Source organism: Cydia splendana, chromosome 9, assembly GCF_910591565.1.
Source record: "Cydia splendana chromosome 9, ilCydSple1.2, whole genome shotgun sequence".
Classification (NCBI taxonomy): domain Eukaryota; kingdom Metazoa; phylum Arthropoda; class Insecta; order Lepidoptera; family Tortricidae; genus Cydia; species Cydia splendana.
Genome location: NC_085968.1, coordinates 22006342 through 22141071, shown reverse-complemented (window position 1 = coordinate 22141071; position 134730 = coordinate 22006342). Strand labels below are relative to the sequence as shown.

The following is a 134730-nucleotide window of genomic DNA, read 5'->3' as shown; positions in this document are numbered from 1 at the left end:
AGTTTTTCTTCCTTTGTGTGCTAATATTTTATCATATTAGTCTATAATTTAAAATATTTTGTGTAAAAACATAATCTGTTACTTTACGCTAGGGCTTGACAAAATGTTCATATGACAGTATCGATAACTTGTCGGTATATTAATAGCTATGTAATTATTTCTTCACAAGACATCATTAAGATATTAGCTTTTATAACCGACTTCAAATAATAACGATTGTTATACCTTTTTGAAGGAGTTCATGTATAGCGGTAAACTTAAACTTCACTTTCCAACACAGTAAGAGTTACATTAAGATAAGTCTGCAACGATTTTGATGGCAAACGCAGTGCAAGTGTTATTTATACGTCATAACGTCGTAGAATTTTAACGTTTAAAATAACACATTTGAAAAAGTAGTCGATAAAGCAATCAAACATCGACAGATTATTAATATGTTGTAACAATGACATCACTATTTTTGATCTCACATAGAAAATTTACGCACACACTTGCATTTCGTTTTTGGTTACACTTTTGAAGATTGACAGTTGTTCTTTGTCATCTAATTCTATTAATGAATGTGAAACCAAGTCGGTTATTTTAGTCCATATAATTATATGGATATATTAAATTATATTTAGCGTTATGCAAGTCATTACTTAGCAGTATATACACGACCTATATTTGCAAATAAAACATTTTGAGTTTGGGGTTTTTTCATTTATATGTTTTGTTTTATGTCAAATAAATATTTTTTATTTCTAAAAAGTTCTAAGATTAAACAACGTATTCTAAATAAAATATATATATATAAAAGTTTTATCTAAATATACCTTTCCCTGAAAGACTTTTTAATCCGCCGTTTAACAATTAGAATAGCAGACTGATCAATGTCACTCACTCACTCAGCAGTGAACTATGTAACATTCCATAACGTCCTGTCTTTGCAGTGACACTTGGAAAATTAAGACGAATCGATTGACGTAGGAATCATTAAAATCGGCCCACGTCTTTGCTCTCTAGATAATTATCAAGCGAACGCTTTAGTAGTCTCACAACTTAGTCGCCGCCACAGCATAAATAATATTACTAGGTACAGAAGACTCACTCTCTAACAAAACGCGTCTGTTACGATCAGCACAGATATGGCCGCTAGGTGGCGACAGCGCCACGCGCGGCTTATGGCTTTCCCCAAAATTGGGGCGGAACGGATGTACTTTTAGCTACCTGTAGCAAAGCGACGAAATCGCGGAGTGAGCCACGCCTGCCGCCGCCATAATAGTACCTTAGTACCTACACAAGAATTCACGAATGAGTGTGAATTGAAGCCCGAAGCTGAAGGAGAGGGCTTAATCAACACGAGATCGTAATTCCTGTACCGCCCGTGGCACACACAATGTTTTTAATGAAAAAAAAGGAAAATACACAAAACAGCTTAATTTTGTACATTACAGCCCTGGACCTGACTGTCTGGACCTTTCGTTGCTAGAATTTGTAATACAAACAAATTAGAACGAGTAGAGGTTTTACATAACTACAAAACTTTTCCTACCTCTATTTACTTTGTGCCTATGTATAGCAATTTTTAGCAATGAAAAACTAGTATCTTATCATGTAATCAAGTCGGTTTAAAATGAGAGCGTAATTTCTATTGTATATGAGCGGCTTTTTGGTGGCGGGTTCGTGTGATGATCAATCAATCAATCAATCAATATATATTTATTTCAGACCAAAATTACAGTCCATATTTGTTAGTTATGTACAATACTATTTACTTATATCTATGTTAGTTTATCCTAGTCCTATCCTAATAAAAACTTAAAAATTACTATTTACTGTCCTGGTACTTAGGAGCATGCAGCGACACCCAATATCTTTTAAAAGGGTTATCTAGCCTCTCTCCTATTGCCGCTAAGAAGCTATTGGCGCTGCCCCGCACGCGACACATTTGAGAGGCCACTCGTTTGCGCATTATTGCATAAAAATCATCCATGCGTGCCTCAGCAAACATGCCGGATGCGCTACAAAAACGCGGCAACCCCAATAGCATTCTATACCCGTTATTGAATTGGACACGCAAGGCACTGTAAGCTTTTTTGGTATAGTTAATCCATAGGCTGCTCGTATAGAACGACTGGCAATAAGATCTAAAAAGTGTCTGTTTAACCTCAGCCGTACAACGAGCGAACCTACGGATCAACATGTTTGTTCTAACTGCCAGTGCCCTGCGTTCCCTCTCAATATCGGCATCATCGTTTAGGTCTTCTGTCACTACATGCCCCAAGTACTTAAAACTCGAGACCCTATTCAGAGGGGTGCCACAAAGAGTCACCGGTGGTGTAACTGATGGGCTCCTGCGGTTAGCTCTGAACACGAGGAGTTCACTTTTTTTAACATTATAGCAGAGCCCGTGGGTTTCTGCATATGACTCGCACATCCCCAACAACTCGTTAACGGCACCAGCCGTGGGTCCCAGTAGCACCATATCGTCGGCGTAGCTGATATTATTGACCATTTGTCCTCCTATGGAGCAGCCGACTCTGGTGCCACTGAGCTCCACGATCAGCTGATTAACGTAGATGTTAAACAGTAATGGTGAGGTCAGCCCCCCTTGCCTAACTCCACACTCTGCCCTATAACCATCTGAAAAGGAATCTGACCACCTTACATAATTGTTTTGGTTATTGTACCAAAACTTAAAAACCTCTATCAACTCGCAAGGTATACCTGTTTGCCTTAACTTACTCCACAGTGTATCGTAAGACACAAGATCGAACGCCTTGGATAAGTCGAGAAAGGCAGCGTATACTGGCGTCTTCCTGTCCGTGTAGTATCGGACGGTGTGCTTGAGGACTAGAATCGCACTCTCAGTAGAGAGCCCAGACCTGAACCCAAATTGACCGTCATGTACCTTGGCATAACCACTGAGATGCCGCTCAAGCACACCGTCCAACACTTTCGCTATAATTGTGGCTAGGGATATTGGCCTATAGTTGTTTATTTCCGACACGTCACCGGTCCTGTTCTTGACTATAGGCACAACTACTGTTTTTATAAGGTCTTCTGGTAGGTACGAATGACTTATACACAATGAAAACAGCATAGCCAACAATCTAGGGATATGTGGGCCTGCGTGATGCAGGTGCTCCACGCTGAGTCCATCGTGCCCAGGTGATTTGCCCCTTGTCATATTTTTTAAAACTGAAGCAACTTCATTTGCCAAAATAAGAATGGGCTCACCTGAGAGATGACCTTCAGCGCCGGGCCCCCGCACGTCACTGCTTAGCCTAGACTTGATCCCAAAATGATCCCTAAACAAATTAGCAATGACCTTGGGATCGTCCTCCCCCTCCACAGACACAGGTAGACTCGCCTTAGGGTTCAGTTTATTTGTTTGCTTCCAAAACTTACTGAAGATCTTCTCTTTATGCAGAATGGCAAGGTTATCCATTTTTGTTTGTTCTTTTTTATTCTGACAGACCTTCAGTTTGTTTTTGAAGCTTTTTCTAGACCTTGACATGTCGTCATACGCAACACCTGACTTAGGTTTACCAAGACTGACCCATTTCAAAAAGCTAAGGCGAGCCTGACCGTGCGCCTTCTTAACATATCGATTCCAGCCGGTTTCAGGAGTGCCTTTCACAACTTTCTTTTTATCATGGCTATCCGACGCAGCCTTTGACAAGCATGTAACAATTTCACCATATAATGAATCAATTATTTTTCTATGTTCTAATTTATTACATAATTTACCACAACAGCTGTGAAGGTCAGGAGGAAAATCTATATCTCTTAATGACTTTATACATAACTCATTATACCAACTAATCTGAGCATCGGTTCTATTACCCCATATGATTTTATTACATGGCCTCAGCGGTACTTCAGTCTTAGGTCTAATTAAACTTGAGACTATATGTTTTTTTTCATTTATTATAGTTCTAAACATTCAATGAATCGCAGAGTTTCATGTTTCTTAACTGCTAAGCCAAAAATGGCTTGTTTACCTACAGATAGAGTTCGGACTACATGCACTACATAGGTAGGTATATTATAGGTAATATTGTACACATGTTACATTAAAGTTAATTTTTTATAATGTAGTTTGGTGCAACTGACTTTAAGTGCATGTTCATGCGTGCATCACTTCTCCATTTACCTACTGTTTGTTTGAGTAAAGCCATCACTGGCACTAATGACTCTAATTGTTCGTTAATTGCAATGTGATTGACATATGATAAACAATAATACGGAAGGATCGACATTTGAGCTCACTGTGGGACTGGTCAGTTAGTGTCGGTTCAAGAATCAAAGATTGCTAAGGATAATATTTATGTAATTATACCGGGTGGCCATGTAACAGGAGCAATAAATTAGGCTGTAATCATACTGACCAACATTTGTTCAGAGTAACAGTTTTGAATGATTCACTGTTAGTTTCACTAGACTTAATATCGGAAATATCGAATAATATCGGGAATATCTTATGTCGAAATATCGGGAGCTCGAAAACAATACAAAAAGTACCTAATCACGGTTCATATCCCGGTCGATATAAGTCTATTTGTTCAGAGTTTTATAAATAATGACCGGTCTGGTCTAGTGGGTAGTGACCCTGCCTATGAAGCCGATGGTCCCGGGTTCGAATCCTGGTAAGGGCATTTATTTGTATGATGATACAGATATTTGTTCCTGAGTCATGGTTGTTTTCTATGTATTTAAGTATTTATATATTATATATATCGTTGTCTAAGTACCCACAACACAAGCCTTCTTGAGCTTACCGTGGGGCTTAGTCAATTTGTGTATAAATGTCCTATAATATTTATTTATTATTTATTTATTAACTTGTGTATTGATTTTTATGTCATCATCATCATTAACTTAAGAGTTATTCTCTTGTCGTTGGAGTATCTTCCAGCTTTCTCTATCTTGCGCCAGCTCTTTGACTTTTTGATTTTTATGTAGTACACTTTAAAGTTTATTCTGCGCAATGTATTGTCAAGCAACGTCAATTACTATGATGATTGTTAATTTGTATGAAAAATATAAAGATTTGTTATACAAAAGTTTTATCGCTTGAGGAGTACCTACAATATATATGTTTTAATTATTTTCTCGCGTTACAGAACCCACCCGGTATATCGTTCATCTATGAAAGTTAATTACTTTTCCGCTTCTAAAATAATAACCGGACAAGTGCGTATCGAATCTTCATTTTATGACATCGGCTATTTCTCGGCAACTCTCGGTTACTTTCGTTTGGCGGTGCTACAGATTAGACCAAATAATCCGTAAGTTAAAGTAAACTAAATTATGTTTGTCATGTTGGTATACAGGTATTTCTGAGTTTTTTTTACACGAAGTAAAATAAAAAGTGCTGTCAACCTCAACCTTAGTCTACAGAGCACATACGAGTGATTTATGTCATATATGACTTATCATTCTTATCAATCAAAGTAATTACTATATTATTATTATCAATTTGTATGTTGTTGTTTTAAATTTATTTTTGAGTTATATTATTCAGATTGACTTTCACGGCTTCGGCAAACATTGCCATTCGTCCGGGGAACGGGCTAAGAATGCTGAGATGGGCCAAAAATACAAAGTTGATAGTAAGTTATCTAGGTAGATTAAAGTGCATGTTCAGATATTATTGAGCGACCTGATAAAAATAAGCAAATGTACAGTCAGCAGTCAGCCAAATATCGTAATATAATTTTGTTGCCATAGAAATAAGGATGTGGTCCGATATAGTGGCGAAATATTGAGAGACAAAAGCGGCTAAATTCAGTGGTGGCTCGGACACTTAGAGAGAATGGGAGAGGATCGTGCCGTGAAGAGAGCGCAGGTACTTGGGACAACAAAATGGGAGACGCCCGAGTGGACGTCCTAGGTACCGCTGAAACGACGTAGTTGCTCAAGACCTGCTCAACCTCGGCCATGGCGACTGGCGAGAGCTATCGCAAGACCGAGAGGACTAGACTACCTATGTTTGTATGAAAAGGCGATTTAAGGGCGGTGGTCGTCCATATTCGTCTTAAGGCGAAAATTAATCTAATGAACGTTTTTGCAACTAGGCTTATAAGAACAAATAATAATTTTATCTTGAAACAAGTTTTAAATAAATACGTGTAGATGAAAAAATACAATCTTGCCTTTTATCAAATCACATCATTTTTTGCCAAATTTGCGAATTGAGTTATCCAAATAACGGCTACAAATAAGAAATCCCTATCACAGTTTTAAACCATGGCAGGGTTGAATACATAATAATGTCAGTATTTAACTAAACATAAGACGAACTCTTTATTTCATTTACGCGAGCGGAGCTGCGGGCCCGTCTAGTAATACATAAATCTCACAAATCTCTCACTACATACAATAACTGAGCCTAACATAGGTAAATCGAAATATGTACGTAGTTTTTAGGGTTCCGTACCCAAAGGGTAAAAACGGGACCCTATTACTAAGACTCCGCTGTCCGTCCGTCCGTCCGTCCGTCTGTCACCAGGCTGTATCTCATGAACCGTGATAGCTAGGCAGTTGAAATTTTCACAGATGATGTATTTCTGTTGCCGCTATAACAACAAATACTAAAAAGTCCGGAACCCTCGGTGGGCGAGTCTGACTCGCACTTGTCCGGTTTTTTTATTAAATAGGTAAGTATGTGGGCAAATTATTCTAATTGTGTGTTTTATTGCTAGTAAAATAAATTTCCAATTTGACATATAAGTAATAAAACAAATAAAAATAAAAACAAGCAGATAAATAAGTAGATGTAGTCATTCAAATTGAAACGAATCTCAATAAAATGTGAAAGCAGAAAAAAGCAATATCCTAAAGTACCTACAATAGAGCTAACAGGCTAATTCGAACTTAGGTACATTAGAATGACATGAATGAAATGACATTAGAATGATATTTGAATCATATTACTTAGTTATTGTGCGTCTCGCCCGCGCCACTACATGTAAGGACAAGTAATACGAGCGAAATGCGACGATGCAGGTTTGACCTCATATGGAGTACTGTTCTCATCTCTGGTCTGGCGCCCCACAATACCAGCCCCTTCCTCTTGACTCCATCCAACGGCGGGCAGTTCGTACTGTCGGCGATCCCGAACTTACTGACGTCTTAGAACCTCTTTAGCCTTCGGAGAGACGTTGGCTCTCTTTGCATGTTCTACCGTCTGTACAATGGGGAATACTCGGAAGAACTTTTTGATTTGGTGCCATCGTCTCGTTTTTATCACTGCACCTACCGCCAAAGGAGCAAAGTTCATCGCCACTTCTTAGATACATGGCACACCAACAATAAGCGGGCATCTCGCTCGTTTCTTCCCAGAACGTGTAGAATATGGAATGACTTGCCTCCTGAGGTATTTCCTTTGCGCTACGACATGGGATTCTTCAAGAAGCGGAATTTAGGGTTCTCAAGGGTCGGCAATGCTTAAGTGGCTCCTGTGATGTTGCTTATGTCTATGGGCGACGATGACTGCTTCCCATCAGGCGGCTCGTCTGCTCGTTTGCTGACTATCACATAAAAAAAAATGCGAGATATTTGAATGACATCAGTTAGTCATCAGTCAGATATCAGTGTACGTTCGAATTGGCCTGTCAGGTACGGGAGGCATTATCGAGGAAAACGTAACAGTTTTATTGAGTGTTTATGAAAGGTAGCCACGTTTTTTCCCTTTGCTAGGCCGGTAATGATATGAGAGTTATGAGACTTGACGATTCTCATTAGCTTCTGTCAAAACTGAATGGGCTAGGAGTACATGCATGAAAAATATTTCTCATCACACCAACGCGAAGAAAATACGAACAGTAAAAAATTACAAATCAAATTCAAATGAACGTTATTAAATATTTGTCATTCAAAATCATCACTTAGGTAAATTAAAATTGAATTTTATCAGCTAACATGAGCAAACAACTCAAAATTACATCAGATTACTTTGCCACACATGTGGATAAAATGCAAGTTTCTTATCAGTTTTTGAAGTACAAAGAGAGCCTTTAGGAGCTGGTGTGGGGCAAAATATTTTGTAATGTTTATTAAATAATTGTATGTATTTAAGTATTTATATATTGTATATATCGTTGTCTGAGTACCTACCCACAACACAAGCCTTCTTGAGCTTACTGTGGGACTTAGTCAATCTGTGTAGAATGTCCTATAATATTAATTTATTTATTGTAAAAGCGATTATAATTTTTATAAATTACATGAATGTTGAAGGTACTGTCTTACGTCATAATTTTATCGACATTGATTTATAGTAATGTTCACTTTTTAAACGTCAAACCAAATTGCACCCGGCTAACCAGGGTAGGATGATGATCCCACGCCCACGTCTCTAAAAACTTTTGCTTTACCAAACATTCACCCCTACCTGTATACCTATCCATGTCGTAATCGGCAACAGCGACCCCGGCTAAGATAACTACCGGATAACGATATTCCTTAACTAATCTATATAAATACTTCAAAAGCCGCTCGAAACTCTTCAGCCCCATTTACTATTCAAGGTTCTCTTCATCAATATCTAATTGTTTAGTGTTCAGCTAGCAATCAAATCAGTTCTAAACTCTGAGAGTCTATTCAAAGTTTCAGATGGTATTAGAAAGGATCATATCCATTTCAAATTTATAACACGAAATTAATATTTGAAACAGACCTCTGGTCATTGTCTAGCAAAGTCAAGACTTACTGATACGAATTTGTATTCTATTAATAGCCAGTTTCAAAATCGGTAACTAGCGTTATACTTGCTATAAAAATAACAAACTAACCAATACCACATTGCTGAGAATCTATCAAGGGGTAAGTCTCGGTAGCTCAGTTGTTAGAGCGGCGGGCTGGTTTCCCGGAGTCGCGAGTTCAAGTCTCGCCCGAGACGGTGAGTTTTTTCCACTTTTGCTTTATTTTTAAGAAAATTTGTAAAGCAAATGGATTATTTCTTTTTTACTACTTTCTTTTTAATAGAAATAGAAATGATTTATTCGATCGGAACACAATACATAAATCAAGATAAGTACAATGAGCTAGCAAACAACAAAATGGTTCCCATTCATCATTTGTGTCGTGTTATCTTGTGTTATGAAGTACCTATATACATCTGCGACTGATTTGGTATTGTGTATGTGTATATGTATTATGTGTATGTGTATCTGTATGCGACATACAGCGTGGCTTAAAAATACGTTGACAGAATAAAATAATATCTTTTACAAAATATAATTAAAAATTATAATAACAATAATTTAACTGGAGGCGTAGGGATGTGACGACCCCATCGCCCGCTGGTTTTACCAGTGCAATCAGTCAACGCAGGGCAGCTTGTGGCGAGCTGTTGGGGATTAGCGACCTCACGTACCCGAGTGCTCCTGGGGAGTTCTGTTACCCGCAAGGAGGGTGGGTGGGATAGGATTCTCTGCCTCTGGCTTGCCTTAGCCTGCCGGCCAGAGTGGAGTCGTTAGAGCTATAAGCTCCAGTGGTGGAAGTGAAATATGCATAAGACGCGAGTTGGGACAGTGGCTGTTAACAGCCACTGGGTAGAAAGCGGCGCACACCTCTCGACACCTCTGAGCCGCTCACACCGGTGTTGCCCTTGAGCCATCCTAGATGTCGCTTTTTGTGGGGGCCCATCTTGTGAGGGCGAGTCACCGTCTGCCGGAAATAAATTGCATACCGTTTTATTAGGCAGGCGTCCGGTTTTTTACCCCATAGCTCAGTACTTAGTCCATCGCTTTCACCCAATAACCTAGTTCATTTTTAGATACCATCAACTCTCAATGGCCCTTGCACCCTGGCGGGTGCTGCCTCTGCGTGCGTCCCATGACACGGGTAAGGGCAGCATCCGCTCGGTGTACCCCTTACATTTCATTAAAGTGTCAAAAGGGCCTCTACGTGTTGGCTTCGGCTCCGCGCACGCCTCCCAAAGGTCCGGAACACCATTGTTCCGTGATGGGAAAGACATTTAACTGAATTAAAATAAAACATATAGGTATGCGTGTGTAGTTTAATTTCATTAAGTAGCAAGTACTTATCGTAACGCCAAAAATGACAATATTATTGATAAGCTCAAAGGGTTTTAAACAAGTTTCAGCCGGGTGAAGTAAAACGTATAAACTTTTCGCTTACACTACTGTTTTTTCTACTTCTACCAAAATATGCAAAAACGAATAAACCACGAAATGAAATTTTATTTAACTAGACTAGATGTGTTTTACATTATAGAACCATTTTATATAGCTCGACCTAGTCTCAAAGTAAGCTCAATAAAATAATCGGTAATAGACGACGAAAGTTTAATGACGACGATAGATATAATATATTATATGCATATGATAATGTCAAAACGCGATCAATTTGTAAAGTTTGAAGGCTGTCCTGAATATTACCAATTACCGAGTTCTAAATATTTCCGAATATAGTACCGCCAAACCTTGCAATTACTTATTCAGATCACCGAACTATGCTAGTATAGGTAGCTTAATTAACTCCATTGTTTATTACCTATATGTGACTCGTTTAATAAAATTTGGCATAAACTAAGCTAAGGGTATAATACTTTTTTAACTTATTAGTCCAGACATAGGAATCCGCGGGGCAAATTGTGAATTAAGACTTTATGTTTGTGCACTTATGGTACTAATTACTACAACAATAGTTAAAAATTAGTTTTTAATTGCCTAATCGTTTTAAAACAGCCTAAATTTTGTTGTAATTGGTACCATAAGTGTACAAACATAAAGTCTTAATTCACAATTTGCCCCGCGGATTCCTATGTCTGCTTATTACTCTCTAAAGCAGTTGATTATATTTTAATATCAGAGTGCGATTAAATAGTTGAAAGCGAGAAAAAACTGCAACTAGGTAAATCCACTTTAATCGTGATTCCTGTGTGTATTATCTTGATTTTTTAATACTGGGCCTTATTTTTATAAACAAAGTTGTACTTAGAATTCAAGAATTTGTATTATAATGCTAATCAATTCAAAATGAAGCAAATAATTAAGTTTTAGTTAGAGTAAGTATTTTAGTACCTAGCTTATCCCCTAATAGTATGTAAGTCAATATTATAAACTTCTAAAATTTAGTTTACTGCAACCAGCAAACTGCATTGCGTATCAGAAATTGCAATCAATAAACCTGCAATAAATTTATTTACACAAACGTCTAACCACTTTTTAGAAACGTAAGTATAATTTCACACCACAATTCACTCACGATCGCGAACATAGAACGAAGGCCAAGAACGAAAGTTAACGAAATCGCGAACACGCGCGCTTTTCGTCGCTGTCTGAGATCAACTGAAAACACGCTGGGCGCTGAAAACGTTTTCGCTTCATCTTGCAATTGCAAATAGGGATGTCGAGATTTGATTCCGCACAGTTAAATAAAAATAAAGGTTAAGTGAGAGTTCATTTAACTCGCACACCGAGCGTTCCGTACAAACTTTCAATTATTATCTTATTGGTAGTAGTTCTCGAGATATTTAGCGATGTGACGGACAGAGTCGCAAATAAGGGTTCCTTTTTACTTTTTTGGTACGGAATTCTTAGTACCTACTTAAATAGTTTATATAGCAATTTACATATTTACCATATAGGTACTTAACTAATTGTGACTTTTAAAAATCGAACACTTTTAACTCTCGCGTTTTGTACACATATTTAATTACAGAAACGGGTCTACCGCGATATAATTACATTGTTTTTACCTTAAATTCCGACTCCGAGTTTCAGCTGAGTTGCACCAGCTGTGGTCACACGGAAAGACCAAAATCTGTTACAATAATATTTGCCATTATTTACTATGAGTAGTGTGTGTACCTATATGCTGTACTGGAAAAGATATATTATATTATTATCTCTTATCTAGGGATTTTTGCTAGTTTTAATTAATGTAAAAAAGTTAAACAAAGCGATGCTAGCTAACAATATTTAAAAAACGATTCCTTAACACAACTCGTTCCGTTTTTATTAGAGAAAATACTAGAATTAATTTCTCAAACCTATCACAAATTAACATAAAAGTTTTAATTGGCCAGCCCACACCTATTTCTAATTTCAATGACTAGTTAGCAGTTTCTAACTAAATGAACAATCTTATGTAGGTAAATGCAAATTCTCCGCGCTCTTTAATTAAAATCAGCAATTAAAAGTTCTACGAGTACCTACCTAGGGTTGTGTAGATAATACTGTTTTTAGGGCACTTAGTGATAGGGGAAAGTGGGCTAAAGGGACCTTAAGGGAAAAGTTAAATAAAAACCATAGTTTTATTAAAATCTACAAACTGTACTAGCCTCTGTTTGAAAGACTTAATTAACAACATATTTATTAAGTGAGATAATTACTATTTTCATTATCAGATTATCGGACGTCGAAAAAACCACAAACTTTCAAATTTTTATTTTGTACGGTTTATTCCATGCCTTGTGGGGTAGGTACCTATACCAAATCCGATTTTGCCCCTTACTAAAAATACCAATGGACCTCGCCAAGTACTTCAGGTTCTCAAACAGTAAAGCATTCATGGGGTCATTTTTTACACTTGAAACATTGTACCCACTACGGGACTACCCGGTTTTATGCGTTTTGACCTCAACGACCTACGAGAAACTAAAAAGTCTGCTGACCTAAAAAAGTAATATTTGTTCAACTTTAACATCTTTCGCTTTTGGGCCATTAATTACCTCCTTCTTCTTCTTCTTCTTCTTTGCCATGTCCCGTTATTTGGGGTCGGCCCTCCTCTCCTCGTACGAAGGCGCCCGGTTTTTCTGCCCTGGGTTGTCGATGTGTTAATTACCTTATCAAAAATTAATTACAATAAAAACAATATGTTTCATACAATACCAAAGTTATTATCATTGTCAAAATACTTTTGGTCGCTACTGTACTTAATCGAATAAAAAATACAAATGCTTAGGAAATTAGGACCTATTCGCACATGAATCGTAGGTACAACGTTTTACAGTACATATGGCCCTTTATATTTTCGACATAGTTACGTACTGCTAAATATCGCACTAGTGCGGTAAAGCACCATAATTATGTACTGTAAAACTTATTATACCTATAATGCCTAAATGGTTCTTTATACATGAATGGAGTGAGCACTGTAAGCTTATTTGCTTATTTCCTTTAGCAACGTTAAATATGAACTGTAAGCAAAGTACGGCAGTAAGTAATTAAAAGTTTTTTTGACCTTTTCCCGTACCTATACTGCAGGCCTCCGATTTCACTGAATTTACTTTCCATTAGTTAGAGGCTAGAGCTGCATCCGACTTTAAAGCTTCCTTTATTGGTCTACAGCAAATAAACAGCTTGTTTACAAACGGTGTTAAAAATAAACCTAACCTAACTAGGATGCTACCAGCAGAGGGGCAGAGGGCCCCAGCTGCCGGTGGTCATCAGGGCCGCAGAGAGAGGAGCCGGCGGACTATCCGCGCCGTGTCCAAGATCACCGCCTTCTGCATCTGACCCTTGACCCAGCCACCTCGCGAGAGTCTCGCCTTTATGTATTTGATTATTTTTGTAATTTCAACCTATCCTACGTACAACAAAGTGTTTACAAACATACGTGGATACTACGAATAGTAGACTTTGTACGTTGTGAAATGAATTGGTTAAAAAGTAAAACTAAATGCTATATCGCGTCATTTTGTGACTTGAGACCTATTTTATTTACACAATACCTAGGAAATCCGTGCCGTGAATAATGGGAATGACCCAGCAGAAACTAATCTCACAACAAAATAAAACTCCCGGTGCGGAATTCATTTCCCGAATACAAAAGAAAATTCCTACTCTCAATAATATTTCCTTTGACCTAGAGTGTCAGGGCTCGGAACCGGTATTTTTAAAACACCCCAAAACATTTTATGCTCTATACGTAGGACTGAATCATGTATTTAGGTAACGACTTTGTATTATTAGATTGCCCCATTAAAAATGAAATACTTAGCCAAAGAACAAAAAATTTAATGATACCTACCGGTATTTATGTATGGAGCAAATACCGGTTTCCGATCCCTGCCTGGTGTGGTTTTAGGGTTCTGTACTCAAAGGGTAAAAATGGGACACTATTACTAAGACTCTGTCCGTCTGTCTGTTTGTCTGTCTTTCTGTCACCAGGCTGTATCTCATGAACCGTGATAGCTAGGCAGTTGTAATTTTCACAGATGATTTCTGTTACCGCTATAACAACAAATACTTACTAAAAACAGAATATAATAAATATTTAAGTGGGGCTGCCATACAACAAACGTATTTTTTTTTGCCGTTTTTGCGTAATGGTACGGAACCCTTCGTGCGCGAGTCCGACTCCGACTTTTTAACCTTATCTCGAGCTCTCAAAGAAACCATTCGTGAGGTATAATTTATTGAAATAACATGATTTGATATTGCTTCGATTGAAAAAACGCATTTAATTGTTTAAGAGTCGTCCACACCGCTGTTTTAAGCAGGGATCGGATACCGGTATTTTTTGCATGGAAACGAAAACGGTATTTTTTCGTTCTTTGTTAATTATTTCATTTCTAATTGCGCAATCTAATAATACGAAGTGGTTATACTCCGTTATACCTAAAAACACAACGGAGTCTTACATTTGGAGTATAAAATAATTCGTAATATATGGTTATTTCGAAGATTTTGCCCTAATCCCTGGTTTTAAGGTTGTCACACTGGTCACACACGTAAGAGCGTTTTCATAGTATCCGATCTAATGTTAGGTATACAGAGTGAAATTTTAATCACCTGGCATACTGTGCGTAGTGACTTTATAGGTGACAGAACAACGTTTATTATGGGACCAATGACGAAAACGTGAAAAAAATTGGTTGTTTCATACATACCGGCTGATGTGATGCCACTGATTTCTATGGGACAGCCAAATATTTTTAACTCCGTCATGTTCAGGGCACCCACATTTAAAAAACTTTCAACTAAAACAGAAACTGAACAAAACAGAAACAGACAGAGAGTGAGAGAGAGAGAGTGAGAGACAGTGAGAGAGAGAGAGAGAGAGAGAGAGAGAGAGAGAGAGAGAGAGAGAGAGGGAGGGAGATAAAATGTAAAAACCCGCTCGGTGGCCAAATCTTCGCTAGTGTCTTCTTATTTGTATTTCCGAAAAATGTGGTATTTATTCCGTGGTAATCTACCGAACCTGCACCGGAATAGACGCTACAGAAAACTGTGTCACCAAAATGATTTTTATTTAGCTTTCTACATTTTAATTATTGTATATTATGTAGTTAATAACTTATGTAGGTATCTTATGAAACTTATGTGTTATCTATGGGCCTTACTTGCCTGAAAATATGTGACTTAATTTCATGGCATTACGCCCGCTCTAAAGTTTTTAAAAGTGGCATAGCACAAGTTATGTTATATTTGATTATCTAATCTATGGCATAATTTTGCGCCACTATGTATGCCAACGTCGGGTATTGAATGCGTTGAAAAGGGTAATATAAATATTGGCTTCATTTCAAATGCTGTTATTGGCATGCTGGCCCGTTCTCAATCCGACAGCCATTGTTTTCGCTAACGTTTGTAGCGTCGGCAGATGGTTTTATTTGTTTACATTCGTATTAGTATTTTCTCTGGCATTGTGCTTTGGGGGCGTTTTAGATCTCTAATGTATAATTAACCATAGACACTATACATCTCTATTAAGTATATTGTAGAGTCGGACCAAGCTAACTCTGCACGGCATCTGTAATATTATTTTTTTGTTGAAAAATTAAAATCAGGCAACAAGGAATACCTTACAGACTAACATACATCTTCAACGAAATGACGTGTAAATGTATATGTTTCTTTTACCAATAAATTACTGTATCACTGTATCACTGTATCACTTAAAAACATAAAAATATACACTATTGATACTATATTTTGGTAAAGAGCTGATGATACTTTGATACATTTGATAACGGTGAAGTGACTAGACCGTATAAACTAGTCTTTCAACGAACCGCATACTAAATGTATGGGAGGGTTTGAGTTAATGTTTGGGATATTTCTGCTTTTACTTAAAAAAGTTATTAATGTTATTTTACTCATTGGGTAACACATTTTCGATATCAATTTGAAGTTTTCTGATATATGTTATATTTACGGAATTATCGCCTGGGTACACTTAACGATTGTATTATGTATACAGGATGATTCATGAGACGTGAGGGACTAATCCTATGCATACTCAGTAACTGATAATTGATCGATCACCGTCGTATTTAGGTGAAACAACCACACTTTTTCCTATTTTTAACTTTTTAGTGAGGACAAATTTAATTCTCTGCAATCATGGTTACCCTACAAGACCTAATTAATAAACATAAAACCTCTTTAAAGTCTTGACCGTAATGACAGCATTTTGATTACGAAGAAAATAAACTGTCAAACTTGAGTGAGATACGAGTTTTCAAAAGTAACCAGACCGTGATGACATTCAGTTTGACACAGAATATCAATAGTTTATTATTCTAATTTTAGGGTGACCATGAATGTCGTAAATATATTAATAACGTTTTTTTTTCAACACGACTAGAAAATTAACGTTAACTTAACTACTACTCATACGAAACAGTTGCTTATAATTTACGAAATGCGCAGTGTAAGTCCTGCTCACGTCTCCTGGATCATCCTGTATGGTAATTCCGTACCCAAAGGGTAAAAACGGGACCCTATTACTAAAACTCCGCTGTCCGTCCGTCTGTCACCATGCTGTATCTCATGAACCGTGATAGCTAGGCAGTTGAAATTTTCACAGATGATGTATTTCTGTTGCCGCTATAACAACAAATATTAAAAAGTACGGAACCCTCGGTGGGCGAGTCCGACTCGCACTTGTCCGGTTTTTCTATGAAAATATGACGTTTATAATGACATTGACACTCCCTCACTTTGATAATCAAATCGGTGTAAAGTTAGATTAGACTGACTATACCACGTTGACGATGACAAACAAGCATACGGCCCGTCTGATGGCAAGCGATCACCACGTCAATGGATGCCTGCAACTCAAAAAAATCACATGTGCTTTGCGTACCCTTTAGAAACCCTTAAGTACACTCCGTTTTTGAAGAACCTTAATTATACTTAGAGAGAAACAGAGAAAATAATAAATAAGTAAATAGAGTTAGACCAAGAAAAGTCTGCAACGATTTTGATAGCATACGCAGTGCAAGTGTTATTTATCCGTCATAATTTCATAGATATTTGACGTTTAAGAAAACACTTGCACTGCGTGTGCTATCAAAATCGTTGCAGACTTGTCTTAGTGTAAACTTCTAACAATAATTGACATTGTTGTAAGCACAATTTGCAGTAAATTTCAACATTTAAATCCAAATACAAATCGGTTTACGGTAAATCCGAACCATTGGCACATTGAACAAGCATAGAGATGAAATCCTTATATAAATGGATGCGTTAAACACACGGCATACACAGAATACGCAGACATATACTCGTTTCGACGGAGCAAGGAAACCTAATAAATACTTCAAAGGAGTAAATATAATTTTTATCAGACTTGTTTGAAAAATACCTTATTTCATGCAGGCGTACTGAAGGACAAAGGCCTATATTGTTCCCGCGGGAGTTATCGATTGTAAAAAAATAGCTTTTTTAAATTATGTCATTCCTTTCCGATCCCACGACCTCTCGACGCCTTATAATTACGCCACATATTTGTGCCCTTGGGATACATGTAGGTTATAAGTAAAATACTTTGTTTAAAGCCAAGGTATAAAGGAGTTTTACTTTTAAAATACCGACGAGGTTATAAGTAAAATACTTTGTTTAAAGTCAAAGTATAAAGGAGTTTTCTTTTAAATACCGACGTTTATTATTTAATATCTTTTTGTTTATGCTTAAATAGTGTTTTATGCAACCGTTGTTTAAGAGAGGTCAAAAAAGGCGAGTGGCGTGAGTAACAATTTGAGGCAAAGCCGAAAATTGTTAATAAAGATGCCACGAGTATTTTTTGACTCAGTTAAACAACGTTGCATAATATATAATACTTTTTCTACGACTAAGCACTTACATTGAAATAAAATTGTAAATTTAACAAATATTTTTCATTCAAGAAGTAGCAGATAATGGAGGGTAGGGGGGGGGGGGGGGAAATGAATGAATGAAATTAAAAAAACATGTCTATGGTTCACTTATTTGTCAGAGATGACATTTAAAATAAGGTTGGCAACACTGTATTTCATTCAATATTTTTCAAGTGGTCATTACACGAAATATCGACAAGTACCAAAATGTATGCACAAATGCGTTTTTGGGGAATAGACTAAAGACTTGTCTTGACAACCTATAAGGTAGGGTTTTAAAGGTGTGTGCACGACCCTTTATATGACGAATAAAAGTAGGTACCTACAAGTGTAAGAAAAATATTTAATTTGATTATTCTTTAGCCGTTTAAAATATTTTTACACAATTTTCAATTGTGGCCGAATGTCGTTGAGCCTGTGCCTTCGATGCCTACACTGTTAGTTAGTTTTTTCTTCGCAAATGTGATGAAAAACATGAAAATTGTGTAACTCCGGGGGTAAGAATATTGTTACTCGAGTCTTTAAGTCACTCCAGCCTACGGCTGTCTTGAATAGATATAGATTCTCGTACAATATTCCACTTATGTAACCCTCACGTTGCACAATGTACTATATCCATTGCTGAGATCTTTGAACATGTCTGTTAAGTCATTTCCGTCAGTAGAAAAAAGCGGCAAATTAAAAAAAAAATAGGCGCGAAGGGTTATCCTCTCATAGAATATTTTAATTCGCGCCCTCCCTTTTGGTACAGTTGTATTTATAAATACATATTGCTATGTATTATAAATACAACAAATATGTCACTGTAAATGTTGTATTGACTTGTAAAGGAGCCCTTGGGCCCTCCTTATATGTACATATAATGTTACCGTAAGAATTGAGTTAGAACTAAAAAATAGTTTAGATAAGACGCTACACATAATTACACAAAAAAAGGTTTTTCTTATAAGTTAACGTTATAAAACATATAAAGTACCTAAATAGCGAAAACGGGTTTCCCTAGTTACAACTAGTTTTAACTGAAATTAATTTTTTATAATTAGCGAAAACTAGTAATGAGTGTTATGAGTGAAAAATCCTAGTTAAAACTAGTAATGAGTGTTATGAGTGAAAAATCCTAGTTAAAACTAGTAATGAGTGTTATGAGTGAAAAATCCTAGTTAAAACTAGTAATGAGTGTTATGAGTGAAAAATCCTAGTTAAAACTAGTAATGAGTGTTATGAGTGAAAAATCCTAGTTAAAACTAGTTTTCACCAAGGCACTTTGCGAAGCCTAAAACGAGTTTTTACGGTAAGATTATTATATACTAGTAGCAATAATATTGTATGAATTGTATTTTTACTTGATTTATCATTATATACTGGGTATATATCTGCGGCCGCAACTAATGCCTCAAGATTGGATACATGGCTCAATCTGCAATAATCTAAATCTCGTTCCCGGAGCAATATATATGCATGGGTGGAACCTAATCGAAACAGAACTGTACTCGTACCATATATGTGTCACTGATAGTGTCAACACTGACATAAATGCCAACGTCTACGTAATTTACTTTCAATATATCACGCTTGCACTGATATGTCAGTACGTAGTCGTAATAGAAAGTAAGTATGTTACTTTCACGCTAGCGTTTATGTCAGTGCCAAACTGGTGGTAGCCACACTGTAGTAGTTAGGGAGCTTGTATGACCTAGGTATTTACCACGACAGGTCGCGGGCGCATTAACATTTTTAAATTATTTTTTCACCACACCAGCTCGAAAAGGCTTACTTTGCACTTCAAAAACTGATAGCAAAGTTGCATTTTTTTCACATGTGAGGCAAAGTAATCAAATGCAAATTTTGAGTTGTTTTCTTATGTTTGCTGGTAGAATTGACTTTTAAATGATGATTTTGGATGACAAATATTTAATAACAATAATTTGGATTTGATTTGGTTTGATTTTGTTTGATATTTTATATTTAATATTTGCTTCGGGTTGGTGTGGTGAAAAAATTTGTGTTTCACTCGGGGGCAAATTTTGTTTAACCCTCGTGCTTTGAAACCCTCGCAACGCTCAAGATTCCATTTTTCGAACCACTCGCTACGCTCGTGGTTCAATTTTGGAATCTTTCGCTTGCTCGGGTATCAATATTAGCACGAGCGGTTAAACAACAACTTTGCCCCCTTGTAAAATAAATAACTATTACAAGATACCGTAAAACTACCCAACTTTGTGCAATTAGAAGTAGGTACTATATTATTATATCTCACTGTTTTTAACTACCCGCCGTTCCCAATTTCCCCAATCTCCCCTTCTCGTATACTGTATATTGCTCTAATTGAATGTCATTAGGGCTAGCGCCATGTTCAATTAAGATTATTTTAAATAATTGACGATTATTCTTATGTTATTAATTATTATGTAGCCGTGCGATAGCCAAGTCACGGTTTTAACATAGGCAAGTCGGTGGAAATAGAGTTCTGTGGACAATCACCCGGTGCTAAAATAACAGATTTAATTTCACATTACATCTCAAAACTTTTTTGCGCAGCAGAACTGCGTTGCGGACTTGAATTTTTTTACATGTAATGTTTTTGATGGGATTTGACTTCCGATCCCTTATCCCGATCCTACATTTTGTCGTCTGTACGTTTGCTGTGTTTTGATTCAGGTTCGATTGTTTATTGTCATTCAATACCTACTGCTATTTAATTTATTTGCCGTTGTCTGTGTTTTTGAGGTTGATTGATGAACGGTTTTATCGGAAGACAAAGGAATACGGAAATATTCAAACGGGAGCTTTTGAACGGACTTTGATCTTGGTCTCATTATTTTAACAATAGGTACCTACAGAGCTAATAAATGGAAATTAACTGGTTGTTCATTGATTGAAATCATATTTTCATTCGTTAAAATTTGATTTTCATTATAATGAGCAGATAGGTATTTGTTGGCAGGCCTAGATGTTCTGACAAAAAAAAATAATAGGTAGGTACTTGTTTGATTGTGATGCTGATGCTCTCCTGACCGATTTCGGCCACAGCGACTGTGTGCTCTGGAGTAGGCAATTTTTTAACCGACTTCAATTTCATAGAAGGAGGAGGTTCTGTATTCGGTTGTGGCTATTTTTTTTTTTTTTTTTCTATGTACGTTCACCGATTACTCCGACATCCGTAGTCCGATTTGAGTAATTCTTTTTTTGTTTGAAAGGAGCTACCTCCGAGTTGGTCCCATTTTAATTTGGTTCTGTTCTGATGATGGGATCCATGAGGAATTGAGGGAACTCCTCAATTTTTAAAGGCACATGCATGGTGTTTTGGGCGTTTTCTTAAGCAACTCGAGCATTTTCTCCCGAAAACCACTAATTTGATGAAGTAGACCTGATGATGATGATTATTTTTATGATAATGATGATGATTTCTTTAAATGTAAGTATGTTCACCGATTACTCCGGCACCTGTGATCCGATTTGAGTAATTCTTTTTTTGTTTGGAAGAAGTTACCTCCAAGGTGTTTACGTATTATTTTTGGTTCTGGTCTGATGATGGAATCCATGAGGAATTGAGGGAACTCCTCAATTTTTAAAGGCACGTGTTAAGTGATTTCGGGGTTTTCTAAAGTAACTCGAGCATTTGCTTCCGAAAACCACCAATTTTGATGTACTGCAACTGTAGCCTTACCACGAGTTTGACATTGACATATTCGCTAACGTCTTATGCATCTAAATGTAACTTTTTATGCATCTCGCTCACACTAAGGTTAGTACGAGCGAGATGCATAGGAAGTAAGTTACACACATGCTAGCGAATATATCAATGTCAAACTCGTGGTAAGCTGGTAAGGCTACTGATCGGGGGTTAGGGTTAGGAGTTAAGGGGTCAGAGATTAACGGGTCGGGGAATGGCGGTTGAAGGGTTGCTGGTTCAGGATCGAGGGGTTCCTGGATCAGGGGTTGATGTGCTGTGAGGTTGAGTGATCGGGGGGCTGAGGGATTGGGTCAGTGGCGGGGCGGGCGGATGGATTTAGTTGACAGGAATTATAATTTCCCAGACGGACTCGAGAAAATTCCTGGCTCAGGGTCGAGGGGTTCCTGGATCAGGGGTTGATGCGCTGTGAGGTTGAGTGATCGGGGCGTTGAGGGATTGGGCCAGTGGCGGGGCGGAGGATGGATTTAGTGTAGTAGTAACAGGAATTATAATTTCCCAGACGGACTCGAGAAAATTCCTGATTACATACATATTTATTAAAGTAATAGGTACACGAATTTAGTGTTAAACATGATCTTGTTTTTCATTCATGCGTCGCGCTCTTAACAATGCGTTAAAACTAAAAATGGAAAAATAAAAACTTTTTACAAAAAAAAGCAAACCGACTTCAAAAAGGATGAAATAAAATATTATCCTTTTTGAAGTCTATGCGTTACCAACTGATATGTTTGAAGTCGGTGCCAAGCCAAGTAGTAACAATACCAGTCAAAATAATCAGCTTTATCGCTATAAATCCCATTAGAACTGCACTAATAACTATTACAAATGTGTAAGTAATTTTGTCTGCCTCTTTGTCGCCTTTTCAAGGCTAAACAACTGAACCGCTTTAGGTGAAATTTGGCAAGAAGGTAAATTTCTTAAATTGTTTTATATTGTGAAATGTAGTCCTCTGGTTAAGGGACGGGAAATTACTCAGTCCCAATCTCACATTTGCGTGCTATAGACTGTTCGAGCATTAGTAAGAAATGCTCTTTAAAAAATACGACGCCAAGAAGGTTTGATCGTGTGTTCTGAGGTGTGTTCTTAAGCCTCCTCCACACTCGTGCGCGAATCGCGGTGCAAAGCCGCGAACGCGAGTGTGGAGTCCTGAACGCAGACCTGCGAAATCGACTCCACACTCGCGTTCGCGGCTTCGCCCGCGATTCACGCGCATAGTCTGGAGGGGGCTTTAGATACAATCGACGTCAAAGATATATTTACACTTTTGCACCTTACTCCTTTGTAATAAGGCGAAAAGTGTAAACATATTTTTAACGTCGACTGTACCTACAGAAAGTACGTTCATTGTCGTCGTGTAAGGCAATCCAACGTAGGTACATCCTTATCGAATCGCACCAAAATCATGGTATGCTTCAAAATTTGGCTTGGCACCGACTTCAAACATATCAGTTGGTAACGCATAGACTTCAAAAAGGATAATATTTTATTTCATCCTTTTTGAAGTCGGTTTGCTTTTTTTTGTAAAAAGTTTTTATAACTCGTGTTATTAGAGTGTAGCTGATCCACTCTCTGGTGCGCCCTTAGGTGGCTCACGTACCCTATCTTCTTGCTAAATACTCGAGCGCATTTTGGGCACGTCAGCACACCACCTACATAGTTGTAGGAAATTGAGCCTGGCGGCCGAACCTTAAGCTCATCTCGTTTTTTGTCGAGCTCACTGCGGCGTTCAGCCTCAAAAACGCTTGATTATAACACACTTCTAACAGGAAAATAAACCAGATATAAACCAAACAATAAATTAAACCAGATGTGCGATGTTGCGCTCGCACTTACGATTTACGATCGACTATCATATAATATTTTTATTATTTTGTTATTATTGTATACGTCTTCCGATATTGTACAGTGCCATACAGTGTGAGAACGCTGCCAGCATAATAAGAACTTTTGGGCCAGGCAAGGCCACTTCTGTCGGTAATTCAATAAAAGTTAACGAGTCCGATACATTAAATATCCCGGTTTTCTTATTTGAGTCTCAAGTTCTGAAAAAAATGTATCCCGTCTGTAAGGGTACCATCGACCACACTGTTAACTGACAGTTCGTAAACCTTATCCTCAGTTTTGTACTTTAAGGATGACTCACGTTAGACCGGGCCGTGCCGGAGCTTCCGGCGCATAGTTTTCTATGGAAAACATCGCGTGATCGCCTGTCATATCATAGAAAAGTAAGCGCCGGAAGCTCCGGCCCGGACACGGCCCGATCTAACGTGAGTCATCCTTTATTTGTACAATTTACAACTGCCGTTATGCCATGCGAAACTTGCATGGGTTAACAGTGATGTGGGGCCGCCATCAATCTGAACCGTACATCAACTCGGATGGAGCCGCTGATGGAATCACGTACACCTTTTTAAATAAAGAAAGGTCGCTGAGCACAAGGTATTTTGTACACTGACCCGCCTATTCCCATCTTTATCGCACGCGTGTAAATATTGCTTATTGCTGTCCCGCCCATGATGCCGGCGGTCAATGAAACTATGCCAGCGGGAGAGCGATATAATAAAATTAAGCGCGCACCCGAGCAGCAAACATCGCCATAGTTAGTAGCTAGGTACTACTTACAGGGCTAGCGTGTCTTATTTAAAATGTGTTTACTGTGTTCTTGTGCGGTGTTATCGGCATTTACGCAAACATCAAGGTCCACTGTGGCTATGTGAGGCTGTGAGCGGCTCCATTCAATCAGAGATCGCTCTAGACTAGAAGATCTGACTTTTGTCAATATTTTGTTGGAATTCATAATATACCGATGTGAACCGAAATTTCCGCATGGAGAAATTTAGGAAACATCTCAAATATTTGTACGGGAATCGTTATTTTCCATGTCATTTCACAAAGCTGCATATTATGCCACCTTCTTGGAGTAACTACGTGATGCGAGTTATTTCACGAGCGTTTATATAACTTGAAATGTTTGTGTATGTATGTTCGGGGCAAATCTTACAAGCTAAATTAAACCCAATACTTCCCATTATTCAATTGAGCTGAAACTTTACGTACATTATTATGTAAATAAATTGGATGACAATACAATATTATGGTACGTACCATCGAGCTGATCTGATGATGGATACAGGAGGTGGCCATAGGAACTCTGTTCTAAAACAACGCAACCTAATAATTGTGTTTAGTTAGGTTTGTTAAAATTGTCTTGATGACTATTAGTCGCCTGTTGAAAGAAAAGTACAGACGGCGATAGAACCTAGTATCAAAAATGAAATTTTTGTCAAAAAACATATTAAAAGATTCATCCATATTAGCTTGAAATAACATAAAAACATATAAAAAGACTTACTTTTTAGTGTAATTACACTTCACGGCGACAACGATGAGCAGTACGTTAGCTGCGAGCGACAGCAATATGACAGGCACGTAAAGTGCGATCAGCACAGGCTCCGGCCGGAACAAGATGTCCAGTTCGTCCAGCTGCTCGTCCAGCGCGTCCAGCAGCGACGAGTTGCGCTCCAGCGACAGCCCTATCAGTGACACGTTGGACACCATCTTTGGTTTGTCATTTTTCACTACACTTACACTTTATCGTTTAGACACTTTGTATGAATTTTGCATTTTTATAGATGTTGTTACGTTTTACTTTAATTGGTCACTTGGCTTTTTGGATACTCGAAATAGCTACAAAAATGGAATTATGATAAGGTACTGGTCAAAAATATCCCAATAAAAACATTAGGTACATGTAAAAAGATGCAAGTCTCGCAACGCAATTCTTATACTACAAAAAAGTTTTGAGATGTAATGAATGCATAGACCTACCATCCGCTCGCGCTTGACAGACAGCTGAAGTGTGCGAAAGGGAAGCCATCACGTATATGAACATCCCATGAGTGCGAAAGAGTCAGACTACCAAAGAGAAACTTTTGAGTTTGACGACGGCCCCGGACGGCCAAGAGCTTATCACGGTAATTTTCAAATTGAAAAATATACACGTATTAGGACGAAAAGTATTAAATAAAGTAATTCAGTGAAGATGGTGTCTTGTAGTGTGCCGGATTGCAGTGTCACAGGGCCAAATAGTCCAAGCAAATACTCATTTCAGAGGATTTATGATATTCCGAGCGAAATTTTCATAACGATATTTTGTCAAATTAACAGCGTAAAAAGTGTAAGAAGCCGGTTTATACAGTTCATTATAAGCTTTTCTTCCTTTGTGTGCTAATATTTTATCATATTAGCCTATAATTTAAAATATTTTGTGTAAAAACATAATCTGTTACTTTACGCTAGGGCTTGACAAAATGTTCATATGACAGTATCGATAACTTGTCGGTATATTAATAGCTATGTAATTATTTCTTCACAAGACATCATTAAGATATTAGCTTTTATAACCGACTTCAAATAATAACGATTGTTATACCTTTTTGAAGGAGTTCATGTATAGCGGTAAACTTAAACTTCACTTTCCAACACAGTAAGAGTTACATTAAGATAAGTCTGCAACGATTTTGATGGCAAACGCAGTGCAAGTGTTATTTATACGTCATAACGTCGTAGAATTTTAATGTTTAAAATAACACATTTGAAAAAGTAGTCGATAAAGCAATCAAACATCGACAGATTATTAATATGTTGTAACATGACATCACTATTTTTGATCTCACATAGACAATTTACGCACACACTTGCATTTCTTTTTTGGTTACACTTTTGAAGATTGACAGTTGTTCTTTGTCATCTAATTCTATGAATGAATGTGAAACCAAGTCGGTTATTTTAGTCAGTGCGGGGGGGTGGGGGGAGGGGGGGTTGTTAAAACCGGATTTAGTATGAGATAACTTATTTTTTTAATCCATATCATTATATGGATATATTAAATTATATTTAGCGTTATGCAAGTCATTACTTAGCAGTATATACACGACCTATATTTGCAAATAAAACATTTTGAGTTTGGGGTTTTTTCATTTATATGTTTTGTTTTATGTCAAATAAATATTTTTTATTTCTAAAAAGTTCTAAGATTAAACAACGTATTCTAAATAAAATATATATATAAAAGTTTTACCCAAATATACCTTTCCCTGAAAGACTTTTTAATCCGCCGTTTAACAATTAGAATAGCAGACTGATCAATGTCACTCACTCACTCAGCAGTGAACTATGTAACATTCCATAACGTCCTGTCTTTGTAGTGACACTTGGAAAATTAAGACGAATCGATTGACGTAGGAATCATTAAAATCGGCCCACGTCTTTGCTCCCTAGATAATTATCAAGCGAACGCTTTAGTAGTCTCACAACTTAGTCGCCGCCACAGCATAAATAATATTACTAGGTACAGAAGACTCACTCTCTAACAAAACGCGTCTGTTACGATCAGCACAGATATGGCCGCTAGGTGGCGACAGCGCCACGCGCGGCTTATGGCTTTCCCCAAAATTGGGGCGGAACGGATGTACTTTTAGCTACCTGTAGCAAAGCGACGAAATCGCGGAGTGAGCCACGCCTGCCGCCGCCATAATAGTACCTTAGTACCTACACAAGAATTCACGAATGAGTGTGAATTGAAGCCCGAAGCTGAAGTAGAGTAGACGTACTCTTTATTTCATTTACGCGAGCGGAGCTGCGGGCCCGTCTAGTAATACATAAATCTCACAAATCTCTCACTACATACAATAACTGTGCCTAACATAGGTAAATCGAAATACGTACGTAGTTTTTAGGGTTCTGTACCCAAAGGGTAAAAACGGGACCCTATTACTAAGACTCCGCTGTCCGTCCGTCCGTCCGTCCGCCTGTCACCAGGCTGTATCTCATGAACCGTGATAGCTAGGCAGTTGAAATTTTCACAGATGATGTATTTCTGTTGCCGCTATAACAACAAATACTAAAAAGTACGGAACCCTCGGTGGGCGAGTCCGACTCGCACTTGTCCGGTTTTTTATTAAATAGGTAAGTATGTGGGCAAATTATTCTAATTGTGTATTTTATTGCTAGTAAAATAAATTGCCAATTTGACATATAAGTAATAAAACAAATAAAAATAAAAACAAGCAGGCAGGCAGGGATAAATAAGTAGATGTAGTCATTCAAATTGAAACGAATCTCAATAAAATGTGAAAGCAGAAAAAAGCAATATCCTAAAGTACCTACAATAGAGCTAACAGGCTAATTCGAACTTAGGTACATTAGAATGACATGAATGAAATGACATTAGAATGATATTTGAATCATATTACTTAGTTATTGTGCGTCTCGCCCGCGCCACTACATGTAAGGACAAGTAATACGAGCGAAATGCGACGATGCAGGTTTGACCTCATATGGAGTACTGTTCTCATCTCTGGTCTGGCGCCCCACAATACCAGCCCCTTCCTCTTGACTCCATCCAACGGCGGGCAGTTCGTACTGTCGGCGATCCCGAACTTACTGACGTCTTAGAACCTCTTTAGCCTTCGGAGAGACGTTGGCTCTCTTTGCATGTTCTACCGTCTGTACAATGGGGAATACTCGGAAGAACTTTTTGATTTGGTGCCATCGTCTCGTTTTTATCACTGCACCTCCCGCCAAAGGAGCAAAGTTCATCGCCACTTCTTAGATACATGGCACACCAACAATAAGCGGGCATCTCGCTCGTTTCTTCCCAGAACGTGTAGAATATGGAATGACTTGCCTCCTGAGGTATTTCCTTTGCGCTACGACATGGGATTCTTCAAGAAGCGGAATTTAGGGTTCTCAAGGGTCGGCAATGCTTAAGTGGCTCCTGTGATGTTGCTTATGTCTATGGGCGACGATGACTGCTTCCCATCAGGCGGCTCGTCTGCTCGTTTGCTGACTATAACATAAAAAAAAAATGCGAGATATTTGAATGACATCAGTTAGTCATCAGTCAGATATCAGTGTACGTTCGAATTGGCCTGTCAGGTACGGGAGGCATTATCGAGGAAAACGTAACAGTTTTATTGAGTGTTTATGAAAGGTAGCCACGTTTTTTCCCTTTGCTAGGCCGGTAATGATATGAGAGTTATGAGACTTGACGATTCTCATTAGCTTCTGTCAAAACTGAATGGGCTAGGAGTACATGCATGAAAAATATTTCTCATCACACCAACGCGAAGAAAATACGAACAGTAAAAAATTACAAATCAAATTCAAATGAACGTTATTAAATATTTGTCATTCAAAATCATCACTTAGGTAAATTAAAATTGAATTTTATCAGCTAACATGAGCAAACAACTCAAAATTACATCAGATTACTTTGCCACACATGTGGATAAAATGCAAGTTTCTTATCAGTTTTTGAAGTACAAAGAGAGCCTTTAGGAGCTGGTGTGGGGCAAAATATTTTGTAATGTTTATTAAATAATTGTATAGGGGTGGAGTGGTGTGATGACCTCCCCGAGCGGGAGACAGGGGGAAGTTTGGGTGGGCTCCGGCCTGCCCAAAGGTCCGTCTGTCACCCCCGGTCCATCCTGGGCAACGTCACTAGCGACTGGCATTCGTGCCTCTTTCTAGTGGCGGCTAACATCCACACTGGTGTTGTCAGTAGGTGTAGGTTACTACTGACGACCTATACATAACCTACCTGTGCTAGGACCTGCACAGTAGAGCGCCGTACGCAAGGATGACGGGATCCTGGGGATTGAGCCATTGCCAACCCGCGTGGTAACACGTCTGCTTCGGCCCTAATTTCGGGCAAAACGGTAGCCCGGGCTACTAGCCACAGTCCGGGAAATGGTCAAGTGAGGAACCGTAGGTGGGCTCACGGCGAGAAGTGAGAGGGCCGCAGAGGCAGTTTCGGCTGCTGATGCGGTGGTGAAAGGCCATGCTGAGGAAGTGCGTTTAGGTGAATCGGGCGGAGGGCGTCTGACCTGGACGACCCTACGTCCCACCTTCACACATTTCCGATGTCGCGCAACTAGCCAACTTCTCACTTCTATACCCGAGTCGGTGTCCTAACGACTGAAAGCACCTTTTATATGTGTGTGTAAGCGTTCCCAAGGTGTGGGCCCTTGTAGGGTGGGAGCCGATGAGGATGAAGTTAATCGTTACGAACTATGGATACCAGGTCTAACGAAAAACCCCAAGCTGATCCAGCAGCGTCCATCGCTAATGGTGAAGCCACACAGGCGAGACAAGCTGTTCCAGTGACAGTGCGTCAGACCGAAACCCCGGCCCGTCCGCAACCCAGTTCATCTGGGGAGCAGACCGGCCCAAACCCCTTCCAGGACTGGCAGGTAGTGGACCGAAGGTCCAAGAAGCGACCCCCTGCTGGGAAGCCTCACCCTGCCAGACCTGTGAATTCTTCTTCCTCTAACCCACCCCCCCCTGTTAAACGTCAAGGTGGGGTGGCTAAGAAGAAGAAGAAAAACAAGAACCAGAGGCGTGCAGCTCGTCTAGCGCGAGAGCAGCAACTGGACAACACACCAACACCGACACACTCTGCAACCGGTGTGGGTGTGCAGGCTTCCCAGAAGCCGGCACCCAAACCGGCGCCGAACAAGCAGGTTGCTGCTGCCAGGCCTCCGCCGAAGGGAAAAGGTTCCACCCTACCCCCTAAGGCTGGAACGTCGGGCGACAGCCCTACGGGTTCGGCCGCAGATCCCTCCAAACGACGACCTGGTAAGCTCGCACGAGCCGCTGCTAAAAGGATGCGAGATGAGTCCTTCTCCCCGCAAGGAGACAACAAAAAGCAGCGACTAGTGAGCCCAAGCCAACCGTTGTCGTACGCACAAGCAGCGGCATCTGACCTGACGATCGTCATTACTGACGCGAAGTCGGGGAAGATCACCGCTGACCACTCCAACGCCATCCTCCGCGGGTTGCACCAAGCAATCGTGGAGGAGGCGAGGAGAAACCTCGTAGGAGCCAGGCCACCCAAATTCAAGGGCAAGCCCATCTTCGCTGAGGGGCAGCTGAGGGTCTTCGCAGAAGACGAATACTCGGCCGCCTGGTCTCAGCGATGTGTCCAGGCCCTAACCCTGCCAGACATCTCCCTTAAGGCGGTTCGCCAGTCGGAGATGGCAAGGAGAATTAAGTGCGGGCTCCTAATACCCAACATTAATAACTCGTCCTGGGAAGACGTCCGTCAGGCAGCTGACGGACTAAGGTACCAGAACGAATGGGCCAAGGTCGGGTCTTGGTCCATTATACAAATACTACGGCAAGACCAGGGGTGGTTTGTCGAGTTCACAATCCCCGAAGACCTCGTCCCCGCCTTCATGGAGAGGGGGAGATCCCTGAACTGTGGGGTGGGCAATGTCTACCTCAGGTTCAGGGGTCCCGGAGGCAAATACCTGGACCAGCCTCCCACCCTGCAAGGTTCCACCCTAAGGGTAACGGGAGTACAGGTCCCCAACGAACAGGCCGCGGGCACCTCCGAGCAGAGCAAGTCTGTCTCCGGGGAGAAAGTTGCCCCCCTGCCTCTACCCAAGCCGACGATACCCGAACTCTCGGAGGATGAGCTCCTTGGCACTGGTGAGGGACCAGCCGGGTCATCATCCGAGGGTGAGGACTTGTCGGCTTGGATAGTGTCGGGGTTGGCCGACATGTTCAAGGAGGGAGGGGAGATGCAAGATGCCGCCCCCACCACCGACAACATGGACACCAACTAGTGTCATCCAAGCAAACCTCCAGCACAGCGTGGCCGCTACGGCCCAACTCAGACGCTGCCTGGTAGGTTTGCCAACAGCCGTTGCCCTCCTACAAGAACCATGGGCGGGCAATGGATACATACGCGGGCTGTCCGACACGAAAGGTAAGCTCTACTACTCCACGGTACATGCCGTCCCTAGGGCATGTATCCTAACTACTAACAATATTATTGCACAACCGCTCACTGAATTCTGTTCCAGAGACCTGTGTGCGATTAAACTACAAGTTCCACTGCCAACAGGCTGTCGCGACCTAGTCCTCGCCTCGGCGTACATGCCCGGAGAGGACGAGCCACCGCCTGCCGAACTACAACGACTGGTCAGCCACTGCGAGAGATCAGGCCTCGCAATAATCATCGGGGCCGACTCCAACGCACACCACCCACTGTGGGGAATGGAGACCAGCAACAACAGAGGTAAGACACTTGTTGAATATCTTGTGACTACTAATCTAAACATTCTAAATATAGGCGCTGAACCAACATTTGTAAACAAACGATGCAGGACGATTATCGACCTGACTCTGGCTTCGGAGGAGGTCAGTGAACTAATTATGGGATGGCAAGTCTCCCAGGAGGCCTCCTGCTCAGACCATAGATGGATTCGCTTCAATCTACTAGCATCTAGAGACACACCAACCGCCCGGAGGAATCCCAGGAAAACGGACCGAGCCACTTTTAGGAAGGTCCTAGGGGAAAGCCTTGACCGGCTTCCACCGAGGGATGACCTTCGGGAACCGGCTCAGATAGAACAGCAGGTAAATATCTTAACTGATACCCTCGTAGACAGCTACCACAAGGCGTGCCCCTTAAAACCACCGGCAAAGACTGCCATAAAGGGTCACCAGTGGTGGGGCCCAGAACTGGAGAGACTCCGGGGGAAAACCAGAAGACTCTTCAACAGGGCCATGAACACAACGGCTGAGGTGGACTGGGATAACTACTACGAAGCCAAGGCCAGGTACAAAAAGAGATTGCGGTACTGGAGATCCCTGTCATGGAGGAACTTCTGCAGCAGCATTGAAACACTTGACCACGCCAACCGGGTAAGGAAAACCTTAGCGCACAAGCCCACATCACAATTGGGCTCACTGCGTAAACCCGATGGCACATACACATCTAGCCCTGCAGAGACCCAACGCCTTCTCCTGGTAACTCACTTTCCAGGATGCGTAAGTCTCGCCGATGCAGATCAGCAGGACGAGGAATACAGTACAACGGACAACAACTGGCAAATGGCGCACAGAGTCGTCACCGCTGAGAAACTCAGGTGGGCCATAGACAGCTTCCATCCCTTCAAGGCGGCTGGTCCGGATGGGATCTTCCCCGCTCTCCTACAGTGGGGTCTAGGACTCATCCAGGAAACCCTGACCGACATCATGGCAGCCTGCCTAGCCTGGGGGTACGTGCCCAGGAGATGGAGAGATGTAAATGTGGTATTCATACCTAAACCAGGTAAGAACGACTACACAGCTGCCAAATCCTTTAGGCCCATCAGTCTCACATCATTCCTGCTGAAGACCTTGGAAAAACTGTGCGACAGGGACCTGAGGGACCGAGCGCTAAAGAACATACCGATGCACAACAACCAGCACGCGTACAGCTCAGGTAAATCTACGGAGTCGGCTCTACACATGGTTGTAAGCCGCATTGAGAGGGCCATCCACGGCAAAGAAATGTGCCTCGGCACTTTCATTGACATAGAGGGCGCTTTTGACAAGACTCACTTTTCCAGTATAGGGAACGCCTTGGAAAGCCACGGCGCTGAACCCGGACTAGTAAAGTGGATCATGAACATGCTAAATCAAAGGACAATAAGGTATGTAGGTGAACCGCAGGCCGTAGCGGCGGTGCGAGGATGCCCTCAAGGGGGAGTTCTGTCACCTCTGTTGTGGAACCTAGTAGTCAACAACCTCATAACCAAACTGAACGAGGAACACTTCTACACAATAGGCTACGCTGATGATCTGGCAATATTAATATCGGGTAAATTTGCCAGTACAGTATGCGACCTCACCCAGGCAGCTCTTCGGATCGTAGAACGCTGGTGTAGAGATTTTGACCTATCAGTTAACCCCACCAAAACAGAAATGGTAATGTTCACCAATAAAAGGGCACTTGGCAACTTTACCAGACCAACACTTTTCCAGACTGAGCTACAGCTGACCGATGAAGTTAAGTACTTAGGGCTAACGCTCGACAGTAAACTCAACTGGAACAATCACATCAACAAACGCATAGACAAGGCGGGAGTAGTCTTCTGGCAGTGCAGAAGGATGATTGGTAGGAGGTGGGGACTCAACCCGAAAATTACCCTTTGGCTCTATAAGACTATAATCCGCCCCCTACTCTGTTACGGTGCTCTGGTTTGGTGGCCATGAACAAACCTAGGCAACGTACGAGACAAGCTACAAAGACTCCAGAGGCTCGCATGCTCGGCCACCACTGGCTGCACGAGGTCCACTCCGACTGCAGCCATGGAGGTCATGCTAAACCTTTCACCGCTGCACCTACACATACAACAAGAGGCCAGTCTCTCAGCGGTAAGGTTACGAACCCTCAATATATGGTCTAACACCACAGGAGCTCTTCACACAGCATGCCTGGAAAAAGTATACAGCGAATTTCCAGTGCTCATGGCGGGCACGGATCGAATTCACAAACAAGCCATCTTTGACAAAAGGTACAAAATACAATTATTTGAGGACGACAACTACGAAGGACTCAATCCCCGGGAGCTGAGAATCTTCACTGATGGGTCCAAAACAGACAGCGGATCAGGCTCTGGAACCTTTTCAGAAGACCTGAACATGTCAATCACCACTCCGCTAGGAGCCCATAACTCGGTATTCCAGGCTGAGTGCATGGGCATCATTAACGCGGCGGCTGCCATCACTGCAAGGAAGGTAGTAGGATCCTCCATCCGCATACTCTCCGACAGTAGAGCAGTCTTAATGGCCCTAAAAAGCCATATAGTCACATCCAAACTTATACACGAATGCCACGAACGACTAATGGAGGTATGTCAGAACAATAAGATCACCTTACAATGGATCAAAGGACACAGTGGATCCCGAGGTAACGACGCCGCGGACGAGCTCGCCAGACAAGGATCGGGTGCGGGGGCGATTGGCCCGGAACCGATCCTCCCGATACCGTTTAGTAAGGTACGCTCAATGCTGCTGGCACGTACAGGGAAACTACACACAGAACACTGGCTAAACCAAACTGGATGCAGACAGGCCAAGCAAGCCATGCCGAGCATGAACGGTAAGCTCACAAGGGCGCTCCTTCAACTAGGAAAGGTTCGACTGAGTATGGTAACCAGTGTCATAACAGGTCATGGACTTTTTAACAAACATCTTTTTATAACAGGTGTCACAGACAGTCCCCTATGCCGTGGATGCATGGAGGAAGAAGAAACAGCCTCTCACGTGGTGTTGGAATGCAGCGGATTGGCCCCATACAGGGCAAAACATCTCGGATCCCCGAGTGACCTCCCCGAGGTCCTACTCAACATCAAAGGTCTGATAGGATTCCTCGAGGAGCTGGGCTGGCAAGACTAGTCCACCCCCTATCACGCAAAATAGGCGCAAGACGTCGAGTTGCGGAAAATCGCCCGAACTACAATACAATACAATACAAATAATTGTATGTATTTAAGTATTTATATATTGTGTATATCGTTGTCTGAGTACCCACAACACAAGCCTTCTTGAGCTTACTGTGGGACTTAGTCAATCTGTATAGAATGTCCTATAATATTAATTTATTTATTGTAAAAGCGATTATAATTTTTATAAATTACATGAATGTTGAAGGTACTGTCTTACGTCATAATTTTATCGACATTGATTTATAGTAATGTTCGCTTTTTAAACGTCAAACCAAATTGCACCCGGCAAACCAGGGTAGGATGATGATCCCACGCCCACGTCTCTAAAAACTTTTGCTTTACCAAACATTCACCCCTACCTGTATACCTATCCATGTCGTAATCGGCAACAGCGACCCCGGCTAAGATAACTACCGGATAACGATATTCCTTAACTAATCTATATAAATACTTCAAAAGCCGCTCGAAACTCTTCAGCCCCATTTACTATTCAAGGTTCTCTTCATCAATATCTAATTGTTTAGTGTTCAGCTAGCAATCAAATCAGTTCTAAACTCTGAGAGTCTATTCAAAGTTTCAGATGGTATTAGAAAGGATCATATCCATTTCAAATTGATAACTCGAAATTAATATTTGAAACAGACCTCTGGTCATTGTCTAGCAAAGTCAAGACTTACTGATACGAATTTGTATTCTATTAATAGCCAGTTTCAAAATCGGTAACTAGCGTTATACTTGCTATAAAAATAACAAACTATACCAATACCACATTGCTGAGAATCTATCAAGGGGTAAGTCTCGGTAGCTCAGTTGTTAGAGCGGCGGGCTGGTTTCCCGGAGTCGCGAGTTCAAGTCTCGCCCGAGACGGTGAGTTTTTTCCACTTTTGCTTTATTTTTAAGAAAATTTGTAAAGCAAATGGATTATTTCTTTTTTACTACTTTCTTTTTAATAGAAATAGAAATGATTTATTCGATCGGAACACAATACATAAATCAAGATAAGTACAATGAGCTAGCAAACAACAAAATGGTTCCCATTCATCATTTGTGTCGTGTTATCTTGTGTTATGAAGTACCTATATACATCTGCGACTGATTTGGTATTGTGTATGTGTATATGTATTATGTGTATGTGTATCTGTATGCGACATACAGCGTGGCTTAAAAATACGTTGACAGAATAAAATAATATCTTTTACAAAATATAATTAAAAATTATAATAACAATAATTTAACTGGAGGCGTAGGGATGTGACGACCCCATCGCCCGCTGGTTTTACCAGTGCAATCAGTCAACGCAGGGCAGCTTGTGGCGAGCTGTTGGGGATTAGCGACCTCACGTACCCGAGTGCTCCTGGGGAGTTCTGTTACCCGCAAGGAGGGTGGGTGGGATAGGATTCTCTGCCTCTGGCTTGCCTTAGCCTGCCGGCCAGAGTGGAGTCGTTAGAGCTATAAGCTCCAGTGGTGGAAGTGAAATATGCATAAGACGCGAGTTAGGACAGTGGCTGTTAACAGCCACTGGGTAGAAAGCGGCGCACACCTCTCGACACCTCTGAGCCGCTCACACCGGTGTTGCCCTTGAGCCATCCTAGATGTCGCTTTTTGTGGGGGCCCATCTTGTGAGGGCGAGTCACCGTCTGCCGGAAATAAATTGCATACCGTTTTATTAGGCAGGCGTCCGGTTTTTTACCCCATAGCTCAGTACTTAGTCCATCGCTTTCACCCAATAACCTAGTTCATTTTTAGATTCCATCAACTCTCAATGGCCCTTGCACCCTGGCGGGTGCTGCCTCTGCGTGCGTCCCATGACACGGGTAAGGGCAGCATCCGCTCGGTGTACCCCTTACATTTCATTAAAGTGTCAAAAGGGCCTCTACGTGTTGGCTTCGGCTCCGCGCACGCCTCCCAAAGGTCCGGAACACCATTGTTCCGTGATGGGAAAGACATTTAACTGAATTAAAATAAAACATATAGGTATGTGTGTGTAGTTTAATTTCATTAAGTAGCAAGTACTTATCGTAACGCCAAAAATGACAATATTATTGATAAGCTCAAAGGGTTTTAAACAAGTTTCAGCCGGGTGAAGTAAAACGTATAAACTTTTCGCTTACACTACTGTTTTTTCTACTTCTACCAAAATATGCAAAAACGAATAAACCACGAAATGAAATTTTATTTAACTAGACTAGATGTGTTTTACATTATAGAACCATTTTATATAGCTCGACCTAGTCTCAAAGTAAGCTCAATAAAATAATCGGTAATAGACGACGAAAGTTTAATGACGACGATAGATATAATATATTATATGCATATGATAATGTCAAAACGCGATCAATTTGTAAAGTTTGAAGGCTGTCCTGAATATTACCAATTACCGAGTTCTAAATATTTCCGAATATATAGTAGTATACCCTATAATGGACACGGAACCAGTAATGGGACAAAAAAACACAATTCCTCTAAAATAAGTATATAAAAGTAGTTTATAAACACTGGATATATTTTTATCATAAATAGGAGTCCTAGAGCTGATTATGTTTGAATTTTTATTAAATTCGGTTATTTTTTAAGAAATGTGCGTCAACCCAAAAGTTGTCGTGCCACTGAAAAAAAATATCACTAAAAATTCTTAACAACTTCGCTAAGAGAGGTGAGTTAATTTATTAAATTTTAATTAATTAATACTTGATGAAAACTAGAATGTGTTTTGTTAATTGCATTTACCATGAGATAAGGTATACAACACACTATGTTGTGACTCCACAGATGTAAAAAAATAGTGGTATTTGGCGCAATCCCATTATAGGAGCTGTAAAACTGCATACCTCCTATGATGGGACAATTGACATAATGATGCTTGGCATGCCATAATTTCATGTTTTAAACAATACAGAAGTAAAATGTAGTTACGAAATATGTCAACCAGGAGGTATTCTCGGACTTAGGATAAATTAATATCGTTTTTCCAAACTTTTATTTAACTTGCCTTGTTAGTTAGTGTGGGTCAAATCTTGGTAGCTGAATTTGACCCACTTTTCGATTTCCGATTCAGTTTAAATTTTGTGTAAGTACGTAATTAAGTATGCAAATCGGATGATAATGCAATATTATGATAACATGGACTTGATCTGATGATGGAGACAGGAGGTGGCCATGGGAACTTTATCGCAATAAACCCTAACTAATTGTGTTTGGGTATATTAGAATTGTCTCGATAAATCTAATACAATAATAATTGGCTGTGGAAAGAAAAATACATTCAGCGATAAAAGCTTATACCAAAAATTGATTTTTTTGCCATAATTTATTCCCCATTTCAATATTTTATACTGATAGAGCAATGTCCATTATAGGGGGCCCATTACTGGATCCACGTCCATTACCGGGGGCCCATTACTGGAGCTTTGGTGTCCATGACTGGAGAAAAAAAAGCATAGTTTTAATTTGTTAATTATGTGGAAACTCATTGCAGTATCTTTGATACAACACGCCTAAAACATGAAAGGCGGATAGGACTTTCATCTTTTAACAAGCTAAGCGGAAGACCATTTACATGTACAAGGGAAATATCATAAATACTCCAAATTTCCTCTTAAATGTCCCATGACTGGTGCTGTTACTATAGTACCGCCAAACCTTGCAATTACTTATTCAGATCACCGAACTATGCTAGTATAGGTAGCTTAATTAACTCCATTGTTTATTACCTATATGTGACTCGTTTAATAAAATTTGGCATAAACTAAGCTAAGGGTAATAATACTACTATAATAATACTTTTTTAACTTATTAGTCCAGACATAGGAATCCGCGGGGCAAATTGTGAATTAAGACTTTATGTTTGTGCACTTATGGTACTAATTACAACAAAATAGTTAAAAATTAGTTTTAATTGCCTAATCGTTTTAAAACAGCCTAAATTTTGTTGTAATTGGTACCATAAGTGTACAAACATAAAGTCTTAATTCACAATTTGCCCCGCGGATTCCTATGTCTGCTTATTACTCTCTAAAGCAGTTGATTATATTTTAATATCAGAGTGCGATTAAATAGTTGAAAGCGAGAAAAAACTGCAACTAGGTAAATCCACTTTAATCGTGATTCCTGTGTGTATTATCTTGATTTTTTAATACTGGGCCTTATTTTTATAAACAAAGTTGTACTTAGAATTCAAGAATTTGTATTATAATGCTAATCAATTCAAAATGAAGCAAATAATTAAGTTTTAGTTAGAGTAAGTATTTTAGTACCTAGCTTATCCCCTAATAGTATGTAAGTCAATATTATAAACTTCTAAAATTTAGTTTACTGCAACCAGCAAACTGCATTGCGTATCAGAAATTGCAATCAATAAACCTGCAATAAATTTATTTACACAAACGTCTAACCACTTTTTAGAAACGTAAGTATAATTTCACACCACAATTCACTCACGATCGCGAACATAGAACGAAGGCCAAGAACGAAAGTTAACGAAATCGCGAACACGCGCGCTTTTCGTCGCTGTCTGAGATCAACTGAAAACACGCTGGGCGCTGAAAACGTTTTCGCTTCATCTTGCAATTGCAAATAGGGATGTCGAGATTTGATTCCGCACAGTTAAATAAAAATAAAGGTTAAGTGAGAGTTCATTTAACTCGCACACCGAGCGTTCCGTACAAACTTTCAATTATTATCTTATTGTTAGTAGTTCTCGAGATATTTAGCGATGTGACGGACAGAGTCGCAAATAAGGGTTCCTTTTTACTTTTTTGGTACGGAATTCTTAGTACCTACTTAAATAGTTTATATAGCAATTTACATATTTACCATATAGGTACTTAACTAATTGTGACTTTTAAAAATCGAACACTTTTAACTCTCGCGTTTTGTACACATATTTAATTACAGAAACGGGTCTACCGCGATATAATTACATTGTTTTTACCTTAAATTCCGACTCCGAGTTTCAGCTGAGTCGCACCAGCTGTGGTCACACGGAAAGACCAAAATCTGTTACAATAATATTTGCCATTATTTACTATGAGTAGTGTGTGTACCTATATGATGTACTGGAAAAGATATATTATATTATTATCTCTTATCTAGGGATTTTTGCTAGTTTTAATTAATGTAAAAAAGTTAAACAAAGCGATGCTAGCTAACAATATTTAAAAAACGATGCCTTAACACAACTCGTTCCGTTTTTATTAGAGAAAATACTAGAATTAATTTCTCAAACCTATCACAAATTAACATAAAAGTTTTAATTGGCCAGCCCACACCTATTTCTAATTTCAATGACTAGTTAGCAGTTTCTAACTAAATGAACAATCTTATGTAGGTAAATGCAAATTCTCCGCGCTCTTTAATTAAAATCAGCAATTAAAAGTTCTACGAGTACCTACCTAGGGTTGTGTAGATAATACTGTTTTTAGGGCACTTAGTGATAGGGGAAAGTGGGCTAAAGGGACCTTAAGGGAAAAGTTAAATAAAAACCATAGTTTTATTAAAATCTACAAACTGTACTAGTCTCTGTTTGAAAGACTTAATTAACAACATATTTATTAAGTGAGATAATTACTATTTTCATTATCAGATTATCGGACGTCGAAAAAACCACAAACTTTCAAATTTTTATTTTGTACGGTTTATTCCATGCCTTGTGGGGTAGGTACCTATACCAAATCCGATTTTGCCCCTTACTAAAAATACCAATGGACCTCGCCAAGTACTTCAGGTTCTCAAACAGTAAAGCATTCATGGGGTCATTTTTTACACTTGAAACATTGTACCCACTACGGGACTACCCGGTTCTATGCGTTTTGACCTCAACGACCTACGAGAAACTAAAAAGTCTGCTGACCTAAAAAAGTAATATTTGTTCATCTTTAACATCTTTCGCTTTTGGGCCATTAATTACCTCCTTCTTCTTCTTCTTCTTCTTTGCCATGTCCCGTTATTTGGGGTCGGCCCTCCTCTCCTCGTACGAAGGCGCCCGGTTTTTCTGCCCTGGGTTGTCGATGTGTTAATTACCTTATCAAAAATTAATTACAATAAAAACAATATGTTTCATACAATACCAAAGTTATTATCATTGTCAAAATACTTTTGGTCGCTACTGTACTTAATCGAATAAAAAATACAAATGCTTAGGAAATTAGGACCTATTCGCACATGAATCGTAGGTACAACGTTTTACAGTACATATGGCCCTTTATATTTTCGACATAGTTACGTACTGCTAAATATCGCACTAGTGCGGTAAAGCACCATAATTATGTACTGTAAAACTTATTATACCTATAATGCCTAAATGGTTCTTTATACATGAATGGAGTGAGCACTGTAAGCTTATTTGCTTATTTCCTTTAGCAACGTTAAATATGAACTGTAAGCAAAGTACGGCAGTAAGTAATTAAAAGTTTTTTTGACCTTTTCCCGTACCTATACTGCAGGCCTCCGATTTCACTGAATTTACTTTCCATTAGTTAGAGGCTAGAGCTGCATCCGACTTTAAAGCTTCCTTTATTGGTCTACAGCAAATAAACAGCTTGTTTACAAACGGTGTCCTGCTAACGATCTACAAGCTATTTCAACGTCGTAAGGTCTCTTTTCGTTTGGCATAAGTTCGTCTCTGGGGCGCGAATTGAAAGCGAAGTTAAATGTGCGTATTTTACAATCTTGTTAGATACTGTCATTGTAATTTATGACGCGTAAAGTGGATGCTTTTTTCGAGGACATTACCCGGTAGATGAATTTTCGAAACGATACTTAGAACTTAAGGAAAAGTATTTTTAGGGTTCCGTACCCAAAGGGTAATTAGGGTTCCGTACCCAAAGGGTAAAACGGGACCCTCTTACTAAGACTCCGCTGTCCGTCCGTCCGTCCGTCCGTCTGTCACCAGGCTGTATCTCGTGATCTGTGATAGCTATCACAGATCACGAGATACAGCTGAAATTTTCACAGATGATGTATTTCTGTTGCCGCTATAACAATAAATACTAAAAACAGAATAAAGAAAAGATTTAAGTGGGGATACAACAAACGTGATTTTTGACTGAAGTTAAGCAACGTCGGGCGGGGTCAGTACTTGGATGAGTGACCGCGTTTTTATAGATAATGGTACGGAACCCAACCCTTCGTGTGCGAGTCCGACTCGCACTTGGCCGGTTTTTTTTATGATATAGGAGTCAAAGGAGCAGACGAATCGCCTGGTGACGATTACCGTCGCCCTTGGACACCTTTTCTTGAAGGTTTGAAGGTCGTATCAGTCCGAAAATACTGCGGAATGAACTGTTACCCGCGAACAGTTCATTCCGCAGTTTACCTGCCTTGCAGGAAATGTGCGAATAGGTTTAAAATTCACAACTCGTGTCAATTTAAAACACTCCCTGCTCCCACTCGCTGCTAATTTCCTATTTATTTATCGCATTTGTATCGTAATGTCTGTCTGTCTGCTTTTCTAAGATCAAGTCCGCCATAGTAAATATATGGCGAACTTGATCTTAGAAATTGGACAGGCTTTACTATCATACAACTGAAATAAGAATACTTCGGTTTATTTATTCTATAAGACAGCAATATTGTGAGTTTCGTAGCATATTACAGCAAAGAGTATTTTTCGTGGAGCGTGAAGAATGCTGTATAATAAGGTTTTATGCGAAGGACCACGCCAAACGGATTTTTCAGATTCTCGCGCGGCGACCCGAATATTTTGTTTTTGTGCCATTGCCCACAATTTTTATTTATTTATAATCGTATGGCAAACATATTTTAAAAATAGAAACAAATGTAATCAGATGTCTACACTAAGACCATTCAGCCACTTTATGGCTTCGTCGCTCAGGGTCATCAGGTCTTCGGGAGGACCGACGACATAGCGCGTTATAGGGCAGTCTTGGATAATATGCTGGATGGTTTGGGCTTCCGCACCGCAGCCGCAGGCCGGGGAGTCCAGTACCCACAGCGGTGTTTGTAATAGGTGCATCGACCGTGGCCAGTACGGAGTATTGCTTGGTTAGCTTTAAAAACTCCGCGTAACATGGTAGGTTAGGGTTGTTTTGGATCCTAGACACTTCCCGAAGCAAGGCGTCCTTCCTCCTGAGATCTGGCGGGGCAATCCGTGACAGCACAGGGAGCCAGTGGCAAGGAGTAGATTGGAGCATCCCGGATATGACTCGCATGGCTTTGTTCAGTTCGACATCTACTTTAGACGTGTGGGCACTGCCTAGCCACGCCGCTGCACAGTATTCTGCTGTTGAAAACACCAGAGATAGTGCTGATGTTCGCAACACTTCGGCACTTGCTCCCCAAGAGGTGCCGCTTAGTTTAAGCACGATGTTGTTGCGACTCTGGAGTTTGCGTGCTGTAATTGGGGAGGTGCTGCTTGAACGTGATGGAGCGGTCGAGGGTGACTCCGAGATACTTGGGAGAGAAATTGTGTCTAACTAGCGATCCATTCAGAGACACCTTTAGTTCACGCTTGGCTAATTGGTTGTCCAGATGGAAGCAGCAGACCTCCGTTTTGCTTGAGCTTGGAGTTAGTCGCCAAGTTCTGAAGTAGTCAGTCAACCGTGCCAAGTCATTGCCCACACTGTTAACTGTACATCGGTGGACCTTATGCCTTTTGTAATAAGGTCCACCGATGTACAGTTAGGAGTGTCGCTGTTTATAAAGAATTAGGAAATATTTTACTATTTTCCATGATGAAAATAATGTTACATTGGTTTTTTGGTAAACAAGTTTGAACAGAAATGGATGTCATTATCATCATCATCATATCAGCCAGAGGACGTTCACTGCTGGACATAGGCCTCCCCCACAATGACCGGTCTTGCGCCACCCGCATCCAGCGGACTCCCGCGACCTTTACCAGGTCGTCAGTCCACCTTGTCTACCCACGTTGCGCCTTCCGGCATGTGGTCGCCACTCGAGAACCTTTCCGCCCCAACGGTCATCGGTTCTACGGGCAATGTGCCCCGCCCACTGCCACTTAAGTTTAGCGATTCGGAGCGCTACATCGGTTACTTTGGTTCTGCTGCGGATGGCCTCATTTCTGATGCGATCACGCAGAAATGAGGAAAAATGATGTCATTATACTACTAAAGAAAAAGTGACCAATCCCACCTGTGGTCGAGGGTCGAGGCAGGAATTAAACCAGCGTCTTAAGCTTACGCGGCTAACGCCCTGACCATAGGCCACCCGGCCACGGCGGCACCCGTCATAAATTCTCTAGTACGAGTAGGTATATGCAATCTTTAAAATTCAATAGTATTATTAATAAAACCGTATTATTATTGAATTAGGAACTAAATTTGAATGCTGCTTAAAACTGTTCCGTCTTATTTTTCAGGATCGTGACTGGCAATGATAATAGTTTTTATAATATGAAAAAAAAGTAAAAATAGAAAATATCCAGTTCTCATTCCCCTTGAGTGTACCGGAAAACCTAAACACTATATTTAAACAAGATAAAAAAATGTTGACAGGCAAACTAATCTTTATTTCATAATGTAGGTAGGAATCTATTTATTTTATCTTAAATCAAACTTTAATTTTTAAGCTACCCACGTAAAACTAGAAAAGTCAATTAAGGTTTTTGTTTACTTCAATTGAAGTAAACAAAAATCTTAATTCCATTGGCACTCACGAAAAACCACTCAATATTTTATTTTTTGTTGCCCCAATTAGCTTTTAATGCCTTTCATTAAAAGCTTTTTCATTTGTATCTAGTCATTTCACTCGTTCATTATTTACCAAAGCATTAATTAAAATAGGTATCATTAACATGTACCTAAGGATTCATGTGGTACCTACCGGTGGTGGGCTTCAGTTAGCTTTCGTGTGTTAGTCTCATTGTGCTAGGCCCGATGCATGGAGTTCGTCTAGTGAAAAACAAAGATCATATTAAAGGTACCTGCACCAAAAAAAGCCCAGTTCTTAAGCTTGCTTTACTATTAGATAGATAAATAATTACTAAAACTTAAAAAAAAAAATCACAGATTTCGTGCCTCACACGACTATCGAGCACATTGGAAATGAATCTACGGAATTGGAGAAAAATTTTTTGTCGCTGAGCGACGAGAAAGTCTGGATAAGGAAAAAGTTACAAAATAAAACTACAACGTTGAATGATAATTATTTTATTCTTAGATTAACATAAGTATCCTGGACATAACGCATGTGAACAAACAAATTGCAAAATTTCCACAAGCGTATCGAAGTTTGAATAATTGTCGCCGTGGCGCATAAGTATAGGTACAATATTTAATTTTTCGATTAATAAGCAGGATATATTAATGTTCAAAGTACATGAAAATTATTACACGGCAAATCCGTAGTCAACTCGAGAAGTGGTAGCCATATCGCCGTTATCGTCACTCGAGTCTTGATCGGCAGCGGCCCATTTGCTGCAAGATATGAAATTTTCTTGACAGCAGTTTGACGCGACGAGAGATGACCATAACAGCGTTTGTCTATGTTGCACCAAACCTGAGTTCCAATAGGTACTACCAGGGTTTAGCATCAGCTATCTTGGGTAATGCTCTACCATGTGATCATCATGACGAATCGGATGTCCAAAACAGCGCGTGCCTATGTTGCACCAAACCTGAGTTCCGCTAGGTACAACCAGGGTTCAGCATCAGCTCTATCTTGGGTACTACTCTCCTAAGTGCTCATCAAGACGAGTCGGATGACCAAAACAGCATGTGCCTGTCTTTTTTTTATGTTTCTCTGTATAAGTTTTTATTTTGTGTTTGTGCTCACGAATAAAATTATTTATATTTCTATCTCTATCTCTATTTCTATTTCCACCATCACAAGAATGCATAGATTGTCGAATAGTGAACACGTTATCTACGCCCGTCTCAAACAGGATAGATAGAGTTAGACCAAGAAAAATCTGCAGCGATTTTGATAGCCCACGCAGTGCAAGTGTTATTCTGCCGTCATAATCCCGAGAATTCACAACAAACACCGATAACGAACTCTGCGAAACATGAAGTCATAATTGTCATGTGAAAAATGTCGTTCTGACTTTTTGACTATTTTACTCGTAAGGTTAGGCTACAGGGCAAACCCTTAACCCGATTGTCTTTGTTTTAGGCTCAAATTCTAGCTGACTAAATTGTTCAGAGCCGTTTTTCTCAAATTTTTGATATCATTCTTCGTTTCCAAATTATCGAGCACCAAAATCAAAAATTCGGAAAAAATTGAATTTTATGTTCACTATTTCGACCATAACTTTTTTCGTTTTTGACTTTCTCGAATAATTATTTTTGCACCTTACAGCTCTCGTGATTATGCGTCTTTTGAGCCTTTTTTTAATATCATATCTTCACAACTTTCCGAGATATAAGGGGATCGCACTTTTTCGTGAAATCGGACCCTATACTGGAACGAACGAAAAGACATTTCCAATGTCAAAAACATACGTCGTAATCCCACAAATAAATTTCTTAATGGGCATTCCAGAACCTTAAGCTATAGTATGAATTTTCTGAAATGATTTTTACGCCTAACACCCTAATCTGTTAAACAAAAGCCATTGTTTCTTTTATGCGAGCGGTCGGCTCCCGTGAAGTCCCGTGTTAGGGACTCGGCAAAGCAACAATGTCGTTTAAAAAGTAACTGTATCGTGATAGTATTAGGTCATTACCTATGAAATTGGCGTTTTGTTCGGAGAATTTCAACGAAACACGAATTTCCATACAAATTTTGCGGATATTTTTTTGATGGCTAATTCAAACCAAACAAAATTTTTCCAGTAATTTTTGACACCTTTAAGGTATGTTTTCAATATCTCCATTTCTTGAAAATTGGTACCATTAGAAAAATATAAGTAATTTTAATACTCGAACCGACAGCACATGAAAAGACCTATTTTCAAGGCTTAATTCTGAACACTTAACAATAAAAAATAACAATTAATTGTATGTAAAATCGTTGTTTATTGAGTGCACTGTAGTTTTATTGTAATTGTGTATGTACTTTTGTAAAAAAAAAAAAAACTAGGATCAGACTTATATCTATGAACAAAAACGCCAATTTCATAGGTAAGGACCTAATATTACGTTTCAAATCTATGTAACAGCTCATACGAGATAAAATGTTTTGTTTTGGTCAATGTACGCGACCACCTCAATGTACGCGAACGCTCATATTATTAGAAAGATTTGAAAATCAAAAAGAAAAGAAAATCCATACTATACGTAGACAGGGAGGCAAATTCGAACTTTTTGACTTCAAATTGATATCTAAATGCTGTCATTTTGTTATCATTCGCCCGTGCGTCTCGCTCGCTTCAATGCAGTCATGTACGCGATATGCACGCGCAAATGATAATTAAAAGACATCGCTTTGATATCAAAGTGTATGTTCGAATTGGCCGCAGCGCAGGGTCACTAGCTTTTGAACAAATTTGAACTAAACTAGGCGCGTGTTGAATACTTAACAACTTGGTTCATCAAAAACAGGTTTGCTTGCGGTAAGATGCCAGTAGCCGATTCAGAGGTAACAACTTGTTACAGTTTTGATATTATGTTCCCGGACACTCCTTAATATTTTTTTATCTTTTGCACCTGACTGCGACTTATTTGCCGACCAAAGTCATAAAATTTTTAAAGATTTTTTCGTTTTTGCGAATCAAACATGCAATAGGTAGCTTATTAATCGCTTTATTATTACTTAATTTTACAGTGCATTAGTGTTAGCTGTAATGCTTTGATTTCAATAAATATCAAATTATTAAAAGATTTTCCCCAAATATTTATTTTGAATTGACTTCTAGTTCAATTTTGATCACCTCTCGGACTAAGCGCTATCAATTTTTTAAACATTTTCTCCCTCACGTTTTATTTCAGCTCACAATGCGATCACATCTCCACCGAACGCTTTCAAAAAAATTGCACACGTTCTGCGATCACAGTACGCTCCACGGGGCGTATTACCTGAAGAAAGGAAAAGGCACTGTCGTGCTGTGGGGCATCATCATTGTCGCTGGCTTTGCGCTGTGGGGCGTGCTTGGACACATGATCTATCAGAAGTACAGCTCCGACCCTATCGTCACTGTGGTAAATATTTTGTATTTTAAAAGATTTTATTTAACTTGTAATGTTTATCGTGACAAATCTTGCTAGCTAAATTAGACCCTCTTCCCATTATAAAATTGAGCTGAAACTTCACATACATAAATGTAACTTGGGTGACAATGCAACAGTTCCCTAACATAAGTAGGTATCCCCTTTTCTATACAATTAGTATGGCAACTTGGGTACTTAATTTGGGGCACCGACCGTACCATCGAGCTGACCTCATGATGTATACCGGAGGTGATCATAGGAGCTCTATGATAAAATGAGGCAACCTCATTGTGTTTGGATTTGTTAGAATGGTATCGATATCGATGAGTATAAGTTGACTGTTGAAAGAAAAGTACAGTCGGCTATATGTAAAAGCTTGCATCAAAAATGAAATTTTTGACAATAAAGTTTTCTTGTTTTATTTCTTAGGTGGAGTCCACCTACTACGGGACTGACCAGATTGCCTTTCCTTCATTCATGATTTGCGACCCCTTGCCACTGTATGGACCTAAAACTGGGAACGTATCTAAGATATTGTAGGTGTATAATTTTACGAAATAATCAATCAATCAATCAATCAAAGCATTTATTTTCAGGCTACTAAGGCCCATAGATACATACCTTACAAACTAACATATATATACAATAATAAAAAACTTAAATACTAAAAAATCATTTTCGTGACGCAGTTTTCTGTTGCGGCGTCACTTGCTCTGGTGTAGGATTCGGCAGATTCCCACGGAACCGCCGAAATATCACACCCTTCGGCCAGAAGTCCGTGCTCGCGATGGCTTCCAGCAGCGGCCGCGGCACGCGCACCACAAACGAGCTGAAGTGCACGTAATGTCGCGATCGCAGCTGGAACACTTTCAACTCGTAACGGGTCTTCTTGCGAAGATATTCCACCACATCGTCTGCCGTGGCGGAAACATGCAGGCGCGATACGTATAGCGCCGTATTCGGTAATAATATTTTATACAATCGTGATATTATGGAGAGCTTTTTAGTTGATTTTTTTGAAGAGTTTGAAAATCTTGATTAAGTACAGTAAAACCTGGATAATTGCAATTTCAAGGGACCGGCATTTTTTTGTCAATTAACCAGGTTTTTCATTTAAGCAGGTCGTGCCAATTAACGAGGTTCAAAAATTCGTTGTGTCAATTATAGAGGTTTTCATTAATAGAGGTTGCGTTCTGACAAATTTCTTTTATGGAGGTGCAAATAACCATTGAAAGTAGATTTACAAGCTTACTTTCTGGGTTTCTGGTCTATGACTTGCACTTTTATACTACATTAATTACTACTTTATTTTCTTATTAATCATTTGGGTTTAAAAAAATCCCTTGAATTGTAGAAGAAAGTTTTATTGGAATGTAAAAAGCATACTTTGTTTTTGATTTAATCAAAACTATTTCACCTACCTACCTATTTGGCTGTGATAGATATTAGATACCCAATAAATAAATTGAATTCTGGATGAAGATTTAAAATAAAATGATCATTGCTATTAAAATATTGTTACTGCTGTCTACAACTACATTATTTCAATTACAGAGGTAATCAATAAGTCTCGTTTCAATAATAGAGGTAATAAGAAGAGCTAAAATAACGGATTTTTTTAGCACAGTGTCAATTATAGAGGTCTTAGTTGCGATGTGGTCAATTACAGAGGCAAAATTACGAAAAGCACTAAAATCTAAATTGCAATTATAGAGGTTCCAAACTTTCAATTATAGAGGCATTTTGGTCTCAAGGGACCGGGACCGGACCTTTCGTTGCAATTATTGAGGTTTTCCATTTATCCAGGTGCCAATTAACCAGTGGGCGCAGCACGGTTCCATTTTTATCGTCTATCACTATGCGCGTCCCTTTCGCACTTACATACTTGTTAGAACGTGACAGACATAGTGACAAGGGATAAAAACGCGACCGTGCTACGCCACCAGGTTTCACTGTATATCACTATTTTATAAGTATAATATTTTTTCTACTATACAACCTAAATAATTAAACAAAGTTAGGTAAGTAGGTATCCCTGTATTCCCTGTAAGATAAAAGGACAGAATAAAAGACATCAACAAGTTTATTTTTAATCAAAAACTGCCCGATTCGAACGTTAAGATACGTCAATTAATAGATCTAGAAACGATATGGATTAGATGTGTCAGTGTCGAAAGTGACGTTTTTGTTTGAAGAAACGTCACATTTGACACCGACATATCTAATCCATATCGTTTATAGATCTATTAATTGACGTATCTTAAAGTTTGAATTGGGCCGAAATTATCCTTTGGTTTTGTCCTTTTGACCGCGGCGAGACGTGATTGGTCAAATTCAATATCAGGGTTAGCAAAAGTATCTACCGTAAGGAACCCTAACTTCGCCGTTGGTGCCCAACTTCGCCCAAGTAAAATATTAATTTACAAATGTTACCAAGAAATACATATCCTTTAAACTCTTAACAAATTGAGCTGCGTAAAAATAGTATAAAAGTAAGGAAAATAAAATTCTAAAATTATCTATCATCGCTCCCTTACTTTGCCTTGTCACTTAAACTTAAATTGTAAAATTATACTAAAACTTATTCCAAATCCTAAATGCTGAATTCGCTCATGAATTCCATGATTGAAATTCATAGCGGAATTATGATTTAAAGACTGACTCACGTTAGACCGGGCCGAGTCCGGCCCGGAGATTCCGACGCTTACTTTTCTATGACAGACGACAGGTGATCACGTGATGCTTCCCATAGAAAACGAAGCTCAGGAAGCTCCGGCCCGGACACGGCCCGGTCTAACTTGAGTCATCCTTTAATTAATGCTATTTAGTTAAGGCGAAGGTATGTATTGAAAGCGAACATTGATAACATGCCCGTATTATACTCAAGCGAAGGGTACTAGATTATTTACACACTCACTGACCGAAAACAAACTTATCTAGGCCGTATCTGATTGAATACGAGAACGATCCGTCTTTGGCAAACACCCACAGGCAAGGATATGAAGGTTCAATACGGGTATAAATAAGGGTAATAGGTACCGGTATTACATACATTGTGAATGGGTCATTCACACACACACACATTAGGGTGGTTAAAAAAACATTTTTTATTATTTTCCGACGGGGCAATCCTTATTTTGTTACGGCTTATTATTAACCGGGCAACTAAAATATTAAACAGGAACTTTCACTGGGCGTATAATAATATTATTTGGCTGTGCATTAATATTTTAGCGCCAATAAATTTATATTAGCCTCAAATTTAAGCATCATATTATTAAAAAAACTGGCAGCAAAATCAAGCCACCCAAAAAAAAAATAGGGAACTAGAATTAAAAGGGATATTTACATATACAGAATACCTAAGATACAGATACATATAAATATACAAATTTAAGCTTTAATTTCTCCATTTTTAAATAATTTAAACATATGCATACCTAGTGCTTTAAATTGACAAATTTCCTAATAAATCCACAAAACATCACAAAGGATGATGTTCCGCTCCCATACAAATTTGGCCCAACACTCGCTAAACATAGGTGGTATATTGTTAGGTTCCAAACATGAAATGAAAGTCCCGACAGTTATTAGAAATGCACGGACACTTCATAGAACATTATTAAAGCGGAATTTCTCTACGATTTTGAGGTTAGGAGTTCTGTCTTGTATCGGGCCATATTAAATATTATTATGCCTTATTACAAGGAAATAAGGTGCCGTAAATAGTGTAAACATATCGATGATATTGGGCATTTAAAGGCTGTCAAGGAACAAAAATCGAATGAGTTGGTATTAGGTTAATACATTTTTTTAAAATAAAATAATATATTTAATACGACTTCCTTAAATGAATAAGACATAGCATGCGAACTGGAATAGACTATAACAACTAGAGCTGTTTTATAGTAGAAATTGTTATAGCATCAAATGTAAAACCAATCACTTAAGTAAACATATATTATTTTATACTTCAATTCCAGAGAGAGAAGAAATACAGTAACAATCACAGGATTGTTATATTATAATGAATTCGATAAGTAACTCATTCCAAAGAATAATTTTTCAATGACAAATGTTTGCCTAAAAGGTTTATCATAAAGGTAATAAAAAAAAAAGTTAGATATATATTTTTCCCTTTATTTTAATGTATTTTTAAGTTTTAACCGATTTTCGTGTTATTCATACCCTGATAAATAAGGTTTTATTAAAAAAGTTAATCAATTTTAAAGAAGTAAAAAACTACTCCAGTGGGAAAAGCCGGTGAAAGCTAATTGTAAATTGGTGCTCTAAGTGCTCTTCTAGATTTCATACAATACTATCAAATAAATATGTAATAATTAATATGAAAACACAATCCATAGCGACTCTATTCGTTCCATATTCGTTCGCTATTCACTTTTGACGTAAGTCATTTGGGTATGTTACAATTAAAGTAATTGCAATAAAAAGTTTTTACTGTATCGCAGTTATTTTTGCAATTTTGATACTTAGTGCTTAAAAAAGTACCTATGTCGTTAGTGGTATGAATGTTTTTCTTTGAAGTGAGCGTTATAAGCATCAACAGGAACATCGTAGAAAAGTATTTTGCAGCCATACTTTTTTGTTTGGCTCTGGACATCCATTTATGAAATGTCATTGATTCTATGTAATGGCGTGAGATGTGTTGATTTGGTTTAATTACTCTTTAACTTATTTTCTTTACTAAAAAGTGTCCGTTGGAATCTAATATAATATATGTATGAGATTGTAAGAAATATGATTAAATTTATCGTATATATAGCATACTTATCGAATCGTAGGTCAAATTCGGCATGATCCTTTATTTACCTATACTTATAGTCAGTACCTATACTTATAGTCGAAATTCCTAATTATGAAACACCTAATGGCCATTATACTGTTTGGTCTTTAAATTTTTAATTACTAATTTCTATAGTTATCACGGTGTTCTGCAAGAGTCAAAAGATAGGTGCGACGACGAGCGAAGCGAGGAGGAGCGTGTTAGGTTGACCGTGTAGTGACCTAACAAAATATTTTTTAAAACAACTTCATTTTTGAATAAATAGATAGCCGTTTTATTTTTAAAATGTGCCTCAAAAATGGTCTCCAATATAATAATTCAGTTACCAAATAAATAGTTGTTACCTGCCTAAAAATAAACAAAAGCTGTAATGGCATTAAAATGTTGTCTCATATTGATATACTTATAGGACCTGTTTTGTTGCCAATCTATCAATTTTAGTACCCATTTCTATTTTTTTAAACTACTCAAATTCGATTAATCAGTTGACCGGTTAAATACGTGCCTTTTGTTACACTTATTATGCTGATAAAATACACCAAGTTTCGTAATTTTATCTCAACTAAGTGCTCAACCACTTTGAAATATACGTACATTTTGTCAACATAATAAGTGTAACAAAATGAGGGGGTGCCGCTTGTTCTAGCTAGAGTTTAAATTTTTTCCCATACAAACGTGAACCAACCTAACACATACACACACACACACACACACACACACACACACACACACACACACACACACACACACACACACACACACACACACACACACACACACACACACACACACACACCACATATGACTACCTCGAGTACCTCGTTTTTTTAGCATAAGTAAAAGGGTACACAATCTTGAAAATCGCTTATGAAAAAAAAGTTTCAGCAAATATAATATACATATAATATAAAACACTTATATGTTGATGTTGTTACAGTGAAACCTGGTTAAGTGGGACCTGGATAAGTGAGAAACCTCTATAGCTGGGACTCATGGTGCGGTCCCGACACTTTAGCACTGAATTACCTCTATTAGTGATATAAAACGAACCTCTATAACTGGGATTAGTTGTTGTGATTTTATAGTCACATTTACATCTATAATTGAGACAGAGAGTGTATTTTACCTACTGAGACTATATTTATAAGATTACATTTTCCTAATTGCTTTTCAAGAATTTTATAGGAATTGACCTCTGTATCTGAGATAACGTCAATCTATGACCTCTCTAACTTGGACTTTATTGATCAATTTCCGTCTTCTTACTAACTCTTGGTCTATCCACAAATTCTGCATTTGCTTAATTGTGTCTAAACGACTTCAAGTTTCATTTAGTTACTTTATGTAGTTAAAACTATCGAAACGAAAGCTGAAATCTTGCTAAGTAACACGAATAAACAAATTTTCATTTAATAAATGTCTAAGACGCAATGAAGTCCGTATCAAATTTAATTGAAAAAAAATATCCTTTGGAGAATCATTCAAAATAAATTCAAAGAAATATTTAACTGACATAAAAATGTTGTCCCTGACAAGGACTATTTTACCTTATTTATTTATGAAGATAATTACAAAATACCTTATTAACCACCTCTATAACTGAAATATCCTCTATTCTCACCTCTATTAATGGGACCCTCTGTAAATGAGACAGAAATTTATTTGTACCTGGCTAACTGAGAGCCTGGGTAAGTGGAATACTCTTTAAGTGAGACAAATCTGCTCGTCCCTTGAAGTCTCATTTATCCAGGATTCACTGTATTAGCATAGTTATAGCTGTTGGTTCTCCATGTAAATAAAATAAATAAATATAGCTAGGATATATATTTACATTATTTTGGTATCATAAGTAATAATTACTATTTTTGTAAAAGCTCCGCTAGGTGTCGCGGTGGCACGGAGCGGGAGAGCGGGTAAACGGAAAAATAGTATGGCTGGTTTTAGTGTCACGCGGACCGTCCGTGCGGATCGATCCGCACCGGACCAATATGTATTAAGTTCAGGGAATCAGGGAGCGTTATAGAGTAAAGCTGACTGACGGGTCCGCGCGGACGGTCATTGACAGCTTTCTCATACAATTTGGCGGTGCGGAGCAATCCGCACGGACAGTCCGCGTGACACTAAAACCAGCCTTAAGTTCAGGGAGTTAAGTTCGTTCATTGTATGAGAGCGTCCGCGCGGACCCATAAGCTTTACTCTATAAAGCTCCCTGAACTTAATACATATTGGTCGGGTGCGGAGCGATCCGCACGGACGGTCCGCTTGACACTAACCAGCCCAGAGCTGACTGGTGCGGACGCGTGCGACAGATTTCACCTACAATAACGCCAGCTAGCGGATGCCCTAATAGATAATACCTAATTGTTTTAGATACAGCCGAGGTTATGGTGCCAGTGAGATAAACGACTATTTTGACAGTTTTATTGACATTCTTCATGTTCCTTATACGCCGCCAATGCATGTCCTGAAAATGCACCGTCTCATGCAAGATCTGGGCTTTACTCTGGAAATATTACTTCAAATGGTAAAAATCTTTTACATTTGACGGTCTCCTAGCCTAGTCGGTAGTGACTCTGCCTACGAAGCAGTCCGGGGTTCGAATTCTGTAAATTATTTACTTTTGTAACAGTACCTATATTCCAATTCTCAACAGCTGTATTTAGGAGACACGGTATCACAGTTACCGGTGGGTACTGTTTCTCCTGAATACAGCTTTTCGTATTTTCCTAATCTAACCTAACCTAACCTAACCTTTCGTTTTGGTATAGTATAGTCACGAGGCCGTTAGGGGCCGTTATGCAGCTCAAAGGTGGTCACGGTTTGTCATTTGTAGTGTGCCTCTTTTGCACTCATGAAATGTTCATATGAGTACGTGATGGCTTCCCTTTTCCACACACTTCAATTATCTTTAAGTGTAAGCGTCTCATTCTATATCTGTCTTTAAAACTAAAGTAGGGACGCTAGGCACGAAGAATTTCGTGCATTGACCCGCCTGTTCCTATCTCTATAGCAAGCGCATAATTATATTTCTAGCCCGCTCATGATGCCGGAGGTCAATGCCACTGTGCCAGCGGGACAACAATATAATTATGCGCGTGCGATAGAGATAGAAACAGGTGGATCAGTGAACGAAATTCTTCGAGCTTAGCGTCCTAACTTTAACATCTGTTGACAGTTCAAGAAGCCATGTGACGTGACGTTGGTGAAATGCCGATGGTGGTCGATGGAGTTCAAGTGTTCGGAGATGTTCCTCGAGGTGCTCACCGTCGTCGGCAATTGCTGTCAATTTGACATCGCTCATTTCAAGTAAGTTCAGATATTCTTTAAAACCAACATCTGTCGACAGTTCAAGAAACCGGGCCATGACGACGTGGCGTTGTCTTCACCAGTCGTCGATGTTGAGATGAATACCGCCAGGCTAAAGTGGGACTAGACTGGACTTGTCTGCCGGTTTAATGATGGTGGGCCAAAGTAGTCACTAGATGGCAACAAAAATTAATAAAGGTCTCTGCCCACTACACCGTATCATACCATGATCGTGCTGTGAACATATCCGTGCCCTCGTCCATATACCGTGTCCACGTTGTTTTATATCCGTACATAACGGGTTTAGTGCCCGTAGTAACCGCGTATCATCCCCATAGCATCCGCCTATCCCCGTAGCATCCGCGTTTTATCCCCTTAGTACCCACGTTTTATTCGAGAGAGCAAGACTCGTCAGATAGAGCGAGTGAATAGTTATCAGTCTAGCAAGAGCGAGTAAGAAATATGGCAACGCGTTTAAGTATAACGGGCTTAGAACGGTCACCATAAGCGGTTATAACCCGTATGCTCACTTATGCACGGAGCGTTTCGGCACCAGCAAAATATCTTCGCCGAAAATTTTTGGCGGTCCGCGACGGGTATGGCCGGTGACGGAACGAGCTAGTGGACAATCATAGTCTCATACTTTTTAGTACAAATAATTAATTTTTGCCTGACACGTTCCTACTACGGTCATGGTATGATACGGTGTAGTGGGCAGAGACCTTTAATCGTAAGAAGCAAACGAAGGGGCATCAAATCGTGTGAAAATATTATTCAGAGAGGAAAATGGGGACTATTATGTTTGTATGGAGCAGTGGTCATCTTCTATCCTCTTTATCGATGAACTAAGTTTGACTTTTTCCAGACGTTTCGCTCCCACTAACACAAAGTTTGTACCCGGTAACACAATTTCCCAAGGACTCGAGCTTACAGTAAACGGTGTCAAAGAATATGCAAATGGAACTGTACGCGATGGAGCAGTGTCGGTAAGTGCTAGTATATACTTATTACTCCCAGCCTATAATTTATACGTCTCACTAAACCACGGACATTAAACCTATCAAATCAAATATCATTTATTTTCAGATAACGAAACTAAAGCCCATACATAGACCTTACAAATTAACATAGGTACATACAATAATTATAGTAAAACTAAAAGTAATTTTGGCGACACAGTTTTCCGTTGCATCACCTTTGTCTCATGTCCTTGTATAACAGGTGTATCTCGTAAATCTGAACCTCGACTAGGCCGCAATAAAATAAATGAAATAAATTGCTATTCCCTTACATTCAAAAACCTCCAAAACTTGAAATGTTTATCCTCATTTAGACGAAGTTGGACGAAGTATAATCAACGACTCCCTTCAACGATTGTCCAGTACAATTTTTACCTCTACAACTCGAAATTTGATTAAAAGTATAACTCGAAAAACGAAATTTGACCTCTCTATAACTCGAAAAAATAGACGTATTGTTTTATCACCTCTATATTCGAGATATAGGTCCTTACTAGCAAGCCTCTGTAACTCGAACAAGACAATAAGACTGTACACGTTTGTATAATGACCTCTCTCATCAATATTTCATGCGTTTTACCTCTGTAATTCTAAACTTCTTTAAGACGAACCATGACCTATAAGGACTTCCCTAAAGGGGCCCACAGATTACCAGTTCGCCAGGTTTGTACACTAAAACCGCATTCGATTCAGTTTGAAATTTAATAATGTGTAACGTTGGAAACTGCCCTGAGGGGTAAATAAATGTCACCCATCAAACGTATCTATTAAAACCAATATGCTTATCCTTATATCACCGTGTACACAGTAAACAGTAATTAAACCATTAATTAATATCCCAAATCTGTTTTAACCGCTCGGGTTGTAGGTATATTAATTAACCATGTTTTATGATAAAACATGGATAATTAATAACACTTTTATCTATAGGCCTTTTCGATTTTATGCGTAAATTGACGGTTTGGTGGTATGAACAAAATTTATTTAACATTAATGTGAAATTCAAAAACGCTATATAATATTATAATTTAACTTATTATTTAAAGCCTCTCTTCTGTTTTATTTTCAGATGTTCATTTTCGACCCTAACAACAAGGCCACCGTGATAGACAGCCCCATATCCCTTGCTTCAACCAGCTATTTTGAAGTGGAAATCGAGATCTTTGCCATCGATTCCTCTCCAGAGGTCAAAGCCCTGCCTCTGAAAACCAGGAAATGCTCCTTAAGTACAGTAAGTAGGGAAACACGCCCATGCTACGTGACCCTTTATTAAAAAATATTACCCCGGCTTCCCCTGTATATTCCCCTTGGTGACAGCCCCTAGTACATTCCAAGACACCCTCTAGTTTTCACGTAATATTGAAACATAATGGCTTTAAATATTTTATTGCAAACTGAATTTCCTTACTTTACGGGGGCCTCTTGGTAGTCCGACAAGAAAAAGTAGAAAATTATTGAGGGCGCCCCTTCCTCCGTAACTGTCACATTTTTGACGTAAAATGCTTAAACATGGCAACAATTTAGTATGGAAATTTTTCGTTACATTTTATTTAATTTCTACTATTTTATGTCGTACTATAAGCATCTCTATCCTCTAGTTTTGTGATTAAAAAAATAATTCTAAGAGCAAATACGCAAGACATTGCAACCTATACATATAAATATACACATTAAGATTCGTAACAGTATATTTTATTAAGGACCAAGCCATCGGAGCCAGTGTTTACCAAAAGTGCATTTCAACACTGCTAATGAGAACAATCGCGAATGCGTGCAAATGTCTCCCATTTCTTTGTTCAGGTATGTACTTAATACTTGCTTTATCTTAAGAATATCCTGTTTAATCAATGACTTCTTTTGTTTGTCATAACCTCAGACCCTAAAAAAAGAATAATAAATTCAATCACGTACATTCTGTCAGCATTTATACTATTTACCCCAACTCACTTTACGACTAATATTTGTATATAATGTAAACACTTTTTTCTTTTTGGCTGAGACTTGCGAATTGTATGAAAATTTTGCAAACTGTATAAAACTGTAATAATACTTATGCTAGAGTTTAACTTTGTAATTTTTGGTTTAATTAAGGTATTCTAAAATTAATCTATTTCTGTTAAAAAATATCCTGCATCACTGCACCTTATAAAACAAAGTCCCCCGCCGCGTCTGTCTCGATCAAAGCCAAACGTAGGGGCATGGCTATTGTCATTATACATTAAATTATGTAAAAATATTTTTCATAATGTCAATATCCAGAGAGGAAAATGGGGACTGCGTTTGTATGGAGAAGCGGCCGTCCGCTTTCCTCTTAAGGTAACATTACATTTCTGACCGCAGCTGCACTACTCGTCGATGTTATTGTCAATTTCCATAGTAAAATGAATGACAAGACAATGAATGACAGAAACGTCTCAACAGTAGTGCAGCTGTCGTTGGAAATGGACTGTCACCTTTAATATGGTTCAGTAAGGGGACGGACTGCAAATCAGCGCTGCGCGGTCCATTTGTAACGAAATGGCTGGCGCAGCATATGCTAAGCCCGTTCCTAATTGTTTTTGATTTTTAATATATCGTTGGTCAAACCAAATTTTTCAGTAAATAAGAACAAAAAAACTATACTCATCCTTTTCTTTTGGGTGCTCGTACTAGTGTAAGACAAAGATAGTATGATTCTCTCTGTCTATGCTTGAAATGAGACAGTCCTTTGACAAACTATATTCTGTAATCTCTCTTTTTTTGTGTGTGGCAATAAATGTTTACTTGTTCTTATTCTTATTTTTAGCTGAAGACTTGTCCGTAGAAGACTACCCGACCTGTACTTGGGAGAGATACTTATGTATAGTACCACAACAGGGTAAGTCTCGATATAAGAAGCAACGGACTCCTAGCCTAGTCGGTAGAGTCAGACCAAGAATAGTTTGCAGTGGATTTGATAGCCCACGCAGTGCAAGTGTTATTTTAAACGTCAAACTTCTATGAAATTATGACGTATAAATGACACTTGCATTGCGGGGACTATCAAATCCGCTGCAGACTTTTTTTGGTCCGACTCTAGTGACCCTGCCGACGAAGCAGGACGTCCCAGGTTCGAATCGTAGTAAGGGCATTTATTTGTGAGTTTATCACTAATATTTGTTCCTGAGTTATGGATGTTTTATATACAGTTAGCTTGAACGAGTTTACTGTCGAATTTAAACTCTCGTGAGTCATACTAACACTAAGCTAAATATACAGTTTAACTCACGTATTTAAGTCATACGCTTGACATGTTTCGAAGAGCCTAGGTCTCCTTTTTCAAGCACTAACAGTATTACGAAACTACTACTACTAAGTACTACATGTACTAGCTTTTCGGTGAAAGAAAACATCGTGAGGAAACTTGCATACATCTGCGAAAAATTCAAAGGTGTATGTGAAGTCCCCAATCAGCATTGGGCTAGCGTGGGGACTATAGCCAAAGCCCTCTCGCGCATGAGAGGATGGCTGTGCCTAGCAGTGGGACGTAGGCTGAATTATTATATATTATTAGTATTACGAGTAGCGTTCACGATGGCCGCGCTTGCGTCGGTTCGCCAACACGTGTTGATGCTTCTCAGTATGGTACGAAACATGTCGAGTATACGTGAGTTTTAACATAATTTTACTTTACTTTAACAGAAATCACTTTTGCGGGCATGCACTCCCTCATTCGCATGAACGACTGCTACCAGAGCTGCGACTACGTGGAGTACGACCCGAAAGTGGAGTTCGTACGAAAAATGAAAAAGTAAGTTGGCTCAAGTAGGTACAGGATGTAACAAATATAGTGGGGGTCCGTTTAAAGGCATATTCGGTATAGTGTTCTGATTAGGAAAAAACCGGCCAAGTGCGAGTCGGATCCCGCTTCAAGGGTGCCGTACATTAAGTCCGACTCACGCTTGACTGCACATTTCTAATAGGTTTTCCTGACATGTATAGGTAAAGAACTATTTTGTATTTTTATCAAAATTTTTGACCCAGTAGTTTCGGAGATAAGGGAAAGAGGGGGGGGGGGGGGGGTTGGGTAATTTTCTGGTTAGTTTCTTTAATAATAACTTCTAACCTATTTATTTTAAAATTAAAAAAAATATATATATTTGAAATTCTCAAAATGAGCTGTTTCATTTGACATATAACACGATATAGTTTGGAATACTTTATTTTTTTATTTTCTCATTTACCCACCAAAAGTGGCCCCCATGTTTAAAATTCATTTATTTACGTTACATGTCCGTCTTTGGGTTACTAATGTACATATGTGTACCAAATTTCAACTTAATTGGTCTAGTAGTTACCGAGAAAATACGCTGTGACAGACGGACAGACAGACAGAAGCAAGAGTGATCCTATAAGGGTTCTGTTTTCTCCTTTTGAGGTACAGAACCCTAAAATTAGGAAGAAAATAAATTTATTACGCAAAAAATGCTTGGTCTTTGTACAGAGGGTTGGCGGACTTGGACGACCGATCTGCCCCATACTAAATATTTTTTATTAAGCATCAAAACATTTTTTCTTCTATTACTTTTTCCTAATCAGGCGGCTTAGCACGGTCGCGTTTTTATCCCTTGTCACCATGCCTGTCACGTTCTAACAAGTACGTAAGTGCGAAAGGGACGCGCATAGTGATAGACGATAAAAATGGAACCGTGCTGCGCCCACAGAACACGATACCGAATATGCCTTTACTCGGATCCTCACTATTTTTGTTACCTACATCGTGTATGAGGTCACCCGAATGCGACTTCTTTTTATAATTCAAGAAGATGGATTGGGCTAGAAGCATTTTTGTCACGGACCATGGTATAATAATATACTCCGCCTGGTACTCTCTTCCCGTATTTTCGTGGTCACGTGACTGACACAAGCCTACGTCATCATGCGACAGCACTATATGATAATATGCGATAGCGCTATATAAAGTGGCAATGTTATTGTGACGTAGGCTTGTGTCACTCTGGGAAGATAAGACAATGTTTTATTAGACTCTCGGCCGTATTCGAACAATGAGATACGTCAAATACTAGATATTGAAACGATATGGATTGGATATGTCAGTGTCAAACAACTGTCAAAATTGACCTTTCTTCAAGCAAAAGCGTCACTTTTGACACTTGTTTGACACTGACATATCCAATCCATATCGTTTTAATATCTAGTATTTGACGTATCTCATTGTTCGAATACGGCTGTATGTCACGGAGAGTTTTGCTCACCTCGCTGTCTAAACATTGCCATAGGTGGGGGCAACTGACTTTACACGTTCCATCTTAGGTGTAATTAATTATAAGACGTGGCATTTATCCCATGGTCACATTTGCCTCGGGTGACCTTACACATTAGTATCTTAATTATTAATTTTAGAGAATTCACATTACATTAGGTCAAATTGTGTAAAAATATGCTATTTATTATCCAGAGCGGAAAATGGGGACTATACATTTGTATGGAAAGGCGTTCTCGTATGGTCGTCCACTTTCGTATTAAACTTTTTTGGTTTTGGTTCCAGTGCCAAGAACACAAACTACACCAAACTAGGTGTCCACTACGCATCTAGGACCTGCATGAAGTACAGGAGACAGATCATCTACACCTGGGACCAGATGTTAGGTAAAAATCTGTGGACCTAGTGAAAAAGGGTACAAGATTCGCGCAGCTTAGATGTAAAAGGGGATATCATCATCATCCTGTCCTGGCCGGTTTCGGCCTCGGCGACTGAGTATGTACTGGCTAGTGAGAGCGACGATTGTGAGCTCTCTGGTGATTGACGTAGCCTATGTTTGTAGTAAATGTATGTCGACACTCACCGCAGGTCAGCACCTCTCCGACAAAATTGTAGTTTATGACCGCAGGCGCAGGTGGGCGGGCCTTTAACTTGTCACGCTTCGCATCGAGTTCCACTCGCCTCTGCTCTTCAAAGGCTTGCACTTTTGTACTCACTGTATTACACCTGCGCTGCCCGAGCCTTGTGCCCATATTCACTAGGGCCACAGAAATATTCCTTCATCATAAACTAGCTCCGCTCTTATCGGTGAAGCAATCTCCATTATATTTCATTACTTGGAGCATAGCCGAGATGACAATAGTCACTTGTTCTTTGTCGGTCCCTCATTACTGAGGATCGTGACCACTTGGTTTTGCAGCTCCTTTGATTTGTCTCCCTCGGCCTCGATCTCCTGTAGCCCTCGCCGCTTTTCAGCATTTTCAACTTTTAACTTGCCTTTTAACTCTCTGCAACTGAGGTAAGCTTCTTCTAATCATTACACTGAGGAGTAGTAATTATTTTTTAATAATGATTTATTATTATTTAATAGTAATATATAGAACAGGTAAAGGTGAACTTGAGGGAATAAAAGTCATGGATCAGTAAAAACAACGAAAATGATACGCCGCTAAATGGCGACGTCGTAACAGCCGATAGGTATTACTTGTCGTGTCTGTCAGACGGTAACATCAGCGGCAGGGAGTTAAATAATGGTTTTCTAATTAAGTACATTAAATTTAAATTTGATATGGCTTAATTTGTTCACAGCTAACCTCGGTGGAATATTTGGCCTCTGCCTGGGCGGCTCATTTATAAGTCTCATAGAAATTGTATGGTTCCTCGTAGACGTCCTCGTTACCACAATTAACAGTTACAAAGCAAAAAAAAAAGAAAGTCATACTTGTTAACAAAGAAGATAACGGCAGGAACGAAAATGGCTATTATACCTTTACAAATTAATTTACTCGTCGGCACTTCAAGACGATGGTGGACGACCGTTTATTCCCAGTAGTCCCCATTTTCCTTTCTGGAAATTGACATTACGCAAAATATTTTTCCACAATTGGTTATACTTACCAAAGTTATGCCCTTCGTTTGATTTTTTATTATTCACAATTATAAAACTTACGAGCGAAAATCATTTTATAGAAACAATAAATAACAAACGAAGGGGAATACCGGCATAGCTACTTTACATCAAATTGTGTAAAAATGTTTTCTTTGATGTTGATGTACAAAAAGGAATATGGGGACTACATGTGTATGGAAAGGCGTCACGCGTGTTGCGGATTTACATCAATATATCGGCACTACTTTGAATAAATCTCGTCTAAAACCTAACTCTTATGCATCCCGTACATAGATACCACATTTTTCTTTTCATTGACAGAACAAGGTACGAGTTTTCTTCAAAATAGTGCCAATATGTACCTCTCGCGTCGTCTCTATGACAGTTCAAGTCTGTTTTGGTCGGGCTTAAGGTAAAAAATAATAATTTAAGAAATATGTTTTTACAAGGTTTTATTTTAACTCAAGCTAATTCATAATTATTTTAAATGATTACGGATAGTCAAATTATTTCTAACAATGTGTTTGTGTTTGTTTTAATTAGAATAGTAAGTCATAATAAAAAGTAATGGATTATCCCTTGGCTTTTTATTTTTTGTCACACCTTACGTAAGTAATTAAAAATAGACCCCGATTTAGATTTCACTTGTTACGGTTTTGATTTTATTTTTATACGACCTTGAAGATCGCTCACGCTGATTGGTGCATGCGAAATGGAGTGAAAGTCTTGCGTGAGATAAGCGCCAATCACCAATAATTCCCTTAGGTACCGGGAACCGAACCCAGGACCTTTGGCTTCATAGGCAAGGTCACAACAGACTAGGCCAAACCAGTCGTAATTTGTCAGTTTAAAAAAGCGGCCAATGTGAAAAATGTAGGCGTGAAGGTTCGAACTCCCATTCAAATTTCGTTCCTTTTTCTACTAATAGGTTTTCCAGACTAAATTTATTAACATCGTTTAACAACGTTATCGAGCGGTATTTGTCGAAACAAAGGCTTCATTAGACTTCCGACAGTTGTTTGGGTTAAGACCCGATGAATGGGTTTTGAAAGAGCAGATTAAGCTCTGTTCAGCCTTGAGGAAACACCACCCATACTTAAACAGGAAGTGGAGAAAGCCATCATGTCTCAAAAATTAGATAAAGCTCCCGGACCGGACAATATATATAATGAGCTAATGAGGGGCACGCTAGAAGAAATATGTCCAATCCTAACGGATTTTTTTAACAGCATTCTAACCTCAGGCATGGTTCCAGATCAGTGGGGGGACTCGTACATAATTCTTCTCCATAAAAAAGGAGACAAGGACGATATTGGAAACTACAGACCAATAAGTCTTATATCAAACGTCTACAAGGTCTTTGCAAAAATAATCCTAGAAAGAATCACACAAACACTGGATGAAAACCAACCACTTGAACAGGCAGGATTCAGGAAAAACTTCAGTACCATTGACCACATCCACACAATCAAACAAGTAATGGAAAAATATAATGAATATCAGAAGCCCCTATACATTGCTTTCATTGATTATTCCAAAGCTTTTGATAGCCTGAATCACGAATACATATGGTATAGTCTAAGCGAACAAGGAGTGAGTAGCACCTACATAGAATTAATCAAAAACATTTACAAAAAGAGCAATAGTCGAATAAAACTCGAATCAAAAGGAGCCCCTTTTCCAATAAACCGAGGAGTCAGACAAGGCGACCCATTATCACCTAAGTTGTTCAATGCCGTACTGGAACATATCTTCAGACAACTGGACTGGGAAGCTTATGGCCTCAAGATCAATGGAAACAGTCTAAATCACCTAAGATTCGCAGACGACATAATCCTATTAGAAGAATGCCCAATTAAATTAAAACACATGATAGAGTCGCTAGCAGTTATGAGCAGTAGGGTAGGGCTAGAAATGAATGCGAGCAAAACAAAACTGATGACCAATACCAAAGAGATAAACATAGAAGCAAATGGAAACACCTATGAATATGTGAGTGAATATGTCTACTTGGGACAAATTATTTCCCCTAAAGACTCAATGGCCAAGGAAGTTAACAAAAGAATAGCTTGTGGATGGAAAAAGTACTGGTCTTTAAAAGAAATAATGAAAAACAAAGATATCAGTATGCACACTAAGAGAAAGACTTTCAACACCTGTATTCTACCATGCATAACCTATGGATGTGAGACATGGTCACTTACAGCCAAGGATAGAGAAAAATTGGCAAAATGTCAAAGGGCAATCGAGAGAAGTATCCTAGGAGTCAAGCTAAAGGACAAAATCTCAAATTCAGCGATAAGAAGTAAAACCAAGGTTATAGACATACTAAGTCGGATAGACCATCTAAAGTGGGGGTGGACAGGACACATGCTGAGATGCAAATTAGACAAATGGAGCAAACAAGTTACCCTATGGTACCCAAGAGACGGAAGAAGAAAACAAAAACATCCAAAAACAAGATGGGTAGATGAAATCCGCTTAACCTTGGGGCCTTACTGGTCCAGAGTTGCAGAAGACAGAGTACAGTGGAGAAGGTTGGAGGAGGCCTATGCCAAGAGGTACACCGAACTGCGGGACATTTTGTAGAAAACACGATAACATTTCAAAAAAAAAGCTTTTAAACCCAAGGATCGGAAACAAAAGGCTATATAGAAGCTCTGTTTTAGGGTAACATTTGGATTCAGAGTTTACCAGCGTCATTCCTGCAGTGTGCAGCGTTATAATATTGCTGCTGAGTGTGTGATGTTGCAAGTGTCGTAAAACTGGGCATCAAAATTTATTTTGATGAGACATTTAATATTTAATTTGACTGCTGTTATTGTGCAATAATGACCTGTAATATCAATGTGGCTAATTCCGTCATAGGGACTATTCCGTCCACTAGCGTTATTCTAGAAACAACGAACAACATTGATAATTTCGTCAACAAAGCAGCGATTGCTTTTAGTTTCAGCAATCAAAAGCGAATGGTTTATTATCCTACGATTGAAAATCAAAGAAATATACGCTTGTGGACGGAATAGGCCCTATGACGAAATTAGCCACATTGACCTTATACATAATTTATAAGTATGTCTCGGTAGCTCAGTTGGTGATGGGCTGATGATCCAGACTCATGAGTTCGAGTCTTGAACGAGACATTTAATTTTTCCAATTTTCATTTATTTCTAAGCTTAGCTTCGTTTAAAGAGGTTTCTGCTTAATACGAAAATGATCATAAAAAAAACACTTGGCTCTAACAGGCCATTGCGTACGTGCACCTGACATCAAAACGAAATCTTAATTATGTCAGTTAGGTATTAGTATCATTCATGAGTGCATTTCGCTCGGACTTGTCCGCACATGTACTAGTGGCTCTGTGAGCTGTAGACCTCGCGAGCAGAGTTTAAAACTGAATAAATGTATGGTTCCGTTGTTTTGAAGAATTTAGAGAATCTAATTTGACCATAAAAACTTAACTATCAATTGCTTACAAAATTCGGGAATTGGTTTAGATATGCGACCTGTAGAGTAGAACATATGGACATACGAAACAATTTTTGGCTAACAGGCCAATTCAAACTTACACTGATATCAGAAAGACATCTATCTAACTGATGTCATTTAGTTATCGTGCATTTCACTCGTTCTTGTCCGTACATGTATTGGCGCAAGCGAGACGCACGATGACTTCTAAATAACATGATAAAAATATCATCCCGATGTCAGTGTACGGTCGATGCCCCTTAAGTATACACGTCGCCATACTAATTGTATAGAAAAGTGGATAGAGTTAGACCAAGAAAAGTCTGAAGAGATTTCGACAGCACACGCAGTTCCAATGTTATTTGTGCCAGTGTCAAAATCTCTGCAGACTTTTCTTGGTCTAACTCTACTAATGTTAGGAAACCAACATTACCTTTGAATTAACCTGTAAACTGCAACTAAGAAGCTTCGTGCGCGAGTGTGGCTCATAATTTCCGAAAATCATTTTTTCTTCGAGGCAATTACTCCGTTCTCGTATTTTGCGTTGCCCATAATTTCCCGAAATCATTCATTCTCGGTAGCAATTACTCCGTTCCCATATTTTCCCAATGGTTTTCTTCCGCAATCGCCTATTTTTAATATTTTTAAATTAATCTTTTCCTTATAGTTTTCGTTCTTTTAAATATCTAGGATAATATTTTCTTGTTACTGTATGTTAATAGTGTAGTAATTATATTTGTTACTTGTAGGTATTTCACATACAACAAATATCAAAAACACTAAAATTAAAACATAATCTACAAAACTACAAGTAAAAAACCAAACGCTGTCAGCCAATAACTCTAACCTACCTATCTCTGGGAGCAGATTCGTTTTTAGGGTCATCAAAAAAAAATAACCCTAACCTACCTAAGGTTAGCTGGAAGAGATCCCTTATAAGGATAAGTTCGCCTTTGTACTTCCATTACTGTAATTTATTTTTGTAAACCTGTGTTGTGTACAATAAAGTGATTACTACTACTACTACTACTACTACTACTACCTATCTCTGGGAGCAGTTTCGTTTTTAGGGTCATCAAAAAAAAAATAACCCTAACCTACCTATCTCTGGGAGCAGTTTCGTTTTTAGGGTCATCAAAAAAAATAACCCTAACCTACCTATTTGAAAAAAACCTGGTTATTTTTACCACTAGCATTAAAAAAAAGAGAAAATATGGAGATAGAGAATATTTAGTTAGTGAAAAAAAAACTACTGGGATTAAAAAGAAAAGGGAATAAATTGAGAAAAGGAAAATTTAGTTTATGAAAAAATGTACACGAAAAATTAAATAAAGCGAAGAAATTCCACTGGGAAAAAATGAAAACGGAGTAATTGCCTCGAAGAAAAAATGATTTGCGGAAATTATGGGCCATTTTAGCGAGGCGATCCAAATTAAAAGGCTCAAAGTCTAACTAACATTATTGTTAGTTAGACTTTGAGCCCGGGAAAGCGCAACGTACGAGCAACCTACAGCTAGTTCCCTGAGCCCAAGGTCGACCACTACCCTAGGCAATGTTAACCCCTGCGATTTATGGATGGTGACCGCCCATGCTATAAACGTAAGTGGAAATTGACTCCTGGAACAGCCATGCCCTTGAACTAAAATCGCTAAAAAAATTTTCAAACAAAAACTCAAACGAATACGCTTACCTCGCGCTTCGCGGTCGCTTGATCAATCAGCAATACGATGTTTCAGTGCAAAAAAAAAATAAAAAAAATTGCATTTACTGGGGATCGAACCGGGTACCTATCCCATATCCTTGCTTGTAAGCGTCTTTCCAACTGCGCTATGATAGCATTTAGATGAGCTGACGAAATTTGGTTACTTATTCTCGAGTAAGAATTTAAATATCTTATCTAAAGAGAATAAAGTGTATAGGGGGCAGCACAGGAGCCGTCAGATCTTTGGCGCGAAGCGTAGATATGTAGTTTATGATTCCGATGTAGCCCACGAGATGGCAGAACCTACTATGCACAAGGAAACGTACTTACGAGAACGGTAGATGGTAGCACTTGCTTTGGCAATGTACATGTGCACATATGTTTCCGATTCAGGCCACAAGATGGCAGGCCCTCCAACGCGCACGGTCCCTATAGTGGGCGCGCGTGAACTATAGGGGGTACCATAGGAGCCGTCAGATTTTTGGCGCGAGGCGTAAATGTGACGTTTATGCTTCCGATGTAGTCCACAAGATGACAGAACCTACGATGCATAAGGAAACGTACCTACAAGAACGGTAGATGGTAGAACTTGTTTTGGCAATGTACATGTTTCCGATTCAGGCCACAAGATGGCAGACCCTCCAACGCGCACGGTCCCTATATGTAGTAGAGGGTTATTGTCATACTAAATTTTGTAGTCACAGTAAATTTACTGCCATCTTTCGATACAGGATTAAAATGAAAATGAAAAAAAAAATCAATAAATGTATATATGTATGGATAAATGATTTTTTTTATTTTTAGAACGCCATATGATTTTGACCCATGTTCTTTTACTGATATGAGTAAAAATTGTTAAATATAAAATGGTGTCGCCATCTAGACGAGCATAGGCCAAAGGTATGGCGCCGTATATTCAAGAATCAAATTTTCTTTAAAGCGCAAAAAGCCATCATCTCTTGCAAAAAATAAACGAATGCGCTTAGCCCGCGCTTGATAAATAAAAAATACGACTTTTTTCATTTTTTCAAAATAAAAAAATAAAATAAAAAACAACAATTGATACGAAATTTAAGTATAAAAAAATACAAAAAGTTATGTAGCAGCATACAATTACTGGGGATGGAACCAGGGACCTCCCGATGCAAACAAAAAAGCGAACGTTTGCAAAATGCGCCATGATAGTCTTACTAAAGCTGACGAAATTTAGCTACTCATTCTCAAGTAAAAACTAAATATCTAAATACCGCCGAAACCAGAGATACAAATTTTCTGAATTTTTGGCCATTTAATCTATAAACATATATCAAAAAGAAAAAACTCTTATGATATCGATACGACTATTTTTTTAGGCTCCAGGTATCGCGACTCCGCCATTTTTAAAAATTTCCAAAAACCGGATTGACAAAAAAATTTTATTTAGTCATAAAATTCGGTCACAAAATTTCACGAGAATCGGTTAAGAATTGCGACCTGTAGAGGAGAACATCCGGACATACGAAAGCAAAATGCCCGAGTCAAAACGTAGACCTTCGCTTCGCTTCGGTCAATTAGTGCGAGCGAAACGCACAAACGAATGATAACTAACTGACATCATTCAGATATCGTTTTGATGTCAGGTGCACGTTCGAATTGGTCTGTAAGTAAACGGAAATGACCTCTGAGAAGATAACAAGAATTCTAAGAGCATTTTTATAGTATTTTCCTTGAAGAGCCCGCCATTAAAGAGTGACCTTCAAGTCCTTTCATTTTTTCAATCAATCATTTACTTCAGACATATTAAGCCCATATTATTTGTTAGTAATATTTTTTTTGGAATTCCGCTTTTTTAACAATATATGTACCTACATTCAATTAATAAATAAATATAAAAAGGCACTTTTTACATTTAACTTCCTTGTAATCATATCCGACGGATAATATCTGGTCGGACAGTGTGAAAACGCTGTAAGAAGAAAAAATATTGTTTCTTCAATATCTATGTCTACAGGTAACTTTTCAACGGCTTCTCAAATACGGAGTTTTATTACTATCTTATGAATTACTAAGAGTTTATTTTACCTAAAAATACTCTTTATTGCACACCTCAATAAAAGAAAACAACACAAAAGAAAACAGAAATACAAGCAGAGGTAAACAAGAGGCGGTCTTATTTACATTGGACATATACTTATATATGTAGATTTGAGGCAAATAAATACCAACCTACAAAAAAAATAAAAAGTCTACTAAGTAACTACCGTAAAATCTGCCAACTGGGTAATTGTGCTCCAACACAATTACTATACGAAAACAATATCACTTTCTCATTTAAGTGTGCTATACGATATGATAGTACTGTCCACTTTAAATCGGAAAATATCAACATACCTACCACAATATTATAATTATAATTAAAATTAATTATTAATTCCAATTTTGCAGCAAATTTTAGAGCAAAGTAGGCACATTTACCGAAGGGAGCTGAAAAACGAAAATGGAAGAAGCTTGTTAACTGCTATATGCTAATGAATAGCATAGAAAAACTTTCAAGGCCGACCTTCAGTAATGAAGAAAACCTACGTACCTACAGTCGAGTTCATAAATATGTATACATTTCTTCACTCTAATCCATTGCAATAAGGTTTTACAAATTAATACATATTTATGAACGCGATTGATCCTGCCTACTTAGTTGCGCACTTTGCAAACACTATCAGTTTTTGATAACTCGATATTTTATGTGCTTTATAAATGGAGTAGGAAATTTTAATGATGTCCCAAATAAGGAAGCTGATTCTGTTTTATGAATTTGATATGTTTCAAATTTATTTTGATACGACCTTGATCGTGAGCACGAATCAGCGTTAGCGGTACACGAAATGCAAACAGTCATCTCATAAGGGCACTATTAGATGTCTGACAAGAGATCAAAAATGACTCCACGTGTATTGTGTCGAGCAACCTGTACTGCGCGCAGCTTCACAACGTCAAATATTGCAATGCTGCTTAAGAGGTTTAACTAGAATTTTATATTAGCCAATCAGAACTTTTATTCACTAATTATACTTTTTTAATAGCGGGTAGTATTCAAAGCTGATATATACGGCTCAAAGCTGACATCTGACACATATGCGCCAGATGAGTGTCAGTCATGAATGTTAGTCATTCACTCAGACCAGTGAGATATGGATCATCCTTTGAAGTCAAAATGTACCGAGAGCTTTGTCTATAAGTGTCCGGTCCTTATTCTTATTGACTTTTCTAACGCATTTAATACCGTTGACCATGACATTCTCCTTGCCTTGCTCAAACATATGACAGTCTCTGAAATAGCCCTTCACTGGTTGGGTGCCTACTTGCGGGGGCGCCAGCAGGCAGTCCGAGTTGACCGGTCTTTGTCTGACTGGTATGATCTGGCGACTGGCGTGCCTCAAGGAGGTATCTTATCCCCACTTCTTTTTTCCACCTTTATTAATTTTATTACACCTGACCTTCGCTGTTCCTACCATCTGTATGCTGACGACTTGCAATTCTACGACCAGTGCTCCGTGACTGACCTCCCAACTTGCATTGATAAACTTAACCTGGACCTTTTTCATATCCAGAAGTGGTCTGAGAGGTTTGGCCTCTTTGTAAATCCGTCAAAGTGCCAGGCTATTGTTATAGGTAGTTCCAAACAGCTTGAAAAACTAGACTTGGACGCACTTGCACCTGTAAGCTTTAACGGCTCCCCAATAACATTTAGTCAGAGCGTTAAAGACTTGGGTGTTCTTTTCGACAACACCTTGAGTTGGAGAGCACAGGTTACTGAAATCAGTCGTAAGTTCATGGGCTCACTTCATTATCTGAACAAACTGAAACACTTCTTACCGGTCAAAACTAAAGTTGCATTAGTTAACGCCCTTATACTACCCATTATTGACTATGGTGATGTCTGTTATCCGGACATAAACGAAGAGCTTCTTGATAAATTGGATCGCCTGGTTAATAACTGCATTCGCTTTATTTTTTGCCTCCGCAAATATGATCACGTTTCTTCTTTTCGCTCTCAGCTTGGCTGGCTTCCCATTCGACAACGTCGCAATATTCGCTTGCTTTCCACTCTTTTTTCTGTGCTTAATGATCCACTCTCTCCGGAATACCGCGTCCGCGTCCGCCAACTTCGCTCTTCTGGCAATATGTCTCTGTCCATCCCTCCTCACCGAACCGGGTTAATGTCGAATTCGTTCACTGTGCAGGTGGCGCGTCTTTGGAACGGACTTCCTTTTAACATAAAAAATGCGCCTAATAAGTTCGCTTTCAAAAAATCCGTACGTGCTTTCTTTGCTAGCAGAATGAAAAAATCTTAGTGTATTATTAGTTTCATAATATGTTTCGTCGTTATTTATATATATATATATATATATATATATATATAGGTATAATATATATATATATATATATATATATATATATATATATATATATATATATATATATATATATATATATATATATATATATGTGTATAGTATAATGTATAGGTAATTAATATGTTATTCGTAATTTATTGATTGTTTTTGATGTTGTAATTGTAGCACCGCTCACAATCTCTCTGCTTAGCCTTAAGGTTGACTGGTAGAGAATGCCTTATGGCATTAAGTCCGCCTTTTGTACTATAAGGTTTTTCTTTTGTGCAATAAAGATTAAATAAATAAATAAACAAATAAATAAATAAGTATATTCTGTCGCTGCATAAAGGACATAGGTATTAAGGCATTTCGCTCGCACTTGGTGCACCTCCCCGCACAATGCACATACGATGCCTTATAAGATGACTCAAGGTCCTACCAAATATAAAATGTTAAATCAGAATTAGCCTCTAGGTAAACGGGGTGTCTCCTTGAATGATAACATTAATAAATCACTGACAGTGATTAATGAACCACTTTCAAGGTGGCGTTTAAATTTTAAAAGAAAATGTCCAAACTAAGAAAATTAGATAATTTTCCTGAAGACGCCTCATTAGGTCGTTTCTGTCATTATTACTACAAAATACTGAATCATTTAAGGTGCAGTAGGGTCAGAAAACGAGTTTTACAAAAGTCGTAGCGCTTTTCTGGATCACAGTGTACGGCTGCCATAAATTTAATAAGCAATGTTGAAGCCTTTGTCGAGGGACTGAGGGGCTACCGCGAAAACCGAAATTCGTAAATTGCGGGGATCTTACTCTTTTACTCCAATGAAGGCGTAATTAGAGTGACAGAGAAAAATGCCCGCAATTGACGATTTTCGGTATTGGCGGTAGCCCTACTGTATCGATTCGAATCCAGTTTTTGACTTTCGCTCCATAGAAAATAATCACAAACATAGGTAGGTAAACATAGGTCTAAAATATAAAAATTTGTGACAAATTGTGCACAAAAGCTAAAAATATGATAAATAGATTTCTTTATTTCAAGATAAAAATTACACTTTAAATTTGCATCGATGTCAAAATTCTGTTATGGTGTGTATGAAAACTGCATCTAAAAATCGGGAAATACCATGTTTTTCTTTGAATTAAAAAGAACTCCACAGATGTAAGCTGGTAGTTTTTATCAGGCTTTTTAATAATAATAATCGTCGGTGCGAATAAAAAAAACGTCATGCATTTTAAGCTACTTTAATGCGTGCGTGCGAATAAAACAAACTGTTTATTTTCCTGTTTGTAATATATTTACTGCACCTGGCTTTTTTTTTCTAATAGATCAATGGTTTTCACATGATACTCATGAAGAAAATAAAAAGTTTTCTTAAATTTTTACAATATTAATTATTTTAACCAGAATTTCGCTACATAGTGACTTAAATTTGGTTCACTTAAAATCGTCATGTGTGAAGTTTACACATAGCCATTTGTTGCCACAGTAACGTAGCATGAGAGATAATACATAGCGGATTTTAGGATTATTTTAATGTCGGGTAATCCACTCCACAATAAATCGCCTTGTGCAACATTATCGCCATCACCCTCGACGGAAAACAAGGCATTCGTTATGTGCCAAATAAATCGCATAGCTATTTTTTTGTACAAATGTTGTTCTGTGTTCACATAGCGGCCTACTAGCCTAGCGGTAGTGACCCTGCCTACGAAGCTGGAGGTCCCGGGTTCAAATCCTGGTAAGGGCATTTATTTGTGTGTTCATCACAAATATTTGTTCCTGAGTTATGGATGTTTCTATGTATATAAGTATATGTCGGCGAAGTTCCACTATGCGCATGGTCTGCATGGTCACCGGGTGGTAACCAGTTCTCATGACCATCCATTAGGTTAGGAGTAGTAACGAAGAAATAGACGTTTCACTTGTTAACTCACTTTTATTTACGAGTATAGATAGCTCTTACACAATCTAGGCTTAGCATAAGAATGAATCGAAACAAAGGCATGCAACCACTTAAATAACCTTTTCAACCCTACCCCTCCAGGTGGGACTACCTGAGATCACGCCACACCACCTGCGCTACAGTTGTTTATCAGTACAACTCCCATTTATTAATATTTCCGGAATCGTTTCAAAATAACAATTAATTTAATAAAAATAGATATTTAATACATTAATTTTGAGATTATTTTAATTAAACACATTCAGTTTATCATATCGAAATTATAATTAAACAGTCAATTGACTGCTTCCTTTAAATCAAATATATTTTATATTTATTTGCAACTATCGATTTAAATAATAAAAATCTAATTAAAATTATTTAAAAACATACATTTAAACAAACATCAAGGATTGCCGCCCACACGGCCATTCTGCTCCAGCGCGCTCCCTGCGCTGATCCTGGCATCACCCATCCTGGGATCTAGCCCACACCGGCATCACTCAACATAGAGATCTAGCCGTCAAGACCGGGAAAAAGGAAACGCGTGGTGGCCAGCCAGCGTTATAAGGAAGGTGTTGTGGATAAGGTGGAACAATGCATAATAATATCTAATTAATTAAACCACGTTTATTGGGTCTCGGACTGAGAGCAGTCTTCATTTTGAACACTGCTACTCGTCTCATCCACCGCCCACACGGCAGACTCGTCATCATCATTATCAAATGGATCTGTCTGTCCCGTAGGAGCAGGTCTTAAGAAATCATGGCTAGCGATCTTTTCAGTACTTCCACGTAAATTGACATGTTTTAATTTATAGCGGTCGTTAGGTAGTATTTCCAATATCTCCATGGGGCCCTCGAATTTTGCACCCAGTTTGGTAGTATGTCTTTCATGACGACGCATCAAAACAAAATCTCCCACTTTGTAAGGTTTGACCCGCGCTTTACCTATATCAAACCTCAATTTGTCTTGAAAAGATCGCTCGTCCATCCTTTGCTTACAAACATTTCTAACAGAAGTAAGGTCCTCTATAGGCTCATCATCGTCAACTTGGAGAAGCTTGATAGCGGGTGGCAAACATTTTTTCCCTAGCAACAGTTCTAATGGACTTTTACCGGTACTTTTAGAAATCGTACAATTAATTGCTAACTGTAGATCTTGCATAGCAGAATACCACGGTTTATCAAGCTCCACCACTGACATATTATCTTTTATTATTTTCATAATACGCTCTGCCTGACCATTTGCCCTACTAGCGCCTTTAGCCACAACGTGATGTTCAATACGAAATTTATTACAAAATTCTTTAAACTCTAGCGACGTCATACTTTTATCTTGATCTGTTATAAGACGTGCCGGGGTACCAAATATAGTTATTAATTCCTGAAAGCTTTTTATAGCGGAATCTGTTGTACGATCGTCAGCATAAGCTAGATGAACGTATTTGGTAAATGCGTCTATAAAAACAAATGCATACTCGGCCTCACTTCGGGTCCCATTCATACGTCCAGTTATGTCCGCATGGACGGTATGAAAGGGCACAGCCACTTTATCAATGGGATGTAGAGAGATTTGCCTAGCTCCAGATACGCCCTTTCGAACTCGGCAACTGACGCAGTTTTCTATAAATTTGCGAACTAATTTGGACATATTAGGGAACCAGTATTGTTCTCTAATTTTGGCTAATACCTTTTCCCAGCTAAAGTGTTGAAGTGTTGAGTGATAGTGAGCAATAAGATTCCATCGATAACTACATGGGACAATAATAAGTTTCCGTGTTTTGTTATCAATTTGAACTTTTCTTCTGAGCAATTTGTCCTGTAATATAACGTATGTATTGGCTATATCTTGAGGTATAGAGTCTGAATTCAGCTGTTCTACGATATTTTTAAGTATGGGGTCGCGTTTTTGTTCTATAAGCAGCCAGTTATGGTCAAGAGTGGTAACATTGGCTGAAAATCGCAAAGGTTTTGATTGTTTTGGTGATTTGTTAGATTCACGGGTATCTACAGGATTTCTACTGAAGTAATCTGCGTGAGCCAATCTTTCACCCTTACGGTATTCAATCTCAAATTCATAGTTTTGTAAAAAGGTCCACCAGCGGTGAACTCTAGGCGTTAACTCCTTTTTGTGTCGAGACGCTTTAAGTGAATTGCAATCAGTTATGACTTTAAATGATCGCCCATATAAAAAATGACGAAAATGTTTTATTGCCTTTACAACGGCCAGCGTTTCAAGTTCATATGAATGATATTTACTTTCTGCGCTGGTCGTTCTCATACTAAAGTACCCAATAACGTGAGCTTCTTGATCTCTTTTTTGAATTAAAACGCCGCCATAGCCGAGAGAACTGGCATCCGTATGGAGTTCGGTCGGCAAATCCGGATCAAATATCGTAAGCAAAGGAGAAGATGTCAAGCGACTGATTATCTCTTTTCTAGCCTGTTCTTGACGCTCTGTCCAGTTCCATGGTACGTTACTCTTGGTAAGTTCATAAAGGGGAATCATAATCTTTGAGAAATTTGGTACATATTTCCGAAAATACCCAGCTAGTCCATTAAACTGGCGCAATTCTTTTATGTTTCTGGGTACCGGGGAACTGGATAAAGCCTCAATCTTTCTAGGACTGGGTTTAACGGTCCCGTTTTCTACAATGTTCCCCAGATATTCGATTGAAGTTTTCAAAAAAGTACATTTAGAAACGTTTAATGAAAAACCGGAGTCAGTTAATCGTTTTAGGACAAGATCAAGGTTGCGCAAACCTTCTTCAGGCGTTTCAGACATAATAAGAATATCGTCAAGATAGACTAAAGCAATGTTATCTTTATAGTCGCCTAGTGCTTTGTTTATGGCGCGCTGATAGACGGAAGGCGCATTGCAAAGGCCAAAAGGCATACGTAAATACTCGTATTGTCCATCAGGGGTCACAAATGATGTCTTTTCGATCGAGTCTTCAGCAATAGGAATCTGATGAAACCCGGCGGTCATGTCAAGACGTGTAAAGTAACGCGCCTTTCCTAACTTATCTATCTGATCAGCAATCAAAGGCAATGGAAAGTGGTCTCTTAAAGTGTTAGCATTCAGCTCACGAAAATCAACGCAAAGGCGATCAGAACCATCCTTTTTCTTAACTAGCAAAATTGGACTGCTAAAAGGTGAAGAACTTTCACGAATTATTTCATTGCTTTTGAGATCTGCAATCATTTCCTTAACCTTTTCGCGCTCAGTAGGTGATAATCTATAAGGTCGACGCTGTACAATTTTGTCAGGGTTTTTAAGTCTTATTTTCAATTCACCGGTATTTACTTTAGAAACGCGATTTCCAGTCGTAAAGCTGTCTTTATATTTATCAACAATATCATGTAATTTTTTAAGTAAATCAGTATCTTTTACGTCAGTATCAAAAACAGGCTCAAGACATGATTCTTTTTGTGTGCATTTGCTTATTAAGAAATTGCGTTTCACTGAAATTTCATCTCGTGTTTGAGTGACACTAAGACCAGGTATTTGCAAAAGGTCAAATCCAATTATGATATCATCTTGTATCTCAGTATCTTCAACAACATAAAACTCTAACTCGACACAAGTACCACCTATTTCTACCGTATTAGTAATGGTCTGTCTTGAATCAAATGGGTGCTCACCAGCACCGAAAAAAGTGGCATTAACAGCCTTTCTCTTCCCGGGAATCGAACCAGAGAAGCGTTTCCGCATCAGTGAACAATCAGACCCAGTATCAAACAAGCAAGGATAAGTAACATCACCTATTTTAACTGTAGTAGTACTACGGGCCCTGCCGGAAAGATTGCTGCAAAGGTTTACTAACTTGTCTGAATTCGACCGTTCATTTAACATTTTACGAAAACAATTCTTTTCAACATGGCCCTTTTTCTTACAATATTTGCATTCAACTGATTTAGTATCAGTAGGTGCTTTAGACTCGCTACCGACGGTGGGGGAGTTATCAGATCCGGAAGAATTAAGCGCCTTGCAATCACGAAAGCGATGACCAGGTTTATTACACCTATAGCAAATAGTAGACGAATAGTCTGGTTTAACACCTACTTCAGTGGGGCGAGCTTTCTTAGAATTGTTATTATTATTCATTTTTTCTAGTGTATCGAATTTGCGTTTACGGTATGTCTTCAAAACAGATACTAGTTTAGGCAAAGAGTCAGGCGTACTTCGTAATAATTCAGATCTAATATGTTCAGGATAAATACCTGTGATAACAGCATCCACAGCATCGGCATCATTCGCTTCCGGCCGCACGCGCTTGAATAATGTCCAAGCTGTAGTGGCGTATTCGGCGTAGCTCGCTGCTTGGTCCGACGTGTAGTTGCGCCACTTCTGTACATCATCAGCATACCGGAACTCCTTTGAGAATGTCTTGATTATATCTTCCTTCACCTGATCCCAAGTAGTTGAATGTAGAGACCACGTGTCGGCCCACACTTTTGCTCTTCCTTTTAACTGAAGTATGGCTTTCATCCGTGCTTCTTGAGGTGATATAGAGAAGACGGAAATGGTTTCATCGACATTAGCGCACCAATCTCGAATATCATGAGATCGTACATCCGGGTCGAACGGGGGTAGGTAGAAATTTCCTCGTTCACGGGGTAGCGCCGGCTGTTGTGGATTAGCGGCAGTGGCAGACAGTGCCGCATTAACAGCACTTGCTGCTGCTTGCTTGGTGACTGTGGTTACCAGGCTCATCACTTGGTCCATGGTAAAAGTAGGCTCAGGTTGAATAACCGATCGTCGACGCCCGCCTAGTATAGGGGATTGTGATCCCACCGCTGCTGTCGGCGAAGTTCCACTATGCGCATGGTCTGCATGGTCACCGGGTGGTAACCAGTTCTCATGACCATCCATTAGGTTAGGAGTAGTAACGAAGAAATAGACGTTTCACTTGTTAACTCACTTTTATTTACGAGTATAGATAGCTCTTACACAATCTAGGCTTAGCATAAGAATGAATCGAAACAAAGGCATGCAACCACTTAAATAACCTTTTCAACCCTACCCCTCCAGGTGGGACTACCTGAGATCACGCCACACCACCTGCGCTACAGTTGTTTATCAGTACAACTCCCATTTATTAATATTTCCGGAATCGTTTCAAAATAACAATTAATTTAATAAAAATAGATATTTAATACATTAATTTTGAGATTATTTTAATTAAACACATTCAGTTTATCATATCGAAATTATAATTAAACAGTCAATTGACTGCTTCCTTTAAATCAAATATATTTTATATTTATTTGCAACTATCGATTTAAATAATAAAAATCTAATTAAAATTATTTAAAAACATACATTTAAACAAACATCAAGGATTGCCGCCCACATATACATATATATACCGGGTGTAGCCTGTAACACGAGCAAATAATTGAAACATAGATTGTACTCCTCAAACAATTACACTTTTGTTCAGCAACTTTTAAAAATTATGAAGTATTTAGATCCCTATTTTTCATACAAAATAAATATTATCTTCAATGGACGCCATCGCCACGCCATTATTATTGTGATTGACGTTGCTTGTCACGCCTTAAACATAGCAAAATTCGCAATACATTGCGTCTTAGAATAAACTTTAAAATGTATTAAAAATCAAACTACAAGTTATTTTTAAAAGTAGCTGAACAAATGTTGGTCAGTATGAGGAGTACAGCCTACGGTTTAATTTTTTGCTCATATTACAGGCCAAACCCGGTATACAGCGTGATTCCTGAGACGTGAGCAGGACTAATCCTGCACACTCAGTAACTGATAATTGATCGATCACCGTCGTATTTAGATGAAACAACCACACATTTTCCTATTTTTTTACTTTTTCGTGAGGGCAAATTTCTTCAATCTACAATTATGGTCACCCTACAAGATCTAATTAATAAACATAAAACCTCTTTAACCGTAATGACAGCATTTTGATTACGAAGAAAATAAACTGTCAATCTTGAGTGAGATACGAATTTTCAAAAATAACCAGACCGTGATGACATTCAATTTGACACAGAATATCGATAGTTTAGTATTCTAATTTTAGGGTGACCATGCATGTCGTAAATAAATTAATAACTTTCTCTTTTCAACACGACTAGAAATTTAACGTTAACCTCACTAATACTGATACGAAACAGTTACTTATAATTTACGAAATGCGCAGTGTTAGTCCTGCTCACGTCTACTGAATCATCCTGTATGTGTATTAGGTATATATATCGTCGTCTAGTACCCACAATACAAGTATTGAGCGTACTGTGGGACTAGGCCGATCTGTGTAAAATTGTCCTATAATATTTATTCATTTATTTATAGCGGAATAAGTTATTTTCGAAACTAATAAAAATACAAAAAAAATATTTATGTGGGTCGACGGGAAATTAAAAAAGGAAATAAAATATGCCTAAAAAACACATAACGATTTTTTTATTCGCACCGTCGTAATGGAATTATCTAATGTAGCATGGTCAATACTATTATTTACTTTAAAATTTTACCGCAACAAATGCCAGAGCATAAAGCATCAGATCACGCTTACTTCATCTTCGGGACTGACAGGCAGGTGAAAAAGATAATCGAATATCCATAAAATATCATGAATGTAGCTGCCTAAATATAAAAACGCCGGTGACAGGCAGATGCAGACACCGAGGTGATCCCATAAGATGGGAGTGTCGTTTTTGACCTTTTTTTATTTGCTTCATTGCGTATATTTCTACCGCGCACACCCTAAGTAATACCACAGTAAGTAACTGGCAATTTTCCGATGTTTAGTTTTTTCTTGATGGCTGATTGGTGCGCGCAATACACCGCGAGTCGTGTAAATATCGTATCATAACAATATCATAGCGTAACAAATTATAAAGTTAGAATAACGCTCTAGGTAATGTATTTAGTTAATATGACATGTATTTTAGTTTGTAATATAAGTATATTTATAAGTACATATAGTGTGACTAATACACAAACCAAAATATTTAATGAAATAATTTGATACGTCCCCTAAGTTGTTATTTCTTATCAATGTAGGTATTTTACAATTACAGTGACTGGTGACTTCAACTCACGAGAAAAGGTTCCATGCAGTATTAAGCTATTAAAGCAATAACAAAAGCTAATAGTTTGTATCGATTAGGTTGAAATAACATCTACTTTTCATTCAATACCTATTGAATAAGACTTGAAATGAAACGGTGACCCTTGATAAGAAGTGATTAAAAGGATCCGAATGGGTTGGAACTCTGCCAAGGTTTTTTTTCTAGATAGCAGTGAATCTTGCGAACTCTTTGATGGCCTTTCCTGATTTGCAAAGCAGATTCTTGGAATGAGTGAGTAAAACCGAGTCCCTCTCCGTAATTTAACTCTACCCGATATCTAGTTGCCGAATGTAACTTCAAAGGTGCCGTTCGGATAGTGAATAGAATCAGGCGTTACTTTGCGGAAATCCATACTAATTAAAACCAAAATATTACTTTGCTAATCCGCGAAAAGATAACGTGCTAGTCAATCAGTGCTAACCCGTTATACTTACTTGCGTATTTTTACATGCAATTAATATTCCCACCCTCCCACCGCAAAAATAAATACGCAAATAAATATAACAAACCACCACCAAAAGAATAAACCTCGACACGTGTTTCGCCTCTCTACGAGGCATCCTCGGGAGTTGTTGACGGTCTGACGCCCGGCAACGGAATGACCTGTCTAGAATGGTCGGCCATATTTATACCTTGACCACTCCCCCTACCGTGCAAGTGTGAGTGAGATGGAAAAATTCGTAATAACGGCGATGACGCAACATTCAAGGGTTAGCACTGATTGACTAGCACGTTATCTTTTCGCGGATTAGCAAAGTAATATTTTGGTTTTAATTTGCCGTTCGGATTCCTACAGTAATGCGGCGGTAGCATTACTCCTGCGCGGCAATATTGCCAACTGCATTATGCATAATTATGTCAAAATCGATGTTACTGCCCGGATGTTTGCCGGACTTTTGACTGCAATATCGTGCCGCAATTATGCAGCATAAAGGTGGGATCAGACGTTTCACTCGAATGAATGTTCACTTGAGTGAATGATTCATTTTTCTTTCATTGCATGTTCACACGGAGCTGTTGCTTAGATTATTCACTTTTCATTTTGTTTCATTGCATGTTCATACGGAGCTGGTGCTTAGATTATTCACTTTTCATTTTCTTTCACTATGGCGTCGAATGAAGTTGTGCGTCTTGGATTAATTTTTATTTGTGATCATTTAATAAAGATGTTAACAAGCAAAATGCAAAGAAAACGTCGACGGTGGTGGGTGCGAGCTTCGAATACATTGGGGAAACTAGGTAGCCATTGAAGATCCTAAATTGTATCGCAATCATTTGCGGGTGAATTTAAGCAATTTTTAAGAACTTCTAATAACTTGCTACTGACGATTGTTTTGGAACTCTGGAATATTTTTACTGAGTACCTACAAATACCATATCCTGCTTTTTCCAAGAAGTCTACCTACTTAACCTACTACCCACAGGATTCGAGAAAAATATGCAAAATCGGAATGAACCATCACCCTGTGTTCACATTGTTCATTTTTTGTTCATTAGGAGTGCGAGTTAAAGATGCCGAATGAAAATATCCAACATTGTTGGATTCTTTCACTAATGAATTCATTTTTCACTTTTGGTTCATTTTGTGTTTACACGTGTCACTTTGAGTGAAAGATGAATAATGAAACACGATAATGAACACAAAATGAACCGTCTGATTTCACCTAAAGGTGGGATCAGACGGTTCACTCGAATGAATGTCCACTTGAGTGAATATTTCATTTTCCTTTCATTCCACGTTCACACGGCTGCTGGAAAGATTATTAATTTTTTATTTTCTTTCACTATGGCGTCGAATGAAGTTGTGCGTCTTGGTATTAGTTTAATTTGTGATCATTTAATAATCGTATTGTCTTTATTTTAAGTTTAATTTCTTCTTCACTAACCTCTAAGTTTAAATCACTAATTAGAGATTTTATAGAATTTGCCCGGATTGTTCTGTCTTTATACTCATCAATTTTGTGGTTCCAGAGGCATTAATAATTTTGAAATGCTCCAAAAATAAATGAGTATTTTGTTCGTTCCACTTGAACACCATTTTATTGATAGTAGGTATTATACCCACAGGATTTGAGAAAAATATACATAATCCGAATGAACGTTCATTTCTGTGTTCACACTGTTCATTTTTTGTTCATTCGGAGTGCGAGTGAAAAATGCCGAATGAAAATATCCAACATTGTTGGATTCTTTCACTAATGAATTCATTTTTCACTTTTGGTTCATTTTGTGTTCAGACGTGTTACTTTGAGTGAAAGATGAATAATGAAACTAGAAAATGAACAAAAAATGAACCGTCTGATCCCACCTCTAGTAGTGCAGTCTGGATCAGAACGATAAATATAAAATATAGAATGTAAATACGTAACTATATCGCATATTTACGTATGATACGTGTGAGTGAGTAGTACCATCCAGGTACTACTCACTCACACGTGTATCCATTATCTAATGTGTTTCCAAATAAAAAATTAAATTTAATTTCGTTCGTAATATACTACGTGCTCATCCAACCAAAACGCCTCGGTTTACTTATTTCAAAATCTAATCTCGTGGTTATTATGAACACCGTTTAGGAGATAATATAACCTACATTTCCAGTTTATTATTAGCATTTTATTATCATACTAGCGACCCGTCCCGGCTTCGCACGGGTTACACAAAACCTTAACAAATTATACACCTAAAGCTTCCTCAAGAATCACTCTATTGATAGGTGAAAACCGCATGAAAATCTGTTTAGCTTTTGAGTTTATCGCGAACATACATACACATAGACAGACGCCGCCGCGAGGGACTTTGTTTTATAAGGTGTAATGATATTTTGCCTAGATTTTGAAGTAAGTGTAGGGTTGCCAAACGTTAGAATTATCCCTGACATGTCAGGATTAACAGTTCTTTGTCAGGATTGCGGTGGAACTTGGCAAGTGTCAGGGTATTTTATAAGCTTCAACTATAACCCCTAGGAGCTAGCTAAAAGTTTGGGCAGAAGAAATTAAAAGTTAATAGTCTTCTAAAGACAGCGACGGAATATAAAGACGCAGCCTTTGGTACATTTTTGACTTCATATAATGCCCCACATCTATACAATTATCTGACATATATTTATCACTGCACATTATCCCTACTCCATAAATATTTATGTATAACCCGCTAGCAGCTACGAATATTAAACAATATCGCGCTATATAAAAAAGATGTGATTAAAATTCTATGTCAAACCCCTTTCGCGGAATAACAATAATGTTTCTTCTTGTATTTCGTTAGCCCTAGATAACCTGGAACATGGGTACTTAAGAAGTTAGGAGCCTTAATACTGTAAACTCATTAAGAAACTCCCGAGTTTCTTTAACATAACAATAAGCTAAAAGTTTTCGGCGGCCTTTGTGCTCAATCCTTATCAATCATCAGTTATTGGCACCCGTCAATTATTTATTATACTTACTTATAACTGCTGCTTTCATTTTCAATAATTTTCTAGTGCTTTATTTTCTTGCATGCTGTGAAATTATTTATGAACAGTCAACAATCAACGGCTTAAGCGTGAAGATGGTACAGACAGAGTTACTTTTGGATATTTTAATATTAGTAAGGATATTTCGCGTTTACTCGTAATTTTATACTTTATTTGTATGCTCCGCACACGTCTGAATGATAACTCGAATTATAAATTGTGTATAACTAATACTGAAGCTTATTTCAGTATCTCTCTAAAATTAAACTTAATTTACATTCAGTACACAAATAGAGTGACATGAAGGCGACAGGTATAGCAAAGTATTTGGTAATTATAAAACTTGTACTCAGTTTGTTAATTAATAATGCGAATGGATTCTTTGAAACTTCACTCTCTCATGCTACCTTTTCTCTGTTTGTATCTTATACCATACACCTCTTACTATGCGATTCGAGTCGCGGGCTAAAAGTGTATCCATCCCTCATAAGTGAATAATATAATACTGAAGCATTTGTGTTGCATCTCTTTCCTTTAGGTATATGGCAAACGACGCAACCAAACTATGCAAACCCAAATCACGAAATAGCTAACTATAGTTAGACCAAGAGAAGTCTGCAGTAATTTTGATAGCCCACGCAGTGCAAGTGTTATTTAGGTATAGGTACGTTATAATTTCATAGAAGTTTGACGTTTAAAATGACACTTGCATTGCGTGAGCTGTCAAAATCTCTGCAGACTTTTCTTGGTCTAACTCTATTTCATCATATAAGTAAGTATGACTCTTGTCGGTGGAGCAATTTCCATGTTTGGCGGTCCTCTGCCTTCTCTTTGACACACTCTATTTACTACATATCTGATACCTATGTAGGATGATGAATCCTACGACTTGCGTAGGTACAAATTTAAAACAAACAAATACAAATATTTAATGATAACACCAATGTTACATGCCGAAATTTTAATTTTCATACAAAAATATAAGAAGTTTCCAAAATTTTTGTCTTCATGTCAACATTTCGCAATTTTGGAAACTTTCACATGCTTACTCCGCAGGACGCGATTTACTTATACGTACTGTTTTAAGAAGAAGGATTTTTTTTTAGACGGAGGAGATCCAATACCAGTACCACCCGTAAGCATTAAATTAAGGAGTAAATAAATGAACAGCAAATTGAACTCGGTTTAACCCGAGTTGACTGCAAACAGGTTTTAAACGCGTTTCTTGCCCTTGGACGGTACCTACTGTCGCCATCAGATATATAGGAGCGGCCGAGGTGCTCACAAATATCTGAACACGCCTCTAATGTCAAGGCGTTAAAGTGTGAATTCAGATATTTTTGAGCACCTCGGCCGCTCCTATATATCTGGTCGCAACTGTACCTATATCGCAAACCTCCGCTTTTTCTGCATTTACTTTTCATTGGTCGTTAAAATTGAATTCTGTTTTAATGCTTCCTTTATTACTACAGTAAATAAACAGCTCATTTACAAACATCATCCTGCAAGCGTCTTAAAAGTTACTACACAGTCTTAAGATCCATTTTCGTTTGAAATTAAAATGGAATTAATTTGTTCACCCGAATTGAAAGCAAAGTTAAATGCGCGTGTTTTACGGTCTAGTTAGATACTGTCATTGATTTATGGCGTGTAAAATGGTAGGTATTTGCCTTGGGAACGATAACCCGTTCAGTGTGGCTACCATGGCACTGACATAAACGCTGTCGAAAACGTAACTTCGGAAAATTAGGAATACTTAGAACCCGAAATGTACAAAAAAAAAGTAAGTGGAATAACTCAAAAAAAAAAACCGGCCAAGTGCGAGTTGGACTCGCGTTTCTAGGGTTCCTTACATAAGTCCAACTCACGCTTGACTGCACATTTCTAATAGGTTTTCCTGTCATCTATAGGTAAAGAACTATTTTGTGTATTTTTTTCAAAATTTTAGACCCAGTAGTTTCGGAGATATAGGGGGGGGGGGGGAATGGTAAAATTTTAGCTATTTTCTTAAAAAAAAAAACATGTCCATCTTTGGGTCACTAATTTACATATGTGTACCAAATTACAACTTAATTGGTCCAGTAGTTTCCGAGAAAATAGGCTGTGACAGACGGACAGACAGACAGACGCACGAGTGATCCTATAAGGGTTCCGTTTTTTCCTTTTGATGTACGGAACCCTAAATACCAGCGGATATAATTCGTGTAGTTTAGAAAATTGGTACAGTTATAAGTCCTCGAAGGTAGGGGGTGTGCTGAGGGTCAAGATTGTTAAGCTCAAGCACCTGCGCTTTAAGCAAAACCGGGTGTTAATTGAAAGAGAATAGTCAAGCCATTTCGAGAAATAACATTTTTCGGTGCAAATAATCTATCTTCAACTAATGTATGCGTTTATTCCCAGAAAGCACCGTTTGATAGATTTACTTTGAGTAGAACTACTAAAGATGTAGTTAGGTTACTAATTAAATGTCAACAGACATCTTTTGGGACTATTCGCGTGGGCTGCAATATTTACATTTCATTCCGAGGGCGGTATAGTCGACTTTGCTTTATTTGACATAAAATTTGTGATGTAATTTTGAGAAATATACCACATCTACAATTTTTGTTTTTATATTTGCATTATAACATTCTGCAATGCATTAGGTAATGTTATTAATTATTTGTCGAGGTTTTCTCGACTGGCTACAGTGTATGGTTCTTCAAAAAACAGGACAAGTGCGAGTCAGACTCGCCCACAAATTTAACTTATTATTTAATTTAATAAAAATGTATAGGTACTTTTCAGATTTTTCCCTGTACTTGTAGTGTAAGACGATATTACTTGCAAACGCATGTAACAAATAAAGTTATGATTATATTTACCTATATTTAAAATTATATTTAATATTTAAAAACTTTATCTTATCCTAAATCTGTTATCTCCAGAAGACAACCTTTATGTGCGTTTGGGAAAAACTTTGGTCATGTTTTCCGGCTTTCCCCTTTTTCTAATAAGATATATTTTTTCAGAGATCGCAGTAACTAATAAATATACTAATTCTGCTGCAGTTACTAATGATGCTCCAAAACTTAAGCCGAGCACGCCTCCGTAAGTTGCTGAAAAAAAAAAGTTTAGTTTAACACCAAAATAATTCCAATACACGTAGGTAAGTACCTAGTTAATATACCTACCTACCCAGTTATTCATAAAAGCCCTACATACCTTATGTAGCTATTAATCGTTTGATTCGATACCTCGACGCGTTCCCGAGATAAAGGGTCTTGACAGACAGACAGACAGACGGACGGACGGACGGACGGGTAACAAAGTGATCCTATAAGGGTTCAGTTTTTTCCTTTGGACGTACGGAACCCTAAAAATGACCCCACGGTAATTGTGCCACGAGCGACTTAACTGTACAACGCGCATGTTATCAACGTCAAATATTGCAATGTTGCGCAGAAGGTTTGACTATAGAATTTTATTTTAGCCAATCAAAACTTTTACTAACCAAACACAACTTCTTTTTGATGGCGGAACATTGTGTATTGATTGGGTAATATTCAAAGAACGGGATATTAATGGAGAATGGATTACTTGTCAGTATCCGTGTCAAATAAGTGTGTCATTCGGACCCTTTTTCTAAATCAAATAATGTAATTTATCTATATATATTTCGTCGCTGTCCTCTGTTATTCTTACCAATGAAGTAGTTGACGTCCATCAGCAACGCCAGCTTGTAGCAGCTGCACGAAGACTTGCCGAAATACACTTTGATTGACGCGAGGTGGTTCACGTTTACATCTTTCCTGTAAATATAGTAGTTTAGCAGTACTGATAATTCCGCTACTCGATGCTAGATGTAGAGTACGAAAATAATAGTTGTTTTGGTACTAAAACTGATGTATGGAGTGAGCACTCTATGTATTTTTAATGTTCCGTGCAAAACTTTGTTCACGGAACACTTATGGGATCACTTCGGTATTGTTTTCTCTATGCATTCCCCAAAAACTAACGCACACCCTCGGGTCACAAGTAGGTATGTTTATAAGCAAACAAATTAAAAAAAAATCCTACGCTGTCGAAGGGCATAGACTAGTGTTAAATAATTAAGATACTGCCCTGCTAAGCCAAATAGCCCTATCACAAAAGAAAATTCATTGCTAACTTATATTTTAGTTTCTATTACTGAGAAATCATTTATTTTTGAGATAGCGCTATTCGGCTTACGAAGGCAGGATACCCCATGTTGGACAACGATTTAATGGAATTTAATTCTAATCTCAAAGATAATTTTCAAGATTAGAACTAAAAGGGATATTGGAACTGGCCGACAACAGGATATAATATATGTAGGAAATAATGTAGGAAAGCTAAGCACTTTTATTTTACCGACATATTTTTTTTAAATTTTAAAGGAGACCTTCGATTTACTTCGACAAATGTATACTTTTTATTACTATTATTCAGACCCCACTGTATCCCACTGCTGGGCAAAGGCCTCCCTCTTTTTCCACTCGTCTCTGTTTTGTGCTATATCTGGCCAGCCTCTCAAAAAGGAGTCCAAGTTATCCCACCATCGCAAACGAGGTCTGCCGGATCCCCAGTTAGACTGGTATGGGGCTCCCGCCTCCCACTCCGTGGTTAACGTGGCCCACAAGTCGCCCGGCATTCGGCAGACATGATCAGCCCAGTCCTAAGTATTTCAACTAATGAAATTATATAGATATAGGTATCGAATAAATTGTCATAATTTTTAGTTTTATACGATGGATAGAAGTCTAAAAGTCAATGAACTCAGGCTCTTATTTCTTCGATGTTACTACTGCAGTAAATGTCACAATTGAAGTTGTTTTGTTATATTTGTTTAATGAAAAATTATTATACGAATCCTGTTCAAGAGGCCTATTCTATTTTAATTTTTAGTTCTTCACTTTATTTTGATACGACCTAGAGTCGTATCGTGAAGCATCTCGCGTGCAACAATAATGGCGGGTTGCACCAAATCGTCTGTCACCGCTAAAATGTTTGCTAATTTTATAAAATGGGAAATTTCATACTTTACTGCTGAAGTGACGTTGATCAATCCTTCAATTGTGGTTGGTGCATCTAGCCCTAGCTGCGATGCGCTGCGAGACGGTTATTGATAGGCCAATTCGAACATACACTGACATCAAAAGTATATCTAAATGATGCTATTTAGTTCACAACAATTACACTTCAGGGCAAGTATGAGCGAAATACACTGTCACATTATAAGATGGCATCATTTAGATATCAGTAAAAAAATAAATAATATACACATCGACCTAGCCTCACAGTAAACTCAATAAGGCTTATGTTGTTATAGACGACGACGATATATATATATATATATAAAATATATATATATATATATATATATATATATATACTTATATAACTCAGGAACAAATAGTTGCGATAAACCAAAAAAATATCTTACCAGGATTCGAACCCGGGACCTCCTGCTTCGTAGACCGGGTCACTTCCGACTAGGTTAGGATAGGCAGTCAAAACCATAATATATCATAATAAAATTAAAACACAATTGGCCCCTTGAACAGAATCCTAATAACTCTTCATTCAACGCAGGAAATTTGAATTTGTAATAAGACTATACAAATCCACAGAATACGCGGAAGGGTGTTAAAACAATTTTAAAGCAATTTGCATTCGTTGGCTGAAAGCCTATATAATTAATGAGTTTGATGACTTTTGTATACATTTCAAATGGAGGCCACAATCAAACTGTTTTTTTTTTTTGCTTTTAGTTTACCTACATTGAAATATTTTTTGAAACAATGAATCAAAACAAGTTTTCATCAAGGCACTTTGCAAAAGCTAGTTTTAACTAAAAAAAACTATGTAAACTAATTTAACTAGTGAGTACGTGTTTTCTCTGAGGCGATACGGAAAATTAGTTTTAACTTGGGTAAAAGGGTTTTACGGTAAAATTATAATAATATCATCTTCTACCCACAACACAAAATAACCAAACCTTATTGAGCTTCCTATCGGATTAGGTCGGTCCGTGAAAGTTTTTTTTTATTAGCCTATGAGTATCCCACTGCGTGCCAAAGACGGGGAGGCCTTTCTTTCCCGCCATTTGGTCACGCCGTTCTTTACAAAATGTGTCAAGGTCGTCCCGCCATCTCCGTTTTGGTCTTTCTCTGCCCCGAGATCCATCCAGTCTGCAGCTAGTTCAGTCCAGCCAGCGCTTCGGGTGCATTCGGCAGACGTGTCCGGCCCAGTCTCACTTTAGTTTAGTGTAAGATTATAGTGTTAAAAAAAAGAATGGTACTCACGTGTTGAGTTTGGGGTAGTCCGAAGCATGGAACGGCAGGGTATTTTTACTTATAGCGTAGCGCTTATCGCGGCACTCAACATAGCAGGGCGGATCGCAGGGTACTCTTTTGCCGTATACTGTAAATACAGACCATTGTTAAGAGGATTATTATTATTGGGGTGTTGAGGGCCTTTGAGTGCCACGTCGACCAAGCGGTGATCTATTGTGACGGCCCTTTAAATTTATTCACAGTTCATTACTAATACTCGTTGAATCCAGAAAATTCCAGATTCTTTGGGCCGTTCCTCATAGGGTCGCAGTACAGTCGCCATCAGATACATCGGAGCGGTCAAAGTGTTCACAATATCTGAACACGCACTCTAACGCCCTGACAATAGAGGCGTGTTCAGATATTTGTGAGCGCCTTAGCCGCTCCGATATATCTGATGGCGACTGTACGTGCCGCCCTAAGAAGATACTTCTTTTAGTAAAGAGGGTAGTGGACGACCGATTTTCCATTTATTTTATATGAACTATAGCTTTGCCTCTATGTTAGACTTTTTTTTTGACTTTATTATTATATTTAATAATTAAAAAAAAAACAAAGAACGGGGCATAGCTGTGGCGAATACACATTAAATTGCATATAATATAATATTTTCTATCATGTCAATATCGAGAGAGGAAAATGGGATATACGTGTTTGTGGAAAAGCGGTTAAGTGGTCACCCGAGCGTCGGTGTGAAGTCTTCCTTCCCCGCGAACCATACAATTTCGTTCTCTTTTCTTACCGGTAAAGAAAGAGAACGATTTTTTTTGTTTCTCGTTCCAATTAACCGGTTTTGGAATGAACGAAATAACATACGGTTTTGGAACGATATTAACAGGTATTTCAATGCCGGCTCTGAGCTCTCACTGTGGGAATTGGGACATTTGGGGCTCACCCGCAATGAGTTTGTACACCATGAGGCTAATTCACATTTATATTGTGACATAAAAATGATATCCAAATGATGTCAGTCACTCGTTCGTCTCGTTCGGGCCAATACAATGTACAGAAAAGTATCAAATTGATGTCACAATGTCAGTTTGAATCGGTCTCCATATCCTGCTCATGCGTTTTAGGAAAACTTACACTTCTTTTTTTAGCATTAGAAAGAACTTTGCAGAAGTAAGCATGTGGTTCCAAATTGGGCCCTTTTTGCGGTAAAATTTTGAAGTAGGTAAATTATAAGTATATTGGCCATGCTACATTAGATAATTCCATTATTATTAACAATTAAAGAGCTTGATAAAAACTGCATGCTTCTGTGGAGTAATTTCTCATGCTAAAAAACGGAGTAAAGGTGATTGCAATTTTTATCCATACCTGTCACATTATACGTGCACGGTAAGTCTCCTAACTCGCAGAACCGGTAGGACACATCTAAAATAAATAAAAATATATAATCAGATAAATCAAATACAATAAACATCCAAATAGGTAGTTGACGTCTATACGACGTAAACGTATTCAGTAGATATGCCCTAAATGCGCTAATACACGTTAAAATTGTACAATAGTAAAAATATACCATTTTGACACTGCGCTCTCAGAGAAAATAGGTACGTTAAGATATAAAGCTTGCGCATAGAAGGACAAAAAAATACGAAAAATATAAAAAAAGAGAGTGTATAATCATGTAAGCCAAGAACGTACATTGCCAAGAAAATGGCAAATAGAGGCATCTCTAAACTCTGACTAGGAACAGTCGAGTGCATAAATATGTATACATTTTTTCACCTTATTGCAATGGGTTACGGTGAAGAAATGTATACATAACGCACTCGACGTAATACTCGTAGTACATACCTACATAATGATACCATGAGCGCGATTTAGATTTAATAACGAGTTACAGTTTTGATATTATGGTTTTGATACCACCTTGAAGAATGTCTTGGTAGCGCGCATCTCACGCCCAAAGTCGCTTAATATTTTATTTTTTATTCCACATGCATCAATCAGCGTGAGCGATCTTCAAGGTCGTCATCAAAATAATATGAAAGCCGTAACAAGTAGTTGAATTTGAATTGGGCTCCGGGAGCAAAGGCAAACGCCGAGTATTCTGCGTCGTACAAATAATTCACCTTTTATGCAATGTACACACATTCCCAAGTCCTCTAATTAGCATAGCTAATACATGCTTTTAGGTACTTGTATCATAATTTAAATTATATATAAGTAGAATGGGAATCCCTTTGAACCGTAATGTTATGATATTCTCTCCCTTTGCCTCAGACATGCTCAGAGCAAGTTAAAGGCTTGGCCACATACAGAGCGCGACGCAGCGCCGCGTCCACGCCGCGCGACCGCGGCACATGCTAACAGGTTACCGACGTCAAACAGACTGCGTCCCGCCGGTATCACGCCCCGCTTCTGTCGCGCCCCGCGCCGCGCGGCCCATTGCGTCCGCCCGGCGCGTGCGCAGCGCTGCGCCGAGCGAACGCGGCGGCCCGCCGCGTCGCGCAAGGTCACGTCAGTAGGATCGGACGTAGGCAGCGAGCGGTGCGCCGCGTTCCCGCGCGGCCGCGCCGCGTTCACGCGCGCCTTGAGGGCGTGTTGAGAGCGTGAGGCCGGCGCGATCGGCGCGCGCCCTGTTTGACCAGGCTTCGCGTCGGCATCACGCGGCGCGGACGCGGCGCTGCGTCGCGCTCTGTGTGTGGCCAAGCCTTTACATTCAAAAGCAAGTTACGTAAACACTTATTTGAAAGCATTCGCGACTAAATGTCTACGTGATATTGAATGTAGGTATATTAAACCTAACCTAACCTAACCTAACGTTAAGTAGGTATATTATCATAGTATAAGTCTTTGTCTCGTCTCGACTTATGTCTATTTTCATATCCACTATTTACAATCCTGCACCAAACTGTCTCTCTTTAGCCCAATGGTTGACTGGTAGAGAATGCCTCAAGGCGTTAAGTCCGCCATTTGTACTGTTTTGCGTAAATTTGTGCAATAAAGTTTAAATGAAAAATATTCTCTAAGTATCTTTAGTAGTTTTAGCCCTGAAATAGTATTATTTTTACAAACTTGTTGTTTAATATTGATACCAGTGCAGTCATGAACCACAAGCGTAGCCAGATAAATGGAATCTTGTGCGTTGCGAGGGTTTCAATTTTCAAAGCACGAAGATTAAACAAACTTTGATCTCGATCGATACACACAATTTTTCACCGCACCATCGCGGGGAAAAAACGAGGTGCAAAACATTACAAACCGAATTAAAATGATCGTTATTATGTATTAACTACTAATTATTCAAAATCATCACTTAAAAGCAATTCTAGCAGCCAACATCAGGAAACAACTCAAAAATTGCATTAGCCTCCTGAGACCCAGAAACAATTGCTCTGTTTTTGAAATTGGAACCCTTAGTTACACAATAAAAGTTCAAAATATATTCTGGAATATGTACAAAAAATTGTACGCAGGGACAGAGGAGGTTAGATTATTTTGACACCCTTGTATTAGATAAAATGCAACTCTTATGGCTTCTCATAATAACAATAAAATGTTTGTAACAAATAGATAGGTATAAAGCTTAGAATAAATTTAAAAGTGGAAAAAATACTGTCTTGGGTGAGACTTGAACTCACGACCCCTGGATCGATACTCCAGTGCTCTGCCATCTGAGCCACCAAGACTATGCTATGCTTTGCTGGCTATGGATGAGGTCTGCTTGTTAAAAATTAAAATTAGATAGGTATACTCGGAACTTGAAATTTTAGCCTTTTTTAGATAAAATAAGGTAAAAGACGATTATTACTCCCTGCTCAAAAATAATAATAAATAGAAATATATATTACTTCTCTGTCTAGGTGGTTTTAGCATAAGATTTAATGACAAGACAACTAAAAATCGATACAATCTTTAAATTGTCAGAAAATCCCAAGCTTGTATTGCTCTTCAGGATTTAAGGTTTCAATATAAAATCAAAATTTCGTGTGCCCAATAAGAAACATCTTATTTCTAAATTTTCTACGAACACTCACACTAAATCTAATAAAGCGCGTTCTTTAGGCACCGCAATACCTATATTGCGGTGCCCAAAGAACGCGAACGAAGCATTTTATGAAACGAAAATCCACAATACTAAATCAAAGAGGTCAATTCAAGCTTACATTGTGACATCAAAATGATATTTAAATTATATTAGTCGAGAATGCATTTCGCTCGTACTTGCTACGCTAATGTATTGGTGCGAGCGAGACGCACGGGCGAATGAGAACAAAATGACATAATTTAGATACCTATTATTTTACGTCAAAATTTCAAATACTCTGCTTTGTCCGAAGATTGACTGGTAAAGAATGACTCATAACATTAAGTCCGCGTTTTGTACGATTGTGTTTTGTTTTGTGCAATAAAGAATAAATAAAATTTCAGTTTGAATTGGCCTCAATCAGTTTTTGTCGTTCTAATTTCGCCAGACTTACTTTCATTAAGCCCCCTCCACACTCGTGCGCGAATCGCGGCGCGAAGCCGCGAACGCGAGTGTGGCGTCGATTTTCGCAGACTCCACACTCGCGTTCGCGGCTTCGCCCGCGATTCACGCGCATAGTCTGGAGGGGGCTTTAGACGAGTCTGTGACAATAGGGAATATTACGCAAAACTCTGCGTAGAGGGCGTCACTAACTCAACATGCCCTACCGTGAAACACGACAATCGAAAGTTCGGTTTCTGCCTCTCTAACTCTTGCGTATTCGATCGATAGAGCAGATAACGAAATTTCGATTTTCGCGTTTCGTGGTAGGCCACCTGTAAACAAACCGCCTTGATGCATCAATGTCATAGTAAAAACTTGTCAAAAAACTGTTTAAGGCGTAGTATGTTTAAGTTACTCTATGGTTTACTAAACAAATTAGTGCTACACTCTGGCGGCAGCACATTGCAGTAATACTCCCTATTAAGCGCCCTCCACACTCATGCGCGATTCACGGCGCGAAGCCGCGAACGCGAGTGTGGCGTCGATTTCGCAGATTGTTCACGTCTTCGTGCCTTGTTCTCCGTTTTTTGTCGGTATTTCGGCCCGCATCAAAGGAGACGCGAAGCGCGAACTTGCAAGACTCCATATTACACAATATTTGGCTCCTTTTGTGGCAAGATGAATATTAATTATATTATGCTTATATTATATTAAGCAGCTATATTTTACGGTTTTACAACAAAACAAATTGGAAAAACAGCTAAATCACGTATGATGCCATAGATAACTAACAGTTAAACTCGATCACCTGATGCTTTTCCGCCATCTTGCCGCAAACCAAACTGCGAAATCGCTGTGAAGTGTGCGAGTGTGGAGTCATACGTCAACTTCAACGAAATTTTCGCTCCGCGACGTCGCGCCGCGATTCACGCACATAGTCTGGAGGGGGCTTTAGGTACTGTGTCTACTATATGGATAATAATATCTTCTCATTGTCATATAATAATAATAGGATAATAATACGAAAATATAATCTATCTATCTATCTATCTAATACCTTTAAACGAGCAATTCTTGTTTATTTATTTATTTAGTTATATGTATATATATTTCGGGGATCTCGGAAACGGCTCTAACGATTTCGATGAAATTTGCTATATGGGGGTTTTCGGGGGCGATAAATCGTTCTAGCTAGGTCTTACCTCTGGGAAACCCGCATTTTTTAGTTTTTATATGTTTTCCGAGCAAAGCTCTGTCTCCCAGATATTTATCTCTAAAACAAGATCAATTTCAGGAAACTTTGTCAGGACATTTTGGTCTCTAAATGCAGTCAAGAATACACCTTTTAAATTTGTCTGGTTTAATTGGCTCACGGTCTATATGGGGCCCAATTAAATAGCTGAATTGGATTTTTAGTGATTGCGACATGACATGATTTGTGGTTCCTTAGACGTCGGTAAGATGTCGGATTTAACCAGTCAAGTGTCGAAGCAATTAACCAATCATTCATAGATGTCGTTTACAAGAGAAATATGGCAATACGCATAGGTACTTATATAGGTACATTATCCTAAAGCAATATTCGGAGCTTTAAGCTCGGGATACATTTATCCCACGTACGCAACGTATGCAATGCATTATGACATCTGAACCCTGAAATTTGTACGCTTGACAAGTATGTTACTCCGCCGTGGCCGACGAGGTGGTGGAGTACGTTCGCCGGAAGACTGGCTACACGCTGAGGGTGCACCAGCTACAGTCGCGTCACTATGTGCACTTCAGTTCATTTGTGGGGCGAGTGCCGCGGCCGCTGCAGGACACCATCGCAAGCGCGGACTTCTGGCCGAAGGGTGTGGTGTTTCGGCGGTTCCGGGGCAACCTGCCGAACCCTACGCCGAGTCAGACGACGCTACGGAGCCACGCCGTTACGTCGTCGCCCAAATCTAATATTTAGTTAATTTCATTTTTATGTGTATTGTTATTCTTTGTCTTTTCTTTTACTTTGTAGTTTCACAGTGCCTTGGTTTTATACTGTAATGCTGTGTTATTTATTTGATCAATAAATAAATAAATAATTGTTTCTAAGCATACAAATTTCAGGGTTCAGATGTCATAATGCATTGCATAACGTTGCGTACGTGGGATAAGTGAGTCCCTGCCTTTGGTATACGGGTATTATGTAAGTACATTATTTGTATAGAAATTATAAGTCAATCAGTTCTTGTGTAAGTAAATCTACTTACCTACTTATATAATATTATATTATTTTATAAAGGCGGAAAGTGTTGTAAGGTACAGCTGTGTCTTTCTTAATTAGTTTTTCCGAGTTTTCTCATTTACCTACGAGTACATATTACGTGTCGGCAGGAGAAAAAAGTCAATTGAAGGGGCATTACATAACTCTGGTTAATATCATTGCACTATTTATACTAACGTACAGAACCCGCACAGAGATCTAGTATTTTGCGCCATGAGTTGATGTTGTTTTGACAACAAACCCTAGAAGCGAAGCGTGAATCTCGCGACCTAAACGCGTAAGCGCCATGAATTTTACGGCGCTTAGCTACGTCGTTTTGGTCGCATGGTACAGGTTGTGATTGCGACAATTTCTTTGTTTGGTATGGCTTCTCTACATTAATAATAACTCAATGGTTAATATCCAATAAATTGTGTAAAACATATTTTCTTAACGTCAATATCCACGGAGAACAATGGGGACTACGTTTTACGGAAAAGCGCATGTCAACTATCCTCTTCATTTCCTCACAGCCATCTTTCGACTTTTCGGGCTACACTTTGTTCGCTGCACTATAGGGCAAGTCGAGCGGAAAAACATTTTAGGAAATATTTTGGACAGCGTATTATCCTTGAATGTTTTTCTTTCTCAACCGCTATCAGAAGGGGCTGAGAAAATGTTTACATATTATAAAAAATATCGCGCACTAAGGTCTGAGAGTTAGTTACACACGTGAACTCTCCTATGAGACTGGCATCGTCACCACGAGTGTACGGAAGCCTCTATAAAAATTAAGAAAAAAAAAAAAACTTTGTTCGCGCCGTTAACGCTCCATTAATTACAAAATCCTATGTTTCGATGTACGTTCAAGGATTTAATATAGTTCCATTTCGTACCTTATCACAGTGACAATAGTATCAGGTTCCTAGCAACTTTCATATTGATTGTCACTGTGACATAGTACGAAATGGTACTAAAATTAAATTCTTTGACTGTACTTCTGTTGCCGATGGCAATAGGAATAGTTCGTATGCGTCAGGGATATTCGTTCAATTATTCTAAAATCTACCGACGCAGGTAATTGGCTAGCCTGTTCGTGGCAGCGTAATGGAACGGTCCAGTTTAGATAGCCGAATTCTGGATTTAACGGTTTTTGAAGAGGACCAAGCGAAATTCTTTTCAAACATTTTCGGAATTCATAATAAATAGACTGTGAAATATCGGCTGCTAGGCGAAAACAAAACAAACGGTCGGGCATCATGGGATTTCAATAAATCAACTTGAGTAAAAATATTTACAAATGCTAATATCCAGAGAGGAAAATGGGGACTACGTTTGTGTGAATAGGCGGTTTCGGGGCCGTCGTCCCCTTTCGTCTTAAGATTTCCTCACTACACTTCCATTTCCAGGAATTATTCAATTGAAATTTCACGTTGATATTATTTCTATAGCCCGTTCCCAGGTTTTCGTTCATCGGAATTGTAGTCTTTGTTCTTGGCTTTCATTGGGTTAGGTATACGAAATAAGATGCTTTTGTCGCGCCTCATGGAATGCCCCATACAGAATATATATATAACGGAGTGTGATTTGTTTATGAGTGCGATTGGACTACTGATGACTGAGTGTAAGAGAGATGCCTGTAAGTAGTATTATATGATAAATTTAATGTAAAATAGTTTTGTACTTTATGTATAGCCTAACTCATGTATAAGTATTGCTGTCTCCCAATTTGTGCCGCTGTGGCTCTAGCTGTTAAGGTACAATTGTAAACTAATGAATAAACAATAAACAATATTGCAACATTGCAATATATATCACGAATCACGGTCTGAATTACGCATATGTGTAGGTCTCTAATTACAGATCAAAGCACTAGAATAAATACTAATATTGTAGATAAATGGAAATCTGAGATATCGCAGGATCATCGATTGGACATGCTCTAGTTACGATGCAAATGAGAGCTACATATATGTATAAGTATAGAAATCCTGGCTTTGACCTATTTAAAAATACTATTCTATGCATGAGTTTGTTTAAGAGGGGGTAAAAAAGGCGAGCGGCGTGACGGGAGTATCAATTTGAAACGAAAATTAAAAAAGACACGACGATCAATACAACGTTATAAATACATTTTCTACGACTAAATACTTACTTTATAAAAGTGAAATGAATAAACTACAATTCTTTTCAAATCACATATGCACTCGGTGATGCAGGTCTCGTCTAGCACAGTATCAGCCATATGTTGGAAGAAGAAGGAACTTAAGTTACCCCTCGGGGGTACTTGTAGGGCGTGCTGCCACATTCAGAGATGAAGTTGGCCATCACTCGGTGAAGCAGTTCTCGTCTAGCACAGTATCAGCTCATGTGTTGGAATAAGAAGAGGAACTTTAAAAGTGGTAACCTCGGGGGTACTTGTAGGGCGTGCAGCCACATTCGGCGATGAAGTTGGCCATTACGCACTCGGTGACGCATGTCTCGTAGCTGTAGCGATCCGTGTGTTCCAGCACCACCTAGATAAAGATAACAATAAGATAATATATTTAAAAAAGAAGCTTCATCGGCAATTCGGCATTTAAAGAAACGTACTTACCTACTTTTTAACTTCTGGGTAATTTAGGACTTGGACGACGACAATCGGCAATTTTAAGAAGGAAACATGGTATTCAGGCATGATAAAGATGCATGGGCGTCTATTAATAAATGAATTAATTATTATTGAAATGTATTTGTATCGGTAGTAAATTATAATTGTTGAATTTTGTATTTTGTAAGCTGTTATTTACTTTTTAATTTAATTTTAATTTATTATAATATACTTTGACGATGCAAAAGAGATTGTAAAATCCTACTTGATTAAGTAAATGAGTTATTCTATTCTATTCAGGCATTTTGAGACTAAATCGTTTTGAAAATTTGGACAAATAAAGAGAATGGCATTATGGTTTTGACATTTTGCTGGGACATCAGTTAGCCGCGACCACGACCAGTGAAACCTGTGTCGAAACGTCTGTACATTAAGGTTACAAAATAAATTCGCGATAGACCGGGTTGTAAATGTGATTTAATAACGGCATTATGATCTTCAGGTGAAATGAACCCAAAGCAGTGAAACTACCTCATCATGGAACCAGCAGGCGCGGTGCGCGGGTGACGCGTGTCGTACACCCGCCTCGCTCTGGTACACTCTTGGCTCCACCTTTATGTCCACGGATGTACCTGGAGTAAAATGTTTCCTTTTAGGGTAGGATATGAGCCCCCGGCTAGGGAGGCTAGGGGCTACAGCTGGGGCTCTTCAAAAAAGGTGTGCACAGGTATTTCTACATATGTGTTGCTTGTTGAAGCGCAGGGGTTCTCTCAATAAATTTCTACAATCTCATGTAACACTGCAGAGTTTTTTTAATGTAGTATGCGTGGTGACCTGGTGACCGAGTTCCTAATTACCTATAGTCACATACGTGTCCCGTGAAGACGTTTCTGGGAAGTCATTTGGATCATTTATAATAATCTGAAACAGGAAAAATATTACAAATAAATTCTACTTTAATCTAGGGCATAGAAACTGTAACATGATTTTTTTTACAGAAAATTAGTACACTCTTATGTACGACGTGATTGACATGTTACCTTAATCTAGATTATGTCTTAGCCTGTGGCCCTGGGGTTAAAAAGTTTGGAAACCCCAAACACAGAGGATAGGTATTACGTACCAGCGCGCCGTAGTTGATGGCAGGGGACCAGCTGGGATAATCGTCGGGTTCGACGTTGAACATGACGGTAAGGCCCGCTGACCTTGGCCCTGGGGTCAAAAAGTTTGGAAACCTCTGAGAGGGTACGTACCACCGCGCCGTAGTTGATGGCGCTGGACCAGCTGGGATAGTCGTCGGGTTCGACGTTGAACACGACGGTCAGACCCGATGACCTGGAACAATCACGTATACGTGATATAATTGTGTCAAAAAATGTACAATAACAATACTCTGGTAAGCGAACTTTGTGAGTAGAAAAAGGCGCGAAATTCAAAATGTGTGTTGTTGATCGATTATTCGTAGGTACCTACTAAAAATTTTCCAATTTGCCATTTTTTTCTAGAGTTAGACCAAGTCTGCAACGATTTTGATAGAACACGCAGTGCAAGTGTTATTTTAAATGACAAACTTCTATGAAATTATGTCGTATAAATAACACTTGCACTGCGTGTGGTACAGTCAGCAGCAGAAGTTGCTAAGCGAGCGAGGTGTTCAAAATTACCTTGACACGCTCTTATTCTCTTAACAATAAAGTCGCGTCAAGATCATTTTGAACACCTCGCCCGCTTAGCAACTTCTGCTGCTGACTGTATCAAAATCGTTGCAGACTTATCTTGGTCTAACTCTATTGACAAAGCTAGCTTGCCACTTGCCAGAGTATATAATATTTTAAACAACCTAGATAGGTAAGTAATATAACATTTCAAACTTTCGCGTTTTGAACACATATTAAAACATATTTTTCACCAGCAGCTCGAACAAGGGTACTTTGCTTCTTAAAAACAGTGAGCAAAATGCGATTTTGCTCACTGAGTCATTTTGTCTCACTCAGTGAGCAAAATCGCATTTTGCTCACTGAGTTGTCTCATTCAGTGAGCAAAATGCGATTTTGCTCACTGAGTGAGACAAAATGACATTCAAGTGACCTTTATAGTCAAATGTCATTTCAACATGCGGGGTCTAATACAAGTTCGATACTTGGGTTCTATTATCTCTGTCCCTCTAGGTATGTTCTCACTGCTTAGGGTGAAAAATTTTGTGTACTACACGAGATCAAAGTTATTTACATCTCGTGCGCTTTTGAATCCCTTACTACGCTCAAGATTCTAAATTAGATTCACTCGCTACGCTCGTGAATCTATTATAGAATCTTTCGCTTGCACGGGACTCAAAATAAGCACTCGAAGAAATATCAAACTTTGATCTCTTGTTGTACAAATAACTATTTTGACCGTCTGTCGCAAACTTTCTCATAGACTTTTCGTCGGGTAGTTACACAAATCTCTGTTTTGCCATTTCGCTGGGACATCAGTTAACCGCGACCACAACCAGTGAAACCTGCGCCGAAACGTCGAAAATAAAGGTACCAAACAAGATACATTCGCGATAAGCCTAGATAATATTTCCAAGCTTGAGAAATGAAATCTCTGATAATCGTTTTGTGTAGTATTATCCTACTTTTCTTTTCCTTTTACTGTATAATAAAAGGTGTACTTTATTGATTAAAAAAATAAAGAAATAAACAAACACAATAAAACTTATAAACCTACAGATAAAATAAGTTTTTGGCAAAAATTTCATTCTTGGTACAAGCTTTTATCGCCGACTGTACTTTTTTTTCCACAGGCAACTAATACTCATCGAGACAATTCTAAAAACCCCAAACACAATTAGGTTTCGTTGTTTTATCACAGAGTTCCTATGGCCACCTCCGGTCTCCATCATCAGATCAGCTCGATGACACCATAATATTGTATTGTCACCCGACTTACGTATGTCTGCAAAATTTCAGCTCAATCGGAAACCGGGAAGTGGATCAAATTTAACTTGCAAGATTTGCTTACACACAGACAGACAGACAGACAGACAGACAACGGTCAGGTGAAACTAAATAAAAGCTTGTAATGAAGTGAAATTTCCTAGAAATGTTTCAGTTCGAACGAAAAGATCCCTTCTCAATAAGATACTCATAATACCAAGAAAACCTTACCTTCTGGATGATATGTAATTTTATTACGTAAGTACATGCTTTCTCGATTCTTGTTACTGAAGTAGGTCACAAAGGCCGGACATGGCGAAACTATAAGGGTTCCTAGTTGACTACGGAACCCTAAAAAGTGCATCAAAAGTATCTGTCACAGCGTTTTTTGAGATAATTTTGAGGACCTCGGCCGCTCCGATACAACTACCTATATGAAAGAAAGAGAGAGAAAAAAAGAAAGAAAAAAAAAAATAAGACATAAACCTACAGATATAATGAAGTGAAAATTCCTAGAAAAGCTGCAGCCTGAACGAAAAGATCCCTTCTCAATAAGTATAGGTACTCGTAATACCAAGAAAAGTTTACCAGAAGGTAAACTTCCATCCAGAAGGATGATATTAAATTTTTCACGTTCATGATTTCTCGATTCTTGTTACTTAAGTAGGTCACAAAGGTCGGACATGGCGAAACTATAAGGGTTCCTAGTTGACTACGGAACCCTAAAAAGTGCATCAAAAGTCACAGCGTTTTTTGAGATAATTTTGAGGACCTCGGCCGCTCCGATACAACTACCTATATGAAGATACGTTTGTAGAAACGTTTTGCGATATTTAACTATTTTCTGCTTAAATCGGACTGCTAGAGTTAGACCAAGACAATTCTGCAACTATTTTGATAGCACACGCAGTGAAAGTGTTATTTATACGTCATAATTTCAAGAAGTATGACGTTTTAAATCCAGCCAAGCAAATGTAATAACATTTAATCGGTCCTAATAGGGAATTTTCCGGTACACGTTGATTTTGTTTTATTTCGCGAGAAGAAGGTATTTCCGATGCCGGTAGATACTGTATAAACCAGTGCCCGGAAAATAGTAGGGGCAAAAATATCTCAAAATAGTGAAACCGGTAGGTAGTCGAGTTTTAGCCACGCTAACAATTTTCTGTACATGTTTTGGACGGTAAGTAATTTGTCTCGATACATTTACTTGTTGGGACAGCAATATACGTCAAACAGAGACGGAAATATATCGACGACGTGGCTATAATGGTGCCCGACACGTGGTCAGATTCTTCGTCGCCGTCGTAACACTCTAGGGTGACGTCGTGAGGCAGGAGAGAACTGTAAACAGACTACATGTGATGAGATAGGGGCCAGATACCTGCCAGACTCTGACGTGGCGATAATGGTGCCCGACACGTGGTCAGATTCTTCATCGCCGTCGTAATACTTCAGGGTGTCATCGTGAGACAGGAGAGAACTGTATACAGACTAGGTTCATGTGATGCAACAGGGGCCAGGTACCTGCCAGACTCTGACGTGGCGATAATGGTGCCCGATACGTGGTCAGATTCTTCGTCACCGTCGTAATACTTCAGGGTGTCATCGTGAGGCAGGAGAGAACTGTCCCTATAAACAGACTACATGTGATGCAACAGGGGCCAGGTACCTGCCAGACTCTGACATGGCGATAATGGTGCCCGACACGTGGTCAGATTCTTCGTCGCCGTCGTAATAATCTAGGGTGTCGTCGTGCGGCAGGAGAGAACTGTAAACAGACTACATGTGATGCAACAGGGGCCAGGTACCTGCCAGACTCTGAAGTGGCGATAATGGTGCCCGACACGTGGTCAGATTCTTCGTCGCCGTCGTAATACTCCAGGGTGTCGTCGTGCGGCAGGAGAGAACTGTAAACAGATTATAAATGTGACCTTATTGTTAAAGTCATAAGGTGCATCGACGGTCGGTTAAAGTTAGCTTTAGCTCAAGAAGGCATGTGCTGTGGGTGGGTACTAGTCAGTACTAGTACTCAGACAACGATATATTATATATAATATACAAACCTCATCACACAAATAAATGCCCTTACCGGGAATCGAACCCCTACCGACTAGGCCAGACCGGTCATCAAATATCGTAGACAATCGATTAGCTTGCTTTCAAATCTTTTAATTCCCAGCCCAAGCGGGATATTTACATTACGAAATTAGTGTCATGCATGTTGAAATCAGTTTCACGAAAGTTGTTTCGATATATGGGAAAGTAATTTCGTGAAATAATTAGTGTCTTGAAATTCACAGTATCGCAGTCATCGTGGCCCCATTAGAATCGAAGCTAAGTACAAGACCGCACAGCGCAGACACTTTCGGGACACTAGTTTTCATGTCGCACATACACTACGAAATATCGCGCAGGGCACGAAATTGATTTGCTTTCATCTATCTAATCTAATACCTTTAAATTAAATGAGCAATTCTTGTATATATATTTATTTTGTACCTCGGAAACGGCTCTAACGATTTTGATGAAATTTGCTATATGAGGGTTCGGGGGCGAAAAATCTTATCTCTGGGAAAACGCGCATTTTTGAGTTTTTATATGTTTTCCGAGCAAAACTCACAGATATTGAAATTAATGCATGCAAATACATTACGAAAATATTAAATTACACTGAGAGAAAAATCACCACCAGGAATTAATAAACAGTTCTGTACTGGGGGAAAAAATGAAGTTTTAGTAGTAATCATGGAAGTTTCACTATTTCTGTAAAATTTATTTATTTCTACAAACAGCTCAGTAATACTAAATCTAATTTCAGCAAACAGACTTTAGTAAATGGAGCATTAAACAAAGTTCAGTATTTGTTACAATCCATTTTTATTACTACTAAAATTCTCCGATTTTTACTAGTTTGTGATTTTTGGAAAAAAGCATCTGTGATTTCAAGTTATGATTTTAGTAAATGTCTCACTTACATAGTTTTGTAATATCTAAAAAACGAGTTCGCGGGAATAACATTACCCCATTTAAAATAACAATTCAGTTGTTACTATAGCGACATTACAAAGTTTACTGGTATTTAGTAGATAGATGTCATGAATTTGAAGTTGTCATTGAATATTTTCCTATCGTTTTGTTTTAGCGTAATAAAGCCTAAGATTCAGGTTTATTATTTATTCTCATTAATCTCATACCATGTCAATTTATTACGCTAAATTTCCTTTAAAACTCGTGTAAGACAGAACAGTAAAAATGGAAAAGTATCTTAGACCCGAAAGATTCGAAGCAGATCCGTTGGATAGCCAAAATGCTTCAAAATGGCTCCATTGGAAAAAGACTTTTGAAAATTTTCTTCAAGAATGCAAAGCCGAAACTGATGCGGTAAAATATAAACTGCTTATTAATCGCATAGCGCCAAATATTTACGAATATATCGCTCAAACAAGTGACTATAACAGCGCTATGTCTACGCTGGAATGTTTATTCGTCAAACCGAAGAGTGAGATATTCGCACGCCATAGTCTGGCCTCCCGACGTCAACAGAATGGTGAGACTGTCGACCAGTACCTTCAAGCGCTTAAACTACTCTCTAAAGATTGCTGTTTTAAAGCAGTTACCGCCGACCAATACGAAAAAGATTTCATCAGAGATTCATTTATCGCGGGTCTATCGTCTTCCGCAATTCGTCAACGATTACTTGAAAATATGACTCTTACGCTAGATGAAGCTCACAATCAAGCTCGTGCCTTAGAATCTGCCCAAATACAATCGCAAAGTTTCATTCCACAACAAACCGCTGCAGTCAGTCAATCCTCGCCAATTCCTGCACAATCCACGCCCACTGCCGCAGCTACAGCTTCAACTCGGAAACCTAATACATATTTGACAAATTCTCAAAATGAAAAATGCTACTTCTGTGCAAACCCACGCCATCCTCGTCGATTGTGCCCTGCTTTTCAAGCCACCTGCCTTAAATGTGGCAAACAAGGCCACTTTGCGAAAGTGTGTAGAGGGAACGCCTTGCAAAACGCAGCTATAGTAACAAACGATGACGAACAAAGTGGAAACGAGTCTTTATTTTTGACACTAGCAGCAAGTGGGACAGAAAAATGCATCACAACTATCGAGGTAAATGGAATAAGTCTCCGAGCCTTGATCGACACAGGAAGTTCAACGAGTTTCATAGACGAAGAAGTCATTAATCAATACGGTCTAACCACGAAGCCCTGGGGCCAAAGCGTATCAATGGCGACATCAGAGCACCAATCAAACGTTACTCAAGTCCACTCAGCAACCATAACCCTAGAAAATCGGACTCATTCTGGCATAATCCTTCGAGTATTGAAAAATCTGTGCTGCAATGTTATATTGGGTCGTGACGTACTGAGGCAATATTCTTCAGTAGAATTTGATTTTGGCGGTCACTTACCTCCATTAAAACTGTTCGCCTTAGAAGAAGCTTATATCGACCCCGTCGATTTATTTGCCAATATGTCACCTGAATGTCACCCGGTTGCAGTGAAATCTCGCCGATTTGCGCCTCAAGATCAAAAGTTTATCGAAGATGAAATTAAGAAACTTCTAACTGACGGAATCATTGAAGAAAGTAATTCGCCATGGCGCGCTCAGGTCCTCCTGACAGGCGGCGCGCAACACAAAAAACGTATGTGTATAGACTACTCGCAAACAGTAAACAAGTATACTTACCTAGATGCATATCCTCTTCCTAACATCGAAGACGTTATTGCGAAGGTTTCAAACTTCAAAGTATTCAGCAAAATCGACCTAAAGTCAGCCTATCACCAAATTCCCATTATTCCTGAAAATAAGCCCTTAACAGCCTTTGAAGCAGCGGGCAATTTATATCAATTCCGCCGTATCCCGTTTGGGGTGACGAACGGTGTTGCATGTTTCCAAAGAGCTATAGATTCAATAATCCGAAAAACAAATATTGATGGAATATTTCCATATTTGGACGACATAACTGTATGCGGGAAAGATAAGAAAGACCACGACGAAAAACTAAATACATTTTTAAAAATCGCAGAGAAGTATCACCTGACCATCAACAAAGAAAAGAGTCAATACGCTTTGACAGATATCAGTATCCTTGGATATAATATAAATAATGGAATTGTAAAACCCGATCCAGACCGACTACGTCCGCTCCTCGATTTAGCATTGCCTCAAGATTCAGCATCCCTAAAACGAGCCATAGGACTGTTTTCACACTACTCTAAATGGGTGCCCGACTTTTCAAATAAGTTACACCCGCTAACACTAGTAGAGAAATACCCTTTGGACTCCAGACAAGCAGCTGCATTTGAAGAAATTAAACGCCTTATATCTAAGTCTACGCTGTCCGCTATCGATCCTGATGAAACTTTTACTGTTGAAACAGATGCATCAGATTATTCCATCGCTGCCTCGCTAACACAAAATGGCCGACCTGTGGCATTCTTTTCGAAATCTCTAAGCGACAGTGAGAAGAACTACCCTATCATCGAGAAGGAAGCTTACGCTATAATAGAAAGCCTTAAAAATGGAGACATTATTTACTCGGACGATCATTTTATCTCGTAACTGATCAAAAATCAGTAGCTTATATGCTACAAGGGCATGCCAGTAAAATAAAGAATGATAAAATTCAAAGATGGAGAATAGAACTTTCAAATTATACTTTTGACATCAAATATCGTCCAGGAAGTCAAAACACTGTAGCAGACGCTCTGTCAAGGCAAGTTTGCTGCGCAACGTCAACCGATGACCGTCTAAAGGAATTACATCAATCACTTTGTCATCCGGGTGTGGCTCGGCTAACACACTGGATTAGGTCTAAAAATTTACCATTTAGCTGTGATGATGTAAAGAGAGTCCTATCATCATGCCCTACATGTGCGGAAATCAAACCCAGATTCAGCAAATCAACCGGGACTTTAATAAAAGCTACCGCTCCTTTCGAGAGATTATCTATGGACTTCAAAGGGCCAATACCATCAGCAACGCGAAACAAGTATATTTTGACAATCATAGACGAATACTCAAGATTTCCTTTTGCGTATGCTTGCTCAGATATGAGCACGGAAACCATCACAAAACACCTGAGCGAACTATTTTCTGTATTTGGATACCCGGCAACTATTCATACAGACCAAGGGACTTCTTTTATGTCCACTGAAATGAAAGACTTTTTACACTCTAAGGGCGTGTCCACAAGCAGATCCTCACCTTACAATCCTCAAGGAAATGGACAGGTCGAACGCCTGAATGGCACTCTATGGCAAACAATTCGCCTTGCTTTGAAAACTAAAAACCTGCCTATCACCATGTGGGAGACTGTGATGACACAAGCGTTACATAGCATCCGCTCTTTACTTTGCACCTCGACTAATAAGACACCGCACGAGGGAATGTTTAACCACTGTCGACGATCTTCGTGGGGGCAATCTATGCCAGCGTGGCTACAGCCCGGCAAAGTCCTCCTCAAAAAATTCATTCGTGCAAGCAAGTACGACCCTCTGGTAGAAGAAGTTGATTTAATAGAAGCAAATCCCAGCTATAGTTCAGTGAGATTATCTAACGGAAAAGAGATGCTGGTTTCGAATCGCCACCTCGCTCCCAGGGGTGCAGTGCCACTAACGGAGACTAACACAAATGATCCTACTCCTATACACGGTGTAGAGAATGAAGAAAATCATGATTTTGAATTCCATGGAAATGAAGTACTTACAGATCCCATTGCTGGGCCCTCTGACCCCGCGACTGAAACAACCCAAAATGTCGGAGCTCCAGACGTGACCACAGAGCCAACTCCTAGCCCTTTTATTCCGAATGAGCCACGTCGTTCGGCTCGAGCTCGACGGCCCCCTTCCCATCTGTCGGACTACGTTCAGGACTAAGGAGGGAAGAATGTCATGAATTTGAAGTTGTCATTGAATATTTTCCTATCGTTTTGTTTTAGCGTAATAAAGCCTAAGATTCAGGTTTATTATTTATTCTCATTAATCTCATACCATGTCAATAGACTTGTTGTGTTTATGTTCATTGTTGTACCAATCACTAAACGAGTTTTGTAATACCAACACAGCTACTTGCTACGTTCATTTGGTTAGAGTTAGTATTGTGTCGGATGTCGGGCGGGCGTGTCTCGTGTCTTCTTTGTTTAAAACATAAGTTAAATAATAAATTTAGGATATATTGTGGGCCATGGACATATTAACCCGCGACCTACTGTGTAGTTGGGGTCTACAGGAATATATTGTTCTGCAACTTCGAGCTAGCTGTTGTTATTCTAGTGATAATGACATCAAAGGTAAATCTAAACTGTTTGCAATTCCAACCTCCCTAGCACAGGTGCGCCGCGAGAGCATGTTGCGCGCGTAATAACTACTAGTCTCTTTCTGACTGTATGAATAAGAAAGGAATGGGTAGAATATCTCTACAGGCTTTTATAGTGCCTCTTTAGTACAGAGATATACTACCAAATGCTTTTTTATTCATACAGACAGAAATAGAGACGGGTAGCTACCACGCGCGCGACATGCTCTCGCGGCGCCCGTTTGCTAGGGGCGGAGGAATTGCAAACAGTTTAGTTTTTGCCTGTGACGTCATTATCTCTAGAATAACAACAGCTAGCTTGGAATCGCAGTACAGTTTAGTAAAACCTATGACGTCATCGTCTCCGATATTGCTAAAGCACGCTTAGAATTACAAAACGGTTAGTTTTCACCCATGACGTCATCACCTCCGATATTGCTAAAGCACCTCTCGGAATAACAAAACCAAATTTCTGAAATTACTCTAGCATACTTCAAATTACAAATATAGAAGTTGTATTTCCTACTAAATGGAAATTGCAAAAGTCAATTTGTTCCTATTAGTTGACTCTCCTTGTCCCGGATTAAGTTTTATTTTTGTAATTCTAAGTGTGTTTTTGTTAGTTTTTTCTCTCAGTGTACACGTGATACTGTTGGCAAAACTAATGTCACGAAAACAATTTCACGCCACCAATTTCATAATGTAATTGCGGCTTAAGTACGCTGGTAAATAATGAAATTAAATTTCATGAATGGGCTCGGGCCCGCCCCGCCTTGTCAAAGCCAAATTATATTAAAGTGAAAAGGCGGGTAAGTATAACGTATAACTTAAGGAGGTGGTCTTGAGCCAAAAATGTGTGCCAGCTTTTTTTTAAATTTCGCAAATGATGTACCTAGAAACTAAAGCAGTGTCGCACTTCTATGTGCCTTCACATAGTAAGTATGATTAATTACAAAAAATACAAAAAAAAATACTAATAATTTAGGTAATATACTAAAATATAACTATATCCGTCAGAGACCAAACTAGGCTGAGCCTGTATCTTGCCCATCTGATCTGCGATTGTGGTTATCAATGTGCAATTTTAAGATAGATGAAACTAAAACAAAAACAACCTTATATCTACTCGTGTATAATAGAACTATAGCTAGACTTATGGAATGACAATTGTTCCCGTTAGAGAGCATGTTACATGCAGGACCTAAATAGGATAGCTGGGTTTGTGATATATGTGTGAGAGTGTAAGATATTGTGAGTAGCCACTGTTTTACTTCGTGTTTCGCTCTAGGGACCGATAGACATTTGATGTTACACTTCTTATAGATGTGATTATATATTCTGTAGTGGGCGTAAGCGGGTGATCTCCTCGCGAGTGCAGACTTGTAAGGAGGGAGTGCCGCCCTGTACGTTCGCTTGCTTAACATGTCTTCATGTAGGTTAGAGCCTATAATGTTACTGTGAGTGTTTGTGACCGCCTTGATGATAAAGAGTTGTCTGACTCTTAGGACTTTAATATCACGGTACAGCAGATTTGTGGGGTATCTATAAGGCTTTTTTACCATAACCTTTAGTACTGCTCTCTGTGCACGTTCTAGTGGCAGCAAGTGGGTCTTGCGGGCACAACCCCAGACGGCCACGCCATACTGAATGATGGACCGACCCAATTCGTGGTAAACCATTCGAAGCATGTCCATTGTTGCACAGTCACGGAGCCGCTTCATCGCATAAATAAGTTTTCTGACTCTAGTATCAGCACATCGCTGCTCTTACTGTAGTACTGTAGTAAGAGCAGCGATGTGCTGTGCAAAAGAGAGATGCTCATCAAACAGAATCCCCAAATACTTGACTACCTTTTGTTTTTTAACTAGCTGACAGTTACATGCAGGATTTGCAGAGGATCGATCTGGTGTTGCTTTCTGAGCACATGTGTGAAGCTGTATGTTTTTTTCCTTTGGTGGTGCTGAGGCCGAGGTTTTTGTGAAAGCTAAGTAATTGGTTTTGTCAGCGTTAAGAGTCTGAAGATTATTATTCAGCCAGGTGGATACCCTTTCTAGAGCAACCTCGGCTCCGTGATGAGCATCATCCCATGATCTGCCACTCACCAGAATGACAGTATCGTCTGCGTAACAGACAAGGTTTGAGTTGGGCAAATCGATCTCAAAGATGTCGTTTATATATAGTGTGAATAGAGATGGACCGAGCACGCTCCCTTGGGGCACTCCAAAGTCAACCGGAATCTCGTTACTGACCAGTTTCCCTATTTTGAACATTTGCGTGCGACCGGTAAGGTAGCTAGCAAACCAATCCAATGCAACCCCTCGGATCCCCGAATGTTCTAACTTTTTAAGTAAGATGCTAACCGAGACGGTGTCAAAGGCCTTTGCCAGATCTAAAAAGATACCTATACTCTTATTGCCACCGTCTAGTTTCCCTGAGATTAAATTTGAAAGGAGGGAAGCCGCGTCCTCCGTTGACATCCCTGATCTGAAGCCGAATTGTCTGTCTGAAATTAAGTGGTTGCTCTCAAGGAAACGATTCAACCGAACCTTTACTAGTTTTTCCAATATTTTGGAGAATACCGATAGAAGCAAAATCGGTCTATAGTTATTTGGCGTATCTTTAGACCCGGATTTGTGAATGGGCGAGACACTTGCTACTTTCCAGCAGTCGGGAAAACACCCTGATTGCATACTAAGGTTATATATATAGGTAAGTGGTTCTAATATGATCCCCTTAGAATCATTTATTAGTAGCGCTTTAATCACATTGTCCGGTCCAGGTAAACTGCCTAACTTAAGTTGGGAAATAATTTTATCAACTTCATGGGTGTCGGTTGATTGCATAAAGAAGGAGTTTGAGATTATCCGCGTGGGTTTTGCAGCTAAGGAATGGTGATTCTCCCGTTGTGGACAGTATCCTGTCAGTTAGCTTTTTACTATTTGTGGCGAAATACGTGTTACAATTGTTTAGGATATCTAACGCAGGTTTATCGTTTGAAGACATAAGTTTTAATTAGGGATGTAACGATACCGATACCGATACCGATATATCGGCCGATATAATCGGCAGGCCGATATATCGGCATCGCCGATTTAAATTCAGCCGATATCACAGGTTGAAAAGCGCGCGAAACGAATGACGCTGCTAATAATTTGAATAAACTTTGTTTCCATTACAAAAAATCTACCTAAAGTGAACTATAATTTAATTACTGATTTGGATTTACTTTTGCATTGATTGCTGGATGGTTACCTAAATAAATGATTTATTTGATTTTGATTTGGCATTTTTCTTTATTTGTTTTACAGTTTTTGACACTTCACAAAATCGAGTGTCTATTATACATAAGTAGGTATGTTTTATGCATATTAAGTATATAATTCCTTATTTTTATTTATTAACTAACTACTGTGCCATTGATATCGGTATCTGTATCGGTATCGCCGATTATTTACTTCAAAAATCGGTATCGGTATCGTATCGGCAAAATCATGTATCGTTACATCCCTAGTTTTAATAAGCTCCTCTGCACAATTTTTACGGTTAGGATTTTGGCAAATTCCTTTAATTGATTGCCAGAGCTTACTAGGGTTATTATTGCTATCGATTATTTGCTTGTTTTGATATTCGTTCTTAAGATTGTGCAATAGATTGTCCAAGAAATCTCTGTACCTAGTATAAGACAAACGAAGAATATGATTGTGTGGTTTAGCTCTGACCTGTAAGTGCAATCTGTCCCTATTTTTCATACATCTTATTAATCCCGGTGTAACCCATGGCTTAAGGTTGAATTTTGCGCTAGTGACTTTGACGAATTGTGTGTTACTCTTGATTGCCATCGTTACAAGGTTATTAAACTTTGCAGCTGCTTCGTTCACGTTGCTAGCTTCATAATTAATTTTGGTTGTAAAGCGGTTCCGTGTTTCCGATTTGTAGTCCAGTAGACCAGCCGTAGCGAAGTCATGATCAGTGACGGAGCATGGGCAAACGACGCCCACAGAGCCCTTGTTGTATTGTTTCGGGTAGGTTTGGTAATTAATTTCAAGAAAACATGACCAACGGCATGTGATTTTCGATACTAAATACCAAATATCAGATTTCATACATCAATCAATCAATTAATCAATAATAATTCATTTCGAACAAAAAGTCCATAGGTGTGTTAATAACACACTAATACTTAAATCTACGGTTAGTACAAACATCATTAAAACAGATTTTTACAAGTAATTTTGGTACTTGAAACGAGTATATAAAATAAAGTAACTATTTCCGAAAATACGAATGATTTTGCTTTTTTCGGCGACTAAGCTGGAATTTGTAGAGTGATAGTTGCAGAGGGAGTAAGGTCAATACGGGTACGTTTGGCTGAGGAGTAAATGTTAAAGGGGAAACTCGCACTAAATAAATACTAATCAATGTGTAAACAGGCCCCACGAAGGCCAGTAGCCTTATCACGACTGCCTTATCGATATCAAACTGATATATTCGCTAACGTAACTTACTTTCTATAAACCTCGCTCGCAATAATATGCCAGTACGAGTGAGATGCGCAGAAAGTAAGTTACGCTCACGCTAGCGAATATGTCAGTGTCAAACTGGTGGTAGCCGTATAGTTAAACTTACTCCACAGCCAGTCCCTAACTTTCAGTAGCCAAAGTCTAGTTTACTTATTACATATTTACTTACTACTTATACTTACTATACTATGTTCAAATAGTATACGTCTTTTTGCATATGTTTACTTACAGTTCCGATACGTCGTTCAAGGCAGCGTAGTTAAAGGCGCAGCAGTGGCCCTCCCCCGTTTTTATCAGAGTAAATATATCCATACACTTCTTCGCTTTTCTATTAAACTCGCAGTACAACAAGAGGTTTTCGCATTTTTGAAGAACCTTGAAAAATACGTGAATTATTTAAAGCGGTTGAAAGAACTTGGTTTAGAGTTCAGTCAATATACAATATAAAATCTTTAAAAACAATATTTTAATGAGCAATTTTTTAAATCTAATTTGAAATTATGATTTCTTCAGCTGAGTAAAAAAGTTAACGAAGCGTAACAAGTTACGGAGTAAAATGAATAAAGTTGGATGTTGGTTTTTCCAGTTGGGGACAAAATTAGATTGAAATGGAATGCACGAAAACAATATTGCTACATCTAAATAAAAAAAAGATACGGTAAAGGAATTAACTTTCAGTACCATTTCGTAGTTTGTCACAGTGACAATAGTATGAGGTAAGAAGGATATAGCTTTACTTGAAAAGGTGCAACGCAGAGCAACTAAGATGGTATATGGATTACGTAATAAGCCATATGACCAAAGGCTTGCCAATCTTGGTTTGACAACCCTAGAGCGAAGAAGAAAGCGTGGTGACCTTCAAGATTGAAACATTCAAGATCATACATGACTATTATGACTTACCTGAACCAATGAACTAAAGGACCTGTTTGTTATGAGAGCTTGATTATTAGTAGATTTAAATTTAGTAGGTTCATAAGAGCTTGTTGCTAGGCCTACATGAATAAAGTAAATTTTGTTTGTTTGTTTGTTTGTTTGAGCAAGAATCATCGTCTAAGAGGCCACAGCTCAAAGATTATTCGAGTTCCCAGCACAAGCAATCCTAGGAAGCACTTTCTATCAAACCGCGTCGTACGCGAGTGGAATAAATTGCCAGAAACAGTGATATGTGCTCCTTCAGTGAACAGTTTCAAAAACAGACTTGACAAACACTTAAAACAAAAAAAATGAACATTAATCGTTAAAAAAACAAGTGCAGTGATATACACGCATCAGCTTTCAGCTGCTAGTGTATTAAACAATATGATATAATATAATATAATAATAATATGAATGAACCCTCATAGTACAAAAGTCATGGGTCCATATTGGCTCATATACAATTTATTATTCGAATTTTCCTAATAATACCGCTTTGTAGTCATAATCATCATATCTCCGAAAATTGTTTCTCATATATTTTTTCAATAGTTTTTTGTACTACTACCTACTTTATTCACAACGATACATATTCCGTTTTTTTTACTCATAATGTTGTCACTAAGAATGTATCTGTGCCCATAATGGCCATAATGTTATTTGTAAGAATTTCTTTATTTATAAACATATTTCATACAATCATTTTTACAGAGCGAAACGTAAATTACCAATACTTTTTCACTGTCGCTGTACCAATAATACTGTACGAACTGCGTACTTATACTTTATGGGTTGTTAAAAAAAATAACCTCGAAGACTAAGGCGGGACGCAGTTCTAACCTAACCTAACCCACCATTCTGGCAGCATTTCGGTTCTGTGAGGGTCACAGTTCTAACCTAACCTAACCCACCTTTCTGGCAGCATTTCGGTTCTGTGAACGTCGCAGTTCTAACCTAACCTAACCTAACCCACCATTCTGGCTGCATTTCGGTTCTGTGAGGGTCGCAGTTCTAACCTAACCTAACGCACCTTTCTGGCAGCATTTCCGTTCTGTGAGGGTCGCAGTTCTAACCTAACCTAACCCATCTTTCTGGCAGCATTTCGGTTCTGTGAGGGTCGCAGTTCTAACCTAACCTAACCCACCTGGCAGGATTTTAACCTGACTTGACCTACTTTTCTGTTTATTTTTGTCTTTTTTTTCTTATTTAGAATTTACTATTGCAGGTGCATGCTGCTATAAATAAAATCAAATAGCATATGTCGAAATCGATATGTCGAGTAATAATGTATGCATAAATTTTAGTAATAGATATATTTACGTAGAATGACATTATGGATATATATAATAAATTCGAAGTTCCAATGAGTATTGTTTAAAATGAAAATGTATAATGATCATTAGGATGTAAAATTGTATGAGATACATTTTCGGAGTTTCAATAATCGAATTTGCAATTTTATATGAACTTTGGCGCACCCGTACAAACAAGGCAGTGGCCATATAAGGACCACGTAGCACCATTGGTAACGAGCAGTGGGCATATAAAAACCACCGGGTTTTTTTTATTGAATTAGGGGTAGTAAATTAATTATCTTGTTTAAGCTATTACCTACCCGAATCAGTAAATAAAGTAAAAAATGCGTCAGGCCTGTTTAAGGATTAATATGAAATTATGCACTTTGCGTACTTAAATGGGACAAAGAGCGCTTTTCACTTTTGAACGACCTGAGCTGAGCGATTAGACTTTAAAAGGCTGTTTATAGTGCGACATAAAATAGTAGAAATTAAATAAAGTGGAACTAAAAATAATAGGTACATAAGACGAAAACTCGTCGAACTTTCTAACATTATGTCTTGAGATTCGTGATATCGAGTTTCCACAGTACAAGGTAAATACCCTGTTTTCAATTGTATGTATTTATAAAATAGAAATGTGACATTCCACGGCTAAAGTACCCTATGGCGGTTGGCCCTGTGTCGCGTAGCACCGAATTATTAGTATTGGAGCGTTAATAACAGCGTAAATGTCGACCGCCATAAGGTACCTTTACCGTGGAGCGTCACAAATGTTCCCGCAAACTCTACCTCTTCCATAATGGTGTCCATGGTGTAATAATACCCCTTTAAGATGTCCATTATCTCCGTGGCGTTATGCGCGTGCGGCGTTATATTGTGATTCAGTTTCGGTAAGTCTTCGAGAAACTTATCGATTTCTTTTTCCGTTCGGTTGTGTTTTTTCCTAAAAATTAATAATACTTAAATAAATAAATGGCGCGGGCGAGATACCCTACAATATTTCTAATGTTATGACGAAATGGTGCTGTCTTGATTTGCCCTCCTGTTTGGGCCTGGCAAAGCAAAGCGAAGGGCTCTGTTGTGTGTTGTTTACGAACTACCCATACTTACAATAGTTTAGCGATATTAGCGGTCTCTCTCACGGAGACGGAGTTCATGTTGCAGATGCTGATGCAGGGGAAAGGCACCTGGTTCACCTGGCAGGTTGAGTCTACCTGGAAAACGATAATGGTCATTGTTAGTTCGCCCAGAGCAGAGACCTCTCGACACTTATAATCCCCTCGTGCGGCGAGAAGCCTCGAAATGGACGCTCTCCTACAACAGCGCATGCGATGCGGCGGCCGCCATTTTTAACTTCGAAAACTGGCCGCCTCACGTCGCACTGCGCGCAGCACGTCGCAAAAATTTTAAATATTGCTTTGCCTCCCGAGGGGAATTAATCCTCCTAACTGCTTGCTTCCAGTCTGAATGTTATACTCCAAACTGCGCTCGCGGTATAGTCGTATGATTTTAAAATGTCGGGATCCACTTGAGAAACTACCTGACGATAAATGGTATTGTTATCTTTTGTTAAACCAAACTGCCATTACCTGTGCAAAATGAAATGCAATAACATCAAAAGATTCTAAACAGATAGGTATCATCTTTAACGTTTGAAGAATATAGTTAAATTACAATAGCAGGTACCTAATAAACAGTTAAAGATCCTTTTGGAAACTAAACACGAAACATAAACTAACATCTGGGCTACCACGGCTCTGAATTCCAGAAGGTCCTAAAGGTATCGAGTACCTGCTATTGTAATTTTAACTCTATTCTTCAAGCGGTAAAGTTGGTTTCTGTGTGGGATCTTTTCTTAATTTTTTTTTTAATTTAATTTATTTATCGCATTAATGCATTTCATTTTGCACACGTAATTAGCGGTTTGGTTTAACAAAAGATAACAAATAACTATAACAATGCCATTCATCGGCAGGTAATCTCTCAAGTGGATCCCGACATTTAAAAACCATACGACTATAACCAAATACAATATTCTATAGGTATGGAATTTGTGTTTCGCTCCTAACTCTTATAATAATAAAAAAATTGACAAAAGTCAGACGACGGGGCATAGCTATGTTTAATATGCAATAAATTGTATAGTAGTTATATGTAAACAACAAGAGAGCAAAATTAGTTTTTACCGTGAGTGCGGATTCAGATTTCGGAGGTAATAGAATCACGAGTGACGCTCGTGCTTTTGCACGAGGTGCAAAAAACTTTACGGCGCGATTCGGGAAATGAATTAGAGATCCACTAGATATGAAATAGTAAAGATATGTGACGTTCCACGGCAAAAGGTATCTTATGGAGGCTAGCGCTTACGCTATTATTAACGCCGCTCCAATATTCAGCCAGGGCAATGGTACCTTTTGCCGTGGAACGTCACATATCTTTACTATTTCATATCTAGTGAATGTCTTATTCATTTCCCGAATAGCGCCGCTACTCGTGTGGCACATACAACTTTTCACATTAGCAGTTAGAATATTTGAGGTTAAAACAAAATATGAAAGGAAAGTTCCCCTAAATACTTTTACATATTACCTGTAGGGGACGTGGTGAAATGATACGCAGTTGATAGTAAAAATACGTAAGGGTGGTTGGATAGCGAGGAGCATGTGTAAATGCGCGTAATTACATTAGATCGGCTGAATGATAAATCTCCCATGGTCCATATTTACCTAATGTCATGTGGTCCCCCGCCGGTTGTGGTCGCCCGCAAGCGCACATACCACTCTATATTCATAGTATGACATACAACTCTTACCTTCGTATATATTTGGTCACTGCGTAACTTTTCTTGAATTATCACTATAAAAACAATGGTTATAACCAGAGTCGCGGCCATCGCCATCCACCAAAGTGCCCTGCTTCTTCCTGATTTCAATTGGAATTGATTTGTCCCGTGAATTGTAGTGACATTTTCTAAAAATGTGCTTTTAATTTTTTCTTTATTGATTTTTCGTAACTTTTCTTTTCTCACACGCCATTTAAGACCCATGTTGAACAGCCTAGTTAATTAAGTACAGAATTATCCTAAACTTATTAACTCAAAAGTTCTAAATAAGATTGAAACAACTCTTACGCTTACTCGTAGTGCAGTATCCAACAAAGAAATCAATGTTTTAACTCGAAGTAAAATAATTAAAAACTACTTTGGTCGCTTTTTATGTAATTGCTCTAATTCATAAAGTCAATGATAGTTTCAGTTTTAAAAAGTTTCAGAGAAATTAAAACAGCATTAAGTAAGTAAAGAGTGCTTAATTTAATGTTTGAAACTAATAAATAAAAAGTTTTCTTTTCAATTATATCGGGTATTAAAAGGTTTTGTAGGTAGGTTTGATAGGTACCTACTGGTCTGATGTCTGATGTAGTAAACATTTTGTATAAATCAAAGCACCATTCCTTTGATTCATACAATATGTTTACCTACTACATTGTTCATATTTATTACCGTCGTGCAACAATCTTTTGTATTAGATTAAGACTCCAAAAAGCCGCACCTATAGGAATGGTCAAGGAATTTAATTTCAGTACCATTTGGTATCTTGTCACAGTGACAATTGTCCCTAGGTGACTTTTATATTGATTGTCACTATGACAACATACGAAATGGCACTGAAATTAAATTCTTTGTCTGTACAATCGAAGTTACGTACATTTTGAAGGAAAGGTAACATATAATTTTTTTCTTAGATTCAGTTTTTGGAAAATTTTCAAAATGCCATGGGGTTTCTACAGCTCACAGAGTCACTAGTATAGACCGACAAGAAATTGTAGAAATTAAAAAGTGGCAACATCGTAGTCATGTCGTCCCTTTCAAATCAATCTAAGGAAACGGGACGACACTACGATGTTGCCACTTTTTAATTTCTGAAATTTCTCGTTGCTGTATAATAAACTGTTTATCTGTAAAAAAAGCTTACAAAAAAGACGGTATAAGGCCTTTGCAAATACGCCATTAATTACTTCCCGAATTTGGTCGCTATACAAAACAGATTGCCGGTTAAGTGGAGGAGACATTCGCTCCTTTCAAACTCCATTGATTTAGTTACAATCTAATCAACGGTCTGTTTACTCGAAAAGCCTTTGTTTTATTCTAATACCAATAAGGCTATTATTTTATTTGTTGTCGGTTTTTTGTTTTCGCCAGTTTCCGATAAAATCTCGGTTAGGTAATATAGTTACAGTTCGCATTCAAAACTACAATATATGTCACAGTCTAATTCTTCTACATATAGCGACATACCCCTTTTTGTTGTTATTAGAGAATTGTAGGTACTTTTGACTTGTAGCCTAATCCGCTACTTTTGATGCTGACTGCATAATGTAAGCTCAATTTTGACGTAAATATGTGCTCAAAAATCTTCCTCTGGTTAGGAAAACGTATAGTATTTTTCCTAGCGCGACGGATTTTCTTTTAACACATTGAGATTTCCTATTTATTTCATCCAGAATGAGGAGCTCTTCAATCTAACCTTCATCAAATAAAAAACTAAATGCGACAACAAATAAATAAATAACCGGCCATTTGCGAGTCAAACTCGCCCATCGAGGGTTCCGTACAAATTTAACTATCAATTTACTGTAGTAATATAAAAACCGGACAAGTGCGAGTCAGACTCGCCCACAGAGGGTTCCGTACTTTTTAGTATTTGTTGTTATAGCGGCAACATGAATACATCATCTGTGAAGATTTCAACTGCCTAGCTATCACGGTTCATGAGATACAGCCTGATGACAGACGGACGGACGGACAGCGGAGTCTTAGTAATAGGGTCCCGTTTTTACCCTTTGGGTACGGAACCCTAAAAAAACAATAAATAAAACGACAGGAAATTTTCTTACGTTTTATTTTATCAGTTCTTGTAATTTATTATACAAATAATGAATGCTATTTAACCCGAGGGCTACGGCTAGGAGATCTCCGCTTCTTTTCGTGGTTTGGAATTTTGATTTTTTTTGTTGGCGCTAACTTAAAGAACCCTGGGGGCCTAGCCAAGATGACAGCCGTACATTCCGTACAACGACAAACGCCGAACGAAAAGTAAAAATGTATCGGGATGACAGAAGCTACGAAAAGTCATGTGACTGTTCCCATACATTAATAAACCAAATCACTTTATAATGTCTCACCCATTACCAGTCCGCCTGTACTAACGTCCTAGGCCAATAATATACATACATAAGGGATTATGGCGCACATGTTGGCATGCCCCGCGTGTGCCCGTACTCCTGCTCGGAATCTGACCTGAGGGACGCGACGGTCAGGGCTATCAGCACCGCTGCTTTCTGGGCATCCACTGTTTAGAGTTTTTAGAGGAACCTCGACACGAGAGAAGAAGAAGAATAAGGGATTATTGCCTGCTGGCAATGGCCTGCTGCCACCTCTGCGACTACGCAGTACAATGCAGTAGAATGTAGTTACCAAGGTCTGTCACTAAACTACGCTAAAACTAAACTAATGCACATTCACTCGCCGTTCAAAAAAAAATCAACTTCACACCAAAGATCACCTACGAGCACAAAATGTCTACACATGCCTAGCACAACTTGTAAATGTAATAATAATCTTGATATTGTAAAAGAACATACTTACCTCGGGCTAATTATAGACCATAACTTTAACTGGGGCCCTCATATCCAACGGGTATGTAATAAACTTAGATCTAAGTATACTATCAAAACTATGTATAGGTACTAAAACACAAAGTCCCTTTTAATACATTAAGACTCCTTTACATGTCTATGGCTGATTCATGCTCGTGAAGTTGACCACCCCATATCGTTTGCCCGCAAATGGCATAGCTATATCGTTTGTTCATCGTTAGTTCACGTTTGTTCAGTAGGTAAAATCGTAAGGACCCGATTCTAACATCATTTTTTTTAAAAAACAAAAGGGGGTGGCTGTCTTCACGCTAGCCACCCCAAACCACTTTTTGTAATTTTTTTTGGTCTAGATAGCAAGATATTCGTTAGTTCACGTTTGTTCAGGCATTAAAATCGTTAGGACCCGATTCCTTCATTTTTTTTTATTTTTTCAAAGTGGGGTGGCTGTCTTCACGCTAGCCACCCCACCCCGAAATCAGCCAAACTAACCATGTGAAGTCATCGAGCGACGTTAGTTCACGTTTGTTCAGGCATTAAAATCGTTAGGATCTCATTAGATTTGCCATAAAAAAATAAAATCGAAAAATTCATATATATGGGACAGCGGAGCCAAGAAATGTGATCTAGCAAGCAATCCACGCGGATACTAACGATTCTTTAGCTTGAATAAACTTATATGGATGATATTTAAGCGATACATTATAGTGCCTTGCGGGCGTTCAAAACATAATAAGAGATATCCGTCGTTTTATATTTTTTTATACTATGGGGGTGGCTGTCTTCACGCTAGCCACCCCAAATCACTATATGTAATTTTTTTTGGTCTAGATAGCAAGACATTCGTTAGTTCACGTTTGTTCAGGCATTTAAATCGTTAGGACCCGATTCCTTAATTTTTTTTAATTTTTTCAAAGTGGGGTGGCTGTCTTCACGCTAGCCACCCCACCCCGAAATCAGCCAAACTAACCATGTGAAGTCATCGAGCGACGTTAGTTCACGTTTGTTCAGGCATTAAAATCGTTAGGATCTCATTAGATTTGCCATAAAAAAATAAAATCGAAAAAATCATATATATGGGCCAGCCGAGGCAAGTAATGTGCCTAAGTCGACGGCTGAAAAAAATAGTCAGAATCGGGTCCTTACGATCCCACTTGCAGGACAACGTCAGCAGACTATACTGATTCAAGATAGATAGGTCATTTGCGGGCGATCAAAACAGATTTAACGGAAAAAAATAAAACTTGAAAATCTGGATTACTCAACTTACGCTCCTAAGTCGAACGCTGAAAAAAATACTCAGAATCGGGTCCTTACGATGCCACTTTCAGCACAACGTCAGCAGACTATACTGATTCAAGATAGATAGGTCATTTGCGGGCGATCAAAACAGATTTAACGGAAAAAAATAAAACTTGAAAATCTGGATTACTCAACTTACGCTCCTAAGTCGAACGCTGAAAAAAATACTCAGATTCGGGTCCTTACGATGCCACTTGCAGGACAATGTCAGCAGACCATACCAATTCAAGATAGTTAGGTCATTTACGGGCGTTCGAAACAGATTTACCAGAAAAAAATAAAACTTGAAAATCTGAATTACTCAAATTATGCTACTAAGTCGCAGGCTGAAAAATATATTCAGAATCGGGTCCTTACGATGCCACTTGCAGGACAATGTCAGCAGACCATACTGATTCAAGATAGATAGGTCATTTGCGGGCGTTCGAAACAGATTTACCGGAAAAAATTAAAACTTGAAAATCGGAATTACTCAAATTATGCTACTAAGTCGCTGGCTGAAAAAAATACTCAGAATCGGGTCCTTACGATGCCACTTGCAGGACAACGTCAGCAGACTATACTGATTCAAGATAGATAGGTCATTTGCGGGCGATCAAAACAGATTTACCGGAAAAAATTAAAACTTGTAAATCGGAATTACTCAAATTATGCTCCTAAGTTGACGGCCGAAAAAAATACTCAGAATCGGGTCCTTACGATGCCCTTTGCAGGACAACGTCAGCAGACTATACTGATTCAAGATAGATAGGTCATTTGCGGGCGTTCGAAACAGATTTACCAGAAAAAAATAAAACTAGAAAATCTGAATTACTCAAATTATGCTCCTAAGTCGCACGCTGAAAAAAATACTCAGAATCGGGTCCTTACGATACCACTTGCAGGACAACGTCAGCAGACCATACTGATTCAAGATAGATAGGTCATTTGCGGGCGTTCGAAACAGATTTGCCGGAAAAAATTAAAACTTGAAAACCTGAATAACTCAACTTACGCTCCTAAGTCGACGGCTGAAAAAAATAGTCAGAATCGGGTCCTTACGATGCCACTTGCAGGACAATCTCAGCAGACCATACTGATTCAAGATAGATAGGTCATTTGCGGGCGTTCGAAACAGATTTGCTGGAAAAAATTAAAACTTGAAAATCTGAATAACTCAACTCACGCTCCTAAATCGAGGGCTGAAAAAAATACTCAGATTCGGGTCCTTACGATGCCACTTGCAGGACAATGTCAGCAGACCATACCAATTCAAGATAGTTAGGTCATTTACGGGCGTTCAAACAGATTTACCAGAAAAAAATAAAACTTGAAAATCTGAATTACTCAAATTATGCTACTAAGTCGCAGGCTGAAAAATATATTCAGAATCGGGTCCTTACGATGCCACTTGCAGGACAATGTCAGCAGACCATACTGATTCAAGATAGATAGGTCATTTGCGGGCGTTCGAAACAGATTTACCGGAAAAAATTAAAACTTGAAAATCGGAATTACTCAAATTATGCTACTAAGTCGCTGGCTGAAAAAAATACTCAGAATCGGGTCCTTACGATGCCACTTGCAGGACAACGTCAGCAGACTATACTGATTCAAGATAGATAGGTCATTTGCGGGCGATCAAAACAGATTTACCGGAAAAAATTAAAACTTGTAAATCGGAATTACTCAAATTATGCTCCTAAGTTGACGGCCGAAAAAAATACTCAGAATCGGGTCCTTACGATGCCCTTTGCAGGACAACGTCAGCAGACTATACTGATTCAAGATAGATAGGTCATTTGCGGGCGTTCGAAACAGATTTACCAGAAAAAAATAAAACTAGAAAATCTGAATTACTCAAATTATGCTCCTAAGTCGCACGCTGAAAAAAATACTCAGAATCGGGTCCTTACGATGCCACTTGCAGGACAACGTCAGCAGACCATACTGATTCAAGATAGATAAGTCATTTGCGGGCGTTCGAAACAGATTTGCCGGAAAAAATTAAAACTTGAAAACCTGAATAACTCAACTTACGCTCCTAAGTCGACGCCTGAAACAAATAGTCAGAATCGGGTCCTTACGATGCCACTTGCAGGACAATCTCAGCAGACCATACTGATTCAAGATAGATAGGTCATTTGCGGGCGTTCGAAACAGATTTGCTGGAAAAAATTAAAACTTGAAAATCTGAATAACTCAACTCACGCTCCTAAATCGAGGGCTGAAAAAAATATTCAGAATCGGGTCCTTACGATGCCACTTGCAGGACAATCTCAGCAGACCATACTGATTCAAGATAGATAGGTCATTTGCGGGCGATCAAAACAGATTTACCGGAAAAAAATAAAACTTGTAAATCGGAATTACTCAAATTATGCTCCTAAGTTGACGGCCGAAAAAAATACTCAGAATCGGGTCCTTACGATACCCTTTGCAGGACAACGTCAGCAGACTATACTGATTCAAGAGAGATAGGTCATTTGCGGGCGATCAAAACAGATTTACCGGAAAAAAATAAAACTTGAAATTCTGAATTACTCTAATTATGCTCCTAGGTCGACGGCTGAAAAAAATACTTACAATCGGGTCCTTACGATGCCACTTGCAGAACAATGTCAGCAGACCATACTGATTCAAGACAGATAGGTCATTTGCGGGCGTTCGAAACAGATTTGCCGGAAAAAAGTAAAACTTGAAAATCTGAATAACTCAACTTACGATCCTAAGTCGACGGCTGAAAAAAATATTCACAATCGGGTCCTTACGATGCCACTTTCAGCACAACGTCAGCAGACTATACTGATTCAAGATAGATAGGTCATTTGCGGGCGATCAAAACAGATTTAACGGAAAAAAATAAAACTTGAAAATCTGGATTACTCAACTTACGCTCCTAAGTCGAACGCTGAAAAAAATACTCAGATTCGGGTCCTTACGATGCCACTTGCAGGACAATGTCAGCAGACCATACCAATTCAAGATAGTTAGGTCATTTACGGGCGTTCGAAACAGATTTACCAGAAAAAAATAAAACTTGAAAATCTGAATTACTCAAATTATGCTACTAAGTCGCAGGCTGAAAAATATATTCAGAATCGGGTCCTTACGATGCCACTTGCAGGACAATGTCAGCAGACCATACTGATTCTAGATAGGTAGGTCATTTGCGGGCGTTCGAAACAGATTTACCGGAAAAAATTAAAACTTGAAAATCGGAATTACTCAAATTATGCTACTAAGTCGCTGGCTGAAAAAAATACTCAGAATCGGGTCCTTACGATGCCACTTGCAAGACAACGTCAGCAGACTATACTGATTCAAGATAGATAGGTCATTTGCGGGCGATCAAAACAGATTTACCGGAAAAAATTAAAACTTGTAAATCGGAATTACTCAAATTATGCTCCTAAGTTGACGGCCGAAAAAAATACTCAGAATCGGGTCCTTACGATGCCCTTTGCAGGACAACGTCAGCAGACTATACTGATTCAAGATAGATAGGTCATTTGCGGGCGTTCGAAACAGATTTACCAGAAAAAAATAAAACTAGAAAATCTGAATTACTAAAATTATGCTCCTAAGTCGCACGCTGAAAAAAATACTCAGAATCGGGCCCTTACGATGCCACTTGCAGGACAACGTCAGCAGACCATACTGATTCAAGATAGATAGGTCATTTGCGGGCGTTCGAAACAGATTTGCCGGAAAAAATTAAAACTTGAAAACCTGAATAACTCAACTTACGCTCCTAAGTCGACGGCTGAAAAAAATAGTCAGAATCGGGTCCTTACGATGCCACTTGCAGGACAATCTCAGCAGACCATACTGATTCAAGATAAATAGGTCATTTGCGGGCGTTCGAAACAGATTTGCTGGAAAAAATTAAAACTTGAAAATCTGAATAACTCAACTCACGTTCCTAAATCGAGGGCTGAAAAAAATATTCAGAATCGGGTCCTTACGATGCCACTTGCAGGACAATCTCAGCAAGCCATACTGATTCAAGATAGATAGGTCATTTGCGGGCGATCAAAACAGATTTACCGGAAAAAAATAAAACTTGTAAATCGGAATTACTCAAATTATGCTCCTAAGTTGACGGCCGAAAAAAATACTCAGAATCGGGTCCTTACGATACCCTTTGCAGGACAACGTCAGCAGACTATACTGATTCAAGAGAGATAGGTCATTTGCGGGCGATCAAAACAGATTTACCGGAAAAAAATAAAACTTGAAATTCTGAATTACTCTAATTATGCTCCTAGGTCGACGGCTGAAAAAAATACTTAGAATCGGGTCCTTACGATGCCACTTGCAGAACAATGTCAGCAGACCATACTGATTCAAGACAGATAGGTCATTTGCGGGCGTTCGAAACAGATTTGCCGGAAAAAAGTAAAACTTGAAAATCTGAATAACTCAACTTACGATCCTAAGTCGACGGCTGAAAAAAATATTCACAATCGGGTCCTTACGATGCCACTTGCAGGACAACGTCAGCAGACTATACTGATTCAAGATAGATAGGTCATTTGCGGGCGTTCAAAACAGATTTCCCGGAAATTATTAAAACATGAAAATCTGAATAACTCAACTTACGCTCCTAAGTCGACGGCTGACAAAAATACTCAGAATCGGGTCCTTACGATGCCACTTGCTTGACAATCTCAGCAGACCATACTGATTCAAGATAGATAGGTCATTTGCGGGCGATCAATACAGATTTACCGGAAAAAATTAAAACTTGTAAATCGGAATTACTCAAAATATGCTCCTAAGTTGACGGCCGAAAAAAATACTCAGAATCGGGTCCTTACGATGCCCTTTGCAGGACGACGTCAGATGATTATGCTGATTCAAGATAGGCAGGTCATTTGCGGGCGATCAAAACAGATTTACCGGAAAAAAATAAAACTTGTAAATCGGAATTACTCAAATTATGCTCCTAAGTTGACGGCCGAAAAAAATACTCATAATCGGGTCCTTACGATGCCCTTTGCAGGACAACGTCAGCAGACTATACTGATTCAAGATAGATAGGTCATTTGCGGGCGTTCGAAACAGGTTTACCAGAAAAAAATAAAACTAGAAAATCTTAATTACTCAAATTATGCTCCTAAGTCGCACGCTGAAAAAAATACTCAGAATCGGGTCCTTACGATGCCAATTGCAGGACAACGTTAGCAGACCATACTGATTCAAGATAGATAGGTCATTTGCGGGCCTTCGAAACATATTTGCCGGAAAAAATTAAAACTTGAAAACCTGAATAACTCAACTTACGCTCCTAAGTCGACGGCTGAAAAAAATAGTCAGAATCGGGTCCTTACGATGCCACTTGCAGGACAATCTCAGCAGACCATACTGATTCAAGATAGATAGGTCATTTGCGGGCGTTCGAAACAGATTTGCCGGAAAAAATTAAAACTTGAAAACCCGAATAACTCAACTTACGCTCCTAAGTCGACGGCTGAAAAAAATAGTCAGAATCGGGTCCTTACGATGCCACTTGCAGGACAATCTCAGCAGACCATACTGATTCAAGATAGATAGGTCATTTGCGGGCGTTCGAAACAGATTTGCTGGAAAAAATTAAAACTTGAAAATCTGAATAACTCAACTTACGCTCCTAAGTCGACGGCTGAAAAAAATAGTCAGAATCGGGTCCTTACGATGCTACTTGCAGAACAATATCAGCAGACCATACTGATTCAAGATAGATAGGTCATTTGCGGGCGTTCGAAACAGATTTACCGGAAGTATGGTCTGCTGAGATTGTTCTGCAAGTGGCATCGTAAGGACCCGATTCTGAGTATTTTTTTCAGCCGTCGACTTAGGAGCGTAAGTTGAGTTATTCATATTTTCAAGTTTTAATTTTTTCCGGCAAATCTGTTTAGAACGCCCGCAAATGACCTATCTTTCTTGAATCAGTATGGTCTGCTGAGATTGTTCTGCAAGTGGCATCGTAAGGACCCGATTCTGACTATTTTTTTCAGCCGTCGACTTAGGAGCGTAAGTTGAGTTATTCAGATTTTCAAGTTTTAATTTTTTCCAGCAAATCTGTTTCGAACGCCCGCAAATGGCCTATCTATCTTGAATCAGTATGGTTTGCTGATATTGTCCTGCAAGTGGCATCGTAAGGACCCGATTCTGAGTATTTTTGTCAGCCGTCGACTTAGGAGCGTAAGTTGAGTTATTCATATTTTCATGTTTTAATAATTTTCGGCAAATCTGTTTTGAACGCCCGCAAATGACCTATCTATCTTGAATCAGTATAGTCTGCTGACGTTGTCCTGCAAGTGGCATCGTAAGGACCGGATTCTGAGTATTTTTGTCAGCCGTCGACTTAGGAGCGTAAGTTGAGTTATTCAGATTTTCAAGTTTTAATTTTTTCCGGTAAATCTGTTTCGAACGCCCGCAAATGACCTATCTACCTTGAATCAGTATGGTCTGCTGACATTGTCCTGCAAGTGGCATCGTAAGGACCCGATTCTGAGTATTTTTTTCAGCCGTCGACTTAGGAGCGTAAGTTGAGTTATTCAGATTTTCAAGTTTTAATTTTTTCCAGCAAATCTGTTTCGAACGCCCGCAAATGACCTATCTATCTTGAATCAGTATGGTCTGCTGAGATTGTCCTGCAAGTGGCATTGTAAGGACCCGATTCTGACTATTTTTTTCAGCCGTCGACTTAGGAGCGTAAGTTGAGTTATTCAGATTTGCAAGTTTTACTTTTTTCCGGCAAATCTGTTTCGAAAGCCCGCAAATGACCTATCTGTCTTGAATCAGTATGGTCTGCTGACATTGTCCTGCAAGTGGCATCGTAAGGACCCGATTCTAAGTATTTTTTTCAGCCGTCGACCTAGGAGCATAATTTGAGTAATTCAGAATTTCAAGTTTTATTTTTTTCCGGTAAATCTGTTTTTTCGCCCGCAAATGACCTATCTATCTCGAATCAGGTTGGTCTACTGACGTCGTCCTGCAAGTGGCATCGTAAGGACCCGATTCTGACTATTTTTTTCAGCCGTCGACTTAGCAGCGTAAGTTGAGTTATTCAGATTTTCAAATTTAAATTTTTTCCAGCAAATCTGTTTCGAACGCCCGCAAATGACCTATCTATCTTGAATCAGTATGGTCTGCTGAGATTGTCCTGCAAGTGGCATCGTAAGGACCCGATTCTGAGTATTTTTTTCAGCCGTCGACTTAGGAGCGTAAGTTGAGTTATTCAGATTTTCATGTTTTAATTTTTTCCGGACTGTCAAAGTGACACTTACTGAGTGAACACTGTGTTATTTTGTCTCCCAATTATTAAAAATAAATATGTGTTTAAACGTATCAGTGACCGACAAAACATATAAATTACCTTTGGTGAAACACTCAAGATCCGTGTAGATACCTACAAAACACTCTGGTGAGCTCTTTTAAACACATTTTTGAGCAAATATAAATGATAATAAAGTCCGTTATTATAAAAACTACGCACACATATAAACATTTTCAAAACAACAGACAAATTTACCAAATTAACTAAATAAAAACAAGGTATTTACACCAGCTGATTTGACGACAAACGTCTACTGGAGAAATGTCACTCAACCTGCGCGGAGGGATGACAGATGCGTTCAGAAACACGCATACATACTGACAGTGATACGTTTAAGGAGACAGTTATCATTTGACATTTATCTTTAACTACTGATGAAATAAACTAATAATATGATATGTTGAATTGAATGAGGATTTTAATATTTTGTGTTATTCATTGATTACCTGACAATTATTTATTATAAAAATGGATCATACACTACGAGACGAACGGAATAATGTTACAATACGGAGAAAGATGTTTAGGTCACAATCGAATGATAAATTGTATGATAGTTCCAGCCTTGACTCATCAAACTCTGATCGCGCTAGTAAAAGCTTAGATCTCTCAACATATATAAACTTAAGCGCAAATTACACTGACATGAAAGAAGAAATTGCCAATTTAAAAACTCAAATTGAAAGCACGAAATCTGAAATCGTCAATTTGGGTCTTGAAAACTTAGAACTAAAGAAACTTCTACAGCGCCAAGAGCAGCAAATTTGTAGCCTCAAAGAAATATGCACAAAAAATAATATAACTCCAAAGAAACATCTTACTCCACTGAGGAAACAAAAAAGGCGATTATTAACGGACAGCTTTAGAACTATTTCGACATCAGAACAAGAGACAGACCCAGAGGCCAAAACTTACGTCTCATCACCTGAAACAGAAGCCAGTCAACACACGAATAATGGCATAACTACGGCAGAAATACATACTCAGCCAGAACCAAAAGAAGATGTTCAATTAAATGGGAAAATTATTGTTAATGAAAAGGCGGACATAAATTTAGAACATGACACTGATACAAGTATTCAAATAATACCAAGTCCACCCATACCAGCTGTACTAGAAGAAAAAAACATCAAGCAAAACAGCGAAACTGCTACTACAGGTACACATGTCCAGACAACACCAATAAAACATATTGTCAACGAGACGTCAGACCAGCAGAGTCAAATCTTAGACCGTGTAAACAATATGCAAAGTAAGCCATCAAAATCGGCGAATGCTATAGAAAAACCAAGGACACCTAGCAAAAAAATTTGGATTTATGGCACACAACAGTGCACAGGTCTAGCACTGGCAATAACAAAGTCGAGGAGAAATACGAAATATGAACATTATGCAGCACAAGCGATGATAAAGCCGGATGCTCCCACGGAAGAGATTATAAACAGTAGTGCTAACGAAAATTTCATGGTAGGGGATAAGATTGTTTTAAGTGTAGGTGAAAATGACTCAAATCCGTTTAAAGTTACGAGTGAGCTTAGCTACTTTGTTATACATAACAAACATATTCCTATCATTATAGTAAATGTTGTTAAAAATGATTATGTAAACCGAAACCTACTAAACAAACATATGAATTTACTATGTAAAAATTATAGTAACTGTCATTTTATAAATATTACTTCACAAAATAGTGATGATTTCTTAAAAAAGCTGTGTTATAAGATAAACATCACAATTGACTTT

At 38.7% G+C, this 134730-nt stretch overlaps 3 protein-coding genes, 1 long non-coding RNA gene and 2 other non-coding genes across 6 annotated transcripts; 4 read left to right on the top strand and 2 right to left on the bottom strand.

Annotated features, from left to right (window-relative positions):
- Positions 1 to 8818: 8818 nt before the first annotated feature.
- Trnat-ggu (transfer RNA threonine (anticodon GGU)) lies at positions 8819 to 8890 on the top strand. The gene has a single exon. It is a non-coding gene; the product is annotated as a tRNA-Thr (tRNA).
- A 26952-nt stretch (positions 8891 to 35842) lies between these two features.
- Positions 35843 to 35914, top strand: Trnat-ggu (transfer RNA threonine (anticodon GGU)). Its single transcript has one exon. It is a non-coding gene; the product is annotated as a tRNA-Thr (tRNA).
- Positions 35915 to 47884: 11970 nt separating this feature from the next.
- LOC134793859 (uncharacterized) lies at positions 47885 to 55394 on the top strand. The gene is made up of 3 exons (XR_010144596.1): positions 47885 to 48105; positions 48544 to 48650; positions 55289 to 55394. It is a non-coding gene; the product is annotated as an uncharacterized LOC134793859 (long non-coding RNA).
- Positions 55395 to 56084: 690 nt separating this feature from the next.
- Positions 56085 to 63933, top strand: LOC134793914 (uncharacterized). Its single transcript, XM_063765628.1, has 8 exons — positions 56085 to 56224; positions 57090 to 57210; positions 58313 to 58474; positions 58944 to 59043; positions 60029 to 60100; positions 60904 to 61012; positions 62771 to 62871; positions 63794 to 63933. Exons 1-8 carry the CDS (start codon positions 56142 to 56144, stop codon positions 63931 to 63933), a joined length of 888 nt encoding a protein of 295 aa, XP_063621698.1. The 5' UTR covers positions 56085 to 56141.
- Positions 63934 to 76221: 12288 nt separating this feature from the next.
- LOC134793913 (uncharacterized) lies at positions 76222 to 80708 on the bottom strand. Its single transcript, XM_063765627.1, has 2 exons — positions 78357 to 80708; positions 76222 to 76682 (listed from the first exon to the last, which is right to left on the bottom strand). The coding sequence occupies exons 1-2, from the start codon at positions 80467 to 80469 to the stop codon at positions 76222 to 76224; spliced, it is 2574 nt and encodes an 857-aa protein (XP_063621697.1). The 5' UTR covers positions 80470 to 80708.
- An 8392-nt stretch (positions 80709 to 89100) lies between these two features.
- On the bottom strand, positions 89101 to 104208 carry LOC134793912 (pickpocket protein 11-like). Its single transcript, XM_063765626.1, has 10 exons — positions 104189 to 104208; positions 103000 to 103085; positions 102874 to 102962; positions 102608 to 102671; positions 102282 to 102382; positions 101565 to 101676; positions 93822 to 93878; positions 92472 to 92589; positions 89848 to 89954; positions 89101 to 89261 (listed from the first exon to the last, which is right to left on the bottom strand). Exons 1-10 carry the CDS (start codon positions 104206 to 104208, stop codon positions 89101 to 89103), a joined length of 915 nt encoding a protein of 304 aa, XP_063621696.1.
- Between the last annotated feature and the right edge of the window lie 30522 nt (positions 104209 to 134730).

Excerpts from the sequence above, each read along its gene's own strand:
- LOC134793912 (XM_063765626.1), bottom strand. The coding sequence starts at position 104,208 with ATGGCAAAACAGAGATTTGT. Across the intron at positions 103,086-104,188 it reads ATGGCAAAACAGAGATTTGT|GTCATCGGGTCTGACCGTCG; the intron begins GTAACTACCCGA and ends TGATTGTTCCAG. Across the intron at positions 102,963-102,999 it reads CAACTACGGCGCGGTGGTAC|GGCCAAGGTCAGCGGGCCTT; the intron begins GTACCCTCTCAG and ends TTTTGACCCCAG.
- LOC134793913 (XM_063765627.1), bottom strand. The coding sequence starts at position 80,469 with ATGGATGGTCATGAGAACTGGTTACCACCCGGTGACCATGCAGACCAT. Across the intron at positions 76,683-78,356 it reads GTCTGAAACGCCTGAAGAAG|GGAAAAAATGTTTGCCACCC; the intron begins GTTTGCGCAACC and ends AACTGTTGCTAG.
- LOC134793914 (XM_063765628.1), top strand. The coding sequence starts at position 56,142 with ATGGAGTTCAAGTGTTCGGAGATGTTCCTCGAGGTGCTCACCGTCGTC. Across the intron at positions 57,211-58,312 it reads TACGCGATGGAGCAGTGTCG|ATGTTCATTTTCGACCCTAA; the intron begins GTAAGTGCTAGT and ends TTTTATTTTCAG. Across the intron at positions 60,101-60,903 it reads ATGTATAGTACCACAACAGG|AAATCACTTTTGCGGGCATG; the intron begins GTAAGTCTCGAT and ends TTACTTTAACAG.